General features: G+C 40.5%; 2 protein-coding genes and 2 long non-coding RNA genes across 5 annotated transcripts in view; 3 read left to right on the top strand and 1 right to left on the bottom strand.

Moving 5' to 3' along the window:
• Nucleotides 1-32,259: 32,259 nt before the first annotated feature.
• gk (glycerol kinase) lies at nucleotides 32,260-72,584 on the top strand. 2 transcript variants are annotated; one of them, XM_052127281.1, is made up of 20 exons: nucleotides 32,260-32,538; nucleotides 35,448-35,521; nucleotides 44,637-44,743; nucleotides 44,834-44,911; nucleotides 45,029-45,108; nucleotides 45,887-46,024; nucleotides 46,605-46,714; nucleotides 47,392-47,458; nucleotides 51,175-51,210; nucleotides 51,395-51,462; nucleotides 51,651-51,693; nucleotides 51,793-51,873; nucleotides 52,072-52,150; nucleotides 55,468-55,564; nucleotides 55,860-55,944; nucleotides 56,095-56,215; nucleotides 56,380-56,523; nucleotides 56,737-56,823; nucleotides 68,625-68,711; nucleotides 71,267-72,584. In XM_052127281.1, exons 1-20 carry the CDS (start codon nucleotides 32,446-32,448, stop codon nucleotides 71,275-71,277), a joined length of 1,686 nt encoding a protein of 561 aa, XP_051983241.1. In that variant the 5' UTR covers nucleotides 32,260-32,445; the 3' UTR covers nucleotides 71,278-72,584. The 2 variants fall into 2 exon arrangements, with proteins under 2 accessions (XP_051983241.1, XP_051983242.1); XM_052127282.1 differs by lacking the exon at nucleotides 68,625-68,711 and having other exon boundaries at nucleotides 32,261-32,538.
• Nucleotides 72,585-73,351: 767 nt separating this feature from the next.
• zgc:64002 (uncharacterized protein LOC393330 homolog) lies at nucleotides 73,352-94,788 on the top strand. The gene is made up of 3 exons (XM_052126605.1): nucleotides 73,352-73,608; nucleotides 73,704-73,911; nucleotides 93,784-94,788. The coding sequence occupies exons 1-3, from the start codon at nucleotides 73,446-73,448 to the stop codon at nucleotides 94,208-94,210; spliced, it is 798 nt and encodes a 265-aa protein (XP_051982565.1). The 5' UTR covers nucleotides 73,352-73,445; the 3' UTR covers nucleotides 94,211-94,788.
• A 12,712-nt stretch (nucleotides 94,789-107,500) lies between these two features.
• On the top strand, nucleotides 107,501-111,369 carry LOC127643759 (uncharacterized). The gene is made up of 2 exons (XR_007970571.1): nucleotides 107,501-107,832; nucleotides 108,857-111,369. It is a non-coding gene; the product is annotated as an uncharacterized LOC127643759 (long non-coding RNA).
• Nucleotides 111,370-111,462: 93 nt separating this feature from the next.
• Nucleotides 111,463-115,827, bottom strand: part of LOC127643758 (uncharacterized) — a 7,070-nt gene continuing 2,705 nt past the window's right edge. Inside the window, exons 2-3 of the long non-coding RNA XR_007970570.1 lie at nucleotides 114,005-114,052; nucleotides 111,463-113,909 (exon numbers count right to left, since the gene is read on the bottom strand). This is a non-coding gene — a long non-coding RNA (uncharacterized LOC127643758). The remainder of the gene's footprint in view (nucleotides 113,910-114,004; nucleotides 114,053-115,827) is intronic.

Below are 115,827 nucleotides of genomic sequence, written 5' to 3' on the forward strand. Positions count from 1 at the left end.
ACATTCCACAACAAATCCTTGAAATTGAATGATATTCAGAACAGAACACGAATAAAAAAAACTCTCTCTTTAGAATCAAAATGTTTTTACATTTGCGATGTATTTGGATGCTAAACTATTCTTTATTATAGGCTTTGTACTTTACTCACGCTCCAATACCGACGTAGAAAATCATCCTCTTTACATGCGCAAAAATATGCTTGGAAGCATCACAGTGGAGCGGTGCTTACTGTGAATGATACTGAATTGTACTACTGACTATTTAAACTAGGGCTGGGTGATATGGCAAAATATATTATCACGATATTTTTTCCATATTGATCGATATCGATATTTGTTACGATATATAATTTAATAATGCTGCCCGTTTGAAAAGTATACTGATAATGATGCCTGAAGAAACCAGAAGGTTCAATAGTTGAACTATATAGTTTATTAACATAAATAAATAACAATGCAAACATTTAACTGTGCAAACATGGATTGGTTGAGAATATATTTTGTTATAAAAGAATATTGATAAACTTTAAATCTAAATGTTAACATTTTACTTTTAGCAAACATGCTTTATCTGCCTTGACAAAACAATGCAAGTTAGCTTGCCTTGTAACTTATTATAAAATATAAAACTAAATGCCGTGACTACAGTACTATCACATCAAATTTCTTTGGCAGGGCAGCAAACATTTCAAAATGTTTGCAGAGGTACAACCAAGACAACAAATGTAAACAAGTGAACCACAAAGTCCCTGGCAGATTTAAGTACTTAACTGTCAGATAAATAAAATATTAATTGTGTACTGGTTTTATATATCTCAAATGTTTTAGAGGTAGCAATCTGAGTAAAAAGTGCAAAATGTAAACATTGTAAACCTGTCACTATGCTACACCTTTTAGGTAGTGCTCATGTAACCCTAATTACCCTATTATAGGTTTTTTGCCAGAAAGACTAGTCTGCAAAACTTTTGGACGGAGTGACATTAACATGGGCCCGCATTTTCATACTCTCGGTGTGGTCGCTGGGATGGTACCTTTTCAGATGACGAAAAGGTTTTATTTGTTGTGTTTCCCGTCTTCACCGACCGACGGCATATTTCGCAGACCGTCTTTATTTGCGCGTCGTCGCTTTTCAGATATCCAAACCACTTCCATATAATTGACGTCTTGTTACCTTTTTTGTTAACAATTTCCTCAGCTTTGGAAGATAGTTCGAGTTCGTCGTTTCCACTCATTTTTTCTTTACATTCACTTTCTTCACTGCCGGTAGCTCAAACAGTGCTCTGCTAGCAAATGGGCGTGTACTTAGACGCACAAGCCAAAATCTGCATTCTGACTGGCTGTTGTCCGTTTATTTCTGCTTTGTAATAGGCTGTTAGGTCTATCCATATCGAGTAAACATGTCAAAAGTTGATCATCGTAGTCTAAATAAATATTATCGCGATGCCATATCGAGATCGTTTTATCGCCCAGCCCTAATTTAAACAGAGTAATTTATATATGTTAGGTTTACTATCTTATTATTATATTTTATTGCGGCTATAATGAACAGGCTGCGATGTCAAGATTGCAATGATGGAGTGTGTGTGTGTGTGTGTGTGTGTGTGTGTATTTGTAACCTTAAGTAATCATGGTTTATTTATACATTTATTTATTAATTTGTTCATTTATTTATTATTTAACATGCGTTAAAAGTACCATTGCAGCAACGAGAACGGGTGTGAGCCAAATTATGTTAAAGATGTGTTCTGGTGACTGGCGTGTTTTTAAACCAATCAGATAAGTGTAAATCGAGAGTTAGCGATTAGCTCATCTGATTGGCTACATGAAGAAGGTGGACCCGCCCTCCACTTTGCGCTCCCGTTGGAACAACGTCATTTCAACAACAAAAGGTAGTTTTATCAGAAAACTAATCAGAAAGAAAAACAATCGCAAAGATCGCAAAACAATAATTATAAAAGCGGCTGTTTGCTGCCATTTTTGTTGTTTTCTTAAAAATGTAAAACACAAGCATCGATGTTTTATCACAGGTTTACAATATAAGAGTGTGATTTCAAAGCATTTTGAAATTTGATCATCATTCTCGGAAGTTTTGATACGTTCGGATCGATCAGCCCATCCCTACTTTCTTTAGACATATGTTTCATGTGTTGGTTTTAATAAAGACTCGGAGTACTCATAAAACTCACAGAACGAAATATGCGTCACACTTTACTGCGTTCTCAAAAACATGTAAGTCTTCTTCATACGTTAAAACAACGAGAATACAGAAAATAGGCTTAGACCTCCACCTAGTGGTTATATTATAGAATTAAAGGAGAAATTACATATGAGACAGCTTTATAACTTAAATGGCTTTAACTGAAATAGACAAGTTTAATATAACTATTCTGATAAGTGTATATTTCCAACATCATGTTTGTGTTATCCGTTTCTGTAAGTTTTTGTGACGTGTTTCAGAAAGATAATCGCTTAGACAGAGTGATAGTTTATTTTCATCTTAACCGGACATCACAGTTGATCACTGCAATAATTCATAATTCAATATATTGATACCCGATTTCTTTATCAACTGTTTGTTCAATTGAGACATAAGGGGTGATTTCAAAGCATTTTGAAAGTGGCACACTTCCTTCTGCCAGTTGGTGGCGCTATAACTTTGACTCACAGTAGTCACATCCATGTGACACACTGCTGAAGTTTCATCGAGATCAGTTAATGTATGCAAAAGTTATAACACACTTCCTTGCTTTTATGCTTCCTTTGTGTGCTTTTTGAAGCTTCAAAGTTCATTTGCAATGTGTTCCACATTCAAACCAAAATATCTGACTCTAGGTCAAAGTATGAAACCAATACCCCACTTTTGTCTGAAGGTGGCGCTACTGAGCCCCTGCACCAGGCATCAAAAAAGAAAATTCAAGTTTGAAGAGCTGCCACAACAACAGTATTTAAGATATCAATAATCCTTTCACACGTCTACATCTGCCGGGTGTTTACATTATACACATAAAGTTTGAAGTAAATCGTGTAACAATAAGTGGGTGATTTTAAAGCATTTTGAAAGTGACACACTTCCTTCTGCCAGTTGGTGGCGCTATAACTTTGACTCACAATAGTCACATCCATGCGATCGGCCTCTTACAGCGAACACACCGCTGAAGTTTCATCGAGATCAATTAATGTATGCAGAAGTTATAACACTCTGACTGTTTCTCGTTTCGCCATCATTTCGTTTCCTCGCCACGGCCAAACCGTTAGAGATATCAAAAATCTGCCGGCAATTTTTCATGCTCAATGTCTTGACATCATGCTGACCGAGTTTGGTGGCGATTGGTGGAATTCTCTGGGAGGAGTATTCCAAATTCCATTGCGTGCGTTTTTCAAACAACCCTAAATAGACGGTTTCCTGTTGGTCTGGGGTAAAAAGTAAAAGTATGAAGGATATATGAAACGATGAGATCTACAAGTGTACCGAGTTTCATATCATTACATGCAAGCATGTTGATATATGGACAAGTGTTCAGACTCCGTTCAAGGGGGCGCTGTCGAGCCCCCCTGCCACGCCCGGGTACCAGATTCAGCCCGGCCCTGATGGCCGCGGGTTCTGACCTGTGTGCAAAGTTTCAAGAGTTTTTGAGCACGTTAAGGACCCCAAAAGTCCCGGAAACCTTAAAAAACAATATCTTAATGCAAATCTCACCCAACAGAGAAATCCCCTCTCCCTCCCCCTCCCCTCCACTCCCCACACACAGAGAATTGGCAGGGGGCACGTTGTCAGAGAGAGACAGAGAGAGAGAAAACATAGAATGGGAGCGGTCACTCTGTCAGTCAGAGAGAGAAAAATTCCAAGAAATCCACATTCAAACCACAATATCTGACTTTCTGTTGGTCGGAGCTAATGACTGTAAATTAGAAAGTTGTTCGACTCGACGAGAACAATATACACGCCGAGTTTTGTAACTGTAGATAGAACTAACTAAGTTATAACACACTTCATGTGTCCTTTTTAGTCCTAAATCAATTTCCTCGCCACGGCCAAACCGTTCGAGATATCAAAAATCCGTCTGGAATGTAGCATCCTCAATGTCTTGACTTCATGCCGACCGAGTTTGGTGGCGATTGGATTCATTCTCTAGGAGGAATATATATAATTCCAGAGCACGTGTTTCCAAACAACCCATAATAGCCGACTTCCTGTTGGGCTGGCGTAAAACTTAGAGCACGAAAGTTGTTCGGCCCGATGAGATCTACAAGTGTACCGAGTTTCATATTATTACATGCAAGCATGTTTGATATATGGACAAGTGTTCGAATCCCATTCCAGGGGCGCTGTCGAGCCCCCTGCCACGCCCGGTACCATCTTCGCCCGGCGCTGATGGCCGCGGGTTCCGACCGTGTGCAAAGTTTCAAGAGTTTTCGAGCACGATAAGGGCCCCAAAACCTTGAAAAACCAAAATAAAAGCATTCTCATTCAACAGCCAAATCACCCCCCTCCCCCCAGACACAGAGAGACATAGGGTCAGTGAGAGAGGCAGAGAAAATTCTCCAAAACATCCACATTCAAACCAAAATATCTGACTTTCTGTTGGTCTGAGCTAATGACTGTAAATTAGAAAGTTGTCTGGCTCGATGAGAACAATATAATTACTGAGTTTTGTGACTGTGGGTCAAAGTGTAAAGCAACCCCCCCACTTTTGTCAAAAGGTGGCGCTACTGAGCCCCTGCACCACGCCCGTTTCTGAAACTTTGCACATGTCTACTGGCTAATAAATGTGATGTGTCTGTCGAGTTTCATGCAATTTCAAGTATGCTAAGAGTCTCAAAAGCATCAAAAAAGAATATTCGAGTTTGAAGCATTGCCGCGGCAACAGTATCGAAGATACCAATAATCCTTTCACATGTCTACATCTGCCGTGTGTTTACATTATACACCTAAAGTTTTAAGTAAATCGGGTAAAAATAAGAGGGTGATTTCAAAGCATTGTGAAAGTGACACACTTCCTTCTGCCAGTTGGTGGCGCTATAACTTTGACTCACAATAGTCACATCCATGCGATCGGCCTCTTACAGTGAACACACTGCTGAAGTTTCATCGACATCAATTAATGTATGCAGAAGTTATAACACACTTCCTGTTTCTCTTTTCGCGCCATCATTTCGTTTCCTCGCCACGGCCAAACCGTTCGACATATCAAAAATCCGCCGGCAATTTTTCATCCTCAATGTCTTGACTTCATGCTGACCGAGTTTCGTGGTGATAGGTGGAATTCTCTAGGAGGAGTATTTCAAATTCCATTGCATGCGTTTTCCAAAAAACCCTAAATAGACGATTTCCTGTTGGGCTGAGGTAAAAAGTAAAAGTATGAAGGATATATGAAACGATGAGATCTATATGTGTACCGAGTTTCATATTATTACATGCAAGCGTGTTTGATTTATGGACCAAGTTTTCGGACCCGTTCCAGGGGGCGCCGTCGAGCCCCCCTGCCACGCCCGGGTACCAGCTTCAGCCCGGCCCTAATGGCCGCGGGTTCTGACCCGCGTGCAAAGTTTCAAGAGTTTTCGAGCACGTTAAGAGCCCCAAAAGTGCCCCAATAGTCGTAAAAATAATAATAATATTAATCCTAACGAAAACAATAGGGCCTTGCCTTTTCAAGGCTTGGGCCCTAATAATAATCCTAACGAAAACAATAGGGCCTTGCCTTTTCAAGGCTTGGGCCCTAATTATGTGTCATTGGCACAATACCCTGAAGGTACTCAAAAAGATTTTTGGACAGTGCCACCTTCTGGTCAAAAGTTATACCAAGTTTTCATAAAATACTAATAACTTTTGATTATTATTTTATGCTATTGTCAAGACCAGTCTTGTTTGATTCCGTGTGTCATGCTGAGAGCGTGGATACCAATTATGCCATGGTCGATCGAACTTCCTGTCTGCCATTTTGAAATCCTCAAAAAAACCTTCGAACTCCTCAGAAAGCATTTGTCAGAATTTAACCAAAATCGAATCAGACCACCTTCAGACCATGCCGACAAAAAGTTATGGATTTTGTGTTGATAGACCAAACCATTTTCGTTTAACACAACAATGAATTCAATGGCACGGTGCCAGACTGGCTTTCTTGGCAACACTTTGGTGTATTGACATGAAACTTTGTGTATCATCATGACCACACATTGATCATACCATATCAATTTGGTGACAGCACCACCTGTTGGTCAAAAGTAATAAGCTTTTATGTCCCATTGCAATTGATAATATTCATAGTTTTTCAACCATTTTGCCTAAGACTGCTTTAGTTATTCTTTGTCATTGTTGTGCCTAATAATACTAGATACACCTCAAGTATTTGTCCTTTGTCAATTATTTTGCATAAAATCATCATAACTGTCACTACAATCACATCACTACAATAACAATTACTGTTTTAACCTAAATTCTCTTTGGCACATTTGCTTTGAAGTCTGGGTACATGAGAAATCTGTGGCAAGCATCTCTCGCATTTTCAATATAACCTTGGTTTGTCAACCAGACTTTTTCACAGTTTTGTACAGCAAATGTGTGAATATGTAAATGTTAACATTCAAATTCAAGGGTCAATATCTTAAGAAATTAGCTCATCATGTAGTGTAATTTAAATCTGTAGGCACTGGTTACACACAAAATAAGTGTGGGGAAATACTTCCCAATAATTAGTTTTACTTTTTACTGTGATATCAAGCAACATAAATTGTCATCTGGCATCTGCTCATGTTTTGATAGTGATCTATGATATTATATAGTATATGGTTGCAGTGTTGGGAAGGTTACTTGTAATAGGTTACAGATTGCAAATTGCCCTATTTAAAATGTAATAAGCAGTGTTACTATTTCAATTACTTTATTAAATTAATTTAACTGATTACATTCAATTACTTTTTTATTACTGTACTAAATTTCTAATGAATGTTTTCAACTGTTAATCATTTTCAAACGTGGGGTTAACCTTACAGTAGTAATGAACACTGATTATTGTCAGACTTTCAAAATCCTTCATCACTTGAATTAAGATTATAATATTTTTATTTTAACGCACAGCCACGACAAAATCAGACTTTGGCACCTCTTTTTACTTTGAGATCGTTCTGAGGTTAAATACAGATTTAAAATTATTGGTGCCCTGAATTTCACAACTTGTGAGTCATTAATGTAGGTTATGCTACAATGCTGAAATAACTGTAATATTAGATTTGACATGGTAACCAACCAACTATTTAGGTCAAAGTGTCCATAAATAGAAGTGTGGCTGGTAAATACGTCTTTAGCTAGCTAGCAGACTAGCAAATTTATTATGAATGGAGATTAACATTGTTAAAAAAACTACAGGACATGCACCAAGCAATACAGAGCTAAAATACATCTTGAATACACATTAGTAGCATGGTGTGGCAGGTGGGAGTAGGCAATGCCTTTGCTACTTTAAGTAATGACTGCTTAGACTGTAGGCTAAGTATACATACCACCAGATGCTTCCTCAGGTTTGACATTGAAACCTTCGATAGCATTTTAGTATTTGGCAAACATTTTTTGCACTGAACTGTTATATTTGCAACCCTTTTCAGATTTCTGGAGGATTTTTCAATTTCCAGATATGGAATGCATTTTTATCACTCGTCATGGTAGTAATTCTCAGACAGGTTGTAGCCTAAAGCTTTCATTGTAAAGCTTTGGCAGACGTGGTGTGCTGCAAATTCAAATAAGAGAACCAATCAAAAACAACAGAATAGCATCGCTTTATTAACAGCCTTTAAATGGCAGGAGGCCATATTCATTTGTTGCTTTGCCTGTTTTTGATGTGCACGATGCTAGTTTTTTTTTTAAGAAAATATTCAGATGTAACCCCCTTTGTAATCATTAACATTTTCATAAGTTACTGTAATTTAATTACACATTTTTCTCAGTAACTGTATCAGATTACAGTTACATTTATTTTTTTATTAAATGACACCTTTCATGTAACTAGTTACTCCCCAACACTCAGGGCTGGACTGGTAATCTGGCATAGCGGGCATTTTCCCGGTGGGCCGACGCACTTTGGGGTGGATTAGGGGTGGACTGACAATCGGGAGAACCGAGCATGACAGTGGGTCGGCCGCTAAACGGGCCGATTGGGCCGCGATAAGCTAAAATGAACCGCCGCGTAATGCAGAACGGACCACAAAAAGGTGCCACTATATGCACCACCCCCACTCAAAACATTTTGGGCCAGTTGCTATGTAAAATCCCAGGCCGATTTCTCTTCCCAGTCCAGCCCTGCCAACTATCCTTTTCTTTTAATTAAGTGTGTAAACTGGACTCATGCCTATACCAAAATGTATTCATGGTTTTCATCCAACACTGGATTATGGTGGGACACAACTGTGCAACTGTGACCAGTTAATTTGCCAAATTTGGCAATTGTGTGTTTAATGTATAATATACATTATACATATAATATTCATAGAACATTATCCACCTAGGAAATAATTGATTTCTCTTGCTATTTAATGTCAAATTCTGCTCCCTGAATGCGAAATACAGTAGTTACATGGCTTTATACTGTTTGGATTTATTTCCAGCCAAATCTTCATTATCAAAATGTCACACTTTGTTTCCTCTGAGTCTTTGTTAAACCAAACCCATCTGTCACAGGGAAGATCACTATAAAGTGGTAACATGCTATTGTTACTTGACAAGTTTACTTGATCTAACCTTGTTAGGTGTAACAAATAAAGCGTTTAAAAAAATTCTAAAGAATGTAAAAATACAGTTCAAGTGTTGTTTCTGTGTTTTGTCTTATAAGGAAAATATTGTTGTATATTTGATTGATTTTACCACTCTGATGTAATGTGAATAAAATTGTTTTGTCAGGTAGTTTGTGCTAGATAAAAAAAATATCTGCTGTGGTAACATTTAATTTAACTGCTTTTTTAAATGAAAAACAAATCATTTTGACAACATCCATTTGGTTACATTACCAACAAAAATATTTGAAAGGATATATTATGAAGAAATAGATTCATAATATAAAAATCATTTTACAGTGTAAGTTGTAAGAAGTTAAAAAATTTCTGGAGAATACATTTAATAAATGACGTGCTTCCTTATAATTTAGCCCAATATTTGTTATTAAAGCAACAAAGTTACCTCTGAATTTAAAATCAAAATATCTATCTTATACACTTTGTGTTCAGCACAAAACCTTTTGTCTCCCTCACTTTTGAAATGATGGATACGCCCCTGGTGGTAAGTATCACAGCAAGTTTTATTATTGATCAATACAGACATACAATCATTCTTTTGACATTAAGTATAATGTATACCCTAAAACTACAGCAAACGTTTTCATTTTGAGAAAGGCACATTTCAAGTACAGTCAGTTCATGTTTACATGTAAAATGACTTAACAATACACAATTTCAGAGACAATACTCCTGTTGCAAGCTAGGTTTAAGTTCTTTGCTCAAGGATATAATGGTGACGGTTCATAGCTCACTCCGCCTGAATTGAGCTTAAACTAGCAAGTTTTCAGTACTACTCTTTGGCTTTGACTATTATTGTATGCAAAACCACTCCCATGGGAGTTGTCACCAGATGGTAGTTACATTTATAACATAGTCATATAGCACAAAAAAACATTACATTAGTTGCAGGGTAAACATTTTGGTTAGACAAAGCAAAGAATAATTTTGAAAATCTGATGTCTTACATTGAATGTAAGAATGTCATGAAAATATGTGTCCCATAAGGTTTTAGAATATGCTGGTGTTCAAGTAGTCACTGAAAATGGTGAATAGAGTCTTTCTGGTACTGCTGTCCTGCTGTAAACAATCTGTGGTGTAAATGTCCTCAAAGGAAGTCTCCATGATGTCAAGTGACACTTGTGGTGTTTTCACAATACTATACATTCCTACAACACAAGAAAACAAAATATTTTCTATTGTTTAGTTTAGAGATGTTAATAATAATAGTAATAAATAACACAAAAATGTAAAATGTATGTAAAACAACATTAATAAAAATAAACATACTCATGTAGAGTCTCGTATAGTAACATTATTTTTTTCCCAGTAGTGAAGTGTATTCTTTGTTCTTTTTATGCTGTGTCATTATACATTAGAAGGAGAATGATAGAATGTTTTTTTTTAAACAGAGTATCAGAATATCAGTGGTTTTCATCCAGAAGGTGATGGATGAGGTGTGGTGTCTTCACAGTTATAACAAAAAATTGCAACTAAAAAGTTTTATTGTAATGTTTTAAGAAGATTAACAAATTATATGCAAATGAAAACCATGCAAAACAGCCTTTATAAACAATAAACATACATCAATTCTCTATTAATTATTGTTCAGCAGTGATGTCTGCTCTTCTTTTTTTTTTGTCCTTTGTTGTACACCTGATGGTAAAGAATGAAATGTTATTGAAATGTGTTTTTTAATCAGGGGATCAGAATGTCAATTGTTTTTAAACATATTGCAAAGGATGAGATGTTAAGGTTCCCCTTCTGTCACTCACTCGACATTGTGTCACTCTTGGGAGCACCATTCATTTTTGATTTTTTAAGAATAGGTCAATGAAAATTGGTGAGTAGAATTTACATGCCACTCCCCCAGACATACGGGTTTAAAAAGAGGGAAAATGCAGCCACTCATTCAGATTTCTTCTTCGGAGCTGAGCGGTTGTATTTCACTGAGCTGAAACTACTCTGGCAAGCCATTTTCATCTCTCGCTCTTACGAGCTGTTGGATTCTACACCGCATTACAGCAGTTCTCCCCATCTCGCACTGGTGTTGTGTAGAGAATCACCCCTGGGCACTTCAAAAGTAGAAGAGATGATTTTCCTGCTTATTCTCCTAAAAGACAATATTTCCTTACTAAAAGAGTGGCACTCACGAAAGCATCTTTTTCAAGATGCCTTTTCGTTTGTGTTATTCCTGGTTTTGGTCATTATCGCTCCACTTCTGTTGGCCACGTTCACTGTCTCACATGTCTGGGTGCTTCCCACACGGAGAAGGTTCATGTTCTCATAGCGAGAATATGACCATATCTATGTTGCAGTCACGGCTTTGTAATAGTGAATGCCACCCCAGCGTCTCCCCGGCTTGGTCCATCTACCTACGGTATGAGGCGGAATCGGTTAGCACTGGGGGCGATCTGGGGAATTCAATGGGAGCTTCTCCGTCGGGAAATCCCCCACGGACCTCCCATTCCCCAGTACGCTCATGCGCCCCGCACGAGTTCTGGAACGAAACCGTGGGCTCGTCTCACGGCGGATTCGTGGCTCCATTCGGAGCTCGTGAAGAGGATGAGCTATCGATTGCAGCATCGGAGAGCGGGCTCGTCATGTCTGACGCAGATGACTCGGTTGGACTCCCACCCAAGGGTGTGGTTGCTCAATCGCAGTCTGACGCAGAGCTGTCGCCCATGCTTGCCCGGGTAGCCGCGAGCATGGGGGTGGAGTGGAACCCTCTGCTCCAGCCCGAACTCTCACGGCTCGACGATTGGCTTCTGGGGCCAGAGCGCCCCTCAAGGCCGGCCTCTGCCCCCGTTCCTTTCTTCCTGGAGGTGCATGAGGAGCTTACGCTGTCGTGAGTTGCACCTTTTACTGCCCGGACCCCATTTGCAAACTCATCCACTCTCACTATCTTCGACGGTGGGGTGGCAAAGGAGTATGCAGCGATTCCTCAGGTGGATCAGGTGGTCGCAGTGCACTTGTGCCCGCAGAGCACCGTCACCTGGCGGAACCATCCGAGACTCCCATCCAGGGCCTGTAGGCTCACGTCATCACTGGCGGCTTAGGCCTACGGTTCTGCATGTTCCGCATCTGCCTACATGCCATGGCACTTCCGCTGGTGCACCAGGCCAAGGCACTTAAAGAGCTGTACGAGGGTAGTTCTGACCCGGAATTGTTGGAGTAGCTGTACTCGGTGACCAATCTCGCCATCTGGGTGATGAAGGTCATGGCACAGGCTTTTGGGCAGGCGATGTCCACCTTGGTGGTCCAGGAATGTCATCTTTGGCTCAACCTGGATGAGTCGAGAGTGACCGACAAGGTTAGTTTCCTTGACCTCCTCATCCCCCAGGTTGGCCTGTTTGGCGACACCGTCGGAGACTTTGCCCGGCAGTTTTTGATGGTGAGGAAGCAGACGGAGGCTATCAAACACATCCTTCCCCCACACCCCGTCTGCTCATTGCCAGGGGCGTCCTCCTGCAGAGACAACTCTGGCTCCGCCACAGCCCGCCCCAGCGGGCCGGCTCTGGCGTGGACCCTCCCACAGGAAGCAGATGCCACCCGCCTCATGGCCGGCAGCCAAGAACCTGCGGAAGGATTCAAGTGCCCCTAAGATGGGCAGCCAAGGAAGTTCAGTAGCTGCGCTTCGGGAGCTGGTAAGGAGTCCTTCCCCTGGTGGAGAGCCTTCATTTCCCTTTTCTTTTGGATGCGCCGCATGCCCGATGGGCTACGGTATCTACCTTCTCAAGAAAAAAACTGTTTCCGCACTTGTTTCATGGCTGCTGGTCACCAAGTTTGGCACCCCGGGCACGTGTCCCCTGCCCCCGCATGCCCAGCTGTAGCACAAATCCATCCCCAACGTACTTGTCTCCACGGGTTACAAGGACAAGAATCTTTCTCTCCCATCCCAGGCTGTTCCGGGAGTGGTCACAAGGAGCCAAGTAAGTGCTTCAATGTCCCTGGACTCAGCACAGTCACAAGTGGCACCTCAGGCTCTGCCCTGTCATGAGGCCCTGCCCGCCGGTACGTCCGACCTGATCATTCCCTTGGTCCCTCTCGTGCGGAGCTTGGAGGCATTGATTGCTCTCTCCAACCCATCCCGATGGTTGATCAGGACGGTCCAACTCGGCTATGCAATTCAGTTGGTGAAGGGCGAGAATGCCGCTGCCTTGCATGCGGAGATCGCCACCCTTCTACAGAAGGATGCAATAAAGCCTGTCCCTCCAGCCGAGATGAAAAAGGGTTCTACAGCCCCTACTTCATCGTACCAAAAAAGGCGACTGGTTGTGCAGGGTGGCTTTGCACATACTGATGCAATGGCGCATTTTATTGAGTGTCCGGCATCAAGATCGGTTGATCACATGTAATTACCTCGATGACTGGCTAATAATAGCATGCTCTCGAGAATTGCTGTGTGCACACAGGGACCTGGTGCTCACGCACCTCAGCCGCTTAGGGCTTCGGGTCAACTGAAAAATGAGCAACCTCTTCCCAGTTCAGAGCGTCTCTTTTCTCGGGTTGGAGTAAGACTCGGTCTCCATGAATCACGATCACCTCACAAATGAGCGCATGCAGCCGGTGCTGAATTGCCTGCATACGTTCAAGCAAAACACAAATCTTTTCAGAGGCTCCTGTGGCATATGGCATCCTCAGCGGTGGTCACACCGCTTGGGTTGAAGCATATGAGACCGCTTCAGCACTGGCTTCGGGTCCGAGTTGCGAGATGGCCATGGCGCCATGGCACATACTGTCACATTCAAATATGCGTTTCCCTCAGTGAGCCTACTTGCACAGATGTTGTGCAAGGTCAGGGAGAACAAGGAGCAGGTCATCCTAGTGCCCTTCTACAGAAGGACGCAATAGAGCCTGTCCCTTCAGCCGAGATGAAGTAGGGGTTTTACAGCACCTACTTTGTACCCAAAAATGGCGGCGGGATGTGGCCAATCTTGGACCTGCGAGTTTTGGACCGGGCTTTGCACAGACTCCCGTTCAAGATGCTGACAAAATGGTGCATTTTAGTGAGCGTCTGGCATCAAGATTGCTTCGTGGAAGTAATTACCTTGACAACTGGCTAATAATAGAACAATGCTGTGTGCACACAGGGACCTGGTGCTCACGCACCTCAGCCATTTAGGGCTTCGGGTCAAAAGTGTCCAGAGTGTTTAATTCAGACATTTATTTAAATGTTGCCTCGAGTTTATGGCTGAACCCCAAATTAATAAATCTCATTTCTGCTGGTCAGAGTGGATTGTGAGGGAGGTTCCTACACTCAGTGACCTATATGAGAGTGGAGAGTTGAGATCCTTTGAAAATTCTGTTCAACATTTTAGGATCCCAGATCTAATTTCTTTAGATATTTACAGCTGCACCACCTGCTCTGTACTATGTTTGTGAGTAGCATACAACCCCCTAAAGCGGCAAATACTCTGGGAGTGGTGATTACTGCTTTTCTACAACTTCTCTCAAGAGATTTTGGGAGAAAGGTTTAAACTTGGTATTAGAGGAGGGAGAGTGGGCTAGGATTCTAAAAAAAACGTCAAGTCTGCATCAAGATTTTACATCAATTCTATTGAAACCGTCTAGATTGTATAGGCTTGGTCTTAAAGACACACCCGCCTGCTGGCAATGCTAATCAGAGGATGGAGACATAACAAATGTCTTTTGGGGGTGTGTTAAGATCCCGGAGTTTTGGTTGAAGGTTCAGAGTTTTATGTGTGATGTATTGGCCACTCAGGTTTCATTTTGCCCCAGACTCTGTATTTTGGCGATGGGGCGGTCATCGATGTTGAGAATAGACACATAAAGAGTTGGGTCCTAACCAGTGTCATGATCACCAAACAGATTCTTTTAAGGGGTTGGAGGTAGGCTGGAGAGCCTTCATTTCAGGAGTAGTGCTCAATGATGAGGAGGATGGCGGTCATTGAAGAAGGGTCAATTAAAAGACTAGGTCAATTGAATTTGTTTATGGAGAAATGGGGAGGATATCTGACATTACTGGATGTATGATTATTATTATTTAAAAATTTTTATGTGTGTCTATAATTATGTACTACTTATGTACTACGCATTAACCTGCACAGCATCACCAAATGGCGTCCATCCTTCTAAACTCAAACAATCCATGCACACCTGTGAGAACCCCCGCAAAAACCTTGCTGTCGGATTGCTCAAGTCCGGTGTTTCTATACAAAGTTTGTGAGACAGAGTTACACAACAACAGATAATCTATAAAACAATCTCCAGCCAATCTACAAATAGGTGGATTCCACTCATCGTGTACTCAAGCCAATCAGATAACAGTCACATTAATCCAATCGTACCTCATTCTATCTTCAACCATTCAACCATAAATTCAACCGTTTTACTATTAGGAGTCACAGCTCTCATGAGCATGGAATCAAGGACATACAGATAAGCTCCAAGGCCACAAACTTTTAAAGAAACGGACGTCATCACAGGAATACTGAGACTTAAGGTTTGTATCATTTTGTCTCAGTTATAAACATGTGTAATGTCTTGTTAAAAGTCGACAGCTGAAAATGTACCATTTGTAGAGTGTCCTGATCATTAGCATTTTAGTTAACCTGGCTGGATGTATGAGTGTGCTATTTTAATTTTAGAATCAGAATCAGAATGAGCTTTATTGCAAAGTGTTCTCACGTACACAAGGAAATTTTTTCTGTGTTCTTGTTAGCAATGGTTATCTCCAAAGAAAGACGTGCAGCGATCATCGCTTTGCATCAAAATGGCCTCACATGCAAGGAAATTGCAGCAAAGAATATTGCACCTGAAAGAACCATTTACCGTATCATCAAGAACTTCAAGGAGAGAGGTTCAACTGCAGTGAAGAAGGCTTCAGGACGTCCCAGAGTGTCCAGCAAGCACCAGGACATCTCCTCCTGAGGAGTCAGCTACGGAATCGTGTCACCACCAGTGCAGAGGTTACTCAATATTGGCAGCTGGTGGGTGTGAGTGCATCTGCACGCACAGTGAGACGAAGACTTTCTGATACTTCGCTGGTGAACGGACCTCAGCATCCTGATTCTCTGCAGCGTGGCGGCAGGTGTAGAGTATCCATTTAAAAAGCAATTGTATTTGTGTGATAGAAATATAAATTATATATATATATATATATATATATATATATATATATATATATATATATATATATATATATATTAGGGCTGTCGAGTTAACGCGTTAATAACACGCGATTAATTATACAAAAAATAATGCGTTAAATAATTAACGCAGTTAATCGGATGCTTGTAGTACCACCTGTATACTCCAGAGGGCACTAAGTTAAATTTCAGCTGTGTGAGCACAGTTTATACAGTGAAGAAAACAACACAGATATGCGTTACTAAGGGTTCAAATGTGAACTAAGGGATCTCAATATGTGTTTAAAGATTGAGTATTAAAATATATTTAACTTGACACAGTGACCTAAACATTTAATTTTTATGACGCAATACACCCGAGACGCGACACAAGCATGTCTGACGCAGGTTGTATGGTAGGGTGACCACCTGTCCCGCATTTTGGGACAGTCCCGAAATTGGAAGCTTTGTCCCGCGTCCCGCAAGTCATAAGCAGTGTCCCGCATTTCAATTTTGTCTGTATAATTTTTTATCTTTATTATTATTTCGGCATTATTTAATTTCATCGTCCTTTAATTACAAAATCACTATAAAAAAAAAGTTAATAAGAAAACACTGAACATGCGCAGCGCAGACTTTTTTTCTTGCCAGAGCGGGGAAAACACTGGAAAAAAAAAAACTGCAACAGAAAAATGGGTCTATCCGGAGCTCCCGAGAAGAAAAAGCCTCTTTGTTCATATAATAAAGAATTGGAGAAAATATATACATGGTTAAAACCAGTTAAAGGTGACCCTAAAAAAGGAGAGTGCAGGGTATGCCACCGAAGTTTCACGGACAGCTCTGCTGAAGCATTTCAGTGCCCCAAACATGACAGTCCTGATATCTTTGGCTTTGAGCATTTCTGTCACCAACGCGTTCGTGGAGAGGGTGTTTTCACTGATGACCGCTGCGTGGACAGAGACAAGGAACTGAGCATCTGTGGACCTCATCATAAGTGAACTCCTGGTGAAAGTGAACACCTACACCTGCCAGGGGTTCTACAGTCATAATGAATGAGAAGGCCCTACTCGAAGCAGCCAGATCAGACAAAAACATTTAATTCAAGATGCACTAAATCCGGTAAGAACGCATTTAATCTTTCTAGTCTTTAATAATGGAATTGATGTGCTTATTTGGAAATGTGCTTTTTAATGATTAGATTATTATTTTCACTTCATTATATTTACATTGAGTAGGTCTGAGCTGTTAAAATTAGTTTGTACCGTAGACCTTATGCCAAACTGAGTGACATTCACAGTGCCGTCATTAACATTTAACATCACTGCAAAAATACATCTAATATACAATAAATATTTATTCACCTAGTACAATAATAGTAAGTTATCTCTCCCTCGTGTCCCGCATTGTCCCGCAAAATCAGGTCTGCTGACCTGCAATAGAGCAATAGCCAGGTGGTCACCCTATTTATACTCCTGGCTTGTTTCTAAAAAAAAAAAATGTCTGATGGAGGTGTACATTTTCGGGTTCATTGAAAGGTTACAAGCCCTCATAATAAATCTCCAACTGATTGACAAATTAACTTGTGAAATGGATTGCTGTGAACTGTATGCCAATGATTGACTTATGATCAATAATATGATAATAAACAATACATTGTATTCTAAAGCCACTTTTATATTGTTTTATCAATGATTAACTCTTGTGCTAGAAGAATGTAATGCATTTTAATTTTCTGAATATTTTTTTATTTTATATATATATATATATATGCTGGGTGCTGGGGATGATGATGATGTCATGTCTCTCGCCACATCAGGCAAATGGTCAGTGGATAAGGACCATGTACGCATCACTGACAGGGAGATGCTTCGCGCAGTCTCGACTTTGATGAGTGGTTCTAGCAGTCCGGATGACGTCAAGCGGCTGCATCCCACAGATCTGCCCTGTTTTTCCCCGAAGTTCATGATGAACTATCTAGGTCCTGGTACGCGCCCTTCTCAGCGCGCATGCGCAGTGATTCCATTCTCATGAAGGTGGAGCACAGGGAAAAAAATGGCTATGCCCAACTACCCCCTGAGGAGGCGGTAGCGATACACTTCTGCCATATGAGTAACAGGCTGTGGAAATTACGCCCCATACATCCTTCTAAGGTGTGTAGACAGACACAGTGGCGTTTCCAGGATTTTATATTTGGGGTGGCAAAGGGGGGGCAAGAGCTGAATGAGGGGTGGCAACTAGGCTTCCCATGATATATGTAAAAAAATAAAAATAAAAGTGTTATACTGGTTATGAGGGACATGTGCTTATTTTAATGAATTTCTGATGTTCAGAGAGGGCTAACAGTAAATTCTGAACTATCAGCCATTTCAACTGAAAGATGAAGCCTGTAATACTAACGTTGGATAAGAAATCTTTAAAGTACAATCGTTTTCAATCTGTTTCTAACATTGTGTGTAGGAGTATGTTTTTGAGTGTGTGTGTGTGTGTGTGTGTGAGAGAGAGAGAGAGAGAGAGAGAGAGAGAGAGAGAGAGAGAGAGAGAGTGAGAGAGAGTGTGTATGAGTGTATGTGTGATAATGTGTGTGCATGAAAATGTGTGTGTAAGCATATTAATGGGGTAATCATGGAAAAAATGCCCTTGCTTTAGTGGAGATTACTGGTAGAAACGAACACTTGTAATTAAAATAAATTGATTCCTTAATTTGTACTCAAAGTGCATTTATTTATTCATATTGATCAAAAAGATAAGGAATCCAGAATATTTTGATTACCAAACAATAAAACTTGCATTAAATTAAATTAAATTATGCATATTCTGTAAGATGCAGTATACTACTGTAACTGATTACAACAGTTACTGATAACTGATTTACAACAGCCACTAGGCGGACCAAAGTTCTTTACAGAACAACCAGATAGCCTAAATAATGCGAAAATAATACCTGCATAACATCACATAAAACACAAATAAAAGCAGCAAAGCTAAGAGCAACCAGAGTAGCAAAACAGTATCAGACTCAAATATGAAATAGTCAAACATGTAAGGCAGCAGCCATTAACTCATTATCTGTACAAAAAAATCTGAATATGACACAGAGAAGTAGAAATACTACTGTAAATGATTGTTAACCAGTTAAACTAGTCAGACTGACTCAGACAAATAGTCAAACATGAGAACCCAAAAAATCAGAAGAGCTGAATTCGCCGGTTACCATGCTGTGCACAAAAACGTTTAAGGAAAACATCCATGTCTATTGCCTTTGACCGCTCAGACTCAATACTAAGTATTGACAAATTGCTCAATCTACCATCTGACATAGTGGAGCGCAAGTGTGTTTTAACAAGTTTCAGCGTAGAGAAACTGCGCTCACATGAGGCACTACTCACAGGTAGCACAACAGCTATTTTTGCAAGACGGAAAAGCTCATTAAAAAAGAGAACAGTCTAAACGGCTTCAGCCTGGTGGTCGCGGGCCTGCCACATGTTGTAGTTTTGGTGAAATGATTAAAGAATGGGGGAGGGGTGAACTTAAGATATGCCAGTGACATCACTATATGACGAACACTGTCCCAATAAATATTATTTGCACAGACATTTTATTGCTTTGCCATTTTAATATTTGCTTAGGCTATATTTACTTTTGATACATTTACATTTTAATAGCAATTAGTAATTAATCCCAAACCAAGTAAGATCATCTTGGAGATATGTTAAATGTTGAATATATGTTTTAATTATGTTTATGTAAAATTAAATAAAAAGCTTTTAATATATTAATTTAAAAAAATGTATATAGTTAACACATATAATTTCTCCACATGCTTTTTTTGTCAAGTTTTGTCTCCTGAAATCACTGTGATTTGAATGACAATTTCAGTACCATTACACCTGTCAGAATATGCGATTCAAATGAAAAATTTGCTTTCGTATTCGTGGAGATTCTCACAACTATAGGCTACTCGGAGTCCACTCTGGACAAGACGAGCGCATTCTTCCTCCGAGACGAGTCCGCGCACACTCCAGTTAGGCTACTGCAGCAGCGCTCGCTGCGCTCCGTCACCCGTGGATTTACCGATCTGCCGTTTACACTAGCCTGCTGCAGGGGCAGAAATGCACTTTATCTACATAATAAAGACATCAGACTTAAAACTAAAACTATTGTGAATTATAGATCATATTTGATAAGTACTTTTCGTGACCCAATCGATTGAAGTAGCCTAAGATGGGGGGAAGTTAAGCCGACGCCCCTCCAGCTGTCATCTGGGGTGGCAAATGGGGTGGCAAAGCTATTTTTTAGGGTGGCAGCTGCCACCCCGTGCCACCCTTGTGGCCACGCCCCTGGACAGACATCCACACGGGCGGCGATAGCCTACTTGTGGCAGGACAAGCTGGATCAGCACTCCACGCCATGTAGTCCAGTTGGGTAGTGCACATATTAAATAATACCGTTACCGAGGTGATAAAAGCACCAAATTTTACATGAAGATTCTTTAGGACCTCCTGAATGATTTCAGCCTAGGAGCCCAGCTGAAATATTGAAATTTAGTGTCAAATCACTTAAAAAACAATATTCGTGAAAAACGTTTTTTGTTTTTTTTTCCATCTCAAGTAAAACTTTCAGGATAATGGCCTTTTAAGACCACTGAATAAGCTTCCTTTTGTTAATTTGTGCTCAGGCCAGTAGATCTTCCAAATTATAAGTGTAAAACAGAGTGCCAAGACACCTTATACCTAAAAAAAAATCAAAAAGCCCTGTATAATATAGGCAGAATTATTAAAAAAGGCAGCAAAAATGCTTAAATGTTAAGAGATCTTGGTTTTCTCTTTTATTTTTCAATTCAACTAGGTCATTCATAGCTATTCTACTAAGTTCATAGTTTGGTCATTAGTTTTATGTTAGGCTGCATCACATCACATTAACCCTTTCGCACGTACTGCACCGGTGTGATTAGAACGGTCAGTGCATGCACTGCTAAATTCAAAATGTGCTTTCGCGCGTTGGCTGGCGCTGAGCCAGAGACAGGCGCGCTCAGAGCTGTCATATATCACAACTTTTCAATGTTTTCAACCACATAATGTTTATTTTAGGTTTCAGACATTTAAGTACTAAAAAAAACAATACATTTAGAGTTTGTAAAATACACACTGATGTCAAAGGAAGAGCCAATAATAATCCTTTCCATAATTAGAAATGTTTTATTCATATCAGATACACATTGTGTAAGTGACTTTAAAGTTTACTCTATTCGTCTCCCAGTTCACCAGCCACTTACTTTTATGTATTTCGGGTGAAGTGGATGAATTCACGTGTTGTAAAATCCAACAGATCCGATTCTCTGAACTGCGTCTGCGGCACAAACTAGATGACGACGCCCATCGCGCATACAGCTCAACTAACGCGATCGTTATAAAGGTGTTTAAACAACAAAACACTTCCACTTGCATATATTTGACAATCGGAATATCAGATATTTCATGCCATATCTAACAAATGTGTGAATATTTTGAATAAAAAAGGAAAAATGACATAAAAGCAGATCATCATTCATTCTCTGTTGTTGCTGCGGTGTGTCACGTGACAAGCAATGGCCATGGAAACCATAAAGTGACACATTCTAAATAACGGTATAATAATAACTTTTATGCTTACATAACATTAGTTTCTGAAACTTCAACATGGAGCTGAACTGGGCTCTATGTATTATTTGCCAGAAAGACACATCTGAACCCCTGAGCTGTACCTTGCAGACACCTGGGACAAGTGGTGATAAATCTCATGCCTATAGATTATTTCTTGCTAATGTCGAGCAATTCAGAGCGATTGACAATCTTCCAACTAAACTCTATTTTGGGAATGATGAAACTGCTACCAATTTTGCTTCACATTCTGCTTCTTGGCACAAATCTTGCCATCTAAAGTTTAACAATTCAAAGCTTATGAAAGCTGACAAAGAAGAACATGCGGAATGCTGTTGAATCTGGACGGGAAAGCCAATGAAACGCCAACGACTGGATGTTCGAAAGTGCTTCTTCTGTGAGGGTGGCATAGATCAAGGTGCTCTCCATGAAGTATCAACATTTGATACTGACAAGAATATCCGAACCATGATCACTGAACTTAAGGACACAAGGCTTATGACAAGGATAATTGGAGGAGATTTAATTGCAATTGAGGCAAAATACCATTTACCATGCCTTGTAAAGCTGAGAAATTGCTACCGTGGACTCGCTAGTAAGAGCTACCAATGTCCAGAAAACATAGATGAAAATATGAATGAGTCTCAGCTTTCGTTGAACTTCAGGACTACATTGAAAAATGTGTTGATTCTGGAGTCCTTCTCTTTATGCTATCTGAGCTCCACTCTTTGTATGTAAATCGACTTCAGGAACTGGGTGTCAGTAAGCAAGTCAACAAAACCAGATTTAAAAATCATTTGCTTCAATGCTTTCCAGATGCACAAGAACAATTTGATGGAAGGAATACAGTTCTTGTTTTCAAGGAGGGCATGAGAAATATGCTAAGGGAAGCTCTGAGGAAGAGAGATTTTGATGAAGATGCTCTCATCCTGGCAAAAGCTGCGAAGATTATTAGAAATGACATATTCAACCATACAGGCTTCAAATTCACTGGCTCCTTCCCAGAAAGATGTCAAGAAACCTCACTTCCTTCAAGCTTAAAGTCTCTTATCTTGATGATAATGAATGGCTCCAACTTGAAAGATCAAGATAAATGTGAGTCTCAGGCTTGCCTCACAATAGGACAAGGCTTTTTTTATAACACAAAGAAAAGGGCAACACCCACTGCTAGGATGACCAGACACAGCCTTGAACGTGAACCACCACTCCCTATTTACATAGGCCTTAATGTACATGTACAAACCAGAAGCAAGCAGCTGGTCCAGCAATTAAACCAAATGGGTATTAGCATTTCATATGACAGAGTTATTCAAATTGAAGACTGGCTTGCTAAAGCCACATGTGAACGCTTTGAAGTTGATGGTGTTGTGGTTCCAGCTTGTCTCCGGAAAGGGCTCTTCACAGTTGGTGCCCTTGATAACCTTAACTATGACCCAAGTTCAACCACTTCTGTAGGCTCCTTTCATGGTACTGGAATCAGCATGTTTCAGTTTCCAACTAAGGATGACTGTGGTGTACAGAGACCACCCATTATGATACCACCTTTTGAAAATAAAAATAAAGCTCTTCCTGACACTTTTGCCACTGTCCCCGCTGTAGCTCTGAAAAATACTTCTGTTTCAGTGCCAGAGTGTAGTGTAGTTACAGCTATGGGTTTATTGGATAATGCTAGAGAAGAGGAAAACAGGTGGGTCAATCATGCACTGCCACTTCTAGAGAAGAGAGAACTAGACAGTGATGATGCAGTTGCATGGTCTGCATATCATGCTTCTATGCAACCATTGGTGGAAGACCCCCCAGCAAAATGTGCACTCCTTCCTCTGTTTTATGATAAATCTGCCACTCCAGCCATGATTAAACATGGCATGAATGTTCTTAGACAAGCTATTGAATTACTTAATCCTGGACAAATCCCAGTTACTACATTTGACCAGCCTCTTTTCGCTCTGGCAAAGTTAGTGCAATGGAAATGGCCAGACACACATGGTGAAAGAGTTCATGTAGTTATGCTAGGTGGATTACACACAGAAATGGCCCTCTGGAATACACTTGGCGACCTCTTAGATTGCTCTGGTTGGACAACAGCACTCACTGAATCAGAAGTAGCATCTTCTGGAAAGGCTGACTCATTTCTAAAAGCAGCACACCTAACTCGCACCAGGCATGCCCACCAAGTCACTCTACTGTCACTTCACAATCTGCAGCAGGAAGCTTTTAGGCTTATTGCTGGCCCCAAAGATGAAGATACCTTTATCACTTGGAGAAATGACATGCTGAAGAAGAGTCCAACTTTCATGTATTGGGATATAATACTAAGATATGAAACCCTCATTCTCATTTTTGTCAGAGCTCACAGAGAGAAGAACTTCCTTCTATATGTAGAAGTTTTAGAAGAACTCATCCCTCTATTTTTTGCCTTGGACCATACAAACTATGCAAGATGGGTGTCTGTCCACATCAGGGACATGAAGTCTTTGCCCAGTACCATCAAGGATGAGTTTGAAAAGCATTCACACTGGGTTCTCTCAAAGACATACAAAAAGTTCTCTGCAATACCTTTCGACCAAGCTCATGAACAAGAGAATAAGATTGTGAAAGGTTGCGGTGGTGCAGTTGGTCTCACAGAAAACCCAAATGCTTTCAGACGATGGATGATCTCTGGACCAGAGTTGGGAAGATTGCTGAAAGAATTTGAAGAGGACTTTCTTCCTGAAAATGACATAGATAATCCTAAGAACTTCCAGCATCATGAACAGTGTCTTTCCACACAGAAGACATTTCAAAGACATGTAGCCAACCTGTCTGAAACTATTAAAAGAATGGGCAACCCTTTCTTGGATGATTTTAAAGATCTAGTCACTCTTGACAGCCGTAACTGTGCAGATGAATCTGTGGCTAAAACAGTGTTCATCTTAGAAGACACAGGCAAGAAACAATATCAACAGTTTGTCACAAAGGTGCTTACTGATCGCAGCCAATCCATCCATGATCCAATCAAAAGGAATTCGTTGCAACTCTTCAAGCAAACTCGACGCAAGACATTATCTACACATGGGAAGAAGATTAAAATGCTCCAGAACAACGTGACACTATTTGGTCAGCTGTATATTGCAATGCAAAGTCGTGAGAGTGATTTGGATGAATTCTTTGCACATGAAGTACAGTCCTTCCCTCCTTCCCTCTCTGACTTTGGAAAGATTCACCTGCCAGGCACAAAGTCTGACTTACTTCAATGCCTTGAGCTCCCTGGGCAATCACAGCCACCCTCATGCTTTGACTGCAAAATCTTGGATGGAGCGGTCATTGTCCACAGTCTGTCTACTAATACAGTGAACACATTTAATGAATATGCAAGTAATGTTTTCATCCCTTACCTGCAGAGGCAGCTACAGGATACACAAAGGTTGGATATTGTATGGGATGCATACATCTCGGACAGTCTGAAGGAGTCTAAGCGTCAAAAGAGGGGTCAAGGTGTACGCAGGAAAGTGTCTGGCCAAACAAAGCTGCCAGGCAATTGGATGGATTTCCTATGTGATCCAATGAATAAGAAAGAGCTTTTTGCCTTTCTGACATCTAAGACTGAAGAGTTCAACTGGCCCCCAGACAAATCTCTGTATATCACATCAGGGCAAGCTGTATCTTCATTTGGTTCCAGCAGTACCATGAGCAGTTGCAATCATGAAGAGGCAGACACCCGGATTGTGGTTCATATACAGCATGCCCTGGAGCAAGGAGCAAAAACTGTCCATGTGCGTACTGTGGACACTGATGTCATTGTGATTCTTGCAGGTTTATTCCATGATTTACTGGTGATTCAACCTTTGACTGACATCTGGGTGGCTTTTGGCATGGGCAAAAAGTACAGATTTTACCATGTCAATAGCATATGTAAAAGTCTGGGTAAGGACAAGTCTCAAGCACTGTTGATGTTCCATGCCTATTCAGGGTGTGATACAACATCTGCTTTCACTGGGAAGGGTAAGAAGTCAGTTTGGCGGGCCTGGCAAGCCTATGATGAAGCCACTGAAGTATTTGCTTCCCTTGCCAGAAATCCATTCCAAAAATTAGATGCTGCTTCATGGCAGTTCCAAAAGCTTGAGAGACTGACTGTCATCTTGTATGACAAATCCAGTTCTTCAAGCTCCATTGTCCAGAAGAGGAAAGAACTCTTCTGCCATGGGAGTAGGACAATGGAGAAACTGCCACCCACCCAAGATACTCTACTGCAGCACATCAGACGGGCAGTTTATCAGACTGGAATCTGGGCGACCAGCACACTCTCACAGCAAGGTATTCCTTCTCCAAGGGACTATGGATGGACCAAGAAATCAGGGTCCTGGGAACCAATTTGGATGACACTTCCAGAAGTCCCCACAGCCTGCAGAGAACTTATCAAATGTTGCTGTAAGGGGGATTGTTCCACCTGCAAATGTGGCAAAGCAAGTCTAGACTGCTCACCTCTTTGCAAATGCAACTGTAACGATTCATAATTATCAATTACAAGGCCAATAAAGACCATATTGATAATACTTTAACATGTATTGAAGCTTTTGTTATGTAAAAGTTCATAAATAAACATAAATGTTAACTTTGGGATTCATTTGAATACTTTATCTTGTGCAGGAACTTGAAAATCGCTGTGTTTTTAAGCATATTTCATTGATAATGATATACTTCTAATATGACATGTTACAAAAAAAAAATTCTGAGGGCTTTTAGGCCAAAATTACACTATAGATCCTAAGGAAACACCATGCAAAATTTGGTGCTTTTATCATCTCGGTAACGGTATTTTCACTACGCCACCGGACTAATGGCAGTGCTCTAGGTATTCCAAGCAAAGCTCCTCAGATGAATGCACGAGCAAGGCTTTAATCCAGAAACTTTCAAAGAGCTCCGCACCGGCTACAGACTTAGCGCTGCGTGCCACGAAAGTCATGACGCAGGCCATCGGCAAGTCCATAGTTCTGGAGATGAGTGACATAGAGAAAACATCTCTGTTGAATGCTCCTGTGTCTCACCCGGCCTCTTTGGTGGTGCAGTGAGTACGTTTGCTGAGCGTTACATAGCGACTCAGCAGCAATCGTCTCAAGCCAGCACCCGACTCAAAAGACCCATGCCCACGAACTCAGCGTCAGCACCTGCCACCGCCGAGCCACCCGTGAGGCCACGCAGGAAATCACTAACGGGACGAAATACTCCACACAGCGGAAGCGCTCCTGACAGGCACAACGCTTTGAAATGGAAAATGGAGCCTGTGGTTCCATCCGGTGCTCCGAAGAAGGCTCGATTGGAGACACAGAACATTGTTCCCCACCTCCTCACTACTGTTAGTCGGCAGTGGAATGTTGTTGTTCACAATGTTTTGTAAAATGTTGTTTCTGTGTAATAAAAATTGCAATAAAGAATACAGCACTTGTTGCAAATGCACAAGATGCTCATACATTCTCCTGCGTTTTACCAGCGAGGTGTCGTGCTGGGACAAGTTGTCAGGTGGAAAGTGTGACTATGGATGCTCCCAACACATGTTGCGGGGGTGGTGTGCGATAGACACCTATTTTCGGCACCTGGACAGGTGCGAGGAGGGCGTGGCATATCAACCGCCTAGAGTTATCGGCTGTAATTCTAGCCTTAAAGGCTTTTCAGTCGGAAATAACTAAATGTCATGTCCTGGTTCGCTCAGACAACATGACAGTTGTCTGTGGCATAATTAAACTGCCAAGGTGGAATTCATTCACCATCACTGTTGAGACTGATGTGTCATCTCCTCACCCTGAGAGTGATATATATCTCAGGCGTGGACCAATTCTCACGCCAAGGGGTGATACCGGGCGAATGCAGACTTCATCCTCAAACTGTACTGACGATTTGGGAAATATTCAGCAAAGCAGATATCGATTTATTTGCCTCAGTGGAGAATACCCACTGTCCCCTTTGGTATTTGAAGTCGCAAGCCCCATTGGGAACAGACGCACTGGCACACAAATGGCCGGCAAAACGCAAATATGCATTTCCTCTGGTATGCCTGATCCACTCTGTCATATGCAAACTCCAAGAGTACAAGGAAACAGTTCTGTTAGCTGCACCGAAATGTCCCAACCAGCCATGGTTTCTGGAAATTATGGAGATGCTGTACAGCTCACCATGGGAGATCCCACTGAGGAGGGATCTCCTCTCTCAGGTGCAAGGAACAATCTGGCATCCCCAACCCCAGCTGTGGAACCTGCATGTGTGGCTCCTGAACGGGGTGCACAACACGTGCCAGGACCAAGGCCAGATTTACCACCGGGCCGATTGGGCCAGTGCCCGGGGGCCTCCGAACTCTAGGGGGCCTCCAAGACCCTACTAACTGTGTGGCCTCATCCTTTTTTTTAATTTTTTTATTTTTTTATTTAAAATTACATTAAAATAAAATTAATTAATGAGTGTGTGTTTGTGTGTATATGTGTTAACAATAATTTATTTGCACACAAAAAAGTATCATGATCAGTTTTTTGGCTGTGTCTGATGTTGACAATGAGTCAGGTTACTGCGGAAACTGTTGATAGCGGCAAGACCGGCGGTAGAAGTGTGAAAAAAAGAGAATTGAGGACATCGAAAAAACAAACAACATGGATAAGAAAACGGTAAAGCAGTGGAGCCACAAAACGGAAAGTTAAAAGGGAGAAAGATAGGATAGGATTTAATTAGGAGAAATATTCCAACCATCTCCACTTTTTTCAAAAGTCGACTCCTGTTCAAGTGCCCCCCCACCACCACAGTCTCCGACTCCGCTTGAGACTGAAACCGAAACAGGTTCTTCGGAAGCCATTGAAGGCGGCAGGGACCCGGCGGTGACGGGTAGGTTAACGTACATTACCAGTTTGACAGCCTCAAATTGTAGGTCTATCTATTACTTTTTTGATTATTATAGATGCCCGGATCGGTGCCGAAGCCTACCGAATCTGCGTGCACTTAAAGAAATATTTTTTCTGATTTAGCTAGAGTACAGCACCTGCATTTCACCACCTCTCTGTCCCCATATGATAAGTTGCTTTTTAAATCATATAACGCTTTATTAATGTTGACTGTTAATTTTTATGACCAGATATGCGGTCTAGGCTTATCAATGCATAATATGTATGAGTCATTCTCTAGTTCAGGGTACTTTCACGTAATATTTCACATATTATTTTAAAAGTAGCCTATATCTTTCGTCTTTTTCCGTCAGTTCACTGCAGAGAAGATCGTTGATCATCTGTTTCTCCGTGAAGGGGAGAGACAGTGAGAGAGAGATAAAGAGGTGCTCAACAATCAGCTGTTTTCCGAAGTCAGCTGTCATGATTCACTGTTGTCTGGCCTGTGTTTCTCCTCTGTCATCTGTTCCTGGACTACACTTCCCATAATTCCCTCCACAGGCGTGTTGGTAGTCCAATCCGATAGACTTCCTTCAGGGTAGTGTCACCAAGACTGGCTACGGTGGAGAAGAAATGGGAGAACTCCCAAATTGTCAAACCCGCCTGGCTTAATTCTGTGAAGTACGCCGCTAATGAAACACAGGTGAGGCCAATGAAGGACAGCTGGCAGAGATGAGAGCAGGGAATTATGGGAAGTGTAGTCTGGGAACAGATGACAGGGGAGAAACACAGGCCAGACAACAGTGAATCGTGACATCAGCTCTTTAGATAAAATTGTGGTCACTGTGGGAAGCTAGTTTGATATTGACAGACTGTACAGACATGACTATAGTTATTCTTAGTTATGTTATTAGGCTGTATTTTCATAATCTGCTTTATTGCAATAAATTCTGTTGATTTTGTTCTGTGATAGATTCCATTTTGTCTTTTGTTTTATAGATCTCCTTTGCTGTCACAGTTAACATCACAAGAAATGGAGTTGGAGAAAGTGGTTTTGTTTTAAACTAAAGAAAAACCCACAGCAAACCCACAGTGGGCTCCAAGATTTTGTGCCCAGGGGCCTCTGGTTTCTAAATCCGTGCCTGGCCAGGACTGACGTGTTCAGTCATGAACACCATTTTACAAGCCAGAGCACTGTCCACAAGACACCTCTATGCACTGAAGGTGTTCACTGATTGGTGTCCCTCACACAGGAAGGACCCAGTTAACTGCGCCATACATGACATTTTTATATTTCTTCAAGAGCGATTAGACGCAGGACTCACCCCGCCAACGCTCAAAGTGTATGTGGCAACTATATCTGCGTAATACGCACATGAAACCGGCACCTCTATAGGCAAGCATGATTTCATTATAAAGTTCCTTAAAGGAGCAAGACGATTAAACCCACCACGGCCGGCTACAGTCCCGACTTGGGACTTAAATTTAGTCCTAAAAGCTCATGCAGGGCCCCCTTTCGAGCATTTGGACTCTGTTGATTTGCGCATGCTCTCCCTGTTTTGCTGGCTCTGGCCTCTGTAAATGGAGAGGTGACCTGCATGCATTATCAGTCGACAATTAATGTCTGGAGCTTGGCCCCGGTCTTTCAAGAGCCACTGTCAAACCCAGGAAAGGCTATGTATGCACCCGCCAGAACAGAATGTCTGATCAGCTCTGTATATGCTATGAAGGATGCACAAAAGGAATGTCCGTCTCCAAGCAAAGACTTTCTCACTGGATTATTGATGCAATTACCTTGGCTTATGAGTCGCAGGGTCAAACTTACCCAATTGGTGTTAAAGCACACTAAACTAGAGGCATGGCCTCCTCATGGGAATGGACGAATGGTGTGTTCTTAAAAGACATGTTTTGCAGCAGGATGGTCCTCGCAAAACACATTCGCTAGGTTTGACAACCTAGACATAAAGTCTCTTTCTTCACAAGTCCTCTCTGTTTAGAGCACTTGCTATTCATTGGGTATATATATGTATACTGATGCCCTTCCCTATAAGTACAGGCTCCCCATCATTTCACAACTGCCTGCATTCAAGCCGTTATAATTCCATAAGTCACAAGCTCTTCATTATAAATAAACTCCCTTCCCGTCTGGGTTCCATCTATCCATCCATCCATCCATCTTCAACCGCTTATCCGAGGTCGGGTCGCGGGGGCAGCTGCTCCAACAGGGGGGCCCAAACTTCCCTATCCCGAGCCACATTAACCAGCTCTGACTGGGGGACCCCGAGGCGTTCCCAGGCCAGTGTGGAGATGTAATCTCTCCACCTAATCCTGGGTCTTCCCCGAGGCCTCCTCCCAGCTGGACGTTCCTGAAACACCTCCCTAGGGTGCCCAGATGCCCAAACCACCTCAACTGACTCCTTTCAACGCAAAGGAGCAGTGGCTCAATTCCGAGCTCCTCACGGATGACTGAGCTCCTCACCCTATCTCTAAGGGAGAAGCCCGCCACCCTTCTGAGGAAGCCCATTTCGGCCGCTTGTACTCGCGACCTAGTTCTTTCAGTCATGACCCAGCCTTCATGACCATAGGTGAGGGTAGGAACAAAAACTGACTGGTAGATCGAGAGCTTTGCCTTCCGGCTCAGCTCTCTTTTTGTGACAACGGTGCGATAGAGCGAGTGCAATACCGCCCCTGCTGACCCGATTCTCCGGCCAACCTCCCGCTCCATTGTCCCCTCACTCGTGAACAAGACCCTGAGGTACTTGAACTCCTTCACTTGGGGCAATACCTCCTTCCCTACCTGGAGTACGCACTCCATCGGTTTCCTGCTGAGAACCCATCTGGGTTCATAAGGAGTTAATTCATACTATATGACCATAGTTCATATATTCGTTATGAGTGCTCTCCTCCTGGCCATCATGAGGATCACTCACTGCGGCATGCTCATGTCGGTCGCAGTCCCATAAGACTGCGCCACCATGTTTCCTCTCTGGGAAGTTATGTCGTGTAGTGCGGCGTGATGGGATTCTGTTCCCCATATGTCAAGTGGACTGAGTCGTAAGGGAACGTCTCTGTTACGTACGTAACCTCGGTTCCCTGAGACGAAGGGAACGAGACATTACGAACGATAGCCGCACTATAAGACTCAGTTCTTGAAGCAAGAGCGATGCGCTCCTTGTTCTCAGTCAGAAATTCTGAGGAAATTGTGTCTTTGCACCTGTTTTTATAGTGGTCAGTTTTGCGCCAAAACAGGCGGGGCTCAAACACCATAGTCAATATTAGAATATTGGTGTTATTGTAGAGAGGTTTCAAATAGGTTGTGTATAAAGGCACTCCCCATATGCATAACTACGCAATGTCTCATTCCCTTCGGTTCAGGGAACCAATGTTACAAATGTAACCGAGACGATTTGTGTGCTCATCTTGTTTGTTTCAAAATCGGCAAATGAGTTTAACGATCAACACATGCACATGAAGCGATCCACAAATTAAATGTTCCAATTGATTTTTGTAAGTGTTGATTCCAAAAATTTTTTAAAGATTTTAGTTTTTTTTTTTTTTACTCTTTATTTAGTTTTGAAAAGGAAGAAATGGAAACAATAATAGAAAAAGGCTAGAATTCTACTTTTTTTTAAATGAATCAATTTGTGTATGTTTTTTTTTCTTTTCTTTTTTACATTTGAAGAAAAAAATTGTATTTAAAAATAAAAACGGAATGAAGGGAAGTCACACAGATTCAACACCTACTCAGTGTACTAATTAAAACCATGACTTGTATTACACATAGCTAATGGAATTATATTCATGCTATATAGCCAGAGGGGAACTGGCTCCCCCAGTGAGCATGGTTTCTCCCAAGGTTATTTTAAAGGTAGGTCGGCCTGTTAGTCAGACAGCTAGGGTTTGGCACGGAGTTCCCGCCATAGGTTATTCAAGAAATTAGACAAGTGAGGGCCATAAAATGGGACACTCTACGGTCTTGTGTCATATGGGACCGGGCCAATAAATGCCTTCGGGCGGTATAGAGCTTCGCACGCACAACGCTTGCATGAGCTAAGCCGGGGCGGAGCTCTTGAGCGGTGAGGCGAGTGCCCAGAGCTGTATCTTTGGCTTCACACTGTTTCAATGAACAGTACAATGGCTGCATCGTCGAACAGGATCATGCTGGGCCCCCTCGTAGGTGCTATCGACCAAGGCACGAGTTCCACACGTTTTCTTGTGAGTAGCATCTTCAGGACATGCCATCTTGTGTTATGTATGAGCTCACTGGAGTCTCTAGCATACAGAGATTTCAAAGACCTCCGTGTCCTTGACGACACGTGCTGGCGGCGAATTTAGTTACTGGAGCCGGTTCAGCAGCCGTTGGAAGGAGTTTAAATGGACCGTCATACGACTTTGAGCCTCTGGTTCCGACTAGTATTTCGCATGATAATTTCACGGTCTATTTAACAAGTTAGCTTGCTAAACCAGTCAGTTGACGATGCCTGGAATGATTTAGCATACTCTGTAGTTGTGTCTATAAACCTAAACATTTCAGTTAGTGTCACCTGCGTGAAATTGTAGTTGATATTATAGTTATAGTTACATGAAGCGAGAGATTCAGCTCAGATTCGTTTGATGAATTTGTCTGTTGAAGTCTGCTAGCTAATAATCTACGTTTCACCCAGTTACACAATGTTTGGATTTGAGCTGCATTACAAAGTTCAAATTTAGTTGTCACTCTAATGTGACCGATGTTATAATGGTGTGTATGTGCTACAAGGTGAATTTTCTGGACACTTTGACATTTTCACACATGAAACCTGGTAAAGTTTAGTAATAGTTTTGAAATGCCTTTTATTGAATCGCAAATGCACTTAATGATATTAATATGGCATATTTTTGGTCAAACAGAATGCAGATTTAACTGTAAGTGTTTATTTTGAGTTGGGATGCAGATGTAATTTACTGATATTAATACAAAATAACATCTGTTAAAACGTTTAATTAACACCTAATTTACGTAGGGTTATGTTCAAACATTCAGATATTAGGAGGTCTTTACTGTTATTAATCTTTCATCAGGCCCTTAATTATTTAATTTTCCTTCAAGTCAAGTTCATTAGAACTGAACAAATTTAGAGGAAAGAAAAACTCCTAGCTTTGTCCTTAATTCATGAGTGTCCAGGCATTAAAATTTTAAATTCTAATTTTCTTTTAAATTCTCATTTTAACTTTCTCTTGTGAAAATGTACCATAGTTCATGCATAGTATCCTGAGTTTAATTGGGGTAGTAAGATCAAGGTTATCGTGGGTAAAATCTTGCTCCTCATTATCATGTTTAGATGTAATATTGATTTCTAAAAAAATTAATGTATTGAATTTCTAATAAAAACAGTATCATAATCACATGTAGAAACTATATAAAAAAAAACCTCTATAAAAATGTTCCCCAAATATAGAATATTTGGGAATATTTATTGTAAATATATTGGTGCTGTCAGTCGATTAACATTTTTAATAGCAATTAAATGCATATTTTTTTGCAGTTAATAGTGATTAGTTGCAAAGTCTAAGTGATTGGTTGACCAATTGAAGAACATATTGGTTATAGTTAAGACTTTGCTTGCTTCTGTAATAATTAAAATGCACCTTACATAGCCCCCATATGGGCTTGTTTTCAAAATAGCGCAAAGAGGAACTTTCACCATCATTTTATCACTGACAGGGAAGCGCTGTTGTGTGTTGTGGTGTGTCTGTCTGTGTAATGACTCCAGGCGGACACATTACAAAGGTTCCGCCCTCCCAACAAGTGTTTATGCTGTATTAACGGTAAATGCTTTAATCGTGATTTAAAAAAAAATGACGCATTAAACTTTTTTTAATTCATCAAATCTAAATCGAGAGAGACCTGTCCCGCTCTGTTCTTGGCTGCAGCACTTTTGAAGTATATGGCTTTTGGTGTTTCACATCGGCAGTAGAAAATGGCAGCGCTCAATAAATAAGAATGGAGCAAGCGTCTGACCCTTGATCATTTTGCGGTCTGACAGGGTGAGAGTGGCCCACTGCTCGAATGACCAGCCCACCAAAAAAGGCCCTGTGCTCCCGATGGCCTGTCCATCCCTGACTATCACTTATGTTGATCTGATCACAAACTCACGTAAACAAACATGGATGTATGACAGCGCTGCTGATGATGTTGCTGCTTTTCTGTTAAAAGAAAAAGGAGCGAGCGCATTTGAGTGCGGTTTTGACTGCAATTTGAGTTTGAGTTGAGTGGTGTTTTATGTTAAGCTCCACTTTGAGCACTTGTTCGCCATCTCCATTTCTTCGTAGTTGATTTCCATTGTCTGTTCACCATATGACATAGTCGTGGAGCATCTTCCATTATGACATTTCCTCTATAGTCTGCTCTAAAATATCAGATATTTTTTATATCGTCAGACTAAATGGAATAATTTGATATTTTTTATTTTACCCCATAGGCTAGTAACTGAATCATCTCTGTCAGAACTTCATAATTGGCCCAAAGCAGACTTCTTACGTCATTGCGTCTTTACCTTCTACATGCTCAATCCGTTAATTTTACGACTGCACACACAGCATCAAAACTGAACTTTAATAACATGCATTTTTAGATTTGAGGATTGTTACTCAACAAAAAAGCCAAAATGATGTAAAAATGCTGTGATTAATGTCTTCGTTATAGCTGGAACTTCCACTTTGCAACATCAAAATAAATTGTTGTCCAATTTTATACTCTAATCCAGCAGGTACAAATCAGATTAAGTCTGAGATTTTCTTCTGGTGCTTTTTTCCAAAATCTGTGACATCTGTCTTTCTAATTTTGTAATGCTGTTTAGTTGGAAAACCTTAATTGGCCAATATTTGCTATCTAAAGAAAATATTAAATTGTCTCCTGATAGCAGTCACCTGTGATTAATGGCAAACATAAGCAAGATAATGGAGATTAATATAAACATTTAATGCCATTTTTGACCACTTCCATATGAGGCCCATGTATAACAAGATGGCAACAGGCCTTAATTAAGAGGAATTTTATAGTCAACTTTTCCTTAGACTATTAGTCATGAATCTTCCCTAAAGCAGAACTGACTGTCCATCTTTCTCTCTTGTTTTAATTGTAGGTTTTCAATGCAAAAACAGCAGAGCTTCTAAGCCACCATCAGGTTGAGATTAACCAGAGTTTTCCTAAAGAAGGGTGAGTATTTACACCTGTGCTGAGTCCATCATGGGGGTAGTGATGTCAAAAGTACTGATACTTCGGTACCACGTCGATACTAAAATAAAAAATATTTAACTATACCAGTGATTCTGCAATACCAGTAGTACTGAACACCGACTCAATTCGGCCCCCGCACGCTGTCTGACTGACACACGACTGCTTTCAAATGCTCACACACTCATGTATGCCTCAAACCTTTCAGCCCTCCAAAGATCTCACAGTGGATTGTAAAGTCTTCAAAGGAAATATTGCATAGGGATTATCACCTAACATAAACTTGCTAACTTCCCTAAGTATTTCCCTTCAGGGGAATCCCCGCCACCATTTTGGAAGTCTGTTCCACTTCGTAAAGTCGGCGATGGAGGTATCTGTTGACAGAACCTCAAACACTGGATTTTCACTGAGGGCGTGTGCCTACACAGATGTATGCTTCAGGCAGCTCCATATCCCACAATGCAATACGATTGTGACATCAAAAGCAGATCGTGCTTCATTAACCCCCACCCCACAGAACTTTAGCCAATGATATAATGGAAAACCGCTTACAGCTGTTCGTGTTATGCCAATTAAGCAGTTTAGAAGAGTTATATTGAGAGTGTACCACATGATACTTGTGGCTAAATTAAACTTTCAGTCATAGACTATTTGTTCATTGCAGTGTTACCATTTCATTTGTATAAATCTTGATTGATCCTTTCTAACAATTAATTCTAATAAAAAGTTATGTGTGCACTAGCACAACGTAAGCAACAACGTACATCCAAGTCCATTAGACAGAGCAAACTTAGCAAGGGGAAGGTGTAAAAATGTAAGTGGAATGCAGCTCCGGTCATATAACCAACATACAGTACCAGAAATGCCCTCACGTCAAAATAAATGTTTGATTCAAAATAAAAGCTTGATCTGTGAAATGTATAAGTTTGCGACAGAAATATATTACTAGTGTTTAGTCAGATGTATTTTATTATTATTGTAAGGGCTGTGAATCAATTAAAATTTTGAATCTAAGTAAATACATGGTATGCCAATTAATTGCATACATAAATATTTGCTGAGAAAGTCCCTCAAATAACAATAATTCAATATATGATTAATAATTAGAAATAGTTATATTTAAATAATTATACATTTATTTTTTATATATATATATATATAAATGCATTACATTATTTTGGCACACAAGTTGAGCATTAAAAAAAGACTATCAATAAGTGGCTTTAGAGTGCAATATATGGTTTATTTCCATATTATTGAACATAAGCCTATCATTGGCCTATAGTTAACAGCAGTCTATTTTGCAATTTAATTTGTCAATCAGTCAGAGATTTATTAAAAGGGCTGTACACCTGCTTCAGATGGACGCCTAACAATTCCCGGTTGCGTTGCGTCATAAACATACCGTTTTTAGGTCTCTTTGCCTTTGGATTTGCGCTCCATCAAGCTGTGTTTGAAGGCAAGAAAGTGCTCCCATCTTGTGTTTGCTCTTGGTAAGTGTGTTTTAAAAAAAAAAAAAAAATCTATGTCTGTTTGAGCTGTGCATTGCCTATACAGTGAGTTTTGCTTACTGTCCCCTGTAGAAAATGGGTGGTATTTCATGCTTTAATAGCTTATATGGAAGGAACAGCGCCATTGAAAAAGAGAGCTGTGACACTTTTTGAACTTGCTGCCACGCAGTCACATGGTTCATGAAGCTCTCAATGGTTAAACATAAATCTGCCCTGTCAACCTGTTCGAAAGTGGGACAGACAGCATCAGCGACTATATTTACAGCCATTTCCTGTGAATATTAATACATAATGTGCATTGTTGACTACATTTATACTAGCATTTTTTCTTGGGAGTGATGGAGAGACAGCATAGTTTTTCTGTGTTTAATTTTGGAGGGAAGGGGGATTGCTCCCATAACGTAGAATACATGTGTACATAACGTAGAATACAAATATGTTTTCATATTTTTCTAATCGCCTAAAATACAGAGTCTGGGGCAAAATGAAATTTGAGTGCCCAATACGTCACACAAAACTCTGAACCTTCAACCAAAATTCTTGGATCTTAACACACCACCAAAAAACATGGGTTGGATCTCCATCTTATTGGAATCGCCAGCAGGTGGGAGTGTCTTTAAGACCAAGCCTATATAATCTAGAGGGGGTCCAACAGAATCCATGTAAAATCTTGAATTGTATAAGGCACACCCTTGCATCTTTAGATACACTGCAAAAAATGATTTTCTTGACAAGTATTTTTGTCTTGTATTCCTGTCAAATTATCTAAACTTTCTTAAAACACGATTTATTTACTTGTCAAGCAAAATGGGATAAGATATTAAGTCTTGTTTTAAGATAAATCTGACTAAATTTAGTGAACTTTAGACTCAAAACAAGAAAAAAAAAAATCTGCCAATGTGGTAAGCAAAATAAACTTAATTTAAAAGGAAAACAAGTTTATTTTGCTTATCCCATTGGCAGATTTTTTTTCTTGTTTTGAGTCTAAAGTTCACTAAATTTAGTTAGATTTATCTTAAAACAAGACTTAATATCTTATCCCATTTTGCTTGACAAGTAAATAAATCGTGTTTTAAGAAAGTTTAGATAATTTGACAGGAATACAAGACAAAAATACTTGTCTAGAAAATCATTTTTTGCAGTGTACAGACTTGATGTTTTTTAGAATCCTAGCCCACACTCCCTCCTCCAATACCAAGTTTAAATCGTTCTCCCATAATCTCTTGATAGAAATATAAAGCTCCGTTACCTCCCTCACAATCCACTCTGACCAGCAGAAAGGGACTTATTAATACATAATTTTGGGTGCCCCCATATTCTCAAGGCAACATTTAAATAAATGTCCAAATTAAACACTCTGGACACTTTTGTCCATACAGAGTGCAAATGTGAGATAATGAGGTGTAACTTAACTTCTCCAATGACTTTGATAGAAAGGCTTTGCAATGGCGAAATGGGGGAAGAACGTCCTGTTCAATACAAAACCAGGGAGAGGCTCTCTCAGGTTGAAGCGACCAATGAGCCAAATGTCTGAGACCGAATGCATAATAATAAACAAAATCTTAGTTAGGCCTAGCCCACCTTTGTCATTTGGCCTATGTAATTTATTGAAATGTAATCTGGGACACTTACCGTTCCAAATGAAGGACTTCATATGCTATTAAATTGTGTGAAATAAGTCAGGGGGGACATCTATGGGGAGAGACTGCAGCAGGTAGTTGAATTTTGAAATACAATAAATTTTAATAACATTAACCTTCCCAATCATAGATAAATGTTATGAAGACCACCTCTACCCACATTGCTTGAAAGCCTTTTTAATTAAGGGGTCAAAATGAACTAACTAAATCACACAAATTAGCTGGGAATAAAATGCCCAAATACTTGATGCCCTGTTTGGGCCACTGGAAGGTGCCTGGCTGAAAGCTGTTACTGGGCAGTACACTGTTGGAGCCAAAGCTTCGGATTTAGAGCAATTGACTCTGTATCCTGAGAATTTAGAAAAGGAATTAATAATTCTGTGGATGCAAGGCATAGATCTAGTGGGGTCTGAGACGAATAATAAAATATCATCTGCGTAAAGCAAAAGCTTATCACCATACCTCCCACCACAACCCTTGGAAAATCCTCTTCCTTTCTTATGGCGGCTGCTAATGGTACCAGAGTCTGATCATTCGCCACAGACCACATGCTATTGATGAAACGTTAGTGTTATCAGAAGAGCTGTGGCCCTGAATAAACCCCACCTGATTTATATGTATAAGAGATGTCCTAAATTAATCAGTTAGCCAAAATGTTTGACAATATATATTTCTTCTAGCTGGATCAGGAAAATTGGACGGTAACTCTTACACTCAGTTGGATCATTGTCCTGGTTAAGAATCGGACTAATCAGGGATTGTGGCATGGTTGGCGGAAGCTTTCCATTCTTTAATGATTCCATATAAACTTCTAACAAATGTAGAGCCAGTTCTGTAGCCCAAGATCTGAAAAATGCTGCGGCAAAGCCATCTGGCCCCAGAGCCTTGCCTGTAGGCAAGGCCTTAATTACCTTGCCAAGCTCCTCCTAGGTTATCTCAGAATCAAGAGAATGTTTTTGCTCTGTCATCCGTTTAGGGAGTTCTAATGGTTCCACAAAGTCGCTAATGGCTTCAACAGTAGACGAAGACGTGGAACAAGATCAAGTATTTTTTTCACCGCAATTTGGAATTCCCAATGTGCTCCAAGTCCTCGTGGTGGTGTAGTGACTTGCCTCAATCCGGGTGGAAGAGGACGAATCTCAGTTGTCTCCACGTCTTAGACCGTCAATCCGTGCATCTTATCACGTGGCTTGTTGCGCACGTTACCGCAGAAACATGGTGCGTGTGGTGGCTTTGCACTATTCTCCGCAGCATCCGCACACAACTCACCACATGCCCCACCAAGAGTGAACCACATTATAGCAAACATGAGGAGGTTACCCCATGTGACTCTACCCTCCCTAGCAACTGCACTGCAAAAAATGATTTTCTAGACAAGTATTTTTGTCTTGTATTCCTGTCAAATTATCTAAACCTTATTAAAACACGATTTATTTACTTGTCAAGCAAAATGGGATAAGATATTAAGTCTTGTTTTAAGATAAATCTAACTAAATTTAGTGAACTTTAGACTCAAAACAAGAAAAAAAATCTGCCAATGGGAAAAGCAAAATAAACTTGTTTTCCTTTTAAATTAAGTTTATTTTGCTTACCACATTGGCAGATTTTTTTTCTTGTTTTGAGTCTAAAGTTCACTAAATTTAGTTAGATTTATCTTAAAACAAGACTTAATATCTTATCCCATTTTGCTTGACAAGTAAATAAATCGTGTTTTAAGAAAGTTTAGATAATTTGACAGGAATACAAGACAAAAATACTTGTCAAGAAAATCATTTTTTGCAGTGTGGGCCAATTTGGTTGCTTATGAGATCTGGCTGGAGTCACTCAGTAAAACCTGGATTTGAACTGGTGACTCCATGGGTGGTAGTCAGCGTCTTTACTCGCTGAGCTACCCAGGCCTCCTAAAAGCATTATTAATATCAATGACTGAGGTAAATATTTTACAACCAGCAGGTTTCACTGAGGGAATGGTAGAAAAAACTCTATGCTTTATATATCTAGCGAAGCTTCCGTGCTTTGTCCCCTGATTCAAAATATGACTGTCGTTCCCTGAATTGCCAAAACTCCACCTTCCGTGACAAAATAGTATTATATCTGTATTTCAATCGGGTCAATTCTCTGAAGCCATCAGACGACATGCGGCGCTTCAGCTCTGCCTCGGCATTTTCAATATTCCCTTCCAACTCCACGAATGAGGCATACTGTATGCTCATGCTTCACTATGATCAAGGACTAAGTCCATCAAAAGATTGAAGTCTCCTCCCAATATTATATCATGAGGAGTGCGAGCAGCTTGTAACATCCCTTCAAGATCTATAAAAAAAAGCCCTGATCATCAACGTTAGATGTGTAAATATTAGCCAAAATCAACCTTTGTCCCTGGATTTCTGCTAAAACAATAATGACATTTCTTAATTTACCTTTAGTCTGTTTGAGACATTTGAATTTTAGATGCTTAGTTATCAGTGTAATGGCTCCCCTGCTCTTACTTGAGCCAGCACTAAAGAAAACATGACCACCCCATATCTTCCCAAATGTTTCAGCTTCCTGCGGGGAAAGATGCATTTCTTGAAGAAACACTATATCATATATCATGTTTAAGAAGGGAAATAACCTTTTTTGGGGTGTCCCAACCCATTCACATTCCACGTGGAGAGAGATGGTTAACGTTTGCGATTATAGATTGTGTCAAAAAGTTTATTATAATGACCACATTCCAACCCCAAACTTCCCCCCATACCAAACAAACGAACAAAATGTGCGTATTAACCCCACGCACAACAGCACCAACTGGCAGCCATCCCTCTATACTCAAACAGTCCATGTACGCCTACGAGACCCACTGCAACAACTTTGCCATTAGATTGCTCCGATCCGGTGATTGTATACAAATTTTGTGAGACAGAATTACCCAATAGATGATAATCTATAAAACAAACTCCAACCAGTAGGCGGAATAAAAACACAGAACATGTAGATTCTTCCACACAACTGTCCTGAAGGATTGTTCCTCCACAAAACAAGCTCCAGCCGCTAGTGGAACCAGCAAAAAAAAAAGGCTGTTCAGTTTTCTCGGGCAGTAAAACGAATGTTCAGTGAGCCGGCACGTTTGACTGCTGCGTGAGTGCAACAAATGACTCCATCACTCCAATGTCCTGCAAGAAATACTCCACAAAACAAACTCCAACCAATAGAAGGCATAAGCACAAAGAATGTGCAGATTCATCTACAACACTGTCCCGAAAGTATGCTACTACACAAAACAACTCAAGCCACTAGGCAGAACCAGCACAAAAAGAAACGAAAAAGACACTCTGTTTCCTCGGACGGTCAAGTGAATGATCAGTGAGTCAGTCCACTTGGCTGCAACTTGAGTACCACAAAAAGTGTACTGTCCGTTGACTTTCTGGGGACATGTAAATATTTTGCCGCCATCCTTGGTGTCTATTCTCAATTTGTCCGGGAACATCATTGAAAAAGCGACCTTCTGTTTCTTGCATTCCTTGAATCAATCACATTTCTCTCTTGTCAAATTTGCAAAGTCTGGGAACAAGAAATTGCTGTGGTTCTTCCAAGAATGCCTTTAACTCCTTACCTTGTGTAACACTAGATCTTTATCGGAAATTTGGGATACCCTATAAGCTTGATTGATTTCCAGCTTATGGCCTTTTATGTCGAGCAGACTTCATCCTCAGGAATTTCAACAATTCTGACATTATTCCGGCAGTTACGGTTTTCTCCAACTTCTCCCAGACGTGCTCCAAATTGGTCGCCAGCTAATTAGCAGCTAATTCCCTCTCTGATTACTCCAGATAATTGATCAGTTTCTCGACATCCCCCACTTGTAAATTTAGTCTCCATGGCAGTGATCGATTAACGTATTACAGCAAGATCCTCCAAGTCAGCAACGACCTTTGTCAGCATTGATGACATGTTCAACAATTCTCGCCGAGTTTTCTGCACTTCTCCAGCCAAATCGGCTGCCTGGCTTGCGGCTTGCTGCTCTGCTTGAGCACATAAGTGTATTTTAATGTCTCCAGAGCCCATGGATTTGGAATTCCTTGACATAATGTCTTCCTAGAACAGTTAAGGATCAGGGTGTATCGAATCTCACCGGTTTATGACATAAAAAGTATTAAAACTAGCAAAGTCTACCACCCTTTGAGTCGTGAGTTTGAATCCATGGTGTGCTGAGTGATTCCAGGTCTCCGTAGCAACCAAATTGGCCTGGTTGCCTGGTGGTGAGTTGTGTGTGGATGCCGCGGAGAATAGTGTGAAGCCTCCACGTGTGCTATGTCTCCGAGGTGATGTGCTCAACAAGCCACGTGATAAGATGCGTGGGTTGAATGTCTCAGACGTGGAGGTAACTGAGATTCATCCTCCTCCACCTGAATTGAGTCGAGTCACTAGGCCATCATGAGGACTTGGAGTGCACTGGGAATTGGGCATTCCAAATTGGGGAGAAAAAGGGAGAAAAAAAAAACCTAGCAAAGTGCACAGAGCTCGCAGTTCACATGTAATTTTTTTTTATTTATAAATGTTTTTCCCCTGAATGTTGAGAGTGAGGTGTGGGAGGGGATTTTATACATTCTATTTGCACTCCACTTCTCTTACAATATGCAATTTGTGATTTCTATGAAGCCAATAAGCATAGATGTAGTTGTCAGTTTATTAGGTACACCGAGCTAAAACTAATAAAGTCCAACAGTCCTGCAAAAATTCCTATCTTCATGAAGGTTGTAATGTTTTACATTTGTTAGTTTTTTTTTGTTGTTATTTAGAGGCGTTGATTCAACTATGATGATTTAGGAGGATGCAGAGAGCTGTTTCTGACAATTACATACCTTTATTGCTTTTTGGATCATATTTAGAGAACTGGCTTGCTAGGTCATCAAAGTCGGTCTCCCATGGTTTCACATGTCAGCTCTTCAACATAAAAATATGTAAAGTAATTGGCTATCTGCAGTTATACTTTCTTTTTACTATAATCATCACAACACTTCAAACTCTGAATAATCGCTGCAATGGCATCACCAAATAAAACTGAGGGCTATCTTTCCCTTAAGGTTAAGGCAGACTTCACTGGGACACAGGCCTTATCCAACCATGGATTAACAACCATGACGATAGAACAATATCTCTGCATTTGTGTCAGCTACTACATCAGTGACCTAAAACTTAAAACACAAGAAAGCTCTTGCTTGTTTTGATCAATGATCAAGGAATACATTATAACTAGCATGTACTGTATATACAGTGCATTCAGAAATTATTCAGACCCCTTAATGTTTTTACATCTTATGCTAAAATGCTAAAAAAATTCACTTCAATCTACACACCCCATAATGACAAAACAAAAAAATTATTTTTTTATAACTTTTTTATATATAAGTAATTGTTCTGTTTTCATTTTATTTAATTTGGATTAATTTGATTTGGCACAATTTTGGTAATTAAATTGAATTAAACTTTAAAACATGGAATTCAGGAGAAAAATGGTGAAACATGGAATTTAGAAAAAAAAATAGGGTCCTACTTAAAATACAAGAACTTGAAGCAATGTTTACTTCATTCAGAAGCACTCAAAGGAAATATGCTATTGTTTTGCTGCTTGTTTCTTATTGAAATGTAACATTTTAATAAGCTAAAGGAGTGTGTTCAATAACATATTACCTATTTTTCTGTGGTATCTAAATTTTTTTTGAGAATTTTGAAATTTTACTGGTATCTGTACCGACTACTGATATTTTGGAATTGAAACAACTCTATAAAAGGGTTAATTATTACACAGTATAATAGAGTACAACTTTCTTGTACTTCCATTCACACTAAGGACAGAGATGTCAGCTGTATTCAGTTATGTGCAGTGTGCTATATTTTTATGATCATGCAAAATGAATGTGGCTGATGAGAGTAAAAACATTATTATTTATCATCTGGTTTTAGGTGGGTGGAGCAGGATCCAAAAGAGATTCTTCAGTCAGTGTATGAGTGCATGGACAGGACCTGTGAGAAACTGACCCAGCTAAACATTGACATCTCCAACATTAAAGGTATGAGCATAAACTCTTATTCCTCTATGCACCAGCCATTACACTCTCATGCTTGCTCAATTTTCTTTGTTAATTGTGATCTCTCTTTAGCCATTGGTGTGACCAATCAGCGGGAAACCACCCTTGTTTGGGACAAGGAAACTGGTGAACCACTTTACAATGCTATAGGTAAGTGAACTTTATCTCCCTAGTATATGACCAGGCATTATTGATAACAGCATTTATAAAAAAAGCAAATATACTGCTTTATAGATTAGTTTAAATTCATTATCTTTTTGAGTTTAGTTTGGCTTGATCTCCGGACCCAGTCAACAGTGGAGAGACTCATCAACAAAACTCCAGGCAGGAACAAAAACCACCTCAAAGTAAGAGTGTGCAGAAGTGCATTGGCTCCATGTAAAGGAAGATGATATGGACCCTTTTCACCGTGCAATATTTTGGTATTATTACATTATCCTGTAATTATAAAAAAAAAAAACATCATCAAACTAGTCCACAGTGCTGTATTTGAGTTTCAAATACAGCTGCTGTGGGAGTGACTAATTAAATTTGGCATCTAACTTTTCTTGCAGCTTTTTTCCTTTGCTGTTGGAACAAAAAGGAACACTGCAGCAACATTTGCTATGGTGTCCATCTTCAATTTACCTCTGTACACCAGATAGAACTAGCTTACTTCCACGTTCCTAACCCAGAAATTTGAAAAGGCTCTTATCTCGAACAGCTACAACCACAATTGGACACGTTATTAACGAAAAATCTTTTGATATGTCTGGTAAGAATTCATATGGGACCAAGTGAATTACTTTTACCATCTTGGCCACCCAAAATCGTTATTTTAAGCCTAGTTTACACAATAGAAAGCAGCTCTGTAGGCGGCACGCACATTTGTAAATAAAGAAAAGTCACACCCATGGTTAGTTTTAACCAATCATCACTCTTTGACTTCCCGAGTTCTCCTTGGTCAAGAATTTCAGACCATACGAGCACCTTAGCAGAACAAAAACATCAGTGCATGTCATCATAATTGTTCAGTGAGCTAAAAACCCATTTAGTATAAATTTGCCTTTAGAGTTGCACTTGTCCTTCTTAAAGTCTGGCAAAATTAAATAATATGCATCACTTGTCCACTTGCCTTCCATAAAGCACAAGACGGGCCTCCCCATCAGCACTTACTTCAGTGCAGTGAAGTTACGCTGGCTGATGGATAATGTGGAAGAGATACATAAAGCTGTGCTGTCCCACCGGGCCATGTTTGGAACTGTTGATTCCTGGCTGATCTGGGTAAGACCAGTGTGGTTTCTCTACTGCAAATACATTTGACATTTATATGGTTTTAATATATCGGTGCCTTAATATTGGGGCAATCCAAGGTTGTTCTGCTTGTTATGGTTACACTTTTTAACAGATACTTTGAAATAAACCTCAAGCACATTGTCATTGTTTGAACATTCTGTTTCCAGAAAGTACTTTTAAAAGGATGTGCGTAGTAAGATTAAAACATTTTTTTTATCAGAAGTTCATTGGAAAAATCTTGCATAGATTTAATTTGGCCAACATTAACTGCACATAAACTGATAAACATTGGATTTTATTAGCATAATATCACACAGTGCCATTGGTGCTAGGTCTTCGCTGTGGGTACTCAAGCACTCACTGGATCGGTGCCTGTGGATTTGCCTTCAGCCCAGGACAAGAGGCCCAATTATGCCCCCCTATCGGTGGCCCTGGCCTTTGGTGCTGAAATTATATTATAGATATATAGCAATAGTCATGGATTGACTCGCTGCTCTAGTCATTATAAAGTGATCCTGATCTAATAATTTAACTTGTTGAAATCATTTGTTATGTCTCTTTATTTCAGAGCCTGACAGGGGGAAAGAAGGGAGGTGTACATTGCACAGATGTGACCAATGCCAGCCGTACCATGCTCTTCAATATTCTTACACTGGACTGGGATCCTGAACTCTGTTCGTAAGTTCACATATGCATATACTAGGGTTGTGCGGTATACTGGTACTAACAAAATATTGTGATACCAAAAATGTTTAAACTGTACGATATAATCTTGTTGCTAATAAATGGTTTTATTATTATTAGCATTATTATTTACAATTGTTATTACATGCAAGCAATATCACAAAAATAAGTGTACTGAATATCAGCACACTTTGATTCAACCCCATAGCTAAGCAGATTGATTTCATTTTGTGAAGCTCTGTTGTGCAATGTTTAATTTGACCAACATTTTTTGAATTTGATTAAAAATGTATTATATTTTATTTAATTAAAGCTTTTTATGTATTCATTTGATTTTAAATCTGTTTTTATATAAACATTTAATATAAAAATAACACATGGAATCCAGAAAAATTAAAATGGAAAATGCAGAATTTGCAACTGCAAGACTTTATGCAGTTCTTTTAATTAAGTCCTTTTTTGTGTGATTTCATCTGTAATCTGAGGCAATTTATTTATTGCCAAAGTATTTCTTTAGTATTGATACTTCACAGGGCTGCTGTCGTACCAATGCCACATTTTTGGTATCGGAGTAACCCTAGCATACACAAACATTTGTTCATACTTTTTCTATATATGTAAATCTTTCTGAAAATGCTATGTTGATTAACTGATATCCTAACTGATTGCAGATATTTTGATATACCAATGGAAATTCTGCCAAAAGTGAGAAGTTCTTCAGAGATCTATGGTTTAATGGTAAGTGTTTCACCTATAATAGAGAATTAATGCATCCCTGTAATTGTCATGATTGGAATGATTCTGTCATGACAAATTGCCACAATGCTCTAAAATATGTATTACACAGGGTGCAATATAAATATTTCTCTGCACTTCAAGAGACAAATGAGCTTTGCTCCAGAGCAGTGCCTAATAGTAACTGCCTATTCTTTATAATTCGATCTTGTTGTACATAAAAAAACCCCAAAAGATTTTAAATGTGAAATTTGCTGTTGAGCAGTGATTTCTTTCTAGAGATGTTCGTATGTCCCTTTTTATCATGATTATATTTTGTGTCCTGTGATTTTCTTTGGGCCGACTGATAGAAAATCAGCTCTAATGTGGTGAGTATTTTCTTGCTCCCCTTAATATCATGCCTGGGACACCTCTGCTGTGCCATGTTGCCATCACAGAAATTGGTGCATTTTCAATATGGGGGAAACTTGTTTTTCCTACTCTGCTTAGAAGTGCATTTTTTTTTTTTTTTCTCCATTAGTTTAGGTCTTATTGGAAATGTACCAGATAGTGATGCTGTCATTATTATTGTGTTTTGGCTTGATGCTCGATGTATCACTCTGGCATTACAACTTACTGGCTCTAGGCCTGTCGATTTCAACAGCCTATGAAGTTTATGCCAGTTTTGGGACCTTTTCATCTAGTGTGCTGGCTATGGACCTCCTCTTTGTTGCCTTTTTTCTTATTTTTTTCTCCACCATGTATTATGAAGCTTCTCATGATCTGTGTTATGGCCAGCTCGTTCCCTACCGCACAGTCACACACGAAAGGTCATTTCAATTATATGAATTAATTCACTTAAATATAGTATACAAGGAATAATGAAAACAATATCTAGGGGTTAAACAAATGAGCTAAAACAAAAATCTAATGGAGCTGTAAATTATGGGGATCATGAAAGAAAGAGTGAAGCTAAGGTCTCCTCTGGAGAGATGCAACCACCACAGAGGGAGAGAAAGACCTCAAACAAAAGAGCCAAACTACTTTTATACCCCAGACCCACAAATTAACTAACTAACAATTACTTCCCCCACCCAACAAAAACTTATCTCCATACTGATACCAAGAGCCAGAGAGAGAGAGGCCATGGTCGTAATGTCGGACACTGAAAATTTTAAATGTAAAGGCTTCACTTACAATTCTTAATACATTTAAAATTGACATGTATGGGAATACAGTTTGACCTATTAGAGAGACCAGTATGAACAATGAAGACCAGGAGCAAAATTCTACACATTTCCAAAAGCAAAAGAGAAACAGAAAATGAGTTGAGGTTCTATACTTGAACTAAATTGGACTACTGAAACAACAGTAATTATAGACCTATGCAAATTATTTGACATCAACTCATACAATTACAGAGTTCTTATTGGGGAAAAGAACAGATAATTCTAGAAATGTCCAAAGATGGTGTTCTGTTCAACTACATTAATGCAATCATTTAAAGTTTATATATTTTAAAACAGTCAAATTCGTCAGAGATGAGTCATACATTAAGAGTCTCTTCTCTCTTTATATACCTTTTGGAGCTCCGTTCCTTTGGCTCAGTCACAACACTTCAAACTCTGAATAATCGCTGCAATGGCATCACCAAATAAAACTGAGGGCTATCTTTCCCTTAAGGTTAAGGCAGACTTCACTGGGACACAGGCCTTATCCAACCATGGATTAACAACCATGACGATAGAACAATATCTCTGCATTTGTGTCAGCTACTACATCAGTGACCTAAAACTTAAAACACAAGAAAGCTCTTGCTTGTTTTGATCAATGATCAAGGAATACATTATAACTAGCATGTACTGTATATACAGTGCATTCAGAAAGTATTCAGACCCCTTAATGTTTTTACATCTTATGCTAAAATGCTAAAAAAATTCACTTCAATCTACACACCCCATAATGACAAAACAAAAAAAATATTTTTTTATAACTTTGCAAATTTATTAAAAAGAAAAAACTGAAATATCACATTGATTAAAGTATTCAGACTCTTAACTCTGTACTTATTTGAAGCAGCGATTACAGCCTCTTACAGATTACAGGTATTTTGGGCACACCTGGATTTGGGGATTCTCTGCAGTTCCACTCAATTGACCGCCATTTTCAGGTTTCTCCAGAGATGTTTAATTGGGTTAAAGTCCGGGCTCTTACTGGGCCACTCAAGGACGTTCACAGAGTTTCCCTAAGCCACTCTTGCATTATCTTGGTTGTGTGCTTGGGGTCATTGTTCTGTTGGAAGGTGAACCTTTGGCCCAGTCTGAGGTCCTGAGCACTCTGGACATGGTTTTCATTAAGGATATCTCTGTATTTTGCTGTGTTCAGATTTCCTTCAACCCAGACCAGTCTCCCAGTCCCTGCCGCTAAAAAAAACCTCCCAAGTCTTCCATCTGGCCACTCTGCAATAAAGCCCATATCGGTGTAGTAGTGTTGTGATGGTTGTCCTTCTGCAAGTTTCTCCCATCTCCACACATTATCTCTAGAGTTCAACCAGAGTGACCATTGGGTTCTTGGTAATCTCTTTTACCAAGGCCCTTCTCCCTGATTGCTCAGTTTGGCTTGGCGGCCAGCTCTAGGAAGAGTCCTGGTTGTTCCAAACTTCCATTTAAAAATTATGGAGGCCAGTGTGTTCTTGGGAAACTTCAATGCAGCCAAAACATTTTTGCAGACTTCCCCAGATCTGTGCCTCGACACAATCCTGTCTCAGGCAGAGAAAGTTTAAAAATAACTACTAAAGCTCTATTAAATTTATTTATTATTATTATTTATTTTTTAATACAACTGGCAGTTTTGAAATTTTTTTTTATAAAATTTAATATTTCTAGTTTTTAAATGCATTTTGGGTTCTATTTTTTACGTTACAAAAATGGCATAGTTTGTTTAATAGAAATCATGTTACATAACTATGGTAGTGAAGATCCATGCCTCCGTGTAGTTACCTTGGTCATGTTTCATAATCACTGCTAAAACTATTAGGCGTTTACTCTTAGTAGATATTGTAGATAACCTTACTGTTGTTAATACCAGTAAATTTACTTATGCATCCCAACTCAAAATGAATGCCTTTCTGTCTGCGCATTTCAGTGGGACAAAATATGCCATATTATTGGTAATTTTACTTATTTTTGTAATCTAATTAGAAATATCACTTTTATTATTAGTTTTGTTCTTCACATTTTTCATTTTATAGGCCTCAGGCCCCAGACCCCCACTCCACAACCGGTGCTACTAAATGAGCTGCTGGTGCCACCAATATTAGAACTTGCTCTCAAATGTTAGTCTGAAGCCCTGGTTGCTAGTGAGTGTATTCAACTCATCAATAGGCCAAAGATTCGTGGTAAACCCACCCCTTCAAACTTAAGTTCATCTGAGGTTCAAGGCACCATTTAGTCTCTTTGGCTTTACTAATTTGTGTGATATGTCTAGTGCAGATACTTTTCAGTACACAGCAGCATATGTTTATGGCACACAAAATAGGATAATTTGGAGAATATGCTGCTAATGTCCAGTTAAAAATGTCACAAGACTTTATAATAATTAAATCTCAGTGGGCTATGTGGAGTTTTATCTGCAGGCTTGAAGCAGAGGACTGTTGTTACATTAATTTTGAAGATTTTCATCCCCCCTTTTTTTTTTTCCTTTTGTTTACTTCTCAATGTTCTGCATTTGTCTTCAAACAGAAATCTGGTCCTTTAACTGGTGTCCCCATATCAGGGGTAAGACTATTAACATTTCTTTATTTTTACTCCTATTTAGCTAATGTGTTTTGAAATCCCACATGACAGTCATCATAACTTGTATACTGTTACATCATCCTAATCAACTGAAAAAATATAAGATTATAAGTCTTCAGATGCTTTCAGTGGTCCTTTTTAAATTAATTTTACCTCCTGCTTATAGTGTCTTGGCGACCAGTCTGCTGCACTAGTTGGACAAATGTGCTTCAAGGATGGACAAGCCAAAAATACGTATGATTTTATTTTGTCAGTCTGCCTCTTTCAAATACACCAGTGCGAATTCTACTGCTCTCCACATGTCAACCTGTCATGTCAACATGTGAAAATGTTTCTTGAGACTGACTGAAGACTGTTCTCTGCCATGCTGTGTTACTTTGTGATTGTTTATGTGCTTTCTGTCTGTGACCTTTTATTTACAGTTATGGCACAGGTTGTTTCCTGCTTAAAAATGTAGGAACCAAGGTATTCAACATGCATGTAGTCTTTCAAACACAAATATAATAATAAAGAGTATTATGTGAAGTTTTTAATCTAATATTTGTTTTGGTTTATTTCCTAAAGCCTGTAATGTCAGACCATGGCCTTCTGACAACGGTTGCTTATCAACTAGGGCGTGACAAGCCAGCCTGCTATGCACTAGAAGTAATGATGTTGTAATCTTTTCAATTGATTGTTGTATAACTTTTTTGGCTTGTTTGAAAAAAAAAAAAAACGTAATGTATTTTACTCACTTTATTTTGAATTCTAAGCACAACTACTTTTCACATCACAAACCGATTATGAGAAAAGTGATTGTGGCCAGTCCTTCACGCGCATTGTTCTGTAATTTCTCAATTCTAGGGTTCTGTTGCCATTGCTGGGGCAGTTGTGCGCTGGTTAAAGGATAACCTTGGAATCATCCAGACTTCCACAGAGCTAGGTGTGTATAATCACTTTAAGATCGCCTCATATAATACAGCCCACTACAATGCAAGTAAATCACTTGCATATGCAACCCGATTTTTGTGCTATGCAACAAAAGATTTTTTATTAGCCACTGGCTAATAAATGTTCAGATCTCAGTCACTAGTGATTAAGTTGTGTAGGAGTGTATTCATTTAGCACAAGATCCTTCCACTGCATGTTGTGTTGCATGAGTGCGTACTCTAAAGGAAATTTAACATTTTTGCTGCAGTGGGTCCAGAGTTGGAGGATGTCACCATAGCTTTAGTTGAGCAGTGATTATATGGCATAATTGGATATACAGTTGAAGTCAGAAGTTTACATACACCTTAGCCAAATACATTTAAACTCTCAGTTTTTCACAATTCCTGACATTTAATCGTAGAAATCATTCCCTGTCTTAGGTCAGTTAGGATCACCATTTTAAGGATGTGTAACATCAGAAGAATAGTAGAGAATTAATTATTTCAGCTTTTATTTCTTTCATCACATTCCCAGTGGGTCAGAAGTTTAAATGCATGTTGTTAGTATTTGGTAGCATTGCCTTTAAATTGTTTAACTTGGGACAAATCTTCTATCGGATTGAGGTCAGGGCTTTGTGATGGCCACTCAAATACCTTGACTTTGTTGTCCTTAAGCCATTTTGCCTCAACTTTGGAGGTATGCTTGGGGTCATTTTGAATTAATGGAGTTAAGTTGGTACACATTAGTAGTAAATATCCTGTACCTATTTTAAAATGAGATTTAAGACTTTTTATTAGAATTTTGTTTGACTGCACCTGTTTTTTTGGGGGGGGTCCAAAAACAGGTGCAGTCATAAAAAAATTCAAATAAATAAAAAGTTTAGGGTAAGGTTATTAAAACACAATAATGAATTTTGCTTATTTTAGCTGTAGATTTAACACAAAAGGTGACATCCGTGGTTGAAACCTAAAAAACTTACCAAGGAAAATTTTTGCCCAAGTTGTTTTTCTGTACTGCTCACTGTGCGGGTGAATCTCATGGTTTGAGGTTACCTGGACATGGCCTGTGATCACTCCGAGACATTCATCTGCAGAACCGGAGATATTATGTGCTATTTTTACTTTGATATAATTTTATTAGTTTATCACCAAGATATTACTTGCTTTGAGGAAGATAAATGGCACATATTTTACATATTCTAATATGATTATTTATGTGTTTTATCCACCACACATTAAAGGGATAGTTCACCCAAAAATGCAAATTCTCATCTACACTTATGCCATCCCTGATAGTTATGACTTTCCACTGCAGAACACAAATGGAGATTTTTAGAAGAATATATCTGCTTTGTTGGTCCATACAATGCAAGTGGAGGGTGACCAGCACTTTTAAAGCTCCAAAAAGCACTGACAGTCAGTCAAATCCAGTGGTTAAATTAATGTCTTCTAAAGCAATATAATTGCTTTGGGTGAGAAACAGATGAATATTTAAGTCCTTTTCAATATAAGTGCTTCTGGTCACTTTCCAATGAGCTTTCGTAAGGGGACAGTTTACGCAGCCTCTCGTGCATTGGCATGCGTTGGCATGTTGAAATGCAAGCAAAAACAAAAGCTTGTGAACAGCATTGTAAATAAACCGAACTGCACTTCATGTTGTATCGCGCCAGTTATCGCGTAAACATGCCAACGTGCTTGCATCACGCAACAGGCTTAATGAATTTAGCCCTGTCATTAACAAGCATAAACCGTTTATTTTTTATTTTTTTTATTTTATGCACCCACCAAATACGCAATCAAACTCTGCGAGCATTGTGTCGGCATGGGCTCTGCTTTCAGACGAAAAAGCTAGCTTATAGCAAAGCATCTTGAGATTCATGCATTCACAGTGAACACAATCAGCCTCAACGAGTGCTTGTGGCAATCAGACAGAAGAAAATATGCTTGTTTTCACGTGCTTGTTGAAATATTTGCAAAATACCATCTTTGTAAAGACATAGCTAAGCAAACTGATTGTTTACGCTTGTTAACAGTATACAAAAACACACATGGAATCAGGCTGTATGCTACAGAAAATTCCAATAATTTCAAGGATCCTTTCCATTGACATCCACGGGCAGTAAAATAATCCAGTCGCTGTGAAGAAGTGAAAGCGGCGAAGATGCTTGTCCGTCTGCTGTCCCACAGAAAGAAATTCTACAAACTGTCGTTCAGCAGTGAGCACCACAGGGAGTAGAATAAAAACTTGGATCCACCCGCTTTGAAGTGTGCAAATCTTGAAGCCAATTCTAGAAGAAAGTGCTGTTGACGTGCGTAGTTACCGTAAAATTCTGACGAGATGGCGCCATATGAGTTTGGCCCCTAATAAAATAAAATTAAATGCATTAGTGTTTAGTAACAACTCTGTTTGTTAAAATACCGTAATGCTAAAATGTATGTTTGTTAAACCATTTGTTTGTCAGACACTTTTGTTTAAAGTTACAGCTAAAAGTGCAAAATTTTGTTTTAGTAACATTACCCTGTTTGTTAAACTAATGCTGTCATATTCTTTAACTTTGTCAGTGTGTTTGCTGCACAACCATCACCTTTTTGTTTTAGATACTCATATACCCCTCTTTGTTAAAATAAAGTTTTATACCATGCATCATTTTGTCATCCTAGTTTTCCACTAAGCATTACACACCATTTAAAGAAACCTCTTAAATTAAAACATGTTCATAAACAAGTGGGGGGTACTGGTGGTCATAAACACTTTGAGGGTGGTTAGGTGGGAGAGAGGGTGTGGCTGCGTGGGGGGTCCAAAAACAGGTGCGGTAATAAAGGGTGCTAAGTCTTGTTTCGACACATGGTGCAGGATATTCACTACTCGCATTATGAGAGTCAAAGTTTGGTTTGACTGTGAAATGTCTGTCCAAAGACGAGATCCATGCAATACATTTTCATTGAAATGAATCCTTACCTTACCTATACTTACTGTAATTTACTGTCAATTGTTAATGCTAAAAGAAACAGTATTCACACATAGCACTGATGCGGTACAGAAACTGTGCAAATATCATTTAATATGTACTCGTATAACACTTAAGGGAGATGCCCGTTGAACTGCCGCTGTTAATGAGACTGAAATGTGCAAGTGCTTAAATGGTACAATGTAAATTCTAAAGAAATAATTGTAAATGGTACAAATTATGCATATAAACAAAATACATGTTATAATTGTGTGAATATGCACATATTATGCATATATTAAATGTATGGGTGTTTCACCAAACATTATTACATACAAGCATTTATCCTAAATATTTCAGTGAAAAGATTTCTCTTATTTCAGAGAAATTAGCCGCTGACGTTGGCACATCGTATGGCTGTTATTTTGTCCCTGCATTTTCTGGATTATATGCTCCATACTGGGAACCAAGTGCTAGAGGGTTAGTAATTGATCCATCCTTTTAAAATATAATTTTGGTCTAATCTTTTGCATGTGTTGTAAATGCATCAAAGCCTGAGGAGAATAAACACTAAAGTAGAACAGGTTAAGAGGGAGAAGGTTATTTTGGGCAGGATAAAGAAAATTAAGATTCATAAAAATGCTACATGCAAATTTAAGTGTTTAAATTTGAATGACGGTGTCAAGACATTTTTCTTTTTGTAAGATGCAGTTGCAGTACCTTATGCATTAAAATGTTAATTGTACTACATTAACCTCTCTTTCTCACATAACAGAATCATCTGTGGTTTGACACAGTTCACCAATAGGAGTCATTTGGCTTTTGCAGCACTCGAAGCTGTCTGCTTCCAGACACGGGAGGTATATGTCTCTGCTTTGGCATTCATTTCGCATGATTATGTGTTCTCAATTTTACAGTCTTGAGTAGAGGTTTGTTTGAGTATATTATTGCAGATGAATTAGTGACTATCAGAAATGTTTTTTAAGATGCTGAGAAACTATTTGTTTCAGATTCTGGATGCGATGAACCAGGATAGTGGGATTCATCTGTCTCAGCTCCAGGTTGATGGAGGCATGACGTCCAACAGGCTACTGATGCAGCTGCAGGCCGACATACTGTGTATCCCTGTCGGTAAGATGCAAATTATCTATTCAGTCATCCCACCCATGAAGGATGAAATATTCATTTAAATGTCTTTTATAAGAGGACGGTAATATACATAAACATTTATACTGGTGGTCACAGATGGGTAGATATGGCATGTAATTTGAATGCCATGTTTAATGTATTTGCAGTAAAGCCATCCATGCCAGAGACCACAGCTCTGGGTGCTGCCATGGCAGCAGGAGCAGCAGAGGGTGTCAGTGTGTGGAGCTTAAACCCAGAAGATCTCACAGAGGTCACTTCAGAGAAATTTGAACCTCAAATCAACCCAGAGGGTAAAGGAAGTGTAACATACTGCATTGGACAATCCAGTGTTATTATATAACATTCATTGCTAAGATGATTTAATTTCTCACATGGTTCGAAGATTGACAAACTTGATGGCCGCCTCCAGGCCATAAAATTATGAGACAGAATCCAGAAAATTCAACAATTCAGTGCTGACTGAAAACTGAAACTTTTATTTATTTGTTTTTTGCTCTATGCAGAGAGTGAGCTCCGATATGCTCGCTGGAAAAAGGCTGTCCAGAGGGCTATGAACTGGGAAACCACAGAGCCAGTAAAAAATGGAGATGGTGTGTGTTTACTTCCTTTTGGTTTAAATGGCTAAACAAACAATTAATCAAAGAAATCTCCACGTAGTCTCCAAGCCAATACATAAAGTAAAGAAATATTACAAGTTGATTATTTATGAATTAAGAAATTACAAATACATATCTAATTTGTTGATAATCTGGAGATTTTGTTTGTTTGTTCAGTTAGATTTATTGTTTTGTAAGTTTCAAGTCCAAAGGATTTAGCACCAAAGGCCCACAACAATAGTCAAATATTATGTAGGGTTTGTGGTAGCCAATAACCAGAGGTTATGACCCAGAATCCAAATTCAGGAGGAAATGGACTTTCAGACTTTTGCAGGTACACAGATTTATGTTTACTAACAGGGAAGTAAGGACCTCCTTCTAAAGATCTACCTTTATCCAGTGTTTTGTAACAGTCTTGTCCATTATTATATAATAATGAAGTGAACACAAAGGTAATGATTAGCTGATTCGGGTGTGTGTGATTTGAGGTTGAACTAAACATTGCTGTAAAGAAGATCTCTAGGAGAAGAATTAAGCACTTATGGCCTCATTTATTAAACGTACGTAATATCCTACGTCAAAATTGAGGAACAAATCATTTATTCAATCAGAAATTGATGTGAAAGTGTTCGTATGGAAATGTCAACTGACAAGCATGTGTACAAACCTTTTTCATGCTCATGATCTGATGTGCCAGTGCGCACTGACTTTATTTTTTTTACTTTTAGTGATGCAAATACTTTGTCAGTGACTGAGTGAATTTATGAATGAGTGAGCAAATTTATGAAATGAGTGAACAAGAATATTCCAGTACATGTCAGAATGTGGGCATATTTAGATTATGCATGCGTAATGTAAATGCTTTTGGATTTCTGCTGTAACAATATTTATTTATTGACCTACAGTATCTGCACGTTTCCATATTAAATATTTTGAGACTCATGAGATACAGTAACAGACAGCTGTAATATACAGTACTTTAGAGGCTATGTCAAACACATTTTTGGATAGAGGTGGAGAGATTATAGTTTACAGCCCTTTAAACATAGGTAATCACTATACAGATGGTTGAAAGCCTTTTTTTACTAACTAGCACATGTGCTTTCATTGTATTCTGTCCATGCACTCATTCATGTGTGCATGATTTTAAGAAGAATTGTGATTTTTTTTTTTTTTTTATAAATTGGAATGCATTTAGAAATGTTTTCGTGCGTACTGAAATTGCGTCATGTGGTGGCAAGGGGGTGGCATAGAGACTATGAGGGGAGGCAATACCCAAGCAAGCACCCATGCATTGTTCCTCTGAATTAAGATATCAATCTTCATTGCAACAAGATGTAGTTAATTTAAGTCAATTATCAAAATACTAATGCCCATGAATTTGCAATGCAGTTGCATTTCCACTGAGAGGCTAAGTTGGCTACTGTTTTTCTAATATTAAAATAATTTAATGCACTTTGTATCCTTACATACAGTTGAAGTCCGACGTTTACAAACACTTGGGTTGAAGTCATTAAACCAAATTTAACCACTCCACAGTTTTGATATTAGCAAACTATAGTTTTGGCAAGTCATTTAGGACATTTTGTGCATGATACAAGTAATTTTTCCAACAATTGTTTACAGACAGATTGTTTCATTGACTATATCACAATTCCAGTTGGTCAGAAGTTTACATGCACGAAGTTAACTGTGCCTTTAAGCAGCTTGGAAATGTCAAGTCTTTTAAGCAGTTAGCCAATTAGCTTCTGGTTGGCTAATTGGAGACAATTGAGGTGTATCTGTGGATGTATTTTAAGGCCTTCCTTCAAACTCAGTGCCTCTTTGATTGACATCATGGGAAATAAAAGACCTGAGAAAAAGAATTGTGGATCACCACAAGTCTGGTTCATCCATGGGAGCAAATCCAAATGCCTGAAGGTACCACGTTCATCTGTACATTATGCCGCTCGGGAAGGAGATGCATTCTGTCTCCTAGAGATGAATGTAGTTTGGTGCGAAAAGTGCATATCAATCCCAGAACAACAGCAATGGAACTTGTGAAGATGCTGAAAGAAATAGGTAGACTAGAATCTGTATCCACTTAACCTGAAAGGCTGCTCAGCAAGGAAGAAGCCACTGCTCCAAAACTGCCATTTAAAAAAAGCCCGCAAATTGGTCTTCCAAATGGACAATGACCCCCAAGCATACCTACTAAATGGTTTAAGGACAGCAAAGTCAAGGTATTTGAGTGGCCATCACAAAGACCTGACCTCACTCTGATATAAAATTTGTAGGGAAGAACTGAAAAAGTGTGTGCGAGCATGGAGGCCTACAAACCTGGCTCGGTTACATCAGTTCTGTATGGAGGAATGGGCCAAAATTCCAGCAAATTATTGTGAGAATCTTGTGGAAAGCTACCTAAAACATTTGACCCAAGTTAAACAATTTAAAGGCAATGCTACCAAATACTAACAAAGTGTATGCAAACTTCTTACCCACTGGGAATGTGATGAAGCTGAAATAAGTCACACTCTCTACTATTATTATGATATTTCACATTCTTGAAATAAAGTAGTGATCCTAACAGACCTAAGACGGGGAATGTTTTCTACGATTAAATGTCAGGAATTATGAAAAACTGAGATTAAATGTATTTGGCTACGGTGGTTGTAAACTTCTGACTTCAACTGTAACATAAAAAAATAAATAACATTCTCAATCTCCAGAGCACCAAGGCATTATCTATTAAACACATCAACAGATTCTAAATGTTTCTTCGCTTGACCGGTGCTAGTTGTCACACTTTTTACTCCACAAAATATTTCTCAGAGGTGGTGGTAGTTTTGTTTTAAGTCGTATATCTGTATAGCCACCATACTAGGGTTGTAACCGTTCTCGGTAAAAAAACCGAACTGTACGGTTTTCCACCCACTCTTCGGTAAGCATTGGCACTGTGGTTTAATATTCAATGATGCATCTGGAGCACAAAGTTTGGCGAAGAAAACAAAGCGTCAAATAAACACGCACCGTTACAACCACCGCTAATGCACCTGAATGGAACTGTAAATGGATACGCTCTGCCTGTGTTTCACGTGGGTCAGCTTGATGACATCACTGTTCTGCACACATTGTGTGTAGTTGAAAATGGCATGTGCCAAGCGGTGAAAACGTATCGGTTACCTAACGTAACCTCGGTTCTCTCTAGATGAGGGAACGAGTATTGCGTAAGCTAGCTTACGCTACGGGAAAGATTAATCTTTTCTGAGATATTGAAGCCAAAAAATTATCCTTAATTTTTGTATCCATTATCAGCGCAGTCGCGGCAGCTGCAGACCTTGGCGGGCTAGCTAGCGAGCTCATAGGTTGCTCTGCGGCAACTGCTGCAGCCTATAGACGAGCTTGGGCGAACTTCGCATCCAATGAGAGGCGTCCGCGCTCACTGCATCAAAGCCCGCCAAAATGGGCGTGACTAGAGTGCATATAAGCGTGGTTCAGTGAGGCTGGAACCCTGGTTTTCATTGACTGAAGCGAAAAGTCAGCTAGTGGCGCGAGCACGGCCGGCTACGCAATACTCGTTCCCTCATCTAGAGAGAACCGAGGTTACGTTAGGTAACCGATACGTTCTCTTCACGAGAGGTTCTCTCGTATTGCATAAGCTAGCTTACGCTCACGGGAACCCATTGTCAGCGCCGTCGCGCTCAAGCATCCACTGTATGAGCCCCAGGGAATTAAGGGGGACCGGGGAGCCCTTATGAGTGGGGAAATAATATTTGGCGGCAAGAATGCGGGTCATTGATTGTGTAATACATAAGCACATAGTGGGAAGGGAACAACAGAGGCGGTGCCGGTCTGTGTGGAATGTGTCCCATCAGTGCAGCTCACCAGGGGAGCTGTAGCGTATTAAACCGCTAGTAGTTTTGCCTGCAGAGCGGGCACTTCCATATTGTAAAATCTGACAAAGGTGGAGGGAAGTCCATCCGCTGCCACACATATGTCGTGAATGGAAATCCAGCTGGACCATGCCCACGAGGATGCCATGCCTCTAGTGGAGTGAGCCCTAATGCCCAGCGGGCATGGCAGATCTTTGTGGCGTATGCAGCAGCAATAGCGTCCACTATCCATCTAGACAGTGTCTGTTTCGGCGGCGAGACCTTTGGTGCGCCCTCGAGCGAAGCGAAAAGCTGCTCAGAGCGTCTGAAAGCACTGAGATTGCAGTATACAATCTCAGTGCTCTGACCGAGCAAAGGAGATTGGCGTCGCGTTAAGCTATCGGTGCTGGCAGCGCCGATAGGGAAATGACCTGTGCTCTGAAAGGAGTACCGATCACCTTGGGAACATAGCCGTGTCTAGGCTTTAAAATGACCTTGGAGTCACTTGGTCCAAACTCAAGACACGCATGGCTGACAGACAGCACGTGAAGGTCTCCCACGCGTTTGACTGATGACAGGGCAGTCAGAAAAATGGTTCTGAGTAAAAGGTATTTCAAATCCACGGATTGAAGTGGTTCGAAAGGGGGCTTTCATAGTTTCGAGAACTATAGAAAGATCCCAGATAGGAACCGATGGAGGCGCGGGGGTTCATCCTTCTAGCTCCCCTGAGGAAGCGGATGACCAGCTCGTTTTTACCCCATGACTGGCCGTGCAGGGGTTCAGCGAACGCCGCAGCGGCCGCCACTACACTTTGAGCGTGGATGGGGATCTGCCCTTATCCAGCAGCTCTTGTAGAAATACTGAGCAGCGACGACACCCCACATGTCCAGCGGGTCCAGGTCTCTGTCGGTGCACCATTTTGAGAACACAGACCATTTTGGCGCATAGAGTCTTCTCGTGGAAGGGGCTCTAGCGTGTATGATGGTGTTTATTACTCCTTCTGGCAGAGCGACGGGTAGTCGTTGATCACCACGCATGCAGCGCCCAGCGCTCTGGGTGGGGATGCCAGATTGTGCCGCGAGCTTGAGGAAATCTGCTCTCACTGGGATGGGCCACGGCGCTGTCAGTGACAGCTGCGTAAGCTCCGGGAACCATGTCTGATTCTCCCAACGCGGGGCTATGAGGAGCACAGAGTGATGCATTTCCCTGATCCTCTGCATTACCTGTGGCAATAGCAAGACGGGAGGGAAGACGTAAAGCGGGCGTCTGGGCCATTCCTGGGCCAGTGCGTCCTCGCTTTTCGAGAAAAATATTGGGCAGTGAGTTCTCTTTGGACGCAAAGAGGTCTATCTCTGCTCTGCCGAATAGGTGCCATAACGTCTGGACTGTTTGGCGTGCAGGGACCATACCCCTGGGGAATATTGTCTCTGGACAGTCTATCCGGGCCGTCGTTCAGGTGGCCTGGCACGTCGCGTCGCCCTCAGCGGCGCAGGTGGCACTGGGACCAACTCAGTATGCGTTTAGCCAGATGGAAGAGGTTCCTGGATCTGACACCGCCCTGGCGGTTTAGGTAGGATACCACAGATCTGTTGTCTGAGCGGACCAGGGCGTGGTGACCCTGAATGACGCGAGAGCGCGCGGCGCATACTCAACCGCTATCATTTCCAGACAATTTATGTGAAGGAGCTTTTCCTGAACTGACCATAGGCGAAACCGGAGAGCCCTGCGCGGACGCGCCCCAACCCGTGTTGGGCGGCGTCTGTCGAGATGACTTTCGGCGAGATACAGCTCCCATTGTCACTCCCGCTGATACCATTCGGCCACTGTCCAGGGCTGCAGAGCTGAAATGCAGGTCTGAGTCACCTTGATGGGCTGGCGGCCTGTGGCCCAAGCCTGGCGAGGCAGCTGGTGTTTAGCCAATGCTGAAGCGAGCGATGTGCAGTAAACCCAGCTGAAGTACTGCTGCGGCTGAGGCCATGTAGCCTAGCACTCTCTGAAATTTCTTCAGAGGTGTGAGGCTGTTCATCTGAAATGACGCTGGCTAGTCGCTGCACACGGCTGCAGCTGTGTAGATAAGCGAGCCGTCATTGCCACTGAGTCTAGTTCTATTCCAAGGAAGGAAATTGCCTGACTGGGCTGTAGTGAGCTCTTGGTCCAATTGACTGCAAGGCCCAAACTGTTCAGATGACTGAGGAGAACTGTCCTGTGAGACAGAAGCTCCGTATGTGATTGTGCCAAAATCAGCCAATCGTCCAAATAGTTCAGAATTCGCAAACCCTGACTCCGCGGGGAGTGCGGCGCCAGCGTCCATGCGCTCGTGAAAGTACAGGGTGCTAAGGACAGGCGAGCGGAAGGGCGGTGTATTGATAAACCTGGCCGTCGAGGCGAATCTCAAGAATGGCCTGTGACGGGGATTTATCTGAATCTGAAAGTATGCATTTTTCAGATTGAGAGAAATAAACCAGTCCCCTGGCGCACATGTCGTGAGGAGTTTCCTGATTGTAAGCATTTTGAGCGGTCTTTTTGCAAGCGCTTTGTTCAAAACCCTGAGATCTAATATTGGTCTGAGGCCGCCGTCTTTCTTGGGGACAAGAAAATAACGGCTGTAAAACCCTGACTTCGCTCAGGGGAGGCACTCTCTCTATGGCCCTTTTGCACAGAAGGTTTGCTATTTCTGAGCGAAGCATGCACGCTGCTTCCGTGTTCACAGTAGTTTCGAGCAGCTCTGAAGCAAGGAGGGCGGCGATCGAACTGTAGCAAATAGCCCTGTTGTATTGTGCTTAACACCCATTCGGATATCCCTGGAATATCTTCCCACGCTTTGAAGCGTAATGTTAGAGGGTGAATGGCCAAATCGCTCTGATTGCCGCACACAGCGGCTGAACAGAATGTGTGGCGGCTTACTGTGCTTATGCTGGACTGCTCGCGAGACAGCATGGACGAAGCTGTTCTGTGAGTGACTTCCGATTGATGTGAATGGGGAAAGAGTCACGTCTGTTAAGTGATGCGCAAGCATAACCACGAGCGCGGGACTTACATACAGAGAAGTGTTTGCTGGCCGTGTGACAGAGCAGGCAGAGAATGGCAGCGCGCGTATTCATGAGCGCATTTATTGACTCTAACACTTCGAGTGGTTCAGTAACAGCTTTTGAGTGTGCTCTGATGGGGACACGGAGCGTGTAATGCTTGTGTGTAGAGGTGAACACTAGATTGTGGGCACATTTTCTACACATAAGGCTGGTCGTGTGACAGAGCGGCCAGAGAATGAGCGCCGCACGGATTCGATGAGTGCGTTTATTAACCCTAACACTCGGCGGGTCGTAACCGCTTTATGTGAGTGTGCTCTGATAGGGACTGTGTGTAGGGGTGAACACTGGATTGTGGGCACATTTTCTACACATAAGGCTTTATTTTGAGTCGCCGTGGAAACGGCGTTTGAGTGCAGAGCAAGCGGGTAATATCACCGGCTTATTGGCTGCTGAATCCACCACTGCAGTAGCCTGAGAGAAGGGGACTGACAGGGGCGTCTGGGACTTACATACAGCTGGCCGTGTGACAGAGCGGGCAGAGGAGAGGCGTCTGCGGGCTCGTGGGGCGTTTATTAACTCTAACACTCAAGCGGTCGTAACAGCTTATGTGAGTGTGCTCTGATAGGGACACGGGATGTGTAGGGGTGAGCACTGGATTGTGGGCACATTTTCTACACATAAGGCATGTTTACTCTTTACAAGATTTCTTTGGGTCGCCGTGAAAGCGGCGTTTGAGTGCTGAGCAAGCGGGTAGTATCACCGGCTTGTTGGCTGCTGAATCCACCACTGCAGTAGCCTGAGAGAAGGGGACTGACAGGGGCTGAAGCTTTGACGGTGGTCCGGCCGTGGCGGGACTGAGCCGTCGTTTTCTCAACAACGCTAGGAGGACTTCGGTTGCTCAGGTTTCAGTACAATCTTAGGCCGAGGCCCGCGGGCGGCGGTCTGCGGTCTGCGGCGGCTGTCTGAGCGCTGATCGAGGGCTGCCGCCCTGTCGACGCTGAGAAGTCTGGCTTGTTGAGCTGGGTGCTGTGAAGAGGCTCGTGCAGGAGGCTGGTCACGTGGGCGACCTGCAGAGGAGCTAAGCTGACGAGGCAGAAAGAGATTCATGGCTTGGGCTTCGGAACGGTCAACAATGCCACTCACCGCGGAACCGAAGAGACCGGACAGAGAGAGCGGCGTAGTGCGTTCAGCTTCTCCCATGTCGGCTAGTCAGATCTGAAACAGCCTCTGTCTGTAAGGCGGCCATGGAATGCAGAGCAGATATGGCTTGGCCGGCGGCGGTATAGGCGCGGCCAACACAGGCGGAAGTAGTTCTGCAGGCCTTAGACGGGAGCACCAGCTTAGACCACCATCTCGCGGAGGGCGGGCAAAGGTGCGGCGTGGAGTCTGTTGGGAGCCTGCTCAGGGGCGGTGACCACTCGAGCCCGAGGCGGTCGACGGCCTGTGTGAGGAGGCGTTAGTTCCCCTCGACTCCGGCGCTGGTCCTGCTGGATTCCTTGGCCGAGGAGGAGGCGTGTGAGCCTGACCACTCCTCGCTGTCCGAAGCCATGATGGAACAGCCCTTATCCTACGCTTCTTCGTCCGAGATGGCAGCAGAGCAGCCGCTCGGCGGCAACTGCGCGTCCCGGTGGGCGGGAGGGTGAAGGCGATGCTCGAGGGAGGGGCTCGGCGAGGCAATCGCTTCTACCACTGGTTCCGGCAGCCTTTGAGAGCGGCGCTTTTACTGCGCAGCTGAATGGAAGGCGCGCGCGGCTTCGGTCCAGAGCGCCGAGTCGAGCCCGCAGGGTCGACATCGAAGCTCCTCGCAGAGATCGCATCCGCCTTCAGCGAGGGCGAGCTCTGCATGCCCCAGTCCCAGGCAGAGAGCGCAGATGGCGTGGCGGTCTCCGGTGCTGAGAGGGCGCGGCATGAGGCGCAAGTGGAGCGAGGCATCTTTAAAAAGACGCTCGTACTCTTTTGTGAAGTTCATAAGAACTAGCTTGCTTTAAAAAGGATACGCCGCCGGATGGCGTAGCTCGCAGGACGGCTGAAGGTGGCGAAGACGGCCGGCTTCTTCGAGCGCTGTCCACGCTTGCTTGATGCCCCTCGAACGGCGACGCGGCCTCCAGTTCAGAGATGCGAAGAGCTTCGCTGAAGAGATGAAAATCAGGGTTCCAGCCTACGAACTACGCTTATATGCACTCTAGTCACGCCCATTTTGGCGGGCTTTGATGCAGTGAGCGCACGGACGCCTCTCATTGGATGTGAGTTCGCCCAAGCTCGTCTATAGGCTGCAGCAGTTGCCGCAGAGCAACCTATGAGCTCGCTAGCTAGCCCACTCAAGGTCTGCAGCTGCCGCACTGCGTTGACAATGGATACAAAAATTAAGGATAATTTTTTGGCTTCAATATCTCAGAAAAGATGAATCTTTCCCGTAGCGTAAGCTAGCTTACGCAATACGAGAGAACCTCTCGTAAGAGAACGAGCTGCTGATAGTGAAGCACCTTGTGTTATTCAAGTCTCCTGTCTGGGAACATTTCTTTTTGCAGTCAATTACAACAGTGATGGTCAAAACAAAGCAGGCACTGTATGTAGAGATTGCTCGACATGAGTGCCGTATACTGGTAATACATCGATTTTATGATTAATCATGTATGCCGATATCACCCAGCGATGGCTTGCGTCACACAGAGCCGCAGGTGAGCTGAAACTGCACACGCTCCATTCCATTTTAAGCAGGTTAATGTTAATTCAGACAAACATGAAACAATAACTGAAATGCTTATGTGTTCATTGCCATGAATGTATGCTGCCATACTTTGTTGATGAAGATGTGGGATTTCAGCTTCTGATTAAAACACTCGAGCCGCAACATCCCAGACCCTTTTCGAAATCCATAATAATAGTATGGTTCCTTCTATAGTGATATACAGCTTCCAAATTTTGAAAATATTTGAGTTGAGTTTGAAATGCACTTTGTTGATGCATGTAGCATAATAGTCCAGGTATTAAGTTAAAATATTGTTTTAGTAATTAAAGAATTTTTTATTTTTTTTTATAGTTCAGGTGCTTAAAGAAAATGAACCATGGTTTTACTATAGTAATATTGTAGTAATCATGACTGAAGTTACCATGACCACTTTCACCAGGGTTTTCTTAGCAGATATCATGGTTTTGATAAAATTAACCATGGTTTTACTACAGTAATACTGTAGTTTTCATATAGTAACCATGGTTTTACTGTATTATATAACCATGACAGTAACCATGTTGATTTTGTGGTTACTATGATTTTACTACTAATACCATGATTCAAATGTGGTTACTGTAACAAAATATATATATATAATTTTTTTTTTTTTTTTTAATATTTTCTTCTGAACATGGCAAATACCAAAACCGTGATCCGAAACGTGAGAAATTTGAACCATTACAACCCTACCACATACATTAATGGCTTGGCTAAAAAAATAAATATTTTATTTAAAATTTTCACAATTATCGTTCATGAAAAAAGGTTTACTGAACACACATTGTCGTTGTCCTTTTGTCCACAAGGTATTCTCAAAATGGAACCTGCCTTAAACCAGTTGCATATGTTTAATGTGAACAATTATGGGATCATCCCTGAAAGAATCACAAAAATGTATTGTAATTTAAGAGGGTTTTGAACTAGGTGTTTGAAACCAGCTTAAAGCACTGCTTGAGAACCACACATTTTTGTAATAAGACTTAACTCAAAACCTCATAGTTACTTAAAAATGTTCCCTTTTGACAACTAGCCCTGGTCTCCCTATATCAAAACAATCTTGTTTCAGTAATTATATCCTTTTTGAAAAGTAATTGAAATATTTCACATAGAACTGACAATCTAAGGTCAATTACTAGATCACACTTATTAAACATCATTGGGGTAGGACTGGGAAAGGCAGAAACACAGGACGAAAAGAGAAACAAACTACGTCAAGTGGTTTTTATTATCATTTCAACCATATACAATTAGTACAGTACACAGCGAAACGAGACAACGTTCCTCCAGGACCATGGTGCTACATAAAACAACATTGGACAGAACCACATGAGACTACAGACTAAATAACATACCCATACCTTGTGATTAATAATGACTAATGATTAATAAGGTTATGTAGTGCAGGGGTGTGAAACTCATTTTAGATTGGAAGGCCAGATTGGATTCAAGTCACCTTCTGCTGGCCGAATTGTTTGATTTGTTAAAGGGATAATTCATCCAAAAATAAATTCTCTCCATTTGCTCATGCCATCCTATTTATGTATGACTTTCTTCCGCAGGACACAGATTTTTAGAAGAAAATCTCAGCTATGTAGGTCCATACAATGCAAGTGAATGGTGACCAAAGCTTTTATGCTGCCTTTTTTAAAATATTTTTTTTTTTTTTTTTTTTATAGCTTCAAAGTAATCTATATGACTCATGTGGTTTAATCCATGTCTCAAGTGACCGAATCGATTTTGGGTGAGAACAGCCCATTGTCATTGCAGTATCTAGGCGCATTCATGATTTCAAGCTCGATTACACTTCCTAGTGCTTGACGCATGCGTAGAGCGCTAAATGACGAGTAAATGATTGGAGGATTTAAGTTTTTGGAGGAATTATTGCTTTAAAACTGTATGTATCCATGAATCGAGAGTGGATGCACCGACCATATTATTTGAGTTAATAAAGTCCTGAATCCATGCCACCACAGTAGATCTGCTCCTGCATTTTATAAATAATTTGTAGGAACATTCAGGAAATTGTTGTATGTTCAAATTTAAGATTCTATGAACATCTTTATAAATGAGGCCCCTTGTTTTTTAGGTTTGACGAAATCAATAGTTGCTTAATTGATCCACTTGTTTTCTCTTTCTTTCCCACTGTCTTGCGTGAAATGGACCTGTGTTCTGGACAACCAACAGAGGAGAATAGTATCTTCAGTAGTGTACCCTTGGGCTTTTACATTCTGGGTAGCATGTTTATGTTAATTGGAGCAAAGTTCATTGCAGGTCAGTGTGCTCACGGAGAGAGTGACTGAGCATGTGGGAGTGACTGAGAAAAAGCGAATGAGATAGATGCATGTTTTTGGATGTTTGTTCTGCTACAAGTTCATAGTCCTGAGAACGAGTGATGAAAACTGTTTCATGTAGGGATGTGCCAGTATGGTCAACTAATCGACTAGTTGTCTAACAACTGACTGGTCGTTAAGTGAGGTCGACTACTAACAATATTTTTAGTGGTGCTGGTTAAATGGGAGATGCAAATCCCATTATAATTGAGAGATTAAACTTCTTTGAGCTTTTTTGTGTGATGATAACTTATAAGTGAATAATAGTCAGCACAGTAAAACCCTCTGCAAGAAGTTTCATCTCTTTTAATGCTTTTAGGTATAGTCTTTTTATGTGCTGTTGTTACAACAAAGCAGAATCAACATAACTGTTAAACGTTAAATCCTCTGTGTAATATTCCCATATTTATGAGGCGCTGTGGAGAGATTAAAGTATTTAGCTGATTCTGTCTGACACTGCTTAAATACTTGATAGTAATAAATAGAAAATAAAGGTTTAAACTGCTTGATGTCGTGAACTTAATATGTACTTGATATTATCTTGCAGTTCTGTTCTTTTCTATGTGCAGTGAGGATTGCCCTGAAGCACTCTGCTTTGAAGCACGTCATTCTGTGTTCAGGATGCACATAAGCAATTTTGTGCTAATTAGTATTGTGCTCTTTCTTTTTTATAAATTTTTTTTATCGTTTTGTGCAAAAACATGTTAGTTATTTAGCCTTTTTATTTGTTGAATGACCATCAGTCACCATGTTGAAGTGCTGCACTTTGCATCCGTATGCCCCTCTAAAAGGCATCTGAACTTCATGTGAACAACATAATTTAATTGTTCATTTATTAACTACGTTCAACCAACCAACCTTTTGATGATGAAAACTGGTAGTTTTGCACATCCCTACTGACATTTTGTTTGACGTCTTCAAGTGTGAATTAATTAAATAAAATTGCATTTCAATTTATGTGGGCCTAATAAGGAGAAAATAATTAAACATCCTGTTCATGTGTAATGGGAAATACCCATGGCACTCTAAAATTTAATTCAACAATATCCATCTTTTGATCAATTGAAAGGTGCTTGTTTACTGGTAGCTTTAAATATGAAGCTTTTTTTGGTAAATTTTCAAAAACATAGTCTAGATACCTGTTCTAAGGATCTCCCTGTCTGTCCCAAACTTGCTATTATTGTCACAGCCATCTATTAAGTGTTAGTTTCCACGGTTTCATAGTTTCCATTTTTCTAAAAGTCTCTTCACAGCGCTTCACTTTTTCCACATTTTGTTATGTTACAGCCTTATTCCAAAATGGATTACATTCATTATTTTCCTCAAAATTCTACAAACAATACACCATAATGACAACGTGAAAGAAGTTTGTTTGAAATCTTAGCAAATTTGTTAAAAAATTAAAAAAATCACAGCCTTTGCCATGACACTAAAAATTGAGCTCAGGTGCATCCTGTTTCCACTGATCATCCTTGAGATGTTTCTACAACTTGAAGTCCACCTGTGGTAAATTAAGTTGATTTTGACATGATTTGGAAAGGCACACGCCTGTCTATATAAGGGTAGAGTGGCCAGACGGAAGCCACTCTTCAGTAAAAGGCACATGACAGCCCACCTGGAGTTTGCCAAAAGGCACCTGAAGGACTCTCAGACCATGAGAAACTAAATTCTCTGGTCTGATGAAACAAAGATTGAACTCTTTGGCCTGAATGGCAAGCATCATGTTTGGAGGAAACCAGGCACTGCTCATCACCTGACCAATACCATCCCTACAGTGAAGCATGGTGGTGGCAGCATCATGCTGTGGGGATGTTTTTCAGCGGCAGGAACTGGGAGACTAGTCAGGATCAAGGGAAAGGTGAATGCAGCAATGTACAGAGACATCCTTGATAAAAACCTGCTTCAGAGCGCTCTGAACTGTCGCCCCAGTCTACGGTACATATTCCAACAGGACAACAACCCTAAGCACACAGCCAAGATAACAAAGGAGTGGCTACAGGACAACTCTGTGAATATCCTTGAGTGGCCCATCCAGAGCCCAGACTTGAACCTGATTGAACATCTCTGGAGAGATCTGAAAATGGCTGTACACTGATGCTCCCCATCCAACCTGATGGAGCTTGAGAGGTCCTGCAAAGAAGATTGGGAGAAATTGCCCCAAAATAGGTGTGCCAAGCTTGTAGCATCATACAAAAAAAGACTTGAGGCTGTAATTCGTGCCAAAGGTGCTTCAATAAAGTATTGAGCAAAGGCTGTGAATACTTACATGTGATTTTTTTTTTTTTAAATACATTTGCAAAAATTTCAAACAAACTTCTTTCACGTTATCATTAAGGGGTATTGTTTGTAGAATTTTGAGGAAAATAATGCATTTAATCCATTTTGGAATATGGCTGTAACGTAACAAAATATGGAAAAAGTGAAGCGCTGTGAATACTTTCCGGGTGCACTATGTCCTCTTTGTTGTTCTAACTTGCAATGTTTTCCCCACAACAGGGCAAAAATAGACTTGAATCCCTCTGCAATTTGGAAGATGGGAGACAAAGTCTGAGGAACAAGAGGGCCGGCCCATGGCATGCTCTTCAAACTCAAGATGTAGTGGTCTTGACTATGCCCCCTTCTGAAGGCATTCCAACTGAAATAGAAGCCGGTAATGCTTAGAGCTGACATTGTTCCTCAAAATGATCCATGAAGAAATGTCTGGATAAGTAGCAGGAAGTTTATTTTTATTGACCATAATTGGTATCATCATCAATATTTATGTTATGTTGCTGAATCTGCAGAGCATATACTGTAGTCTACCTGGACTGTTCAACATAAGAACTCTTCACTTGTTGCAATGACACTCTTTTTCTTTGTCTGTACAGTAAATTCTTATGGAACTTGGTATTCTTATCATTGGTGGCAAGTGCTCTCATGTATGCTAATCACACTGTACTTGTGCGAGCATGGTGTTATTTTACAAGCTTATTAATATACTGTTAATTGTACAATTTAGGAATAACTCTTTAAAAATGCTCAGTAAACGACAGCTTTAGTGCACTTTTAAATGTGTTCTGCTGTTTTGTGTTTAAACAGCAACAGAATGGTACATTCTCATGTAAATAATGTCATGTTTTTTCCTCTAAATATTTCAATATTTTGTCAGTTGAATCACAAGATTTTGTTGACGATATACTTGACAAAAATACTGCATAGAAATTTGAGTCAAGTAACCAATCTAATACACTGTGGCCTTGCTGATAGAAGTTGCACTGCTGCGTAGATTCAGACACCAACATTTTTACTTCCATGACACTTGAGCCGTAAAGGGCAGTTTCTATAAGTCCAGGAAGAACCACTGACAACACTGAACCAACAAACTGTTTTGTCTTATTTTTGGTCTAGTCACTCTCTGAAATTGTGTATGTAAATTACTGTGCAGCAAAAGAAACATTGTTTTTATTTTTGTGCACTTCATCAAATGAATTCTCACAAGTATTTCCGTTCAGTAGCAGCAACTGATTCCTGATAAAAAAAAATTGATTCAAAAGGGAATATTTGGAACCTACTTTTCTCAAATACTTGACACTTGTGTACGTGAAATCACATAAGATGCAAGACAATGAAGAATATATAAATATTTGATTGGAAAAAAAAAAAAACGCTGAAGGATATATATAAAAATTTTTGTGAAAGCTTTTAAAAATGTGATTCCCAATTTAATAGGGCTATAAAATGATGCACATGTTTGCATTATAAAGAGCCAACCTTTATTGTGACCAGGACAATAATGTAACAAACAAATAGCCAGTATTAAACTTTTTAATTTTTATCATCTTTGTATATGGCTCTTTATTATTAAATGGGCAATAATTAGCATAAACGGAGATATCAGAAATACTTGTAAATTATCATTTGTATTGCAGATGTTGTTTTTATTATTATTATTATTATTATTAAAAGCTGTGACGTTTTCATTTTGAAGTGTCTGTCACATTTCATACTGTGTTGATCAAGCATTGATCTTGAATCTCTTTGATTTTTTTTTTATACTTATTTTCATCATTGCTTTGCCAGAAAATAATTCCTCCCTGAAGTATTTATTTTCAGAAAGTAGGCCGAGTTGTTGGGATCCATGTTCTTCACGAGCCAATTATAAAGTGTAGTGTCAAACTCCAAATGGGCTGTTTTAGGGACCGTCCTTAACAAGAAAACAATCGTAATTAAACAGTCCACTAAATCTCAATTTCATGAATCACACCTGGATTGTGAACTTGTAACCTTCGAATTACCAGAATTCCCTTGTGACAATTAGCCCCGGCCTCCATATATATATAGATGGACTATATATATATGCGCATTGCATTTTCCAGACACGGCCGGATCTTGGGTTATCTGTGATCGCTTAACAATTACGCAAGACTGGGGAAAAAAAAAATATATATATATATATATATATATATATATATATATATATATATATATATATATATATATATATATAATAATAATAAAAAATATATAATATATATATATTTTTTTCAGACTTGCGTAATTGTTAAGCGATCAAAGATTACACAAGATCCGCCCCTGTGAAAATGCAATGCGCATTTTGCACTTTTACCCTGTCCAGCCAACAAGGACGTATATACTCCGTACTGTTTAATTGCTTTTTAAATAAACAGTTGTTGTCATGATGTGTGAATGCGTGAACTTTACAGAGGGGGAGTTCTATCAGGGGCATTTTGACTCGCGCGCATATGTTCAGAACTTTTATTCCTGTCCTCGTGGACACTCTGACGAGAAAGATTTCCTTTCTTTCGTTTTAGGATGTCTTAGCCGAACTTTTTCAACGGGTAAGCAGTCTCGAGCTATCCCAATCTAACTCTGAAATGCCATCGTGTAATATATTTTCCGATAATTTTCTTGTGAATGGTTGTTCTATTGAAAGGGAAACACAAAGGCCAGAGACTGATTGATGTGGGGAGCGGACCGACTATCCACAGCGTCATAAGCGCGTGCGACTTCTATGAAGAGATCGTGCTGTCTGATTTCACAGACAACAATCGCAGAGAAATTGAAAATTGGCTAAAACACGAAGATGGATGTTTTGATTGGAAACCCGTGTTGCGGTACGTTTGTGAACTGGAGGGGAAAAGGTAATGTATATTAAATATTCTTATATCTGAAGCTACTATATAGCCATTGCTGGGTAGATAAGGCTGAATTGTAATCCAGTACTGATTACAAATTACATAATTTAAATTGCAGTCAGTAACAAGACCTTGGATAATATTTTTTTGAGTAATCTAATCTGACTACGTACCTCTGACCAGTATTGGAGTACATGTAATTGGATTATAATCACATTACAAAAATCAAGTACTTGTAATTGGACTAAATTACATTTTATAGTACTCAGAATCAGACAATAATTGCTTTTTTTTTATAGATTATGTGATTACATATTAACAAACAAGGTATCGTCATATTCATACACTGAAGCACAAGTCTCACAGATTAACATTTTGAGCATGACTCCTTTTACGTTAAAACAGTAATATATGCACCTCAACTAAGGAATAGGTGATGGACTATTACTATGTAGTAAGGGTTAAAAGTAAATGTGTCAGAGTTTTGAGCTGTTAGCTTAAACTTAGCAATGTCATTACTGTTGATTCCATGTTCATTACTCTTTGTTCATGTAATGATCTATTGTTTTATGAACTTAAAATGAACTAGATATGTTTTAAATATATTTCGCACTACCTCATCAATGGTGTGCAGTACACACATTGAACTCAATTGCTTCAAAAGATCGAGTGGATTCCATCTAACAAAAGTCCTGCCCAAAGAGTACACAATAGATCAACTGCAAAATGTGCAGCAATATTGAACAAAGCCCATTGCTTTTGTTGCTGCGGATGCTGTGGAGTCCACTACATACAACTTGACACAATTGTTCCTTGTGTGACTCAGTGGAACTCTGCTCTTTTAGAATATAAAATAGAATTAAGTTGAAAGTAATCCAAAGTAATAGGATTAGATTGCCCCAAAATTTTAATTTAAAAGATTACGTTACTGATTGCATTTTTGAAATGTAATTTGTAATCAGTCCCTGATGACAATTCACAAGTAATCTACACAATACTGCCTCTGACCTAACTCTTTATTGGATGACATGTGCATTTGAGTAGAAAAAACATTAACATTTTGACAATATTGCTTAAATGCATTAACAGGGGTTATGTAGGAATTTATTCAGGAGAAAGCATCAGACAGATGTTTGCAAAGTCCCGCTCGGAGTGGGTGATGCTTGAGATGGGTTTCCCAAAGTTCTAAATTGAAGTTTAGTAGCACTAAAATTATACTTACTACAGTACGTTTCCCAAAAGCATCGTTTTCTAAGTAGCATGTAAAAACGCTCGTAAATGAACTAGAGCTATATGAACCGCTCTTAAGTCCATAAATTACTTCACATATTTTTCTTGCTTCTTTCATAGTTTATCAGATACAAGGGGACATTTAATAAATTATATTAATATACTTTGATCATTGCGAAGCCATTGTACACGGTTTCAGTGGATATAAAATTGTTGAAAAAAAGCCCAGCATTGTAAGCAATAGGCAGTCTCCGCAGTCTGTGCATGCCACTTGCCACATGATAGGTGTAAATTAGATAAAGGTACAGCAAATGCACATACAGCATTGCTGTACCTTTATCAATTTTGTGATTAAAGAGCAGACCTCCGTTTTATTGGTGAATGTCCCTAAAGCACATCTTCTAAACATCTCCTTATTTTGCACTGTGATAACACGGTGAACCGCGTAATATTCAATGAATGCTTGTAATAAGCAGAATCATACACAGGGCCTCCGCTGTCTTCACTAATCCTGGGAGCTTTCATATAGAAAGAAATATGTGAAAACGAAATATTACACATGCACGCCTGATTATGGAAGCAGATTGTGGAAAAGAAATGGATTGTTCTGCATAAAATTATTGTAAAACAAAATGTAAATATGTAGTAATTAGGTAAGAAAATATTATAAACAAATATTAGTGAATTACAAATTATTGTAAAGTTATGCACAAATATAATGAAGTTACAATGACGAGCAGCACTACACGGTCACATTTCAGCACTGTTACATGGACCACGATTGTCTTAGCAAGTAGCACTTAAAGTGTGTCCACACGTTTCTTGTTAAGTGCTGTTTTGGTAAACGCACGTAAAAAATAACAAACGTTCATAGCATCGCTCATAGAAAACGCACTTATTCGCTAAGATCAATCATTATTGGGAAAAGATGCCATAGTCTGTTTACATGGCAGTCGCAAATTGTATGCAGCATAATGGCAGTAAGGCTACAAGTGCACAGTAGGGCTGGGCGATATGAAAGAAAAATATTCATATTAAAAAACTTGGCCATGTCATGGACAACCCCCGGACACACCCTTCAACGAAAACTCAAAGGCTTTGCAATTTAACATCACCAAAGCCTTTAGACTGACTAAATATTATGTTGATCTGATTAAATCTCTGGGAGGAATTTGTTAAAGTACAAGACCTGGAATTGGCTGTTACCAGTAGGTGGCGCTATGACTATAACTGAATATTCGCACGTAGATGTATTCAGGCTGGGACTATTATCGAACATGTGAAGTTTGGGGCAGATAGTACATTGTATGTATGAGTAATAACAACTTCCTGTTTCATGGTGAAACATCAAACTTCGTCAGACCGTCACGGCCACGCCATGCAGTGAAAACTCAAAAGCTTTGCAATTTAGCATCGTCAAGGCCTTTAGATTATAATAACCAAATATGAAGTAGATCTGATGAAATCTCAAGGAGTAGTTTGTTAAAGTACGAGGCCTGGAAATGGCAAAAACTGAGCAAAAATTTAAGAGAAAAATCTAAATGGCTGACTTCCTGTTGAGTTTAGGGCATGGGTCCAAGAGAGCTTTTTGTAGGTATTGGCATGTTACACATACTGATTTTCGTACATGTAGGCGAAACGCATCGTTGAAAGTTTATAAGTGGCACTATAGAGCCATTTTGCCACATCTAATTCAGATGAAAATGTTCACCACTTCTGATGCGTATACAAAGTTTCATGAATTTTCGAGTATGTTTAGGCCTTCAAAATTAAATTTATTTGGGAAAAGAATATGGAAGTATAGCTGCAAGCAGCGATGACGAGCCCAAGCACAATGGGTCCATTTCCACTCGGTGGCTTTCGGAAAACAAAGCATGATGGACACAGCAACAACTCAACATTAATGTAAACATGGACCCTAAACATACAATGTGTAATAGATATATGCCACCATTCCAGTTTGACTACAGCTTCATGTAATTTAATCCACTGCCATGACCACACTATTAAAGTGACACACTTCCTTTCACCAGTTGGTGGCACTACAGTTTAGGACAAGCTCCCACCCCTGAGAGTTTGTAAAGCTGCACATCTCAGCAACTATATCCTTAGTAAAAACAGCATGAAAAAGTCAATTTCTCGCAACATCATATTGGAGATTGACCGCACAGCCTGACACACGCTACCTCACAGCAGCGAGAGATGGCGGTGTGGCCGTCAGAGGAAAGTTCAAGTGCGGGCAACATTATGGTAATGAGCTGTGACACTGTTCGGCGGCAACCTATTGGAATATAGAAGTGCTCCGCTCTAGCGAAGTCTAAAGAACACAACCATGTAAACTTTGGTTCCCACCAAACATTAGGTTTTTCCCTTTTTATGGGAAATATATGATATATGATAATTTAATATATGATCTGTCCCTGTTTGCTTACAGGGATATAAATAATAAAAAACAAAAAAATGATGCGTGGACAAAGGTGTCTGAAATTGTTGGTGTGCCAGGAGAGTTGATGAAGTAGATATTATGGTTTATACAATATTACATAATAATATATTAAAAGATTTCATGAGGATATATGTTACTTGTAATATGTCCGCAAAAAGATACCGGTCGACATGTCTGGATGTTTTGCGGCCCCTTTAAATATAGTTCACAAAACCAAGCATTCCGAAAGAACATTGACGCCTATTTCAACTACGTCAGAGCGTCCACGAATCTTCGATAGCGTTGTTGGCAGGGGAGCCAGAGCAAATTTTTATGCTCTTGCCACCTCTGGTCTGAACACATGGACAGAAAGCTTTCATAACATTATAAATGTCTTTACTGTCACTTTTGATCAATATAATGCATCCTTGCTGAATAAAAGTATTAATTTCTTTAAAAAAACAAAACAATTCTTACTGACCCCAAACTTTTGAATGGTAGTGTATAACGTTACAAAAGCTTTCTATTTCAGATAAATGCTGTTATTTTTAACTTTCTATTTATCAAAGAATCCTGAAACAAATTGTACACAACTGTTTTCAACATTGATAATAAAAACAAATGTTCCTTGAGCAGAAAACCAGCATATTAGAATGATTTCTGAAGGATCATGCGACACTGAAGACTGGAGTAATGATGCTGAAAATTCAGCTTTACATCACAGGAATAAATTACATTTTATATATATATATATATATATATATATATATATATATATATATATATATATATATATATATATATATATATATATATATATAATATTTATAAAACTTGCCTCTGGGGCATTTACCATTTGCATTGATCGCCTCAGCACATTACCGTATGAATAGCGCCGTTTCAAACAGATTACATTTAAGCTTTCTATAGACATATGTTTGTGTTAGTGTTGTCACGGTACCAAAATTTCAGTAGTCGGTACCAATATCAGTGAAATTTCACGGTACTCAATACCATTTTCGGTACCAAAGCAAAACAGGTTACTAAACAACACTCTTTTATTAACAAAGTCTACAAAACATTAGCAGCAGAACTAAGAACAAAAATATGCCATTGAGCAACACTTTAATTTAAATATATTATTTTTTAATTATAACTGAACAATGTATGCTTAAAGTATTTTTGAACACTTATGTAAGATTTGCTTCAACTTATGCAACTTTTAATTTAAGTTTTTACCAAGTACAAAAAAAAGCCTAAATAAACAAGCAGGCAATATAATTAATAAAAAACAGTTTCCAAACTAATGTGCAAAGTGCTCTCTTATTAATAAAGCTGCATATTGCCAATTTTCTTCATGATAAGAAATGCACAGTGACATAGATTTTGATTAAATAAGTTGCGAGTAAGTTCTAATTTAGCTGCATTTAGCGTGCGCGCGCGAGGGATGATGTCCCCGAGGCAGAGTCTCTCTCAGCCTCTCAGTCTCTCTGTCCCCCTTAGATCGGGACATTCGCACAAATCATAGAAGAGGCACCGACCACACAGAGAAATGCCAGTTTCTGAGTTTATAGTTATTAACATGACCTGCTTCTGTATTATTTGAACTTTAATAAAGCAATTTATTACTGCATTTAAGATGTTACGCCGGGATGTTTCCTTTAAAGAGCTCCGCCTCCGTTTATTCAACAACGGTACATGCTTCTGAATGTATTTTTTTTTTCATCATTCCCTAATACTTTGGGATCTACATAAAATAAACTCTGAAAGTTTAGAGTGCATCTGGACTGATCTGTGTAATTCTTCCTCCATCAGGCGTGAATTGCTGCGCTCACGCGATATCGTTACAGTTTAATGTGATTTCATGTTACGTTAAATGAGATCAAACGGCTATTCGACAACGAACATTTTTCTCATCAATTTTGTATTTTCAACGATGTCGATAATGTCGACTAAACGTTTCAGACCTAATGCAAATGATATGCTTTTAAACTCGCCTGCTTTATTTGTTTGAATAAATCCGGGTGACTGTGTTTCCTCCTTTCGTCAGAAAATTGTGAAAGCACCATTTACAAATAGGTTTTTGCTGATCTATGATGTTTCCCTTTTCATTAGCCTCAAATTACCTGGCTTTTTCCCACTTTTCATTTCGACATGATTCAATTGACACTCCACAGCAGCTTTGCTTGCCGCAATCTTTTGTTTGTTGTGAGCGTCCGAAAGTTCCCACCTCTGCGTGGGTGAAAATGAACTGAAACTCAGCGAATACTTATCACACAAACTAGTGTTGTCAAAAATACCGGTACCCCGGTACCTTCAGAAATCCTGGTATCGTAAATAATTTTTTGTTTGAGTACCGACTTGGTACCGGTATTTTTGACAACACTAGTTTGTGTGATAATTATTCGCTGAGTTTCTGTTCATTTTTGTGACGTAAGAAGACACATTGACCAGACAGCTCCTGTAAAGAAGAACTTACGAGGTTCGGACTCGTGAACTGCAAGCTGTGCGCACTTTGCTAGTTTTAATACTTTTTGTGTCATAAACTGGTGAGATTTGATACACCCTGTTCCATTCCCTCTCCGATGACTCCAGATAATCGCTCAGTTTCTCGACATCTATCACTCTTGTAACCTACTTTGTCAGATTGCCGGCATGTTCAAAAGTTGACGCTGAATCTCTGTCACCTCACTGGCCAAATTTAGTCCCAGGGTATCAGCCTGCTGCTGGTGAGTTTAGAGGTGTTGCCACATACGGAGAAAAATTTATTATGTAGTTGGTGCTAGGGGTGGGCGATATCTCGATATTTAAAATATATCGAGATATTTTTTAAACACGATATGAATTTTGACATATCGTATATATCGATATATTGTTTATATTCAATTCTGATTTCGCCACTTTGCTCGTTTGCTTTCTCTGTGCTGTGCTCGCTCCCGCCTCCGCTCGCCCCCGCCTCATTGCTTTTGCTCCCCCTCCCTTCGCGTGTTGTCTCATTCAACATGGCGTCGCCCATAACCAGCCCGGAGGCAGAACTTGTCTCAAAAAAAGGACAACTGGCTCCATTATATGGAGATACTTCGGTTTTAAGGCGTCGGATGAACAGCAGACAGATGTCTACTGCCGTGAATGCCGAAAGTTGGTGCCAACCAAAGCTTCTAGCAAACTTGTTTTTTGGCTATTTGTTGATGGCTACAACAGAGTTAATGCAAAGATGAGCTTGAGTTGTTTTATTTTTAAATGAAAAGGCCATATGTATTATTTGTTTTAATTTACAGTTAAATTATTATTATTTATGTAATCAGGGATTTTTTTTTCTTGAACGTCGCAGAAGCACTTTGTTCTTATATATGCACTGCCTACCTTGAGTTGAGTTGTTTCATTTTTGAATGAAAAGGCAATATGTATTTCCTTTATTTTACAGTTAAATAATAAGAAGCACTTTGTTCTTACGTGAACTGCCTACCTCTTTGCACTTTAATAAAAAAAAGACTGTGGTATTTGGCATATTTGTTTTTGCAGTAGTTTTTGGGGGGTTATTTTTCCTGTAAAGATATCGAGATATATATCGTAAATCGAGATATAGCAAAATATATCGAGATATATTTTTTGCTCCATATCGCCCAGCCCTAGTTGGTGCTTTAATGTATCCCTTTTTCAAAAAATCCTGAATTCCAACAAATGCTAAAGGCTGAAATCAATGTTTATATGGAGATCAACTGGTCCTTAGTATCCTCTGTGGGCGTGGCTTGGGAAGCACTTAAAGCGGTCCTTAGGGGTCATATCATACAGTAAGCTTCATTCATTGAAAAATCCAAAGCACGAGAACTCGTGGAGTTGCAAAGGAATATTAAAAGTGCCGAGGCAGAGCTTAAGAGCTGAATGTCGTCTAATGGCCTCAGAGAATTGACCCGATTGAAATGGCAAATAACACTATTTTGTCACAGAAGGTGAAGTTTTGGCTATTCAGGGCAAGACATTCATACTTTGAGTTGGGGGACAAAGAAGGAAAACATCTGGCTAGATATATAATGCAGAGAGAGTCTTTTTCTACCATTCCCTCAGTGAAATCTGCTGGTAGTGAAATATAGATCAGGTGGGGTTTATTCAGGTCCGCAGCTCTTCTTCTGATAACATTAGGCTTTTCATCAATATCATGTGGTCAGTTACATAGACTGATTGACAAAGGTGGGCTAGGCCTACCCAAGATTTTGTTTTATTATTATGTATCTGATATAATCGGATATGGGGATAATTGTTTCGAAAAGTATCATAAATATATTTCTTTCATATCACCCAGCTCATGTAGCCTCACTGCCATTATGCAGCATGCAATTTGTGACTGCTTGTAAACAGACTAGGGCCTCATTTCCCAATAACGATCTTAGCGATTAAGAGCGTTATTTTTTACGTGCATTTCCCAAAACAGTACTTAACAAGAAACGAGTGAGGACACACTTTTAAGTGCCACTGTAACTTCTTTATATTTGTGCATAACTTTACAGTAATTTGTAATTTACCTCACTAATATTTGTTTATAAAATATTTTCTTAAATATTCGACCTAATTAACTACATATTAACATTTTGTTTTACAATAATTTTGTGCAGAACAATCAATTTCTTTTACACAATCTGCTTCCATAATCAGGCATGCATGTGTAATATTTTGTTTTCACACATTTCTCTCGATATGAAAGCTTCCAGGATTAGTGAAGACAGCGGAGGCCCCGTGCATGATTCTGAAAATTACAAGAAATCATTGAATTCATCGTGTTATCACGCAGTGCAAAATAAGGAGACGTTTAGAAGATGCGCCTTTGGGACGTTCAACAATAAAACTGAGGTCTGCTCTTTACTCCCAAAATTGATAGTGGTACAGCAAGGCTGCATATGTAGTGCTGGCGAGAGTGCCTTTGGGTGTCAGATAGGAAGCAGAGACAAATATGATGTGCCAATATATACTGATGATTTTCATGCAGTTATTGACATTTTTTCTTCGCTGATTTTAATTTATACATTCGTCTACATGAATCCACCACTTTGGTGTTACCAACCAGCCCACAAAAATAACTTTATTTATTTACTTATTTGTCTACATAAATAGATGAATGTATTATCTATTTTATGGATTTCATTATTATTATTGTAAATTGCAGGCAAACTGCTAAAAATAGATAGATTTGCCCCTTGAAGGTCTCTGCGTTGTTCTGTCTTTTCTGAGCAATTATTGTTCATAATTTGCACTTTACAAATTAATCCCTTTATTAATTTTATCTGACTCTAATTTGATATCAATCTGACTCCAATTTTAAGTTGACCTCTAATTTAGATTAAGGCTTTATTTTAAGTACTTTCTGAACATTCTTTTATTTTAATCTTTTAAGTTATTGAATCCTCTTCTATTAATTTACCTTTTGATCAGTTTCTAATGAAATTCAAACTGATAGTCTTTAAGTGGCTTCCTCCTACATTAAAGCTTCAGTTATGATATAAGTGATACTTAAAATGGTATTCTCCTGCTCTGTACCTCCAGAGCGGTTTCACCTATAAAGACCAAGTATTGAAATAAATTATTTTGGAGGAATACAGAATAAATCAAAAAGTAACAATTTATTTGTCAGGTAAATTTAAAACATAAGTTACAGAAACCAGTCAAAGAACATACCTGGCAGTTGAGAACACTACATGTAATTGCAAAGCATGGGAGATCTGAATGCAGATTCCTATTATTAAAGTTACACACATTGAGGTGTGGGATCATCTGATTACAGAGAACCCTGAGCTCTGGGCCAACTTTCCTTAAATATCCAGACAGAATACACATTGTATACCAAATGGAATTTGGGGGTGAATGGGTTGTTGGCTTCCTGATGTTAAACCTTCATGGAGGGGGATAGACCTCCAGAATTATTCAGTATTTGACAAAGCTCTTATAACATTGTTGTCATTAAGTTTTACAATCCTGGGAAAAAGAACACTATACCAGTCGCACGGAGCATTTTAAATTATACCAAACATGTTACACTAGTTACATTATTTGTATACATCAGATATGATATTTTGTTACATACAGATCTTAGGTGAGTTTGAGGTGATTCTGAGCTGAAGGGGAACAGGGGAAGCTGAAGGGGAACAGATGTGGAGGAGAGGGGAGAGAATGGGACAGATGTGGAAGGGCAACAATGAGGTGTGAATTTGCAATCTTCGCTCTGTGTGGTGCCTCAGGAAGAGTTGCTAATTTTGAGAAAGTTCATATGTTGATTTTCTCAAAGATCATACATTTGCACCCCGCCTTACAGACCTCTGGCCAAGCGGGCAACTCATAATGGTTTCTGCTTTCTCTAGTCTCACCAGAGACATGTAGCTTTGGCAGGTGGATAATTGGGTTTGGGTTTGTCCCATGTTCAGTGGACATGTCATTCCATCATGGAGAAACATCTGCTTCTGGTTGTACCTTCCCTTTGATTATGATCTGACTCTGCCACCTCCAGTGGTGGTCTTCTGGGCCGACCTCGATTAGGTGAAGGAGTTTTACATTTATGCATTTGGCAGACGCTTTTATCCAAAGCGACTTACAGTGCACTTATTACAGGGACAATTAAGTGTCTTGATCACCTGATCACCTGATTAAGACACCTGATTAAGTGTCTTGCTCAAGGACACAATGGTGGTGGCTGTGGGGATCGAACCACCAACCTTCTGATTATCAGTTTACCAGTTATGTGCATTAGACCACTACACCACCACCACTTCTAGAGGAGTTCTCACTGGTAATGCATAAGCACCTGAACAGCATCTTAAATGACCATGTAAAGATATTTATGAGCATTTAGGAGTTTAGTGTCATTGGGAGAAAAAAGGTTGTAAGGTGTTACATGTACAAACAACATAATGATGAGTTTCATGACAGCAAGTGCGACTGGTATATTGTGTCTCAGTACCCTTCAATGTCATATACCCGATAAGGTGATCCCATTTGATTATCTGATCATTTACTACACCAATAGAGCATATGGTAGTGGATTTTGGAAATACTTGGTCTGGATTGATTAAAGGAAAGGTGAGAAAAAAAACAAGGCAACCAGTACATTCATGGTAGTTAATAACTTGATATCTTTCATTTTGTTTGAAGTTTGCCATCTGTTTAAATCTAAGATTTCTATTAGGTCAATTAGAACATGCCTAGGTGTCTTATAAAGATGGAGGTCATCATTGCAATGTTTTGCATAGGCAGATAGAATATTGGATATGTTGTAAGTTATATGAGTCATCACCAAATTTACATCATTAAGCAAAGTCTTATTAATGTTCCCTTTTATAAGTCCAACAGGAGGAATTGGGTATAGCTTTGGGCATTGCTTTGGTTTGCTATACCCACAGGTGGTTAAATTAAAACAGTGATTAGCAGTCCATGAACAGTTTTGTGGGCTAGTGAAATTGTTCTTGCTTATTTTACATTTTCCTACACAATAAATCCCTTCCTTTCAGCTAGTGCAGATTAAGGTTTTGGGTCTATTGTCATAGGGTTTGTATAATGTTAAATTGGATTGATATTAAGTGTAATTTATGTGTGTGGTGTTTAGTGTTTCTGTGTGGGTGCACCTATATGTGGCAGGTTCCAAATTGTTAACAAAATAACAGATTTTAGGGTCTAGTCTAGGGTCATTGTTTTTCTCATATAAAGTGTGCATCCCACCTTCTTTAGCTCCTGGATATAACTTTAATTGATACCAGGCAGTGATATTGTGCTGGGATGGCCATGCTGGTGTGTGTATTGACATGTTTATGTATGCGGGATGGGTGGAACCTAATTTACAACAGATTTGTGACGTGCAATTTAGTTCCGGTGCTACTCCGGGAGGCCATGTAACTATTTCTTTAGGTTTAATGAGAATTTGTGAGGTGTTTGCCCCTTTGTGTATTTCCATACCTATCTGCCGCATCCTAATGTGTGTGTGAGCAATACCCGTTGACCCAGCTTGATGCAGGTAGGTCTGAACACCTGCCTTGTGTCCGGTCTCCATGGGATTGCAGAGGTTATCCTGAAACAGAAAACAAATACAGTTTATTGGTTAGTTGAACCTTTGTACAGTTTGTATTGAGACATGTGATACCATCCTCTGACAGCCACGCAGACCGCTTTGACCTCATATGGTCCATGCCACCTTGGAGCGAACGTGTTTTGTTTAACAAAGATGCGCACCATTACCATCTCTCCTTCTGAAGGGGTTAAATTGCATGTCATTTGTTAGGTCTGACTGTTGCTGTTTTAGCTCGGCTTGTGCCTGTAGTGCGCTGAGCCTTTCTTGTAATTTTCACACTCTGTTGTGTTGCAAGCATGAGAGGTCCCAGGTCTGGTGGGGAGACATTTGGATCAATCGGGAGCTTCATGATTCATACGGTCATGAGCTCATATGGGCTGATGCCTGTGGCTTTAGATGGGTTTGCTCGTAGTACAGTGAGGACAGTTGGTAAGGCATCTGTCCACCTGTTTTGATGTTGTGTGATTTGCTTAGCTAGGTTTTCTGTGATGGTGCGGTTCATGTGTTCCACCATACCTGAGCTTTTTGGTCTGTAAGGAATGTGAAATTTTTGTTTGATGTTAAGCATTTTAAACATGTTTTTCATTACTTGCCCAATGAAATTGGTTCCTTGATCAGACTTGATTTGGACGGGCACTCCCCAAAGTGGGATGATGTGGTTGGCCATCACCCGTGCCACAGTATTTGCAGTGTTATTGCGGGTGGGAATTGCTTCCACCCACTTTGAGAATTTAGCAATGATCACCAGGCAATACAATATCCCCCTTTGGCACTGGGGATTGGACTAATGAAATCCATCTGTAAGGATCCTCAGGGTCCTTTAGGTGGGTCTGGCCTGCGTAGATTAGTGCATCCAGGTTTGCCCTGACCACCAAAATTGTGTTTGTATCAACTGCTGTGTTTTAGCAGTTGATATATGGACATATTCATGGTACAGTTTGATTATGGGTTTTTGAAGAGCTTCTGGAACCACATATTTCCATCTCTGAGTATTATGCCCTCTGTGACAGTGACTAACTTATCCTGCTGTAAGTGTGGTGCAATCTTATCTCATGAACAGCGGCCTCTGCCTCTGGCTTAATGCGGTATTGCTTTTGTGGGGGAGATGGCTCCCCCTCGATGCATACTTCAAAATCAATGAGGCCACAGTCATGTTCGTGATTAGCCCAAACATTGCTATTTTTATCCATTAGCAGTTGTATGGGGTCTGTTTTGGAAATGGACATAATGCTTGCCTTGTCTCGTGAAAAAAAAAATTTCATTGTTTTATTTGTTCGCAATTCAATTTGTTTTTCAAGGCAGTGAATTACAAAGCCATATTTTTGCATGATGTCCATTCCCAATACCGTTCCTTTATCGATAAGTATGTTGGCTAACTGGCCTCCAGTGTTAGCCCTTATTTTGATATGGTTGCCGCTGTTGATAATACTCCCTATTGCAATGGAGGCCACGCATCCCTGTTGTATGTTATATTTCGACAGAAATGATTTGAGTTCAGCTTGGAATTCGCTGTTTTGTTAAATTTGACCCTGTTATTGTCGTTCCTTTTTGTCAGGAAACACTTTGGTTGTTTTGCATCCAGGCATCTAAACGTTTGAGAATTTCAGTGTTGGTTTTGAAGGATGCTCCCTTTCTTTCACAATCAGTTTTAAATGATTACAGTCATGTATGTTATGACCTTTCCTTCTGCAATAATCGCATCGATGCTGGGTGTAATTCCATTTTTTTTATTTGGTTTTTGCTGAGTCATAACCAGGCTGCATTCTTTTGTCCTCTGAGAGGGATCATTTTTATATTTATTTATTCCCACATGTATTTATTTCCATATTTAAATATTCCCACATTTATTTATTTTTGTATTCATTCTTCCATTTCTCTCTCTTGTAATTATCTGGGCTGGTCCTGCTTACCATTGGTTTATCTTAGATTGGAGCGTGTGCTCGATTACTCTTGACTTGTTTTGATGTGACGCCAGGTCATAGATATATCTCATGTAAACTATAGCTGAAGCTTCACATATATCTAGAGAGTTGATAACCACGCATCAAATTTCTATATTTAATTTAGAGTAGAGATGCTTATTGATGTTTTAGGAGAGCTGTATGCTGGTATGAATGTCGAAGCACATCTTGGATTGTTAGACTCTGCAAAATGTTTCCCTGCTTATTCAAAATCTGTGCGAGTCAGAGGGTGCAAAGGTGGGACGTCCATCTTATTTGCTTCCAATAAGGACTATTGAGCTCTCAACCAATGATGCACTGGAGCTATGCAAGGACTGCCTCCCTCGTTTCCATGTTGCACTCAGAAAAGTAAAAATAAATACACATGTAAATATATATGTAAATATATTTATATGGAAATAAATATATGTGGGAATAAATAAATATAAAAATAAATGAATAAATAAATACAAGTTAAAAGAATAACAATAAAGTAAAAAATAAATACAGAAAATAATAAAGGGAAAAAGTCATACAATAAATTCAGGAATACATTTAATTAAAAACTAATTATATTTGTTTTATAAAGACATGTGTTCCTATATTTGTTTTCTTATTATTACATTTATTTATTTATAATTTTTTGCAGGTTTGGGCCTCCATAGGCATGCACAGACTGTGGAGACTGCCTATTGATTTCAATGTGATTTTTTTCAAAATTTTTGTATCCTCTGAAACCATGTACAGTGGCTTTCCAATTATCAAGAAATATTAATACAATTTATGAAATGTCCATTTGTTATCTGATCAACTACGTGTAGTAATTTATGGACTTAAGAGAGGGTCATATAGCATAGCTCTAGTTAATTTACAAGTGGTTTTATGTGCTACTTATGTGCTATGATTTTGGGAAACGTGCTGTTGTAAGTAATATTTTAGTGCTACTAATCACCCACTCCAAGCAGGACGAACGTCTGTCTGATTTTTTTCTCCTTAATAAATTCAATTCCTACATAACCACCGCAGTGTCCAGATCCCAATACCTTCATGCTGATGACAAAGGATTTCTTTGTTGCTAAATCATAATTTAAAGTATGATTTATCTAAATCATCCACATCCATTTCTTGCTCTGATGAAACAGCTGGCTCTGCGTTCTATCATTTGGATAATGACGTGCTGTTTCTGGTCATATTGTCTTTATTCTCAAAATTTAGACTTTATTATCAAAATATTACAACTTTAATCTCGCAATTTTTACTTTATTCTCAAAATATTGTTTTTGACTTTATTTTAGCAATCTTAGAAAACAAAATTCTTCATCACACTAAAACGCTGTCGTAGTATTTGACGGTTGTACATCAGCAGTGTTTATTTCCTTGCATAATTATTCATCATGAGAAGGCATGGTCTAAACTTGTGGTGCTTATTTACAGAAATTCAGAAGCATGGATATTGAATGTATTTTAAATGGTGTAAAAATTATTAAGGGAGTTTTCCCCCAATGAAGTTGATAGCATTATGCCCTCTATCAATGATAGGCTAATTTATTATGACAAAATTAAAAGATTAAAAATAGATTTAAAACCAAAAAATTCAGTTGGCATCAATAAATTATTAACATTTTACAGCAGTTTTCTTAGTAATATGTCATCATACATGGAATCCATAAAAGTAACTAATTGTCACGAACCCCGCTCCCTCGCTCCGCCCCCTCGAGCTTCCACGCTCGTTCCGCCCCCTCGAGCTCGCACGCTCTTTTTGCTCGCTCGAGCCCTCATGCCCACTTTGCTCCTACTCGCTCACATGCTCGTAGGCAATCTCCCTTCCTCGAGTTTCTCACGCGTTTCCAATCCCCCAGAACATTATGACCACCTGCACTCGCGTCATCTGCACTCCTGCACATTAGTTTCACCTGCACTCGTCTCATCACCTGTCATGGTTTACACCTGCACTCGCCCCTATATATATCACTACCCTTTCGTCTCACGGTTGTTGGTTATTGTATTTAGTTTCCCATGTCTTTGCCCCCCGCTAGTCTCGTCTAGTTCTGAATCTCCTCTCGTTTACCCCTTAGCTTGCCAGCTCCCCTTGTTCCCCTGTCTTTTGCTCCCTCTAGTCCCGTCTCGCTGTTTCTGATTACCCCGGCTTTGACCCTACGCTTTCCACGACCTCTCTCTTTGGATTTGCCCCTTTTATATTCTCCGATTCCCCGGCTTTGACCTCACGCTCCCCTTGACTAGTCTTCACTGGATTTGCCCTTGTATTGTACTGTTGCCTGCTTTTATTTAATAAAGCAGTTTTTCCCCGACATTGTGACTGTCTCAACTTGTGTTCGCTACAAAATAACCAACCTCACCGAAGACAGTCACATTGTGTCGCGCTGAGGATTCACGCAGCTCACTAGAGGGGAGGAACACGTCACATTCAGCGTGAGGAGCTACGGTGTGGAAACTTGACCAAGCGCTCGCGGCCCAGGGGCAGCAGGTATGTTCTATGTCTGAAATTTTTCACCCTGTTTCACCTGTGTCTGCCCCTGAGCCCGTTGATGCTTTCCACGCATCCGTGAGCGCTGTATGCTCTCCATCCCCGGAGAGGTTTTATGGCTCATCGGACGCGAACCAAGGGTTTTCCGTGCAAGGCAGTGGTTATGTAACTCATAACCCGTCCTTGACATTATGGAGCCAGCGGCCCGACTCTTGGGTTTGCGCCAGGAGCCAACCCTTGGAGGCTTATATTATGGATTTTTGTGCCCTGGCGTACCAGGTGAATTTTGATGAGGTGGCTCTGAAAGACATTTTTCAATTTGGACTGAATGAGCCAGCCTCATCATTCATGCCTGGTGGTCGCTGCTCTCTCAACCTGGCTCAGTTTATTGACCTCGCCCTACTGTACGCTGGTTCCTCGTTTACTGTGGGGGAGGCAGAAACTGAACCAGCGTTCCATACCACGGCCCCCGTCTTGAAGCCTACCACGGCCCCCGTCTTGAAGCCTACCACGGCCCCCGTCTTGAAGCCTACCACGGCCCCCGTCTTGAAGCCTTACACGGCCCCCGTCTTGAAGCCTGACACGGCCCCCGTCCCGAAGCCTAACACGGCCCTAGCCCCGAAGCCTGACACGGCCCTAGCCCCGAAGCCTGACACGGCCCTAGCCCCGAAGCCTGACACGGCCCTAGCCCCGAAGCCTGACACGGCCCTAGCCCCGAAGCCTGTCACGGCCCTAGTCCCGAAGCCTGTCACGGCCCCAGTCCCGAGGCCTGTCACGGCCCCAGTCTCGAAGCCTGGCACGGCCAGAGAGCCAGCGCCCATGCCCGCCACGGCTAACGAGCCAGCGCCCATGCCCACCGCGGCCAGAGAGCCAGCGCCCATGCCCGCCACGGCCAACGAGCCAGCGCCCATGCCCGCCACGGCCAACGAGCCAGCGCCCATGCCCGCCACGGCCAACGAGCCAGCGCCCATGCCCGCCACGGCCGGCGAGCCAGCGCCCATGTCTGCCACGGTCGGCGAGCCAGCGCCTGTAGCCTCGACCGCCCCGGAGCCAGCGCCTGTAGCCTCGACCGTCCCCATGGCCACGTCCCCTGTTGGCTGAAGACGTAAGAGAAGGAAGAGGGCCCCTTCTCCCCAGTCTCGTCTTGTGCTCAAGACCGCAGAGGTTCCCTCAGAGTCTTCCAAAGCTCTACCGACCTCTGCTCCGCCCTCCGGCGGCCTCCGCCTCACGAGCCTCCCAAGGCTCCTCCTCCTAAGCCTCCCAGGGCTCTTCCTCTCAAGCCTCCCAGGGCTCTTCCTCTCGAGCCTCCTAAGGCTCCTCCTCTCGAGCCTCCCAGAGCTCTACCCCTCGAGCCTCCCAGAGCTCCGCCTCTCAAGCCTCTCAGGGCTTCTCCTCCCGAGTCTTTCAAGGCTCCTCCTCCCAAGCCTCCCAGGGCTCCTCCTCTCGAGCCTCCCAGGGCTCCGCCTCATGAGCCTCCCAAGGCTCCTCCTCCCAAGCCTCCCAGGGCTTCTCCTCTAGAGTCTTTCAGGGCTCCCCCTCCCAAGCCTCTCAGGGCTTCTCCTCTCGAGTCTTTCAGGGCTCCACCCCTCAAGCCTCTCACGGCTTCGCCTCTCGAGTCTCTCAGGGCTCCTCCCCCCCTCAAGCCTCTCAGGGCTTCCCCTCTCGAGTCTTTCAGGGCTCCTCCTCCCCTCGAGCCTCTCAGGGCTCCGTCCCTCTAGTCTTTCATGGCTCCACCCCTCAAGCCTCTCACGGCTTCACCTCTCGAGTCTCTCAGGGCTCCTCCCCCTCTCAAGCCTCTCAGGGCTTCCCCTCTCGAGTCTCTCAGGGCTCCTCCTCCCCTCAAGCCTCTCAGGGCTTCTCCTCTCGAGTCTTTCAGGGCTCCACCCCCTTCCAAGCCTCTCAGGGCTTCGTCTCTCGAGTCTTCCAGGGCTCCTCCTGCTCCCGAGCCTCTCGGGGCTCCGTCTCTTGAGTCTTTCATGGCTCCCCCCTCGAGCCTCTCGAGCCTTCCAGGGCCCCACCTCTAGAGCCTCTCGAGTCTTCCACGACCTTTTTCCCGGAGCCTCTCACGGCTCTACTCCCAGAGACTCCAGAGCTTCCTAGGGCTCCGCCTCTCGAGCCTCCTACAGCTCCGCCTCCCGAGCCTCCTATGGCTCCGCCTCCCGAGCCTCCCACGGCTCCACCTCCCGAGCCCCTCACGGCTCTGCTCCCAAAGACTCCAGAGCTTTCTATGGCTCCGCCTCTCGGGCCTCCTACGGCTCTAACCCCCGAGACTACAGAGCCTGCCAGGTCGTCGCCTCGGGGACCTCCCACGGCACCACCTCCATTGGCTCCACCTCCTGAGCCTTCCAGGCCTTCCCCCCTAAAGCCTCCTTCGGCTCCACCTCCAGAACCTTTCAGGCCTTCGCCCCTAAAGCCTCCTTCGGCTCCACCTCCAGAGCCTTCCAGAACCCCACCTCCAGAGCCGCCTACAGTGCCGCCTCTGACGGCACCTCCTTTCACGGCTCAGCCCGGACTTCCTGACCCTCTCCCTGTCCTGTGTCCTCTTCCCTGGCCTCCGGACCCTATTCCTGTCCGGTGGTCACCTTCCAGACCCCCGGACCCAGTCCCTGTCCTCCAGTCGCCTTCCAGACCCCCTGACCCTGTCTCTGCCCTACGGCTGCCCTCTAGATCTCCCGACCACCCGCCTGTCCGCTATGTTCCACCAGACCTTGCCTTGATACTGCCCATTGACCCCATGGACTGTCTCATTTCCCTCTGTGCCCCTTGGACTGCCCTCAATTTTGTTTGTGTGTTTTGTGGGTTGTCTGTTCAGGGTTTTTTGTTTGTTGGGTTCGTCCAGCACCACTTCCTCGCAACCGAGCGCGGCCGTCAGGAGCCGTCCGTTTTAGAGGGGGGAGTACTGTCACGAACCTCGCTCCCTCGCTCCGCCCCCTCGAGCTCCCATACTCGTTCCGCCCCCTCGAGCTCCCATGCTCATTCCGCCCCCTCGAGCTTGCACGCTCTTTTTGCTCGCTCGAGCCCTCACGCCCACTTTGCTCCTACTCGCTCACATGCTCGTAGGCAATCTCCCTTCCTCGAGTTTCTCACGCGTTTCCAATCCCCCAGAAATTTATGACCACCTGCACTCGCGTCATCTGCACTCCTGCACATTAGTTTCACCTGCACTCGTCTCATCACCTGTCATGGTTTACACCTGCACTCGCCCCTATATATATCACTACCCTTTCGTCTCACGGTTGTTGGTTATTGTATTTAGTTTCCCATGTCTTTGCCCCCCGCTAGTCTCGTCTAGTTCTGAATCTCCTCTCGTTTACCCCTTAGCTTGCCAGCTCCCCTTGTTCCCCTGTCTTTTGCTCCCTCTAGTCCCGTCTCGCTGTTTCTGATTACCCCGGCTTTGACCCTACACTTTCCACGACCTCTCTCTTTGGATTTGCCCCTTTTATATTCTCCGATTCCCCGGCTTCGACCTCACGCTCCCCTTGATTACTCTTCTGATTAAGAGTGTCTGATTATGAGTATTTTAAAATGTAATTAAATCTAATTACAAGTACTTGATTTTGGGAATCTAATCATATAATCCAGAAGACATGATATCTGTTGTCCCAACACTTTCTATAGCCTATTTTTTAAGTGTAGTCTATGATATTCTACAAATCTATACAGTTCATGCATGACTTTATTAAACTGGCACATTCAAACTTCTTGATACTTTGTTTTTTGTAATTTAATTAACTTCTTTTATGCATTATGACAGTCCATCCGATTTGGAGACTAAATTGAAGCAACGAATCAAAAAGGTTTTAAAATGTGATGTCCGATTGGAGAATCCATTCTATCCGAACACATTGGAACCAGCTGACTGTGTCATTACTTCCCTGTGCCTGGAAGCAGCATGCAAAGACATCGAGACATACCACTACGCCTTGCATGGAATATCCAAGCTCCTACGTCCTGGTGGACTTTTGGTCATGGTTGGTGTTCTGGGTGAAACCTTCTACAAGGTGGATGAACAGCTCTTTTCCTGTCTTAGGTTGAGTCAGTCTAATATTGAGGACGCACTCCATGGTTTAGGCCTTTCTGTCCATGAGTTTAATATTCTGAAAGCTGAAGATTGGGAGAACAGCTCTGTGTCTGACTTTGAAGCCGTTTTTCAACTAGTGGCACAAAAACAACCTTACTAGACATGTCGTCTATTAAGAAAGCAAATAGAGCAATTTATAGAATAGCACAAAATGAGTTGTGTTTAAAGCTTTGAGTGCATCTTTTTTTATCACAATCTCTTCTTTATTAATAAATGGCATAATAGAAAATTTTGCAGTTTGGATGGCAAACATAAAATGCATGACTTATAATTGCTTGTATTTAATACTATAAGACAAAAGCTTCATTACATTGATAAACATTACTGGCTCATTAAAAAATGTTTATGTGAATTATCATGTTCATATACAGTCTCATCACTTACACTCAGCTCACTTCGAAATCAGGTTAACGTTGAAGTTACAGTACTTAAATAATTCAGTAATTCAAATGCAGAATTGTGAAAAGTGTGATTTGACAGTCTACAAACAAAGACAGATGGTTGACATTTAGCACTATATAACTGACAAAGCTATGGGCTGTCCCATGGAGCATCATTTCGTGAAAACGATATATTCATTACTTGAAAAACTAAAATTGGATGTGAATGAACGATATCAAATGTTGATACTGTACTGAAAATCACATTGAATAAACAGTAAAAAGACCAAAAGACTTACACCAAGTGGCATCTCTGGCTCTTTATTTCTGGTGGGACACTGCATTTTATCTCACACAGCTAACGTGAATGAAAGTATAACAAAACTAATCGCAAACGAAATGCACTGAATATTGAGCAATTATTGTGGTACTACAGGTCGAATCATCAACATCTCCTCAAAAGTAATATCCTACAATTCAAAGAAATGACTTGAAAAGGTAATCGAGTATCTGTTATTTGTGTGAACTGGACAGTAATGTTCCTATCGAGATTGTCTGGGTTAAGAATCAATAAGAATATGCACTGGGAAGCTAACAGGGTCCTAATTGCAAAAAGCACATCAAGAGGCAAATAGGTGTCACTTGAGTGTATAGAGCCGCCTCAAAGTAATACAAAATAATGTTAATGAAGCTCCCCTGAAGGACATCAAAACGAGATGTTGGGGGAGTCGTAGAAAGTACTCATAATGTCAGAATGAGCTTTATTGCCAAGTGTTCTCACATACACAAGGAATTGTTTTGGTGATAGGCAAGGCAAGGCAAGGCAAGTTTATTTATATAGCACATTTCATACACAATGGTAATTCAAAGTGCTTTACATAGAAGAGATTAAAATAAGAATAAAAAAAATAAGAATAATTGAAACAGTTTAGAATAAAATACAGTACAAACAGTCGGACACACAGTGGCACAGTGCTCATTCAGTAAAAGCACAGCTAAACAGATGTGTTTTGAGTCTGGATTTGAATGTGACTAATATAGGAGCACATCTGATCTCTTCTGGAAGCTGGTTCCAGCTGCGGCTGGCATAATAGCTAAAAGCAGACTCTCCTTGCTCAGAGTGAACCCTTGGTATTTCTAGCTGATGTAATCCTAATGATCTGAGTGATCTGTTGGGTTTATATTCAGTGAGCATATCTGCAATATATTGAGGTCCTAGCCCATTGAGTGATTTATATACCAGTAATTATACTTTAAAATCAATCCTAAATGTAACTGGGAGCCAGTGTAAAGACCTGAGGACTGGTGTGATATGTTCATATTTTCTGGTTCTGCTCAGAATCCTGGCAGCAGCGTTCTGTATGAGCTGCAACTGTCTTATGGTCTTTTGGGAAGGCCAGTGAGGAGTCCATTACAATAATCCACCCTGCTGGTGATGAAAGCATGCTCAAGTTTCTCTAGGTCTTGACTGGAAACAAAGCATCTAATTCTTGCAATATTTTTCAGATGATAGTATGCTGATTTAGTTATTGCTTTGACATGACTACTGAAACTAAGGTCTGACTCTAGAGACACACCAAGATTCCTGACTTGATTTTTAGTTGTTTGACCCCTAAGCGTCAAGGTATGCATTCACCTTGAGAACGTCATCTTTGTTTCCAAACACAATGACTTCAGTTTTGTCTTTGTTTAACTGAAGAAAGTTTTGGCACATCCAACTGTTAACTTCATCAATGCATTGGCACAGGGAGTCAATGGGGCTGTAATCGTTAGGTGATAGGGCTAAGTATATCTGTGTGTCGTCTGCATAGCTGTGGTAAGCAATTTGGTTCTTTTTCATTATTTGGCTCATTGGGAGCATATACAGGTTGAACAGGAGTGGTGCAAGAATTGAGCCTTGAGGGACTCCGCATGTCACGAACGTCCACTCAGACTTATGGTCTCCTATACTCACATAATAACCTCTCCCTTCTAAGTATGACCTGAACCATTTTAGGACCATCCCAGAAAGCCCCACCCCGTTTTCCAGCCTGTCAAGAAGTATGTTGTGATCAACAGTGTCAAATGCAGCACTGAGGTCGAGTAGTACCAGTACTGATAATTTGCCTGTATCAGTATTTAAGCGAATATCGTTTATTATCTTTATGAGCTGTCTCTGTGCTGTGATGCGATCGGAAACCAGATTGAAAATTGTCAAAGTATCCATTTGAGTTCAAGAATATGTTCAGCTGATTGAAGACAACTTTTTCAATGATCTTGCCTATGAAAGGAAGATTTGAGATCGGTCTATAGTTGCTTAATATGGTCTTATCCAGATTGCTCTTTTTCAAGAGGGGCTTGACAACTGCAGTTTTCAGGGAGTTTGGAAAACTCCCAGAGAGAAGTGAAGAGTTTATCACTTCTAGGAGATCTGCTTCTAAACAGTTGAACACACTTTTGAAAAAGATGTGGGAAGTGCATCAAGGGCGCAGGTTGATGTTTTAAGGTGCTGTACAGTTTATTCCAAAATTTTGCCATCAATTTCTTTGAAATCAGACATAGTAACTACTTTCTCAGGTTATGGTTTGATTTGTCTGACCCCAGCACAACTCAAGGATGTGCTGATCACCTTTCTGATATTATTGATTTTTTCAGAGAAGAAAGAAGCAAACTCACTGCACTTGCTGTCTGAGAGCATTTCACTGGGAATCTGGCTTGGGGGGTTTGTCAGTCTCTCTACAGTCGCAAAAAGAGTGCGTGTGTTGTTTAAGTTGCTGTTTATAATATTCGAGAAGAAAGTCTGTCTAGCTTTGCCTAGTTCCATATTAAAAGCATGGATGCTGTCTTTATAGATGTTATAATGGACTACAAGTTTTGTCTTCCGCCACATGCGCTCTGCTTTTCTACATTGTCTTTTCATATTTTGCACTGCTGTTGAGTTTCTCCAAGGTGCTTTTTGTCTTCCACTCTTATTCCTGACTTTCACAGGAGCAATATCATCAATTACACCTAACTTTTGAGTTAAAAGAATCAAGGAGAAAATCAACAGAGTCAGCAGATATACTTGGTGTTAAAGATATAGCCTTCATAAATAATACACTAGTGTTCTCATTTAAGCATCTCTTCTTGACAGACACAGATCTAGCTTCAATGGCAGGAGAGATCAATATATCAAAGAAAACACAGAAATGATCAGACAGTGCTACATCCTTAATAACAATCGATGAAATGTTTAGACCCTTACTGATAAGTAAATCTAGAGTGTGTCCATGATTGTGTGTGGGTCCATGTACATGCTGAGTCAGATCAAACGTTTTTAAAACAGTTATAATTTCTTTTGTCATATTGGTTTCTGCATTATCTATGTGAATGTTAAAGTCTCCAGCAATGGCAAAACAGTCAAACTGTGAGGTAATTGTTGATAACAGTTCTGTAAAGTCCTCAGCGAAGGCTGGAGAGTATTTTGGAGGCCTGTAAATAATGATAAGTAAAATGCGTGGAGCACCTTTTAACACACTACCCAGATATTCGAAAGACGGGTAATTCCCAAATGATATTTGCTTACATTGATAGACATCTTTAAAGAGAGCAGCTAAACCCCCACCTCTCCTACCTTCTCTGCAGACACTCAAATAAGTAAAGTTAGGAGGGGATGTTTCATTTAGGACTGTTGCACTACAGCTGTCTTCTAGCCAAGTTTCATTTAGAAACATAAAATCCAGTCATTGACTAGAAGTGATTTATTTTTAAGTGAGCGGATGTTTAAAAGTGCTAACTTAACAGTTTTTGTCCCCACAGCAATCTTAGTTTGGCGTGTAATAGGCACCAGATTAGATGGGTTTGCTGTATGGCTTTTGAAGGCCTTAGACTTTCTATGATGTAATCGAACAGCAATAGAGAAAGTTGTTTTTGGTTCACCTCGAGCAGATGGAGGAGGGTGTGAGCCCTGCCGTTGTGGCAGAGGTCGAAGAGCTCTCACAGGAGGAGGGGGAGGGCGAGCTGGGCCCGCAGGTGCTTGAGGGGCCTGACGTTTTTTGCTTGATATCTGGGGGCTTGCAGCAAAAGAGTGGGATAGTTTGGTTCCAGCATACACCAGTTCTTCCATTTTCTCTGAGAAACACAGATGTGGAGATGCTGGAGAGAGGCATAATGTGTCTGGTGAGAGGGGCTGTAATATGCTGTCCTGGTTTCCCTGGATGTTTTCCAGAAAGTTGTCCTTGGGTGCTGAATCTTGGAGCAGTTCTAATATGTCACAGTCTGTCTGTGGTGAACTTTGTGGGCAGGGCTCAGATGAGATTGTGTCCATGAGCAGAAATTGTTGTGGCTGAGTGGTGTTATCATTGTCCTTGTGTGATTTGTCAACTGCATGTCCATTCAGTTGCTGAAGTGAAGTCCTGTGGTCATTCATACTGTGTCCAGGTGTGTGTGTGCCATTCAGATTGAGTGGATTGGCACACACTGCAGAAGGATGATTGAGGGAGAAGTAGATATTGTCCTTTAGCACTCTTGAACCAAGTTTGTTTGGGTGGTGGCCATCCTGTCGAAACAGTTGCCTCTGACTCCAGAAAAGATTGAAGTTGTCAATGAAGTTCACTCCTTTTATATTGCATGTTTTTTGCAGCCATGTATTAAGCCCAAGCAACCGTGAAAACCTGTTTGTTCCTCTTGCTGGAAGTGGTCCACTGATGAATGTTTGAACTTTCAGTCTTTTAAGTGTTTCAAAAAATTCATTGAAATCCTTTTTAAGGAGTTCTGACTGCTCTTTATGAATATCATTCTTCCCCACATGAATGATGAGTCGATTTGCAGTCTTATGTTTCATCAGAATGTTCTGAAGTTCCCTGTTTACATCCGAGGTTGTTGCTTGTGGAAGGCAGCATGTAGTTGTATCCCTGCTGCTAATGTTTCTGATTATGGAGTCACCCACTATCAGAGTCCTAAGCCCGGCTGCGCTCTGAGCTGAATGCCGCTGTCTGCTCGACCTTGAGTGCCAGTTCACATCAGTGTTAGCTACTGGCTGATTCAGTCTGTGTTCGATCACATTCATCACATTTGGGGATTCCTCATTCATTAATACTTCAAATCTGTTCTCAAGATGTATAGGCGGTGGTAGGAAACCAGTGTTTGCAATCCTTGTCAGAGCCGTATCTGGGGTAGAGGATAATACTGCGGCAATATGAGATGCTCGTGACAATCTGATGTCTCGAGTGCCTTTTGGTCTCGCTCCCTGTTTTTGCCATCGATTTGTAAGTCGATCGGTTTGTTTCTCTACACTCAGTATGGCCTGTCAAGGAGCACTAGATTCATGGGACTCACCAGCTGTATGCTGAGGGCGTCCATGACGAAGCTCTGTTGTGTGTTCCGTCTGGTTTGGTGGTGCTGTAAATAACTTTGTTTCAAGAACTGCAATCTTTTGTAAAAGTCTGTGGCAGTTAGTGCAGCAAGTAGATTCCAGAAGAGGCATTTTCTCTTATCCTTTTGAATGTAGGCAGTTGTGTTTTCCCTTCCCTGGAATGAAAACTTTCAGTGGGAGGCTGGTCGGATAAAAGAATTCTGCTTTTTTTTTTGTAGTAGTCCAAGCTTTTGAGCACTGTGCTGATTTGTTTATGTTAAAATTTGTTAAAATTTGTTGATAAAAGGAGATAAAATATGAGCGATAGAGCAAAGCGCGGAGCAGTAAGCAAGAGCGTCCGAACAGAAGCTGAGCAGGAAGTCTTGCACACAAGTGCAAGTGCACACAGAACATTACAGTGAGACACAGAATATATAACAAGGTAAGAGTATAAATAGACATACAAATAATAGGACATATAACATAGAATGGCGTATGTGGAAGTGGTAAAATATGTGCAAGGTAGGGGTATGTACAGTTATTGAATTAAATGTGTGAGAATTTACATCATCAGGTTTTCACTCTTTTGAGCGTGTTCAGCTCAGGGTTGTTGTAACCGCACCAGACAGCCAGCTGTTCAACCTCCTGTCTTTATGCAGACTTGTAACCATCGCAGATGACCGTGGTGTTGTCTGCAAACTTCAGGAGCTTGACAGAGGTGTCCTTTGCAGTGTAGTAATTCTTGTACAGGGAGAAGAGCAGTGGAGATAGAACACAATCCCTGAGGAGCACCAGTGATAACAGCGAGAGTCCAAGATGTGAGTTTCCCTAGTCTCACTAACTGCTGCCTATCTGTCAGAAAGCTGATGATCCATCAGCAGATTGAGGTGGGCATAGATGGCATAATGGTATTGAAAGGCTGAACTGAAGTCCACAAATAGGATTCTTGCATAAGTCCCAGGTCTGTTGATGTGTTGCAGAATATAATGCAATTCTATGTTGACAGCATCATCCACAGACCTGTTTGCTCAGTAAGTAAACTGAATGGGGTCTAGCAGGGGTCCGTTGATGTCCTTCAGGTAGGCCATCTCAAAGGACTTCATGATAACAGACGTGAGAGTGACAGGCCTGTAGTCATTAAGTCCTGTGATTTGTTTTGTTTTTTGTGGACTGGAATGATGGTGGAGCATTTGAAGTATATTTCCACATAATTTTCTTTTCTATTGCACTTTTGTATGATTTTGTGACAGACCTATCCAATGTTACTCATAAGGAAAACATTATATTAACCCTGTAAACAATGTGTATTACAGTTATTTATTCAGGAAGTACAGTACAAGTTTATGAAGTAAAAGAGGACTAAAGAATTTGGAGTATACTGTAGAAATGGTGCTCTGCTCCTTATGACAATATGATGAAAATAGTTGTGGGGCCTTCGTGCTACTTGTAAAGCATTACAACGCTTCATGGCCACAATCTTTTTTCTTTGTGTAACATTTTCCTTTCAATAAAGGAGTGAACTCTGTGTAATTTAAAAAAAAAAAATTATCTGTATTTAACTAAAGAGAACTGAAATGACAATGAACTCAACGAAAATGCCAACGCTCCAGCTGTCATGTTCTATACCAATGTTTCGTTGTAGCATGCACAAAAATAGATATTTTACAAGATACTGAGTTTCAAGTTTTTAATAATTTATAAATACTTCATTAGCCAACAGACTTGAGTCATTTTTGTGTCTTTTTAAAACCTAACTAACCTCAAATGCCTTGATAAAACACAGAAAAAGACATATACCATTTTAAAGGGATTAGTTCACCAAAAAAATAAACATATTGTAACATTTACTCACCCTCATGTAGCTTCAAACCTATTTGACACTCTTCCGTGTAACTCAAAATATTTTAGGCAGAATATTAGGGACTGGCAGCCTCCCATATAATAGAAAACAGCTGCACCAACATTCACATTTCTCATGTTTCAATTAATAAAATTGTACATGAAGTTTAGAAACAATGACAGAATTTGAAATTTTGAGTGCAGTAATACTGTAAGACAAAAGTAGAAAGTGTTGCTAATTTTGTCAAGTTCATAGCACTTTTATTTGAAGACATGGAAATATTACTAAAACGTCTGACATAACCACCTCAGAGAAGAATTATTGATCTTATATTGCACATTTAAAAATTTACCCTGTATTGGAGCTGTGACCACAGTGTTTGGGAGCAGGTGAGTTAAGTGCTCAAAGTTGATGGGTAATACACGGGAAACAAAAGCAAAAGATGAGTCAATCATCACTGAACATGAAATTGTAATATAACACTGGTCTGCCATAACACACAAGAATACTAAATTTAACCTTTTTGTTTATATATAAATGTGAAACCCTTGCCGTATTAATTTATGGTATGTACACTTCAGCTGACCATTTTTAATTGTGATTCATGCATAAATATACTGCTGTTCTTCTACTTTGATTCCTTGTTTTATTTTTTTATTAGTTATATTTAAAAACAAGATAAAGATTGTAAGGTTATGTGCCCTTACAAAAGCTTCTTACACTGAATCATATGACACCATGCAACAGTGTCAGGTGTTTTGATCATACCGGCCATTTTCCAGGTGGGCCGACGCACTTTGGGGCCGATTAGGGGCGGACTGGCCACCGGGTGAATCGAGCAGGCCAGTGGGTCGGCCGCGATATGCAGAAAAGGACAGTGAACAATACCCCACGCCCAGCTCAACAACTTTTGACTCAACACCCCACCCTCTCAACACCTTTTTGGCCAGTTGCCATGTAAAATATGAAGGTTTACTTGGTGCAAATCAAATGAACACCTGTGACAGTGTTATTTGTAGTTGTAGAGATTAGCCGCACATGTGTATCAGTAAATTTGAAGTCACAGAGAAATATATTTTAAGAGTTGCAAGGTTGCAGATTTTTTTCTCTCTCCCACAAACACAACACAACAGTTACACCTACTCAAATTCTTCATTGCAGGTGTACAAATCCTTTTCTATGAATCACAAATTAAGAAACTCATACGCTCACATTTTTGCTACAGTTGTTGCAGTAAATATGGTGCAAAACACATTCACACACCCGCATCAAAAAATGTGAAGTCACGGACAGATTTTGCTCATCCGCAAATCAGTATGTGAATTCATCCAATGAGAGTTGCACACTTGTAGAATATTTTCTCACAAATATTTTTTTTTCTTTGATAATTTTCTCACACAAACACAAGTACAAAACTACAACTGCTTGAATCTGCTGCTACGAGTCTCAAACACTGTTTTTCGTCGCTCTCCCTTTTGCACCACATGTCTGTGTAAAATATGGAGCAAAAGCATACTGAGAGCATGGATGCGCATTAATTTATAGAGATATATTTTAAACTTGGCCTTCAATACAAAGACATTACTGTCTATGACATTTGTAATACTGTCATGGCTGAGACACGCTTTGATCTTCCAAAGGACACTAATCAAGCAATAGACTTGTACTTGCATTTAACACTAGAACTACCGGAAGTCTATAACTACTAGAATGGCCATAGCGCTCATTCTGACCGTGCATACTAGACTGTACCAAATGTCTTTTTTTTTTCATGTCATATTTACATTCGAAACTTCTATTGAGGTTTTAGAATGAAGCTTCTAATGTCTGTCGTCATATTTTATGTATCAATAAAATAGAATAATATGGATTAAATGGAGTACGGAGCGCCAAGCGAACGCAGATATTCCTACATAATACGATCCTTTTTTGTAATATATAATAGTGCTAGACTATTCACCTTATTCTTCGCCCGTTCTATTTCCCATGATTCATAGCGGGTTCAACTGACTAAACGGTTTTCTACTTCCGGTTGAAGTGTTTGTTTACATAGAATGCTAGCACTCGCGTAAAGGCTACGGTGATAGATTGTAGTTATTAAAGTATAAGATAATTGTTCTGTCAAGATGGGAAGTAGTAGGTGGCTACACACCGCTGATGAAATCGCAAAAGATCGTGAAGGCGACCGTATCAGAGTGCCACATCCCTCAAAATTGACAGGTTGGGTGGATGACATGAAGCTATGGCCAGGAGTTAGCCATATTGACATGATTAATAATTGTATTTTTTCGGAGGGTGTAGATCGTGAGGAGATGCGAAATTACAAAAGCACCGAAGCCTTCAATTACTTCTTTAGTAATAAAGTCGGGCGCATTTCTTTGCTGAAGCACGGAGACTATGTATTTTTGAAAGCAGAGGTAGACAGGAGTCAAAGTGCTAACCAGCCTAAGTTTATTGCTTGGGTTATGCTGCAGCAGTCGGGGTGATAGAGACAGTCGGATGTTCATGTATTGCTGGATTAGGGAGATTGTGCAGATCAAAGAGCACATAGGCTACATGTTAAACCTCTGTCCATGTTTCTCACACTGAAAACATTACAGTAAAAGCTTATGATAAATGGTGATGAAAGCTCTTCCTCGCTCAGGCTAACAACTACCTGGCCCACATTACGATAGCACTCATAGCATTAAATCTACAGTAACATTTAGTGGACAAAGGCATAAACCATTAATGGCCATGTTTTTAACATATTTACTCATAAATGGCATATTGTCTAAAAAAACAAAAACTGTAGGTTAGACTGCCCACAGATAACACGAATATGTCAGGCCGGTGGAGCTCGTAAAAATTTTAACACATTTACTCATAGTGGGCATATTACAGGTGAAACTCGAAAAATTAGAATATCGTGCAAAAGTCCATTAATTTCAGTAATTCAACTTAAAAGGTGAAACTAATATATTATATAGACTCATTACAAGCAAAGTAAGATATTTCAAGCCTTTATTTGATATAATTTTGATGATTATGGCTTACAGCTTGATGATTATGGCTTACAGCTACAGCTACATATTGTGAAAAGGTTCAGTATTGTAGGCTCAAAGTGTCACACTCTAATCAGCTAAACACCTGCAAAGGGTTCCTGAGCCTTTAAATGGTCTCTCAGTCTGGTTCAGTTGAATTCACAATCATGGGGAAGACTGCTGACCTGACAGTTGTGCAGAAAACCATCATTGACACCCTCCACAAGGAGGGAAAGCCTCAAAAGGTAATTGCAAAAGAAGTTGGATGTTCTCAAAGTGCTGTATCAAAGCACATTAATAGAAAGTTAAGTGGAAGGGAAAAGTGTGGAAGAAAAAGGTGCACAAGCAGCAGGGATGACCGTAGCCTGGAGAGGATTGTCAGGAAAAGGCCATTCAAATGTGTGGGGAGCTTCACAAGGAGTGGACTGAGGCTGGAGTTACTGCATCAAGAGCCACCAAACACAGGCGGGTCCTGGACATGGGCTTCAAATGTCAAATGTCTTACCTGGGCTAAAGAAAAAAGAACTGGTCTGTTGCTCAGTGGTCCAAAGTCCTCTTTTCTGATGAGAGCAAATTTTGCATCTCATTTGGAAACCAAGGTCCCAGAGTCTGGAGGAAGAATGGAGAGGCACACAATCCAAGATGCTTGAAGTCCAGTGTGAAGTTTCCACAGTCTGTGTTGGTTTGGGGAGCCATGTCATCGGCTGGTGTTGGTCCACTGTGCTTTATTAAGTCCAGAGTCAAGCAGCCGTCTACCGGGACATTTTAGAACACTTCATGCTTCCTTCAGCAGACAAGCTTTATGGAGATGCTGACTTCATTTTCCAGCAGCACCTGCCCACACTGCCAAAAGTACCAAAACCTGGTTCAATGACCATGGTATTACTGTGCTTGATTGGCCAGCAAACTCGCCTGACCTGAACCCCATAGAGAATCTATGGGGCATTATAAGAGAAAGATGAGAGACATGAGACCAAACAATGCAGAAGAGCTGAAGGCCGCTATTGAAGCATCTTGGTCTTCCATAACACCTCAGCAGTGCCACAGGCTGATAGCATCCATGCCACGCCGCATTGAGGCAGTAATTAATGCAAGAGTACATATGATTATACTTTTCAGAGGGCCGACATTTCTGTATTTAAAATCCTTTTTTTTTTATTGATTTCATGTAATATTCTAATTTTCTGAGATTCTGAATTTGGGGTTTTCGTAAGCTGTAAGCCATAATCATCAAAATTATATCAAATAAAGGCTTGAAATATCTTACTTTGCTTGTAATGAGTTTATATAATATATTAGTTTCACCTTTTAAGTTGAATTACTGAAATTAATGAACTTTTGCACGATATTCTAATTTTTCGAGTTTCACCTGTATTCATAAAAATATAGGTTAGGCTGCCCACAGATAACATAAATATTTTTGTAGCAGGCCGGTAGAGCTCATAAAATGTAAACAACCGGAGGTAGCTAACGCAGCTAACCATTGTAAACGTCTACTCTCTCTGGCATTGAATGTAGCTGATACGGAACCGGACACGGGCATTCTCTCCTTCTAATCATATGATCGAAGCACTCAGTTTCTAAAAAGTTTTTTTATCTTCTTTGAAATGTTAAAACAACCAACAACAGCACATGTGGAACCTGAACTCATTCTCTCGCTGCTAGTAACTTACTGGTCGATCGCTACGAACCGGAAGTTGACAACAGGCATTGTCGTCATGGCAGCGCACATTGTTTAGAGCAGAATAAGGTGGATACAAACATATATATATATATATATATATATATATATATATATATATATATATATATATATAGATGCTAGACTGCCCCGGAAGTTGCGTGACTCGCTTTGTGTCCAGCAAGTTTTTTCACCACAGTGAAAATGGTTTTGAAAGTCTAAAAAATTATTACTATCTTTTTTCAAAACATGCTGACTTTTGGACTTTACAACTTTGAGTTATTGAAATGTTAGGACAACACGAATCGGAAATCCTATGTGGCCACCACTGGAATCAAAATCCATGAATAAATTAATCTGTTATATTAGGCCTAATAATAAACACCAGGACATGAAATTTTAATTCTAATGAATGTGAAAATGTTTTAGTTCATCAACAATCACAGAACTTGCTATTGTAGTAATTACAGATACAAATTTGATTATTTATGTTATATTATTTTCTTTGTAAAATAAAAACAAATCAATACAATAGCTTATAAAAACATCACCAATGTGTATTTCAATGTATAGTAAAAACCTTAGACATGTATGAAACACATATAGGCCTAACCCAAAATGGTTAATAAAGAATATGAACATTCGCTAAACTGGGAAAACGAACTAGAAACTTTAGAAAGCAATATTTGTTTTACTGTGAGCAAAAATATCATGCTGTAAAATCATTATGAACGAATTCGCCTAAAAGTGGGCTCACTTGAACAAGGCATCTGGTTGTTTTGGGTGCAAACCCCGCACATCATTCACTGACGCTTGTGGATCGATTACTCAACACAGGTACTCTCTACCTTCCATGTGCAGCTCCCACACACTACCTTTTGACATTTGTCACAAGTGTCCTTAGTTTTGTTTTTCTTGCAGTTTCTCCACACTTGGCACTGCCTTCTCCTCTCCATCATCAGCGGCTCCTGTCTGGGTCCTCGCACCGTCAGCTGTTTGGCTTTTGCTCTCATATGGCCGTAGCGAATTCATATGTCGCATTATGAAGTTCCTCCGTGACATTCTCTCATGTGTGCATTTCTTGAACATGATGGAAGCATTTATCGCAGCCAGGTCAAGGATATTATAAAACACAGCCACTGGCCACCTACATGTGGGTGCTTTCACAGAGTATTTACTCGCCATTTGATCTCATCTTCTCCGAACTTGGTTCTGTTGTAGTATGTGACTGTCTATTCGCCTTATTCACCTGGCGGCCATTTTGAAAACTCGAACGCCGTTGAGAGGTACACAAACCCGGAAGTTTGACTCCGACGCAGCAGCACCAGCAATGGAAACTCCAGTGTGGACCACCAATCTTTCCTGTCTGCCCGAATTAACAGAACAAAATGTGGAGCAGTTGGCCAGTACCGACTGCAACATCCCCCGGGCTGTGTTAATTAAGGGATACAGTAACTGGATCGAAGGATTTATCCACGACATTGAAGGTATGAATGGACGCTAATTTACCTCAGTTTCTGCTAGCTTGTAGCAGCTAGGGGTAAGTTAACATTAGTAAGCTGTAAGTGATATGGAGTTGTTGACTCTGTGTACTATGTTAGATTTTATTTAACATTTATTTAACAATTGTCTTTAATCGACAGTCAATAAGAGCCCATCACACATATTTGTGAAGGCTAGGTCTTTTCCCTCGGTGTGGAAAAATGAGGCACCTTACAACATACAGGTGCTAAGTGGACAAACTGCTCAGTTCGCAGAGCAGTGCCACAGTTAAACCAGCTTGCTAAATGTTCATTATGAGTTTATATCAACAATGTACCTTTACCTGACTGAAAATATCATGTTGATTTTATCTCATTAACATGTTATCTGTAGTTGATGTAATATCACATAAGCCTCATTGATATCTACTCAAATATTATCTTGTTTCAAATTAGCAAAGCCAGACAGGGCTAGGTGCATGTTGCTATTGCGTGTTGACAATGATAGTGTAATGAAATCAGGTAAGTGATAAGGTAAGGTAAGTATTAACATTCATGTTAAGATAAGAGTTGCTCAGTTCTTGGAGCAGTGTAGTTATCCAGGGTTGAGGAAGGTTCTTCAAAATGTAATTAGCTTACAAATCACTTGTCTGTTTAAAATTGGCATATGGAATTCATACTGTTCAATCTTAATATGAGCTTTTCCACAACCCTGACTTTTTTGTACAATGAGTGCCCAACATATTAGGTATCTTTAAAGTTGTGTTCGCAAGTATCACAGCTGTAAACAACCTACCACTACCAGCATGTAGCTGTAATATTTTCATGGCAGATCATTTAAATGCCAGATGTACCTAATTCATTGCACACTCAGTGTATGTGTGTATGTATGCATATGTATATGTAAATGTGTGTATGTATGTATATATATATATATATATATATATATATATATATATATATGTATGCAATATATTTGTTAATAGCAACTCTGAGGTGTCAAGTGTCTAAATTTTGATTATCTTTTCAGGTGGAGCTGTCACTTGAGCAGCTATTTATAAGGGAGACGCAGTGCAACTGCAAAGCTGGCTTGGGACAGTGCAACCATCTCATCGGGCTGCTCTACACTCTCGCTCACTTTACCAAGATGGGCTACACATCTGTCCCCCAACAACGAGCAAGACGTCACTGCCTCAAGCCTGGCACGTTCCATCGAGGGCCCTGGGTGTCAGTCCAAGAACGGTGAGCTCTGTGAGTGTCTCAAAGCTAAAACCACCAGTGACCAACGCACATCCGCCAAAGAGGCAACGCTCGTCTGAAGGGGTGATGTCAAACCTGTACTGTCCTGTGCCACTCCCGCTTCCATCAAATGCCTTTACAGAGAGCCTACACCGAAACCTGAGTCAAATAGAAAGCAAGAGTCAGATGTTCAAGCTGCTGGAGAACAGAAAACAGCCTGCTGCTCTTGTCTCTACTGACTTTGGAGACCTTCCAAAGGGATCTGTGCTTACCTACCACGCAACACAGTCTTCCAGGGTTAATGATGATCCCCTGTTTCCCTTACCATCACAGCCATGCTCATTTTACACTGTCCTGGATGACACTGAGTCGTGCTACTATAGTGGCCTGGTGGTCACTCAGGCTGTTGCAATACAGCTGGAGATAGAGACAAGGGAACAGAGCCATAGCAAGACCTGGCATAAAGTTCGAGCCAACGTCTTACCTCCTCTTCCTTCAAGAGGATTTGTTCAAGGGTGGCAGACTACAACATATTAGCTGCCAATTTGAAAAAGAAAATAGTGCAGACTAAGGTGATGAAGAGAGGCTTGGAACTGGAGCCTGTTGCTGCGGCCGAATATCAAGACCTCACTGGCTATGAGATCTTCCCCTGTGGGTTCGTCATCAACCACCACGCCCCACACCTAGGTGCCTCACCTGACCGAAAAGTGATTGACCCCAGTGCCTCACCAACGCACGGCCTCCTGGCGATCAAGTGCCCCAACAAAGGGAGCGTGAGAGATTGCAAGTACTTGCGTTGCAAGGCTGATGGTAGCCTAGCCTGAAGACCACACATGAATACTATTTTCAAGTGATGGGGCAGATGGGCATCACTGGGTTGAAGTGGTGTGACTTTTTTTGTGAAGTGCAGTGATGACCATCACTTGGAGCGGGTGCACTTCCAACCAAAGGAGTGGGAGAACCAGGGTTTCCGTTGTCCGTAATTACCGGACATTGGCCGGTAAAAAAATTAAATGTCCGACAGAATTAAATCTCTCCGGTCAAATTGTCCGATTAAAATTGCCTAATAATCCCGTCCCCCTAACACAATCTGAATTTGAGAATAAGCCTAAAATGTATAAAGCAAAAATACACCGATCTCTTGCTATGTTATAAAGGAACAGGCTCTATCGTTTGAAAGTTATGAAACAACATCGCATGCTGCATTTCAAATAAAGCGCACGCCTAAAACGGCTGCAATATCTAAACAACGAACGATTGAGTGAGACGTTTCAAATATGGCCAGGCCCAGGCAGACTAGCTTTAAAAGCTTTTTTCAGAGGCCAGACGATGGTGAATCAGGAACATCTCATTATAGATAGATCAGCGCTTCTAATCCGCGCATTCGTGCAGTTTTTTTTCTCTATCATCAAAACTGAATAGCCTATGTTCATCAGTGCATGGTTACAGTCTATATCAATCAGGGACACGTTTGTGTGCATTTTATTTTGTGATTTCACCGGAATTAATAGAGAGTCTCCGCAAAGGCGATAGATTGAAACGCGCGTCCTAGTGAAGATTGCGCAACTCGCGCAGCGCGTCGTCCATGCAACTGATAGCAGCGGACACGAGCGCTCAGCTTGATTTCAAAAACAACAGATTTTAGCGCTAGATCTCTTATTTAATAACGGACTAAATGAATGATCTGCTAGTTAACTGGAGATGTTTTATTTATTTGTATTAGGTACATCCGTGCCTCAATGTTTCAAAAAGTGAATGTGTGTGAAACCACAGTAAAAAAGTTTTTTTTCACAGTTTTTCCGTCTATTTGAAAGTTAAGCTAATAATAATATGTTGCATTCTATACGGCCTGATTATGTCATTTTTTAAGTTACATAGACTGCCTCCAATTTTCCTCAACTTGACTAATTAAGAGGCGATATATTTGACCGGCATATCATCAAAATGTCCGTAAAACGAAACCTCTGACCGGCACCATTTTTTTCTAGCGGAAACTCTGGGGAGAACATAAAATGTAAATTGGACACATTCTTTTTCTCTCACTTTCTGCCTTCCTTGTGTAACAAAATCATGTAATACATCACTGATAATCTGTTTATATATATAGTTCTTTTGTTAATGTTTTTAAATGGTTTGTTTCTAATGTTCTGACCTGTTCCGGTTCCTTTTCCATACTTCTATGTACATGGTTACCTTTACAAACCTAGACCATTGTGCCTATGTCAATGTTTGTTTTAATGTTTTCTGATATTCCGACCTGTTCTGGTTCCGGTATATTAAATTATAAAGTTATGAAGGACATCATCCATGTGTAATACAATTGTACTTTATTCTTTAGATAGATACACATCCAGTAGATTATACATACACACACACACACATACATGTAAAACAATCAAATCACTCACAGGTATGTAAAAGTAAAGAGCATGAGAAGTGATTATAGGGACTGATCCTGTGATACACTGACCATGATAAGGTGCTATGTTAACAATACAAGTTCACATATGTATAGATTCATAAAGAAGAACAATGATGGTTAAGGCTTTGTACAGATTCATAAAGAAGAACAATAATGATTAAGGCTTTGTACAGATTCATAAAGAAGAACAATAATGATTAAGGCTTTGTTCAGATTCGTAAAGATGAAAACTTTCTATTCAAGGTTTGAATACATTTGTAGATTTTAAGATTTCAGTTGTAGAGATTTATATAACATTGGTAGATATTTACATTAACATTACAATTTTAAAAGAGAGGACTTTGAAAATTAGTTAAGAGGGCACAGACGGCCCACAGTTGGTTAACGGAGCCCACCAGTGTCATGGGTAAGACTTTATCAAAAATATGGTACTCTTTAATCCGCCTAATAGCGCGCTCTACATGAATTCGCAGTCTTGCTATCGCTTGAGTCTTTCGTACTTCGTCTGCAGTGAAGTGTCCACTTGGGCCTAAAAAAGGAGGGATTACAAGGGAGAACTGTATTTCAGCGAGAGGGTCCTTGATGAGAAAGCCTTTATCGGCCATTACCATATCTCCTTCGAGAACAGAAAGGATACCTGATTTTTTGGTAATTTCTTTGTCAGATATTGAACCTGTATATTAGGGCTGGGATAAACGATTATTTTTTAAACGATTAATCTAGCGATTATTATTTTCGATGCATCGATTAATCTAACGATTAGTTTTTTCAGTCCGATTCGATTTCGATTCGACTTGTGACAACACTGGTAATACCGGTTTCATCGGGGGTGGGGTGTATAAAATGTAAAAAAAAAAAACATTTGCCGGGAGTTTGATTGACAGGCGATCTGATCAATCAATCATAATACTCCATTTTTGTCCGACAAAGTAGTCAGGAGAGAGAAGATTAACGTAGGTGGATTTGAATTTGAATAATGGATTGTAGGCTACCGTACTGACATCTTTCCGTGGTTAAAACAACAGTCCTTCTGATGTAGGCTACATTCATGTTTAGCCTATTTAATTAACCAAGGAAAAGATGATCGGTTCACGAGCAGCTTTAACTGAGGCAATCTGTCACGACACATTAAAGAGCCACAAAATAGTAGGCCTATTTATGGTTTAATTTTCTTTGAATGACCAAATTTGAAAGTTGAGACTTTATTAAATGTTACCTGCTTGGTCCTGTCTGTCAGCGCGTTGTCTGTGTCCTCTATGTATTTTTCACGACATTCATAGCTATAAGCGCTTTATTAATAGCTATAAGCGAAAACTTTAGGTGTCGACAACGTACTATAGCCTACTCCAACATCGAGTGCAAAGTGGGGAGTTGAAAAAAAAACTTACGGTGCTCTGTCATCTGCAGCTGCAACCGGGTGGCGCCTCTTAAGGTGCTGGTGCATTGCCGTAGCGCTAGAATGGAAGGCCATCTCCATTTTGCAAAGACGACATATCACGGAATTGTTTCCTTTTAAATTAAAGAATTCCCATACTTTAGAGGAACGAGTGCATGCCGCCTTGCACTTCTGATAGTCTGAGGAGCCACTCGTGTTGCTACTACTTGCCGGCGCCACCATCTTTGTTTTGGGTCTGACGAATCGACGCGCATATTTTGCGTCTACATATTTTTTGCGTCGACGTCATCGATGACGTCTACGCGTTGTCCCAGCCCTACTGTATATAAATCACTGACAAAAGTCACTTCACCTGAGGGGGCAATGCCTATTAGGCCCTTAAATGTGGTGTTACCTTTGTAGTGTGAATAAATCGCTGAGTTAAGTACCTTGGAGCTAGGTTTCTGTACATGAATTTCTGTGCAATCCAATATAACTCTAGTAGCCGGGAACGTGCATTTAAAACAATCTGGCATAAGTTCATCCACAGGTTTCCTTGAAGGCCACATTGGAAGTGATCCCAACATAAAATACAAAAAATTGACCCAGGTCACACAGATCCTGCTTACTGTTGACTGCGATACATGGAAACGGGTTTCAAGATCCTGCTCAGGAAATCCCTGCCTCAACCTACAAAGAAAAAACTGGTCCATAGTGGACAATTTAGAGGCGCTAAAGCCTTGACGAAGTACATCCCCACTTGTATGTTTAAGTCGCTGAGCCTGACTCCATCCCACCATATTTTCTGCAGTAGGTTGCAGGGCCATAAACACAGCTTTAAATGTATCATAATCTGGGAACCCTGTATAAAATGAAATCTGTTTATCGTCACCTTGAAAATTCGAAATCAAAAACTGTTTTTGTTGAAGCTCTAAAATTAAAAGTTCTTGATCACCGATGGTCTTGCGAGCTTCCTCAAGTTGATCTTGAAGTGAGGGAGGCAGTGCAGCATATTCATGGTCTGGGTGCGGAGGTGGTGTCTCTTCACTGGAAGTATAAGAGAAACATATTGATGGACACATTAGGCGTTTTACAATGATACTCATGCTCAATTCATGTAACCAATTACATCTTTTATGTACCTCAACACATTCACACCATGTCGATCATCGAGCTCCGTGGAAACATTACTGGAAATCATCAACAGAGAAATACTGTCACTACACAGTTAATAAATGCATTGCACACTAGTAACTTCTAACAACACTCCTCCTCTCTGGTCTGACAGAACTCCATGCAAACACAGTTGGCACAGCTCCCTGTTTCAACTTGGTGATGCCAGTCTTGCTTTTCACAATGCAGTCTGGGAGGAAATGCTCCGAGCACACTTTTGTGTATGTGTTTATCTGCATCAGAAAATAAAATGCAATCATATAAACATTTTTACATGTATAATTGTATTGATCAGACTCAATCTGACTCCTGTACATCCTCCTCCTAGCTAGGAAAACTGATGTGATGTATCCCCTAGGTTAGCTTGTGACTAGAAGCTAAATACCACACACCGATCGCGCCCGCGCCTCTCTCACACTCTCACACACACACACACACACACACACACACACACACACACACACACACACACACACACACACACACACACACACACACACACACACACACACACACACACACACTTCGATCGCGCCCCGCTTTTTATTTATTTTTATACCGTGTATTGTCCGTGTAAATTCGTGCACCGAACCGTGACGGCCGTACCGTTTCGGTTCAATACGAATACATGTACCGTTCCACCCCTACTCAGAATATGCTTATACTAGTGAATCTGTGGTGGTAGATTTTAATAACATACTACTAATTTTGGACTAGGCTGTATATTTCAACAACCTGGCTCTCTGCCTTAATCTATCTACTAAAACTTGCTAGTTCTAGCCTAGCTAGCGATACATAAGGATGGCTGGCGCGAAACAGACGTTCCGAAGCTTTGCGAGATCCCGAAGCAAAGATGATTCGAAACACTGATCCGAAGCGTGATTCAAAACACCCACGTCACGTGACAACGGCTAAATGAAGCGTCTAAGTGTTTCATCAGGTGGAGTGCTCCGCCGAATCAGGGTTTCATTGATTGGTCGGTTCGGGAACAAATCACACAATCACACAGTATAAAAGTTTTGTCAACGCATTTTCATATCGTGGGTTTTTGTGAGAGGAGTTTGGTTTTGAGATAGTGGATTTTTGGTGATATAGTGACATTTATAGTGCGATTTGTTTAGTTATATTTAGGATTTAATTTACATTTACACATTGACTTAGAGACACACAGAGTACATATAGTGACACATGAATAGATGCATTGATAGAAATATATATATATATATATATATATATATATATATATATATATATATATATATATATATATATATATATAGATACATATAGATTATTAGATAGATAGGCTACATATAATATAGATACATAGATAGATAGATATAGATAGATAGATAGATAGATAGATAGATAGATAGATAGATAGATAGATAGATAGATAGATAGAAATGGAGGCTCCACAGAAGAGATGCCGTACATCTGTGGTGTGGGAGCATTTCCATTTGGAAACCCCAAATAAAGTGAGATGTGTGTATTGTGATCGGCAGCTCGCCTACTGCAACAATACATCATCCATGATGCGCCATTTGAGGAGCATTCATCCTGCCATTCTGCAGGGTGCAGAGGATGGTAGTGTTCCCCTGTACCAAGGCCTGCTACTGACACTGCTGGGCCATCTAAGCAAGGTATGCATTGTTTGAAATATAGGCTAATTATAAGTGAAATATAATAACTAAGTGTTGGGCCATTGTTTAGAAAGGCCATGGACTAAGACATGCCTAACATCCCAATCACAACTGCCAATCACTTTAAAAACAAATGTTGTCAATATAAT

This window comes from Xyrauchen texanus, chromosome 5 (genome assembly GCF_025860055.1).
Source record: "Xyrauchen texanus isolate HMW12.3.18 chromosome 5, RBS_HiC_50CHRs, whole genome shotgun sequence".
NCBI lineage: Eukaryota > Metazoa > Chordata > Actinopteri > Cypriniformes > Catostomidae > Xyrauchen > Xyrauchen texanus.

Excerpts from the sequence above, each read along its gene's own strand:
- gk (XM_052127281.1), top strand. The coding sequence starts at position 32,446 with ATGAACAGTACAATGGCTGCATCGTCGAACAGGATCATGCTGGGCCCC. Across the intron at positions 45,109-45,886 it reads GGAACAAAAACCACCTCAAA|CACAAGACGGGCCTCCCCAT; the intron begins GTAAGAGTGTGC and ends CCTTCCATAAAG. Across the intron at positions 52,151-55,467 it reads CCAGACTTCCACAGAGCTAG|AGAAATTAGCCGCTGACGTT; the intron begins GTGTGTATAATC and ends CTCTTATTTCAG.
- zgc:64002 (XM_052126605.1), top strand. The coding sequence starts at position 73,446 with ATGATGTGTGAATGCGTGAACTTTACAGAGGGGGAGTTCTATCAGGGG. Across the intron at positions 73,609-73,703 it reads TAGCCGAACTTTTTCAACGG|GGAAACACAAAGGCCAGAGA; the intron begins GTAAGCAGTCTC and ends TTCTATTGAAAG. Across the intron at positions 73,912-93,783 it reads TGTGAACTGGAGGGGAAAAG|TCCATCCGATTTGGAGACTA; the intron begins GTAATGTATATT and ends GCATTATGACAG.